We start from the raw sequence: 121,896 nt of genomic DNA on the forward strand, positions 1-121,896 counted from the left end.
GATTGATACTGAACCATTTCTGATATATGAAAACGTTTAAAGATACCCACTAGACTGACTGCAATACAAAAGACAACATCAGTTGTTGGCGGAAAATCTGGGGCAACTGGAACTCTCACCCACTGTTTGTGGGAACCAAAAGGGTCCAACCACTTGGGGAAACTTTGGACAATTGGGAAATCTCTTATAAAGTTAAACATGCATTTACCAGATGACTTAGCAATTTTATTCCTGGGTATTTACCTAAGAGAAATATAAATATATGTTCACAGAAGGACTTGTACATGAATGTTCACAGCAGCCTGATTCATAATTGTCCTGAACTGTAAACAACTCAAATACCCAACAATAGGGGAGTGGATAAACAAACTGGTGTATCCATACAACACAATAGTACTCAGCCACAAAAAGGAATAAATTACTGATACATTCAACAACACGGATGAATCTCAAATGTATTGAGATAAAAGAAGCCAGACACAAAAGAATACTGTAGGATCCCATTTATACGACACCCAGAGAAGAGGCAAAAGTAATTCTTGGTGATAGAAAGTGGTTGCCTGAAGTAGAGTGGGCAATTGAGTGGACGGGGGCATGAAGGAACTTTCTAGGGGGGAGAAAATATTCCATATCTTATTTTTAATGGTGGTTACATGATTGCCTAGAATTGTCAAAACTCAGCCAATTGAACACACCTAAGACCTGTGCATCATTACTGTAAATTAATTCTACCTCAATAAAAAGCATACTAAATACATAATGCACAACCATGTACATAATGCGTTTAGGAAAACATTAGAAACAACCAAAATATCTGTCAATAGGGGATTGATTAATAGAGTCTGATGTGTTAACACAATGGAATATTATGTAGCTGTGAAATAGAATGAGGGTTCTCTTTATGTACTGATATGGGACAATATTGAAAATACATGGTTATTTCAGTGTTTCTCAACATTTTTTTTATTCTGGCCCTCCCACAAGGAGTCTTTGAAGACATTTTCCTAACTGCTCCCCCATGAAACTGTAAATCCACATGTATTCTATATACATGCTTCTGTACCATATGTATATCTGTGCTTTATACAGTAAAAGAGTAAGATTTTTTTTCACCCCCTAAGAACTAGTTTTCACAACCCCCTTGAAGATAATATCTTTCCCATTGAAAATGCACTGGTTAAGTAAAAATTAAGGTGCACAACACAAGATACTGTCTCTGTGTGACAAAAGGAAAAATGAATGTGTATACATGTTTCTTATATATTTATAGAATATCTCTGGAATGAGACACAAGAATCTGGTAACGGTGGTAACCTTCAGGGCTGGGAGCTGGGAGGTGGGATAGAGAAGAAGGAGGGCTTTTCCCCGCATAATCATTTATTTTGGAATTCTCAGCCATGTGCCCGATGTACATATTCCAAACAAAGAAATACAATTTAACTTTAAAAAAAAAAGAAATAGGGGCTTCCCTGGTGGTGCAGTGGTTGAGAGTCCGCCTGCCGATGCAGGGGACACGGGTTGGTGCCCTGGTCTGGGAAGATCCCACATGCTGCGGAGAGGCTGGGCCCGTGAGCCACAGCCGCTGAGCCTGCACGTCCGGAGCCTGTGCTCCGCAACGGGAGAGGCCACCACAGTGAGAGGCCCGCGTACCGCAAAAAAAAAAAAACAAAAAACAAATAAAATGCAAAACATACCTTTTCCATAGTTTTCCAAGTTTTCTAATACGAGCTCACCTTGTACTAGAGTTAGTGTTTAGGAGCTGCCCCCTCTACAAAAGTAAATTGATCCACCTGGGTCCCCAAAGTCCAGCATTCCCACTGCCTTGCCTGTAACGTTCCTTAAATAAGGTGATGCCTCCCTCTCATCATTATTGCTTTATTCTGATGTGAACACTACCATATCAGTAATTGCCAGCCAAGTCCTGCCAGGAGGCAGTCTCCCTATACCTGTGCTTTTCTCACAGATCCCTCTTCCTTTCCATCTCTGAGGTTACCTCAGGGAAAATGTGCTCGGAGAACTTTGAGCTAATTCCAACTGCAGTGTGAATGACTGATATCAGGCACATATATTCCTTTGCTTGGGAGCATTTACATTTTCTTATGGAGCCTTAAGGCATTATAACTCAAAGATTAGTTCTTAGCATTTTTCCCCAGGGCAAAAATCACCCCCTCTCAGATGTTACTTAGATATAACTAGACCTAGGTAAACTGTGAATGACTGATTTGGGGTGAATATATTATTTTTCTTGGGAACATTTACATTTCTCCATGGAGCCTGAAGGAACTGTAGCCCAGATCTATATTAGCTCTTATCTTTTTGCCCAGGGCAAATAACTTCCCTCTGTGGGTTTCAGATGTACTCAAGTGGTAAGATGTTCAAAAGCCACTGGGTTCTACGTGAAACACCATGAAATTATGATATTCAGTCTCACACCCTTAAACATACAAGATTCCTATCTATAAAATCCCAGCATTTAGTTTAGGGCACATAGAAACTGCTTCCTGAATCTTTACTGACTGGAGATTGCATACTGTACTAGATTCTAGCTCAGACAAGTGGTAGTTAAAAGTCAGAAAAGACTGAAAAAAATTCAAACGAGAAAACTCTTAAAATTGAGAAAATGCTAACCATTTCCTCTGCAGCTTGGGGACAGTTCTATAGGAGGTAGTATGATTCAGTGGCTAAGAAGAACTCAGGGTTTGGAGACAGACAGACGTGTGTGTGAACTCTACCTCCACACCTCACAGATATTACAGATATTACATTAGACCCTGGGAAGTCACTTCACTCCAGAACTCCCCTTTCCACTCTATAGCACTCTCGGGGTGCTGAGCTGTAGGAGTGTAGATTTGGGGCTGTTGGCCATCATTACCCCATGATGGGAGAAGCTATCTGGGAATGAAGCCCACCCAGAATACAGCAGAGCAGACAGAGAGCAATCAATCCCTGACAACATGGTCTGAAGTCCTGGACTCAGCCATACCTGAAATCCACTCCTTGGCTTCAGAAACATGGCAGTGATGTGAGCCAGTGACTTCCCTTTTTGGTTTAAAATTTTTGAGCTGGAGTTTCTGACTCTTGCACTGAACAAACAAAACAAACAAACAAAAAAACTATTTACTTTCCTTGATTAATCCTGTCCACAGAGCTGTCTCCCCCTGCCCCAAACTTCACATTTGAATGTAGATTATAGAGATTAGCACTTAACACACTCTCCTCAGGTATTTGTTGATTGGTCCTGCCTGTCTGTATTGTCTTTTCAAAACTAGACTGAGTCCCTTGAAGGTTGAAGGCAGGTCTGTTCATCTCCCTTGACACTACTCAGGGCATGGTGGATGCTCAAGAATGTCTGGCCAGTTCTGAATTTGCCAAAATGGTCCTCGCCTATTCACATATCATTGCTTTCCTTCCCCCTTACTTTTTGGCTGCCAAATGCTCATAACTGAATCTCTTATACTCTAACCTGATGGCATGCTATTAGCATTGGTTTGCACCAAGACCCTGTGTAAATTTTTTTAATTAAAAATATATATAATTTTTGGACTTCCCTGGCAGTCCAGTGGTTAAGACTCTGGGCTTCCACTGCAGGGGGCACAGGTTCGACCCCTGGTTGGGGAACTAAGATCCCGCATACCACATGGCACGGCCAAAAAAAAAAAAGAAAGAATATTCCAGAACTCCAGAAATCCCTTTTCAGGAGTTACCCCTCCCCCTCATGGAGGTAACCACTGTTCTGAGCTCCGTGGCATTATTTTTTGGCTCTCACTACTTCCTGTGTATCCGTCACCCTCCTCCTTCCCTCAGCTCCCACACTCGTGCTTCTGTTTATCTTCCAGTGGGCTTTGCACATGTTTATTACAATCCATCAGCAAGTTTTGATAGCTCTGCCTTCAAAATACGTTCATTCTTTGCCTGCTCCATTTCTACTGTCCTGGTCCAGCCCCATCCTCACTGGGCTGGACCAGTGCACTCTCCCCCTTCTCCTCCTCCTGGCTTCCATGCTTGCCCCCATAGTCTGCTTTCCTTATTAGGACTCAAAAAGCCCTCTCCCTCATTACCTTTGCACCATCTTCCACTGCTTTTCCTCTCTCTCCCTCCACACTGGACTCATGTCACCAGGCACGGTCCTCCCTCAGCGCCTCTGCACTTGCGGTCCTATCCCCTTTCCTAGATCTCCCTGTGGCTGGCTCCTTTCACCTTTAAATGGCTGCTCGAATTCACCTCCTCCATGAAGCTCTCCATGACTACCTTCTTTAAAACCAGTCTCCATCCCCATCTCGATTTATGTTTCTTCATAGAAACTTACTGTCACCCGACACTATATATTTTGTTCATTTATCACAGTGTACATTCATTCAACAAACATTTATGGAGTGTCTATTCTGTGCCAGGCAGAGGGACACATCCTAGGGAATGTCAATATTCATTCATTATTTCAGTCTACAGAAGTGTCTTTTACTCCTTCTATACATCAACATTGATCCAGGTGCTTAACAAGTCAGAGATAGGAAAGGTTGTGGGGTGGAGTACCATAAAGTCTCTAGCTAGAATTCACCTGCAAAATAGGGACAATCATTAGGACAAGACCTACTGTGTGCAGTATCCCTAGTGCCTGGAACTGTGCCTGGTACGCAGTAGCTGACGAATCAATACTTGTAGAAGGAACAACTGAACATGTATAAATATAATCATGGAGTTTAGCGCGTGGCTGACAAACTACAGTCTATGGGCCAATTCTGGCCCCTTATTTGTTTTTATAAATAAAACTTTGTTGGCACATGGTCACTCCCACTAGTTTACATATTGTTTACAGTTGCTGTCACACAGTTGCATGGTCTTGACAGAGACACTTTGGCCCGCAAAGCTGAAAATATTTACTATCTGGCCCTTTTCAGAAAACGTTTTCTGTAATCCACAGGTTCTGTGGATTAGACTTGCTCAGCCCAACAGCAGGATTAAGTTCACATGTGGTTACTGAGCGCTTGAAGTATAAAAAGTGTGACTGAGGAACTGGATTTTAACTTTTATTTAATTTCTATTCATTTAAATTAAAAAAATTGATACTTAATTCAGTTAACAGACAACTTTTGAGTATATGTGGAACAAGTTGCATATGTGAATCTACATTTTTACTGTAAATCTTCTGAACTCTATAAATACAGATCGAGGATTTCTGATGAAAACTGAGCATCCACATTGAGATGGGTTGTACGTGTGAAATACACATCGGATATCCAAGACTTAGCATGAAAAAAAGTGAAATACTGCACTCATAACTGTGACACTGACTGCACGTTGAAATGGTAACAGCTTGGGTTTATGAATTCAGTCATTCAGACTGACAAAAATTTATTATTAATACGAAACTTCATTTTGCTTTGTACTTTTCTGATGTAACTGCTAAAAACTTTAAAGTGAGAATATTTCCATGGAACTGGCTGGGGTAGAGCAGGGCCTGGTTTCGAATCCTGCCTCTACCACTTGTAACTGTGGGCAAATAACTTTGCTCCTCTTGACTCATTTTCTTTATCTGTAAAATGGGGGATAAAGGCCCTGCTTCACTGGGTTCTTGGGGGTTTGATCCATTATAACAAGTGGAGTGCTCAGAAGGGACGCCCACACAGCCAGGTCTCAAACTCTGGCCATTTTTAGGGTTATTACTATTATTACTAGTATATGAATCTGTAAGGAACACGCCCCGCTCAGCTTCCAAGGTGCTCGAAGGGCAGACGTCTGCTTGTCATTTTCCGGTCCCCTCAGCCCTTTGGCCTCAGCACAAGTCTGGCCCTAATGACAGTCCCCATTTTGCACAGGAGGACAGAGGGGCTAATAAGGGGTTATGATTCACCATGGCCACTCCATGAGTCAGCCACCATTGAGACAACGCCCAGGTCCCCTGCCCCAGATGGGGACATGTCCCTCGGTACCATGTCACCTCCGCATTCCTTTGGCTGCTTGCCAGAGGGTCCTTTCTACTTCTCCCTTTAGGTCAGTTTTGGGGGAAAGAGGTGAGGGGCTCTGGGAGCACCTGCTCCCCCCCTCCCTTCCCCTTCCTCCCCCTCTTTCTCCGGGACTCTCCCTTGGGGTACGGCCAGGCCAGGCAGTGAGTAAAACCCTTGTGACATGGGTGTGGCTGAGGCAGGCCAGGGGCTGGGGACAGGGGGACTCTGATCGGGCTCTTGGGCAATGCCAACTGATTAGCACCTAATCCTCCAGGCTTCCCAGTCCAAGGGGTTCCTGGCTCTCAGGGGTGACTGAAGACAGGAAGTTTGAACCAGGGTCTCCCAATACCATGAGAGGCGAGACTTTGTCAAGGGGTGGGAGGCTCCCTCTGTCCTTCCTAAAGCATGAAGGACGTTATGTCCAGGAATTCATTCATTCATTCTAGTGACTACTTCTTTTTTTTTAATAGTTTATTTATTTATTTTTGGCTGCGCTGGGTCTTCGTTGCTGCACGCGGGCTGTCTCTAGTTGCGGCGAGCGGGGACTACTCTAGGCACGCGGCCTCAGTAGTTATGGCGCACGGGCTTAGTTGCTCTGCGGTATGTGGGATCTTCCCAGACCAGGGCTCGAACCCGTGTCCCCTACATTAGCAGGTGGATTCTTAACCACTGCGCCACCAGGGAAGCCCCAATGACCACTACTTCTTGAGTGCCTGATGTGTGCCAGGCATTGGGGACCCAGCAGAGAATATAACCAATTATTCCCCATGCCCCGCCCCTGTGGAGCTGATGTTCTGAGGTGGGGAAGATGCTAAGTAAAATCAGTTGTGCATAAGCAAGTAAATAAATAAATTGAAGAGAAACACAACATTGTAAATCAATTATACTTCAATTAGAAATATAAAGAATAAATAAATTGGGAGAGACCAGGTATAGAAGAATAAAGCAGGAAAGAGAGATGGGAGGGGTTGGGTCAGGGAGGCCTCGGCAGAAAGATCCTGGGGAGTTGAGGGCAGGGTGGTGCCTTGTTCCAGGATGAGAAGGCTGATGTCAGTCCTGTGATGGTTCTAGAAGTTTCTGCATGGGGCTGGATGGGATGTGTTTGTGGAAAGAGCTGGGAGGTCCCTTGGGTCAGAGATCCGGTTCTCCAAGCTTGGTGTCAGGGTCTAGCCCTGAGCCAACCATAGGAAGGGGGTCCCCCAGCTTCAGGAGACCAGGTGGCCTCTGGGACAGTACCCCGTGAGGGTCCTGAGTCTAGACCAGCAAACGGGGTCAGCGCCCCTGCCATCTCGCAATCCACACCCTTCTGCCCAGTCCTTCCCCCATGTCTCACCACCATCTCATCTCACCTCATCTCGGTGATTATTTTATGGCTGGTGGGTCCAAGGGTCAGAGCTGACCCTCTCACCAGGAAAAGGAGGCCTCCTACGGCTGTGGATGTGGTCAACTCAGCTTCCTTCCCCTTGTGGGCGAGGAGACCTTGTCTCCTCTGGCTCCACCCCTGGGGCTTCTGGGAGGGAGTCCTTAAGGTTCGGGTGGGGGAGGCATGTCGGGGTCCCCAGAGCCTGAATTCGTCCTGGCCCTCCATCCCTCACCTTCTGAATGTGTTTGCTTGTAGCTGCTGAAACAAAGTCCCACAGACTGGGGGCCTGCAACAACAGAAATGTATTCTCTCCCAGTCCCAGAGGCTGGTAGTCCAAGATCAAGGTGTCAGCAGGGCTGGTTCCTTCTGAGGCCTCTCTCCTTGCCTTTTACATTATTTTTTAAAGAATTTATTATTTATTTATCGGCTGCGTTGGGTCCTCGTTGCTGGGCGCAGGCTTTCTCTAGTTGTGGTGAGCAGGGGGCTACTCTTCGCTGCAGTGCGCAGGCTTCTCAGTGCAGTGGCTTCTCTTGTTGCGGAGCACGGGCTCTAGGAGTGTGGGCTTCAGTAGTTGTGGCTTGCGGGCTCCAGACGTGCAGGCTCAGTAGTTGCTGCGCACGGGCTTGGTTGCTCCACGGCATGTGGGATCTTCCCAGACCAGGGCTCGAACCTGTGTCCCCTGCACTGGCAGGCAGATTCTTAACCACTGCACCACCAAGGAAGCCCCTCTCCTTGCCTTTTAGATGCCATCTTGTCCCTGTATCTCTGTGTGCAAATGTCCCCTTTTTACAAGGACCTCAGTCTTATGGGTTAGAGCTCACCCTAGTGACCTCACTTAACTCGATTACCTCTTTGAAAACCCCCAACTCCAAATACAGTCACATTCTGAGGCCCTGGGGGTTAGGACAACAACATATGAATTTGGGCCTGGGGGATACAATTCAACCCCTAACACCCCTCAAAGCTGTGATGAAACCCAAGCCTGGTGGTCACCTCTCCAAGTAGCTGCCCTGACCACCCCAGCCAAAATCACTCCCCCATCCCAGTCACACCCAGTACAAGCCCTTTGATGGGAGGGAATTCTGTTTATCTATCTATGTTATCTGTTTACACCAGGGAGCAGAGACCTGTATATTTTGATCACCGATATACCTCCAGCCACGAAATCAATCCCCCACCACCACTGAAGTGGCTCCAAACCCATCTGTGGAGCAAACCCCACAATTCAGTGTGCGCCACGGGTCTCAAGAGAAATACACCTGCTCTCGGCCGAGTTGGGTTATCTGTGTCGTCTCTAATCAATTCAAAACTTTCCCATTTTGTGTGCAATTGCTTTCTGGACTGGGTGCCAGGAGGTCGAAGTCCTAGCCCCAGCTCAGCAATCAACTTGGCTGTGACATCACAGAGTCCCTCCTCCCCTCTGAGACTCTGGTTCCCCATCTGCAAAATGGGACGATGGATCTAAAGGTTATATAAAATGAAGCCCCTTCCAGGTTAAACATTGGGGTTAATGTTTAATCCCAGGGAGAATCTGACCAGGAGCGTAGTTTGATAAGAGTCGTGGGCCACGTTGTGTACATATATATGGAGAAGCCCACCAGGTAGGGGACAATCCCGTTCACGCATGAGCGAGGTGGAACGGGCTGAGAAAGTGTTAAGAAAGAACCGCGCCCTGATTCTTCTCTCTGGGAGCATGGTTAATCCCCAAATGTCCTCCCTGCTGCAGGAAGAACACTGTAGAAATCTCAGATCACCAACAGAATCTCCAAGTTAGAGTACACTTAAATGATCACCAAAACCCTCAAGAGAATTTAGTAACTTTTTTTTTTTTTGGCGGCGCAGTGTAGCATGTGGGATCTTAGTTCCCGGAAGGACCAGGGATTGAACCCGTGCCCCCTGCAGTGGAAGCGCTGAGTCAACCACTGGACCGCCAGGGAAGTCCCTAGTAACATTTATTTTCATGTTACATTGCTTTTACAATTACCTTCTAATTGGGGCATCTGATACTGGTCTAATTTACCATCGTGTTACTAAGTGTCTTTCAAAAATAAATTTATTGAAGAAAAAAGCCAAATACATAATAATGCTGAAGATGGTACTAAACTTTCTTCAACAAATGTACCTTAGGGCTTCCCTGGTGGCGCAGTGGTTGAGAATCTGCCTGCCAATGCAGGGGACACAGGTTCAAGCCCTGGTCTGGGAAGATCCCACATGCCGCGGAGCAACTAAGCCCGTGCGCCACAACTACTAAGCCCGTGCGCCACAACTACTAAGCCTGTGTGTCTGGAGCCTGTGCTCCGCAACAAGAGAGGCCGCGATAGTGAGAGGCCCACGCACTGCGATGAAGAGGGGCGCCCCCTTGCCGCAACTAGAGAAAGTCCTCCTACAGAAATGAAGACCCAACACAGCCAAAAATAAAAATAAATTAATTAATTAAAATGTATCTTAAAAGGAAACATTATAACACCAGGTTTTGGGTTTTTTTAAGTATCAGTGCCTAAAACAGATGCAAAAGAAAATAAACAATGTTATTATATTCTAGAGAGCTACTGTTGCCTGTGGAAGGTTCTGGATTAGGTGACTCTTAAAAACTTAGCAAAAATGTGTTAAAGACACAACAGCACCCAATTTCAGTGCTTCTTGACAGAATCAGACAGTTTAAAAAAGGATTGAAAAGTCATTTCTTACCTTTCTTTAGGTTTATTTTGTATATGCAATTTGCATGCAAACGTGCATGGAGAATCCCAGCGGGGCCTCCAAAACAAACAGACAAACATGCATGGAGAACTCACTCTGCATTGAATTCTCTCAAACCATCCCCACCCCCACTCTCTTGGACTTCCCTTCTCCACAAAAAAACAATGCCATTTCTCCTAGGCCCAGCGTCTGGGTCTGGGCACCCAGTCTCATCAAAACCACAGCTAAAATTTATTGATCACTCACTGTGCCAGGCACTGTGAAAAGTACACAAATAAACTTCATCCTCCAAAAACAACCAAATGAGTTGGGGACTTCGTAAATACCCATTTTGCAGATAAGTAAACTGAGGCTCGCGGAGGGGATGCTCTAGCCCAAGCAGCTTGTAAGTAGTGATGCTGAAATTCAAGGCAGCAACGCTAAGTCAGAGCTGCCCCCGGGGTGAGCCAGAGTCAACCCCAGGTAGCAGTGCTCATGGCCACAACAGGCCGGGGCTTTGTCGTGTCATCTAGCACAGAGCGAATGTCATGGTTACGGCTCTCTGGATTCAATTCCAGCCCCTCCTCTTGCAAGCCGTGTGACCTTGAGCAAGTTATTTGCCCTCTCTGTGCCTCTACTCCTCCCAAAATGGGGAGAATAGTAAAGATCCAGAGAACTCTTATACACGAGCGGTGGCATACCACGGCTGGGGAGAGGGGAGCAGCTCACCCCAGGTGCTATCAAAAACGAGGCCCATTAATTTCTAAAATATACAAACAGCTTGTATAACTCAATAATAAAAAAACCCAAACAACCCAAACAAAAAATGAGCGGAAGACCTAAATCAACATTTCTCCAAAGAAGACATATAGATGTCCAAGAGGCACATGAAAAGATGCTCAACATCGCTAATTATTAGAGAAATGCAGATCAAAACTACTATGAGGCATCACCTCACACTGTTCAGAATGGCCATCATCAAAAAGTCTGCAGATAAAAAAATGCTGGTGATGGTGTGGAGAAAAGAGAACTCTCCTACACTGTTGGTGGGTATGTAAACTGGTGCAGCAGCTATGGAGATTCCTTAAGAAACTAAAACTAGAATTGCCCTACGATCCAGCAATCCCACTCCTGGGCATACATCCAGAGAAAACTCTAATTCTAAAATATGCGTGCACCCCAATGTTCACAGCAGCACTATTTACAATAGCTAAGGCATGGAAACAACATAAGTGTCCATCAACAGGTGAATGGATAAAGATGTGGTATATATGCAATGGAATACTACTCAGCCATAAAAAAGAATGAAATAATGCCATTTGCAGCAACATGGATGGACCTAGAGATTATCATACTAAGTGAAGTAAGTCAAGCAGAGAAAGACAAATATCATAGGATAGGACTTATATGTGGAATCTAAAACATGATACAAATGAACTTATTTACAAAACAGAAAACAAATGTATGGTTACCAAAGGGGTAAGGAAGTGGGGGAAGGATAAATTAGGAGTTTGCGATTAGCAGATTCAAACTACTACATATGAAATAGATAAACAACAAGGTCCTACGGTATAGCACAGGAAACTATATTCAGTATCTTTTAATAAACCATAATGGAAAAGAATCTGAAAAGAATCTGAAAAGTGTATCTATCCGATACACTTTGCTGTACACCAGAAACTAACACACACTGTAAATCAACTACACTTCAATTTATAAAAAAGAAAATCTGAAGTAAAAAAGGGGAGCCCATTGTCTGCAGAGAATTCAGAAACTGATAATAAACCTGATTTTATTATTATTTTTTTATCAACGTGCATAGACAATGCTGAACAATGTCAGCGTCGAAATAATCTCCCCTTAAGAAATCTTTTACTGGTCTAAACCAGGGAGTGAGCAAAGTTTTTCCATAAAGGGCCAGATAGTAAATATTTTCAGCTCTTTGGGCCAGATGGCAACTACTCAGCTTGTGATCCCAGCAAGAAAGCCACTGCAGACAATTCATCAATGAATATGGCCCAGTGCCAGGAAAGCTCTTTACATGGACACTGAAATTTGAATCCTCTATAGTTTGCATATGTGAAATATTATTCTCTTTTTGATTTTTTTTAAAGATATTTTTTGGATGTGGACCATTTTTAAAGTCTTCCTTGAATTTGTTACAATACTGCTTCTGTTTTTGTTTGGTTGGTTTTTTTTTGCGGTACGCGGGCCTCTCACTGTTGTGGCCTCTCCTGTTGCGGAGCACAGGCTCCGGACGCGCAGGCTCAGTGGCCATGGCTCATGGGCCCAGCCGCTCCACGGCATGTGGGATCCTCCCGGACTGGGGCACGAACCCATATCCCCTGCATCGGCAGGTGGACTCCCAACCACTGCACCACCAGGGAAGCCCTGCTTCTGTTTTATGCTTTGGTTTTTTGGCCACGAGGCATGTGGGATCTTAGTTCCCCGACCAGGGATCGAACCCACACACCCTGCATTGGAAGGCGAAGTCTTAACCACTGGATCACCAGGGAAGTCCCTCTATTTTTGATTTTTTTCCCAACCAGTTAAAAAAAAAAACAACAAAAAACACTCCTTAGCTCCTACAAAAATAAGCTGGATTTGGCTGACAAGTCATGGCCTGTCCACTCTTGGTCTGAACAATTGCTGTGGTTTAACCACTGGAAGTTTTGAATTAGCACATTTTATTACTTATCCTTTAATAAACATTGTATTTTACACAGAAGTGAATTTGGAGAACTTCATGCAATGCATTTGGCTCCAGACACACACAGACTCAGCTATACACATTCATTTGAAGAGCTAGTTCTTAACGATTCTAATTCTTTTGAGTTCTCTTTGGAAACAGTTCATATTTCCAACCCTTGTGGTATTACACGATCTTGTGTTTAAACAGTAGATTTGAAATAAACAGTGATGGGCCAGTGATTTTAAATGCAAAGAAACAGAGTTTGAGCTACTTCACTTTTTTTTTTCCCTATCTGACCACTTGGACCTTCTATTTCTGTTTAAAAGTTTAGACAGTGCACCAATTGCAAATTATAATATTTTTGTTTGGCAAGCTCAAATTTTAATTCATTTTTACTGGATTTGAGCCGTACCTTTAAAATGGAAATATCAATAATTTCCTCCTTTAAATTATTATTCTTGTTTGATGATTTAAACTTATTAAACTATAAAGCTATTATTCATTGCTGCAACAGATCAGTAGAGATATGTACCTACATGTAAAGAGAAGTTTTTCTTTAAAAAAAAATTCATTAATGGAATTAAAATGTATCCATTCATCACCTTTTTCCCTTTATTGGACTGGGATATTTATTTATTTATTTATTTATTTATTTTTTTTATTTTTTTTTTTTTTGCGGTACGCGGGCCGCTCACTGTTGTGGCCTCTCCCGTTACGGAGCACAGGCTACGGACACGCAGGCTCAGCGGCCATGGCTCACGGGCCCAGCCACTCCATGGCATGTGGGATCTTCCCGGACCGGGGCATGAACCCGTGTCCCCTGCATCGGCAGGCGGACTCTCAACCACTGCGCCACCATGGAAGCCCTATTTATTTAATTTTTTAACATCTTTATTGGAGTATAATTGGTTTACAATGGTGTGTTAGTCTCTGCTGTATAACAAAGTGAAGCAGCTATACATATACATATATCACCGCATCTCCTCCCTCTTGCATCTCCCTCCCACCCTCCCTATCCCACCCCTCTAGGTGGTCACAAAGCATCAAGCTGATCTCCCTGTGCTATGTGGCTGCTTCCCACTAGCTACCTATTTAACATTTAGTAGTGTGTATATCGGACTGGGATATTTATTTTACGTATGTTACTGGTGTGATTATATAGCTGGTGTTCAATGAAAGAAAAAATTTCACTCCATATTTCTCTTATGGCTATTACAATTATTGGTTGCTTTGCATAATTATTACTGACACTTTCTGGCTTATAGAGGAGTGAGTGTTAAAACAAGATTTCCTTCAGCTTTTAAGTGTGCTATGTAAGCCACTGCATTGAGGCACTTAATACCTGGTTCCTAGTGTCAGACAAATATTTATTATCATCCCTAGTCCACTGACAAACTATACCCCCATAGTCTGTCTTTGTAAAGACTGAGAGCAAAGAGCAGCTTTTGCATTTTCAAATAATTTTAAAATACAGAATAATTATTTCGCTTTAAAAATATAGGAAGAAGGGCTTCCCTGGTGGCGCAGTGGTTGAGAGTCTGCCTGCTAATGCAGGGGACACGGGTTCGAGTCCTGGTCTGGGAGGACCCCACATGCTGCGGAGCAACTAGGCCCGTGAGCCACAACTACTGAGCCTGTGCGTCTGGAGCCTGTGCTCCGCAACAAGAGAGGCTGCGATAGTGAGAGGCCCGCGCACTGCGATGAACAGTGGCCCCCGCTTGCCACAACTAGAGAAAGCCCTCACACAGAAATGAAGGCCCAACACAGCCAAAAATAAATAAATAAATAAATAAACTCTTACCCCCAACATCTTCTTAAAAAAAAAACAACCAAACGTTAAAAATATAGGAAAAAATTATTTCGCGACACAGGAAAATTACATGAAATTCAAATTTCAGCCTCAAAAAATAAAATTCCATGGCGCACAGCACGCCCATTTATGGACTGTATGGTCTGTGGCTGTTTGGGGACAAGAAGAGCAGAGTTGACTAACTGTGATGGGCTGTGTTTAAGCTATTTGCTACGTGGCCCTTTAAAATTTGTTTTGCAGACTCCTGCTCTAATTTTTCAACCCCTCTCCTCCAAACCCCCAACTCTGGAATTCCATGTTCAGAGACTTAGGCCCCCAGGTCCTCTTCTATAGACAGCTGCCCAGCGTCACCCAGTGGACCCCTCCCCTTCCCACCCAGGCCTGGCCTGAGGCTGGGGGAGACCGGTCAACTTCTCAGTCCCTGGCGCCCTCTAGTGGACCCCGCGAGCAACTGCCTTCTCAACCTCCTTCCCTGGCGGCCCCACCCATGCCCTCCCTCCCCGCCAAACCCAGGTCTCCTGGGAAGTGGGGAGGAGTGGGAGGTTATTTTTGTGCCCCCTCCTTGTCCTGATTCCTCCCCCTGCCCCCTGCCAAGGTCTCCAGGACTCCCCTATCCTGGGGCCATGATCCTACTCTCCCACCATGCTTTACACACTAGGACTCTCAATGAATTAAATCCCATTCAGTCGTTGTCAAAGATGTTGACAAATTTGAACAGCTTTGTTACTTTCCAAAGCCCCTTGGTGTGTATACACACCACCTCTTAATTTGTGCTTTTTATCTGTACGTACGCCTTGCATTTGTGTAGCATGCCATTCTTTGCCCCTCCAAAGTGTTGTTTAAAAATATTTATTTATTTATTGGGCTAAACCGGGTCTTGGGGCATGCAGGATCTTGGTTGTGGCGTGCGGGATATTTACTTTCAGCATGAGGGATCTTTAGTTGCGGCATGAGGGATCTAGTTCCCTGACCAGGAATCGAACCCTCGCCCCCCTGCACTGGAAGCGCAGAATCTTAACCGCTGGACCACCAGGGAAGTCCCTCTCCTGAAGTATTTTGATCCACATAATTTCATCCAACATCTGCAGGAACTGGCTGGTATTTCACACTGAAGACATAGAAGGACAGAGGAGATAGGTAATATATATGCTCAGGCTAAGAGATGATGTTGGGTCCAAGGCCCGAAAAGACTCAGGTACAGTGGTGAGCTGGAGCTGGCTTCCTCTGGCTGGTGAGATTCAATGACATCACGCAGGTAGATTGAAATTGGCCAAGGTTGGGGCATTTACACCTCAGGAATCAGCAGATGCTACAAATTAGGGATTTTCTGTGTGGATCACGAGACGGAAGGTGTAACCATTGCGCTTTGGGATGTGAGCAGAGCATCAGCAGCATGGCAGTCAGAAAGGAAGATAGTCCTCCTGGGAGAGGGCATCCATGCCAGCTGTGCCAGGGACTTTTGGGAAGACAAATCACTCATTTTCAGAGCCTTCCTTCCTTCATCACTCATTTATTCATTCATTTTCCCCATCAAATATTTATCAAATATTTGCCTGATGTCGTAAGACGTTACCCATTCCTTCTCAAATATTAGAATAATGCTTGGACCTTTTCCCCCCCAAAAGCTGTGATTATTTATAAAGTCCAGTACCACCTCTCCAAGATATCAGATGTGAGTTATTAGATTCAAAATGAACTAGCTTAGGGACTTCCCTGGCGGTCCAGTGGTTAAGACTCCCTGTTTCCACTGCAGGGGGTCCGGGTTCGATCCCTCCTCCGGGAACTAAGATCCAACATGCCAGTGGGGCATGGCCAAAAACAAAACAAACAAACAAACAAAAACTAGCTTAATCCCTACTGCAAATGCAGCAAGTGCTTCTGCTATGCCTGTCATTTCTAGAAGTCTGACCTTGTTTTCAGGGTTAACTGCTTAAGGTTGGCAAATGGCCTGTATATCCAACTGCCTTTTGCCATCTCCATGCGGGCGTCTCACAAGCCTCCCAAATTCAATGTGGCTGACTGAGCACCCGCCATTCCCCCAAATGTGCTCCTCCCGCTGCCCTTCCTGTCTCACTAAACGGAAGCTCCAGCCTTCCAGTGCTCAAGGTCAAAACGTTGGGTTGTCCTTGAGTTTTCTCTTTCCCTCACACCCCACATCCATCCATCAGCAGTCTTATCCACTCTGTCTCACTCTGCTCCAGGCACCCGGGCCTCCTGGCTGTCCCTCCAACATGCCAGGTGCGGTCCTGCCCCAGGACCTTTGCACTGGCTGTGTCATCTGCCTCAGAACCCTTCTTCCAGATCTCGATGGAGCACACTCCCAACTTTTTCTGCTTTTGCCAAATGTCACCTTCTCAATGAGACCGTCCCTGACATCCTATTTATTTATTTGGTTGTGCCGGGTCTTAATTGAGGCTCACGGGCTCCTTAGTCGCAGCATGCATGTGGGACGTAGTTCCCTGACCAGGGATGAAACCCGGGCCCCCTGCATTGGGAGCGTGGATTCTTAACCACTGCACCCCCAGGGAAGTCCCTGACATCCTATTTAAAACTGTGACTTTTTTTTTTTTTTGGGCGGTACGCGGGGCTCTCACCGCCGTGGCCCCTCCCGTTGTGGAGCACAGGCTCCAGACGCGCAGGCCCAGCGGCCATGGTCCACGGGCCCAGCCACTCCGAGGCATGTGGGATCCTCCCGGACCAGGGCATGAACCAGTGTCCCCTGCATCGGCAGGCGGACTCTCAACCACTGCGCCACCAGGGAAGCCCTAAAACTGTGACTTTTGCCCTATTCCCAGCTTCTGTGTTTCCTCTTCTCTTGCATTCGCTATTTTTCTTCCGCGGCACTTGCTGAAATGGGACATACTGTTTTTTATTTGTTTGTGGCCTATTTCTCCCTATCAGACTGTGAGCTCCATGAGAGCTTGGAACAGAGTAGGGGTTCAATAAAAATTTGAACTGCTGTAGCTGTTGAATGAATGAATGATTTGCCTTAACTTAGTTATGAGGAACATGCCACGTCTTATACCCCAAATGCCTCGAAGTGTAACCAATGTCCTGATGCCCTAGATCAGGGGTTGGCAAACCACAGCCCATGGGCCAAAGCCAGCTCACCACCTGCTGTTGTATTGTCTTCAAGAATGCATTTTACACTCTTTAACTGGTTGAGAAAAAGTTTTAAGAATATTTTCTGTTAACTGAAAATGATATGAAATGCCAATGTCAGTGTCACCTGGCCACACCCATTTGTCTATATTTTTGAGACAGAGACTGGCCCTCAGAACCGAAAATATTTATTATCTGGTCCTTTACAGAAAAAGTTTGCAGAGCCCTGCTCTCGTGTCAAAGGAGGAAATGGTGTTGCCAAAGGGGAAACTGAGACCCAGAGGGGTGAGATGAGTTTTCCAAGGCCCCACGTTTCTGAGGGACTCCTCCTTTGCTGAATTATCTGAACAATGTTTCTGATGCTTTACAGGAAACAGAAGTCAGACTGCCGGGGACTTCCCTGGTGGTCCAGCGGGTAAGACTCCGCGCTCCCAGTGCAGGGGTCCCAGGTTTGATCCCTGGTCGGGGAACTATATCCCGCATGTATGCCGCAACTAACAGTCTGCATGCCACAACTAAAGGGCCCTGCATTCTGCAACGAAGATTCGGCATGCTGCAACTAAGATCCGGCGCAGCCTAAATAAATAAACAAATATTAAAAAAAGGAAGAAAAAAAAAGAAAGAAGGAAGGAAGAAAGAAATCAGACTGATGAAGAAACACCTTCATAAACTGAAGGTCACCTGAGGTACTGACCTTGAGAGAGAAATCTGCACCCAACCATCCGATCTTGCCAAGCCCCGGAGATTTTTAATTGCCCCTGTAAAAAAAGAAAAAATAAAGTCATCGCTCACTCTAGAAACCTTGAGTTTGGGACTTTGATCGAAGTGATTACGACATCCCATCAAAACTCCATTTGACTTCATCCCTTCTGCAGACATTTATGGGCACAGTCAGAAGCTGAGGGCAAACTGGAGGCAGAAAAGCAAGTTTCCAGGGGCTGGGGAGCAATGGCTAATGGGAACGGGGTTTCTTTTGGGGCGATGGAATGTTCTGGAACTAGATAGCAGTGAGGGTTGCACAACACAGTGAATATACTAAAAACCACTGATCCGTGCACTATATTTTTTTATAATTTTTTGGCCTTGCCACGCAGCATGCGGGATCTTAGTTCCCCAGCCAGGGATCGAACCCGTGTCCCCTGCAGTGGAAGCACGGAGTCTTTACCACTGGACCGCCAGGGAAGTCCCCATACACTTTAGAAGGGTGGATTTTGCATTACATACATGATGCCTCAATTTAAAAAAATAATAATAAATTTTAAAAGACAATGCTTATCTGTTTCTTACTAAATAACAGTGCTATGAAATAAATAAATAAAGGGAAGGCAAAAAGTAAATTTCACCTATTAACCACCCCTGCCCCAAGTCAAACTCCTTTTCCACATTCCTCCTAATTCTTGTTCATCTGCATGGACCCTTTTTGCACAGCTGTAAAATAGATATCATCTTGCCCATCCATTGTTCAGGACATGATACAACATCATTAAAAAAGAAAAACAACTCTAGGGGTGGGAGTGGGAGGGGCGAGAAATGGGTGAAAGGTGTCAAAAGGTACAAACTTCCAGTTATAAAATGAGTCCTGAGGACACAATGTACAGCATGGTGACTATAGGTAATCGTACCGTGTTGTATATTTGAAGGTTGCAAAGAGAGGAGGTCTTAAAATTTCTCATCACAAGAAAAAAAAAAGGTGTTTGTTAACTATGTGTGGTGACGGATGTTAACTAGTCTTGTTGTGGTGATTGTTTCTCAATATATACATAAGCCAAATCATTAGGCTGTACACCTGAAACTAATATAATGTTATATGTCAATTATATCTCAAGAAAAATAATCAAATAATAAAAGGAGGTAAAAAGGAAGGAAAGAGGGAAGGAGGGGGAAAGAAAGAAAGAAAGGAAGGAAGAAAAAGAGAGAAAGAAAAGAAAGAAAGGAAGGAAGGAAAAAAGAGAAAGAAAGGAAGAAAAGAAAGAAAGAAAGAAAGAAAGAAAGAAAGAAAGAAAGAAAGAAAGAAAGAAAGAAAGAAAGAAAGAAAGAAAGAAAGAAAGAAAGAAAGAAAGAAAGAAAGAAAGAAAGAAAGAAAGAAAGAAAGAAAGAAAGAAAGAAAGAAAGAAAGAAAGAAAGAAAGAAAGAAAGAAAGAGATAGGAATTCCTTGGCAGTCCAGTGGTTAGGACTCTGCACTTTCACTGCCCAGGTCTGTCTGAGGTTCCATCCCTGGCTGGGGAACAAAGATCTCTCAAGACGCGGGTGGTGCGGCCACCAACAAAATGAAAAGAAAAACAAAACAAACAAGCAAAAAACACAAAAAAATCCCTCTAGGGATGGCATCACAGAGATGGGCCTCTGTGCTTTTGTCCACTTATTTGCTACTTCCTGAGTTTTTGCTTAACCCCATAGCCCTTTCTCTCTCTGAATAGCTAAGTATCTGGATCGAAGCTGATGCAGGGAATGATCACAGACGTTTCTGTTGAATGAAGTAATTAGTGAATATCCATATCCCCTGGGGTAGGTCTTTCTGCCTGGCAGGGAGTAGACGCTCAATAAATGTTAGTTGAATGAACACACACCGTTTTGGTGGAGGAATATTTCAGCTCCCCAATGTATAAAAGTAGTGGTGTGTTGGTCTGTGTTTAACAACCGGCTCTCTTGAAAGGGAATTTAGATATCTCTGTATATCTAATATATATTATACATGTATAACTACATGCATTGCAGACATCTCTATATGTTGAATATACATTACATGTGTATAATATACATGCATTGCAGACATCTCTATATGTCGAATATACATGTGTATAATATACGTGCACTGCAGACATATCTATATGTCGAATATACATTACACGTATATAATATACATGCATTATATAATATATATATTTATTATTATTTATTTTATATTTTTTGGCTGCCTTGGGTCTTCGTTGATGCACGTGAGCTTTCTCTAGTTGCGGCGAGTGGGGGCTACTCTTTTTTATGGTGCATGGGCTTCTCATTGTGGTGGCTTCTCTTGTTGCAGAGCACGGGATCTAGGCTCATGGGCTTCAATAGTTGTGGCACATGGGCTCAGTAGTTGTGGCTCCCGGGCTCTAGAGAGCAGGTTCAGTAGTTATGGCGCATGGGCTTAGTTGCTCTGCGGCATGTGGGATCTTCCCTGACCAGGGCTCGAACCCATGTCCCCTGCATCGGCAGGCGGACTCTCAACCACTGTGCCACCAGGGAAGCCCCCTAATATATACTTTTAAATGTTAACAATATAAAGGAGGTGTAGGACACAATTTACAAATAATAATCACATATACAATACTGTATTATAAATTCTACATAGCCACTTGAATCTCAGAATAGGTTTTGGTTGATTTTTGCCAAACTCTTGTATCCATAGCCAATCTCTGGTGGCAAATAATGGAACAAGTGTAGTTCTGACATGAACGTTGGCAATATTTTTCATTTATGTTAATAAGTAACATGAAAGTGAAGATGTATGTTGGAATTTCACTTGTTCATCAATAATGTGAATGTCTTCTTTGGTGAATCATGTAACGGTTTTTGAATACTGGAAAATATCTTTCCATTTCTGTGTGTGTGTGCTAGTCACAACCTAACAATAGTAGACACACATTTTGACATTTAATCTGCATTATTAACTTTTCTCCACCATTTTTGTTTGTTTGTTTGTTTGTTTTTTTGCGGTACGCGGGCCTCTCACTGCTGTGGCCTCTCCCGTTGCGGAGCACAGGCTCTGGACGCGCAGGCTCAGCGGCCATGGCTCACGGTCCCAGCCGCTCCACGGCATGTCTCCACCACTTTTTAAAGCCTAAACCAGGAGTTGGCATGCTATGATCCTCTGCCTGTTTATGTAAATAAAGTTTTATTGGCACCTGGCCATGCCCATTTGGTTAGTGTGGTCTGTGGCTGCTCTCTCCGTACAGACATGCAATAGAGATGTAGGGCCCACAAAGCAGAAAATATTGACCGATCCTTTACCAAAATATTTTCTGACTCATTCTATGCAATCAAAAACACAATAAATCAAGCCCTCATTTGTATCATTTGCCAATTTCCAGAGTGTAAATACTCCCACTAGGGACCATTTCAATCTGCCAATGTGATGTCAATGACACAAAGTTAAAAAAGTACAGAAAGTACCTCCCCATCATATTTCCACCAAACAGATACAATAACAAAAACAATGAAAATAGGTGAAAATCAAAGCAAATTAAAAAGCACACATAATAGCAAAATATAATTCGGATGTGATGTTTTGAGTATAAATACTTTTTACTTTTAAAAAAAATTGAGGTGATGGGGACTTCCCTGGTGGCGCAGCAGTTAAGAATCCGCCTGCCATTTCAGGGGACACCGGTTTGAGCCCTAGTCCGGGAAGATCCCACATGCTGCGGAGCAACTAAGCCCATGCACCTCAACTACTGAGCCTGCGCTCTAGAGCCCATGAGCCACAACTCCTGAGCCCATATGCCACAGCTACTGAAGCCTGTGTGCCTGGAGCCCGTGCTCTGCAACAAGAGAAGCCACCACAATGAGAAGCCTGCGCACAGCAACGAAGAGTAGCCCCCGCTCACCACAACTAGAGAAAACCTGCACACAGCAACAAAGACCCAATGCAGCCAAAATTAAATAAAATCTAAAAAACAAAAAAAAAATGGTGTCGTCAAAAGTCTTCTGTAACTTTCTAAGACTTTTTTACGTTGTTGTTGTCATTTGTGAGTTTACTGCTGCCTAATATTTCTTTGGGGACTATACTGGAACATATTTTTCCATCAATGGATATTCGTATTGTTTCCAGATTTTTGCCAAAGAGAACATTAGCATACGTGTCTCCTGGTTATAGAAGGGCATATGCCTAGGGGTAGAATTGCTGGGTTGTAGGTAGTCTAGATAGAGCTCAACTGCAGTATGCAAAGGGGTCAGGTCAGCCGTTCTTCCAGTTAATACATTGCCCAGGTGAGAGAGATAAAGTTCAGGGTGCATTCCGAGATAGGCCGAGTGTACACATGTGATATTAATCCTAAATTGTTCCTGAGTAAGATAAACACCACTTTGAATTGAATCTATCAACAAAGCCATTAGAAACTAATTTCCATGGGGAGGGGGAGATTTCAGAGAGATCCAAATCTCTGGGACCAGGGAACAGATGTATCAAGAAAGATGTGATTGGAACCAATGATAAGCAGAGAGATAGGTAACAGGGTGAGGTTACAGAGAAAAATGTACTCTGTGGTCAAGATAGAGAAGGGGCTGGAGGGCAAGTCTGCTGTAATCTCAACAATAAAAGCTTATGTTCTATAACAAGGGCCGAGCATCAGGTGATTAGCAGGAAGTTCGCCTCCCAAGGACAGGAGCACCCATTTCATTAATTCAAGTAGCATATATTCGGAGGCTTCCACTATCCAAGGAGGTGGACTGGAAGAGAAAGAGACAAATCCAACAGCTTCCTTGCCTTCAAAATGTTCATAACTAGACGGGAAGATAGAATAAGAGAGCAGGGAAGGGAATCAGAATGCAGCGAGAGCCATACGCCAGAAACAAGCAGGGTGTATTGGGAATTCCAAGGAATAGGGAACTGGAAGGAACAGGGAGAATCAGATTTAATGTATGCTGAGCCCCCAACTAGGAATCGAGGAGAAAATTCTGCTCATTAGAAAAGATTTGATCCCTTGATCCTCCTCAAGAACTAATTTAACTCAGCCATAAAAAAAAAAAAGAATGAAATAATGCCATTTACAGCAACATGGATGGACCTAGAGATTATTATTATACTAAGTCAGACAAAGACAAATATCGTATGTCACATATATGTGAAATCTAAAAATAATGATACAAATGAACCTCTTTACAACACAGAAACAGGCTCACAGACATAGAAAACAAACTTATGGTTACCAAAGGGGAAAGGGAGGAGATAAATTAGGAATTTGTGATTGACAGATACACACCACTATACATAAAATAAACAACAAGGACCTATTGTATAGTACAGGGAACTATATTCAATATCATTTAATAACCTATAATGGAAAAGAATCTGAAAAATATATAATATATACATAACTGAATCACTTTGTTGTACACCTGAAACATTGTAAATTGACTATATTTCAATAAAAAAAAAAGAACTGATTGGTCTACATGAAGGGCAGTCCCCCAGATACACACGATGGAATATCATACATACAGCAAGGAAAAAACCAAATTACTGTTACATGCAATCATATGGATGAATGGCCAAAATATTTTGCTGAGCAAAAGAAGTTGGGCACAAGAGTACATACTGTACAATTCCATTTCCACGAAGCTCTAGAATATGCAAAACTAATCTCTGGAGATAGAAATCAGAATCTAGGGTGCCTGTAGGGGAGTAGGGGGCTGCAGCCAGCTTGTCTTGGCTCATAGGTGCCTATTGTTACTATCCTTTCCAACTTCATGGTAGATGGAAATAAGTCTCGGTGGGAATATATACACCACAGAAAAGGACAAGTACTACAAATTACAAACCAGCCTCTCTCTCTCTCTCTCTCTCTGTCTCTCTCTCTCTCTCTCTCTCTCTCTCTCTAAATCTCTCGTTTCACAAGCCCATCGTTAAACATTTACCAGCACACCACTGCTGCTTGGGGCAAGGGGGATTAACTGAATAGGACACCTAGAAAACTTTCTGGAGTGATGGAAATGTTCTGCATCTTGTTTCCGGGAATGGTTTCATGGGTGTATACAGTTATAAAAGCTTAAGGAATTGAACATTCAAGAACTGTGCGTTTATTACATGTGAGTTACAGCTCAATAAAAAAGACTATATGTATATATAGCCTAAAATAAAATAAAATCATAGAGAAATCATTTTGCAGAACAGAAAGACATTGGAAACGCCCAGATCTGGGAAAGGTCATGGCATTATTTGAGGCTAGATGAGCATTCTTCTGAATTTTGGATGAGCGACTGGGAGCAGTGAGAGGCAAAACAAACACAGCTCAGATTGTAAAAGTGGAGGGGCAGGCAGTGTCTGGGAGCAGTTTTCATCAGGGGAGAGCTATGGTTACAACTTTGCATTTTTAGACCATTGTCACATTTTGCAATTATGTATATTTAGATTATGTAGCTATTTTTTTAAACATTGTATCTCTCAGTGCCCAGCGCGGGTCTAGCACCTAAAAGGCTTGCAAATTAACTGTTAAAAGAATGACTGCAGGGAGGCTGGACAGGAAGTGGGCAGGGCTGAGCCAGGGGGACCAGGGGACCTGGGCTGAACCTAGAAGAGGTGGACTGAATCTTCCTCTCTCTGTTTTTTCCCACGTGAAGATGCACCCTACCATGAAATGCACACAGGTGCTCATAGATGTGAGCCAAAAAAAGCAATGTGGTGAGTTTTTCATGAAGCCAACTTTTTCCCATTTAAATGGCTGTGCCTTTATTCAGTGCCATATACTGCCTCCTTTGTTTTTTTTTTAAATTGGTGTTAAAAATGACCTTTCTCATAAAATGGTGTAGCCGCTGTGGAAAACAGTATGATCCCTGAAAATAATTAAACATAGAAACACCATATAATCCAGCAATTCCGCTTCTAAGTAGATATCCAAAAAAATTGCAAGCAGGATTGGTACACCCATATTCATAGTAGCACTATTCATCACAGCCAAAAGGTGGAAACACCCAAATGTCCATCAGTGGGTAAACGGATAAACAAAACATGGTCCAACCATACAGAGGAATATTATTCAGCCTTAAAAAGGAACGAAATTCTGACACACGCCACAACATGGATGAACCTTGAGGACACTATGTTGAGTGAAATAAGACAGTCACAAAAGGACAAATATTGTATGATTCCACTTTATATGAGGTCCCTAGAGGAGTTGAATTCATAGAGGCAGAAAGTAGTGGTAGTCTGGGGGAGTAGAATGGGGAGTCAGTGTTTCATGGGGACAGAGTTTCAGTTTGGGAGGATGAGAAAGTTCTGGAGATGGATAGTGGGGATGGTTGCCAAACCGTGTGAATGTACTTAATGCCACTGAGCTGTGCACTTACAAATGGTAAAATGGTAAATTTTATGTTACATATACTTACAACAACAACTTTTTAAATGACCTCTCTTTCGTGAAAGAATGATGGTAATTGATATTATGTATGTGTATGTGTGTGGGTGTGTGTGTGTGTGTGTCCATAACTGGCAAAAAGCCTTTGACTCTGAGGTCAACTTAAGTCTCCCACTTTTTTTTTTTTTTTTTTTTTTGCGGTACGCGGGCCTCTCACTGTTGCGGCCTCTCCCGTAGCGGAGCACAGGCTCCGGATGCGCAGGCTCAGTGGCCATGGCTCACAGGCCCAGCCGCTCCGCGGCATGAGGCATCTTCCCGGACCGGGGCACGAACCCGTGTACACTGCATCGACAGGAGGACTCCCAACCACTGCGCCACCAGGGGAGCCCCTCCCACAACTTTTGAGGATTTTACCGGGTGATGTATTCCCAGTCCGGCACCTGCAAGGCTCTAAGGGTCTGACGTCTCCCTCACGCACACCTGCCCACCGCGTCCTCGCTCTCGCCCTGCCTCTCCCGAACGCCCTCCTGGCGCCCCAGGCACATGCGCACACGCTCGGTGGGAGACGAGCGAGTGCGCATGCTCCATGCGTCGCCTAGAGTCGGTATCCTCCCCTTTTCCCTTCGAGGAGGCGGCCTCAGGCTGGTGCGCACGCGTCGGGGTGAGGGGCGGGGCCCGGCTCGGCTCCCCGGCGCTGGTTATCGCGAGAGGCCCGCGATCTCGTAGCTCCCCCTCCCTTCCCTCTGCCTCCCGGGCTCCGGCTGCAGCGTCAGCCTCGGTCCGGGCTCTGTGGCTGCCGTGGCCCCGATCCCTCGGCTTCAGCCCCTGCGTCCCTTGGCGCCTCTCGGCTCCGATCCGCAGCGCCGCCCATCCTCGCTCCACCGGCGCCGGCCTAGGCCGCGGCCGCAGCCCCGCGCTCGCGTCGGCGCCGCCCGCTCCCGGCCCGCCCCCTATGGGCCCCGGCTAGAGGCGCCGCCGCCGCCGGCTCTCGGATCCCCGATGCTGGCCCGGAGGAAGCCGGTGCTGCCGGCGCTCACCATCAACCCCGCCATCGCCGAGGGCCCGTCCCCCACCAGCGAGGGCGCCTCCGAGTGAGTGGGCAGGGCCAGGGCCGGGTAGAGGACGGGATGGGGGTCCCAGAGTACCGAGGTCGGGGGAGGGGGTCGAGGAGATGAGAGGACGGGGGAGTGGGCCCTGGGTGGGAAGGACGGGGGAGGGATCCCAGAGTTGCGAGATCGGGGAAGGGGGTCCCTGAAAGGAGGGGAGGGGGCCCTGGGTAGCAAGGTCGAGGAGGGGGCCCTGAGAGGAGAGGAGAGGTGAGGGGCTCGGAGTATCGCTGTCGGCGGGAGGGAGGTCCCTGAATGGTGAAATCGGGCTGGGGGAAGGTTCTTGCTGGGAGAAGATGGGATGGAGCGTCTCAGAGTAAGTGAATCGGTCCCTGCGGGGAGAAGACCGGAATGTGGCGCCCTAAATAGTGCAGCCAGGATGATGATGGGAGGGTTTCTGAGGGGAGAGGATGGGTCAGGGGTCCGCAATAGTGAAATGGGAGGAAGGAGGAGGAGTCCCTGAGTAGTGATGTGCGGGGAAAGGCGCGGGGGGGGGGGGTCCTTGCATTCCAAGAACGGTGGCACGTGGGGTTCCTGAGAGGAGGGGATGGGGCAAGCGGGGTTCTTGGGAGTGAGCATGGGGTAAGGAGGTCCAGGAAAAGGGGAAGGGGGTACCTGAGAGATTTGAGGGTGGGGAGGGATCCCTGAGGGGTGGGGAGGGTCCTCAGGGAATTGGGGGGAAGGGAGCCTGAGAAGACCCTGCTGGTGGAGGGTGGAGCTGAACCTGGGGAGAGTGGTTAGGAGGCCTGGAGGAGGCATAGAGGCTTGGGGGGGAACAAGGAGCGAGGGAGATTTGAAGGGGCAGGGGTGGGGAGAACTGGGCACCCAGCAGGAAAGAAGTCGGGAGCCTGCTGGGACCCCTGAAAGCAGATGAACAGAGATTCTGGATCGAATGGATTAGCAAAGCCTTGAGGGGCTGGAGAAGTGTGATTGGGTTTGAGGCAACTGAGGGGGACAGGAAGACTTGAGGGGAAGGAAGGGGACAGAGAAAGAAGCACGGGGCATTGGGGTTACCTGATGGCAGAGTTGCGTTGTGTGAGGTCACGCCGCTTGGCCCCAGAGCATGTCCCTATGACCTCCCCACTCCCGTTCTTCATGCCGGAGCGGCCAGGCTGGTGTCAGAGGTCCGTGGCCGGGATCTGTGTGCCGTGCGCCTTGCCTGTGGTGTGACCCATGAGAACCAGGTGTGATGGGCGAATGGCATGTTTGGTGCCTCTCAGGGGACTTGGCCTCCTGCGACCAGATGAAGGAGGAGCGCCTTGATGCATATGTGTGTGAGTTCACATCTTTCTCAGTCCCCGAGGGTGCAGCTCAATGTGGGGACGTGTTCCTGATTCTCAGAAACTCCACTTATTCTTAGGAGACATCTCCTTCATCATATTCTCTTCTCTTTTTTTCTTTTTGTTTTAATGTGATTTGTGATTTCCATCCCTTCAAGAATTCCCCCAGAAGAAGCCAGCCTTTGGAATTCCAGGGTTTTTTTAAATAACCACAGTGGAGTTGCCATGAAATGTAAAATGGCTTAATCAGCTGACTCCAGAATGCATTTTAGATGCCATAGGCCAGGCTGGACACATTCCAGGGTCTGAGGGTCTGGCTGCAAGAGCTGCCTCTTCACTCCTATGGTGAAGGGGTCGTGGCACATACATTCCTTCCTTTGCCTTTCCTTCTCTGTCCATCGGTGTCCTTCTTGTTCCTCCTTTATCCAGGTCCTGGCTCAGGGGACCACTACTATGAGCACAGGCTTTGCAGGCTGGAAGGGCATAGGTGTTGCTCCAGCCTCTGCCACTTCCTTGCCTTGTGACCCTCAGGCAGGTTACTGAACCTCTGAACCTTGTCCCTCCTGGGTGGGCTGGGTCTACAAGAGAGGTGCCTCCCAGGAGGATTGTGGGAGTTAAAGCTCTTGTACCTGCTCAGGAAGTGGCACCTAGCCCCCTACCTCCCAACGACCTCTTCGAGGTACCAGCTCAGGTGACATCACCCAGCGGCAGGTCATCTTGCTCCTGTGTGCCCTTTTGCTTACATCTCTTTAAGTTGTAGGCAAGTCATGGTTGAACTTGGGCCTTGGAAGTTTCCTGCCAGAACTCCAGTGTCCCCCTTCGTCTCCTGCTTGAATTCCCCCGGGGGGGTCTCCCCTAGGTGGGCGGTAAACCTTGGCTTAAGTGCCCTGGAGAGTGGTGAGTGGGGACCTCTGGAGGTGGCCCATTCTCCTCTAGTGACTTCCCTTAGAGCTGCACTCACTGTTTGGGTAGAGCCCTTGGCCACAGCCAGCGCTTGAAATGTGGCTTGTTTGTCCAAATTCAGGGGAGCTGTAAGTATAATACATATTCCAGAGTAACTAATTTCACCAGATAAACGTTTTCTAACGTGGCTAGAAATTTTAAAAATTGCATACATAGCTCACGTTCTTTTTCTTTTGGGCAGCCTCGGGTTAGTGCTCGTGCGCACTGAGCATTGAGCTGGCGTCTACCTTCCTGTTACAGTGTTTTACTCCAGGATTTGGTTCAGAGTCAAGGCACTCGTGAAAATAGCTAACTGTCAACCTGTCCTTTGAAAGTCCGTTGAAATCACCCAATAAAGTGCAGTATACATGGTTTTTATATACATTTATTTATTTGTTTGTTTGTTTATTTATTTTTGGCTGCGCTGGGTCTTCATTGCTGCGCACGGGCTTTCTCTAGCTGCGGCGAGCGGGGGCTACCCTTGGTTGCGGTGCGCGGGCTTCTCATTGCGGTGGCTTCTCTTGTGGAGCACAGGCTCTAGGTGCGCGGGCCTCAGTAGTTGTGGCTCGCGGGCTCCAGAGTGCAGGCTCAGTAGTTGTGGCTCGCGGGCTCAGTAGTTGAGGCTCACGGGCTCTAGAGCGCTGGCTCAGTAGGTGTGGCTCACGGGCTTAGTTGCTCCTCAGCATGTGGGATCTTCCCGGACCAGGGCTCGAATCTGTGTCTCCTGCACTGGCAGGCAGATGTTTAACCACTGTGCCACCAGGGAAGTCCCACATGGTTGGTTTTTAATAACCAGCTCTAGGAATGCATGTACGTATAAATGCCTACTGTTTACAGTAACGCTCAAGATATAATAAGAGCATGCTGCTGGAAAGGAATGCCCTGGAATTGTCTGCACTGTTTAAATTATGCCCCTCTCCTTCCCTCCGCCCGTGCCTCTGTGTAATTCGTGTGAATTAGAGGCACAGATGCTACGGCTTCTGTCATCTGCCTCTTGGTTCTAGTTCTTTGCTCTGAGGCCACTCCAAATGAGTTTGCTCCTCCATCCCTGTGAAAGACAGGTGTCCTGACCTGGGGCTTCACTCCCCGACCCCCAGGCTTGTATCTCCGGTTCCCTTGTCTCCTTCCCATGTGGTCCAGAGCTCTTGTGTCAGGAGGAAGGGCTCCCGGGTCTGAGAGCAGGGCCACTGAGCTAGAGCTGGTCCTCGAGGTTCTGAGGTCTCCTAACCTTTATGAGTGGGGGAGAGGGACGGCATCCCCAGTTCTCAGGGACCTCAGCTGTGTGTCTGCGGGTGGTCTTTCTTTCCCATGAGATCGTAGGCCCTTCAAGCACCAGAATCAGGTCTGATTCACCTCCCAGCTACAAACCCCAGGCCTGGAATGTGCAGTGGACACACGGTGACCTCGGCTCGGGCTGAGTCATCTTTTGGTAGCACATGCAGTCTTGGCTAACCCTCGCCCTTGGGGTCTCCGCAGAGCAAACTTGGTGGACCTGCAGAAGAAGCTAGAGGAGCTAGAACTTGACGAGCAGCAGAAGAAGCGGCTGGAAGCCTTCCTCACCCAGAAGGCCAAGGTCGGGGAGCTCAAGGACGATGACTTTGAAAGGATCTCGGAGCTGGGAGCCGGGAACGGTGGGGTGGTCACCAAGGTCCAGCACAGACCCTCGGGCCTCATCATGGCAAGAAAGGTGAGAGGCAGCTGGCGGTGGGGTGACGGCTCTGTCCCCGTACTCTGCGGGTGCGAGCGGTGGCGACAGGTGCCCTGGCAGCAGGAGAGAGGGGCCTCAAGGGTGCCGGCCTCTGCCTTCTGACGGGCTCCCAGGCTCAGAGGCCACCCCCACCAACGTGGGTTCTAGTTAGAATGTGGTGATGCAGCCTGGTCCCACGCAGCTCTTCTCTTGGAGGCCGCCCCCTGCCTTGCGGGATGTCTGAAATTCAGGTTTCCGGGAACAGACTGGCTTGAGAAGGGTAGCAGACGGAAGAGAGGAGAATCGAGACCCCTTAGAGCCGGGCTTCCCCTGACTTCACAACCAGAAGGCCCTGCCGACCAGGACTGGCTGCTGGTAGCGACGGCCACATCGGTGGGGTGGGGGAGGGCGGTCCCTTGGCAACGGGGTACCCGAGCCACCTGTAGTAGCCAGGGTTCTCCAGAGAAACAGAAGCACTAGGGGTGTGTAGGGGGTGGGGTAGGTAGAGGTACTTTAAGGCATTGGCTCAGGGACCGTGGTGGCTGGCAGGTCTGAAATCTGTAGGGCGGGCCAGTGGGCGCAGACCCAGGAAAGAGCTGGTGCAGCTTGAGTCCAAAGGGAGTCTGGGGGCTTCCCTGGCGGCGCAGCTTGAGTCCAAAGAGAGTCCTAGGGGCTTCCCTGCAGGGAGCGCTGGTTCGATCCCTGGTCAGGGAACTAGGATCCCGCATGCTGCGGTGTGGCCAAAAAATTTAAAAAGAAGAAAAAAGAGAGAGAGAGAGAGAGAGAGAGAGAGAGAGGGAATCTGGAGGCAGAATCCTCTCTTTGCGGGGGGGTGGGGGTAGCGCGACTTCAGTCTTTTCTCTTAAGGCCTTCAACTGATTAGATAAGACCCACCCACTTACGGAGGGTCACCTGCTTTCCTCGAAGTCTGATGATTTCCATGTTAGATCACATCTAAAAAATACCTTCACAGTGACATCTAGATTGGCATCTGACCCAACAGCTGGGTACCGTGGCCTAGCCAAGCGGACACACAAAATCAACCATCACCTCCCTGTTCAGTGCAAACCCTGGTGCTGAGAAGTCCCTCATCGGGGCTCCTGTGCCGCAGTGCAGCCTCCCTGCTACATGTAGGGAAGGGTCCCTGAGAGACATCGGGAGTGGAGAAGAGGAGGTCACCACCTGGGGATGGTGGCTCCTGCACACGTGACTGGGGGACGTTGAGTTGACACGTGATTCAGCTCCCACAGACGTGTTCCTGCAGACATAGAAAGCCCCCTTTCTGGAAGCCCATCGTCCCATAGTTTCCAAATTGCGTTCTTGGAAACCTGACCACCCTGGTCCCCGGGGGGATCTGCGCAGGGCCCGCCTTTCCTGGGAACCATGCACTCGGTTTCCATGTGGCGGGGGGGAGGTTAGTGCAGCAGCTATTCCTCCTGCCTCCAGAGCCCCGCCCTCCCTCCTGAAACCTACAGCCACATGCTTTCTATTTCTGTCTGCTTACCACAGGCAGCCTTTTCAAAACCAGAGCAACCCCCGAAATCCCTGGTCTGCCATCGCCCAGAGTACAGGGAGTGGAAGAGCAGACGTGAAATTCAGACGGTGATGGAAGGCAGGGACTTGGGAACAGCGTGTACAGGTCAGAGTGCTCGTCAGGGTCGGAGGGTTCTCAGGACAGCCAGGACTCTTTCAGGTGGCTGCTGACGTGCCTTGTATAACCATGAAATCTGAGAGTTTGTCTACGGCTTTCTGAAAGCCTGCGAAGTAAGGCTTCCGGGTTTAACCTGGGGGGCCCAGGTGTAGTCTAGTTAGTGGTGCTGCCCCAATGTCTGTGTCCTGGCTGTGATACAGGCCTCAGTCACAGACAGCGTCACTGCCAGGGGAAGCTGGGTGAAGGGCACACGGGACTCTCTCTGCTGTTTTTGCAGCTTTCCTGTGCTTGCATAATCCTTTCAAAATAAAAGGTTTAAAAAAAAAAAGGGAGGACTTCCCTGGTGGTCCAGCCGTTAAGACTCCGAGCTTCCACTGCAGGGGGCGTAGGTTCGATCCTTGGTCGGGGAACTGATCCCACATGCTGCGCGGTTTGGCCAAAAAAAAAATAATAATAGAATAAAAATTTTTTTAAGAAAGGGAATTCCCTGGAGGTACAGTGGTTAGGACTCAGCACTTTCACTGCCAAGGGCCCCAGTTCGATCCCTGGTCAGGGAACTAAGATCCCGTATGCCGTGTGGTACGGCAAAAAAAAAAAAAAAGTTCTAAAAACTGGGGGGAGTGAACCTCAGATTTTGTTCCCCATCAATCGTAACCCCTTCTGTGGCCTGTGCAGCCGCACCCAGAGTCATGCAATTCAGGGCGTGAATTTACTCCCTGGTGGCCCTGGAGCCCTCGGCCGGTCTGCGGAGGTCAAGGGCTCCCAGAGTGCCATTTCTCCCAGGAGCTCTGTTTGCCTGTATTCAGCTGAGGACACAGGTGGGAAAATTGACATGTCAAAGTGGTTTTTGAGAAACAGTGGCCTCCGTCCTTCCTCCACTACCTTGGGTGGAATTCCGAATTCCTGGGAAGCCGAGTAGGAATTCCACACATTCTGGAAGGCCTGCACAGATCCTGCTGTGGGCCGGCGTCCCTCCAGCCCCTGTGATGGGCAGGGGATTATCCTGACCACTACGACACGAGCAGTGGCAGCAGGTCCGTAAGACCCGCAAGAACCGGGCTCCATTTCCACTGTCTCGTCCGTTCGTAAATGTTCTCTGAACTCGTGTCTGGTGTCACGATTCCTCCCGCATCCTTGCGGGGCCCTGGGCATACAACCTCTGCGTCAGTGGGACCGGCAGAGATCCGCGAAGAATTCGGTGACCGTGTTGCACCTGTGGGGCTCTCCCAACTTCCCAGTGCTCTGAGCGGAGGGATGTGTTTTCAGCCTCGTGTATGTGTGTGTGTGTGTGTGTGTGTGTGCGCGCGTGTGTGTATGTGTGTGTGTGTGTGTGTGTGTGTGTGTCTCCCTCCCCTCGGCATCTGCATGCTTCCAGAATGGAGGTTACAAACCTGCCCAAGGCCACGTCCTAACCCTAGCTGCCTTCTTTCTAGTGATGGCCCTGGGTCAAAGCCGGTGCGCACGTTCTCATTTGCATGGGCCAACAGCTCTGTTTTACTGAGAAACTGAGGATTAGCTGGGTCGGTGTCTGAATTGGGCTTGAACCCTCTCGGGTCCTCCCTTTGCAGTTGACGCTGACCCAGTGGAAGCTGTCAAGGCCTCGCCTCCGCAATCCATTTCCCTCTTTACCTAGTTTGTGCCCCCTGCCCCCATCCCTAACTCGAATGCCCCAATCTGCAGTAGGAGCACCCTTAGACTCCTAGATGGGGTTTGAACTCCTAGCACCGTACTTATTTAATCAGCTGTTGGAGCTCGCACGGCCCAGGTGCTGCCGTGGAAAGAGTGTGGGTTTTGTTTGGCGTTCCATGAGCCAGGCCCCAACCCTCCCTGACCGCTCACCAGCTGTGTGCCCCTGGGGGCGTCATTTAAGTCTCTGAACCTGAACTTGCTGGTCAGCCCAATGGGGGCAGTTCTCACCGCCACTCTCCAACCCCTATGGGTCATCATCGTCAGGGCGAATCGCAAGCACCAGTGCTCAGAAACGTGGCCCTCGTCCCATTCCTGCTTTTTCTCCACACCCCCTCAGTGGTGGTTCGTAGGTAATCCATGAGGCTCACTTCACATGGCAGCCGCCCCTGCATCCGTTCTTTACCATATTTTTCTGGAAAGCCTCTGACTTCTTTTGGCCTTATTCACATTAAGGCCCTGACTCCAGGCTTCCAGGACCCCTGGGATTTGTCCACATCTGCCCAGTTTTGTCCAACTCCCCCACTTCTGCTTCTCTACCCCCACCACCCCAGTGATTCATCTGCGGCTCCTTTGAAGTTCTTTGTCGAGAGCGGCGCTGTCCACGATGGCTGCCCCTGGTCAGACGCAGTGGCCGAGCCCTTGAAACACAGTCGATGTCAGACAGGGCGCACCGTACGTGCAGAAACACAAACCAGGTTTCACGGCCTCCGTGTGAAAAAGTCATTAATATTTTTACATCGCCCTCACGTCCAAACAGTCAATTTTTGATACACTACACCGAGTTTCAACAAAATACATGAAAAATTCATGTCACCTGTCTCTCTGTACTCTGAACGCATCAGCTAGAGGATTCAAAATTAAATTGGTGGCCCGTGCTGTATTTCTCTTGGGCCTTGATGATCCTGACGCTGGCATTGCCCACCGTCCACCTCGCTGTGCCCTCCCGCCTGGCTTGCAGGATGAACCTGCCGCGCTGCACACGGATGGCAGCACTTGGCTTTCAGACCCTCATTTCGCCCTCTCCAAGCGGGTCTGCGTGCACGTGCTCACAGGGGCGGCCGATGGAGGAGAGAGCACCTGGGGTTCTGGTGTGTTCCACCGTCCCGCTGGTGGTGGCCAAGGGGCAGGTGCGGTGTCCCAGGGCCCACAGCCAGAGCTCTGCTCTGCAGGCTGGGTCAGGTGGGTAACCTTCATGTGTAGGCGTGAGGTTTTGCCTGGGGGCGGCATAGGCACCAGGCACCGTTTCGCTGGGAGCTGCTGCAGTTCTCAAGGTTTTGAAGGTCGTTGGTGCCCCACACACGCCCCGTGCCCCCATGAACTCGGCACACAGCCCGCCAACAGGCAGCTCTTTGTCCTTCCGCCGGCATGCCCACCCCACCTTGTCCATCTGGCAGAGTCCCACCTGTCCTTCGAGGCCCGGCCTGAGTGTCGCCTGAGCCCTGGACCCCCCTCTGTGATTCCTCCATCAGCATCTCCACCACAGCGGGGTTGTTTTGCCTGTGTCTCTCCCCCTCCTGGTGGTGCGTCTCCTCCAAGCAGGACCATCTGTGCTGTCTCTCCCTGTCACCAGCCCCGAGTGTAACTGACTCTACAGAAATGTCTGTTGAATTGATAGTGGTCATTTTCAGGTACCGGGGATCTGGTTCCGCCTCTCTGATGGACAGGTGGAAATCGCACCCTTTTCTTGTCTTATCACCATGGCTGTAGCATCTAGGACTCAAAGGAACCAGGACGTGCACCCGCAGCCTGACTCTCCCCCGCTGTACGGGGGATCTTGGCTATTTGGGGTTTGTAGCTGGGCGTTGCTCTTGGCTGTCTGTCAGCTGTCTTTTCTGCATCTCTCTGGACGATCCTTTCTTTTCTAACCTTTCCAGATATTGCGATGAATTTGGTGGCAGTCCTCTCTGCTGACTTGAACTCAAGGGGAAGGGGAGCTAGGATCCTAGGGTGGCAGTGGAAGGCTATCTGTTCTCTCTAGGCCGGGGGTGGGAAGGGGTCCAGAAAACCCAAGGGGCGGAGGGGGGCAGAGGTGAAGTAATTGCCGCATCGGACAGGGCATTACCTGGTCTGCTCCTGGGAAAGGCTGGCCCTTTGTATGATTTGATTAACAGAGCTCCCCCTGTAACCAAGTGAATAATGTTGCCTCTGATGATATATTTTTGTAAAACAGCATTATTGAGATGTACTTCACCTACCATACAAACGATCCTTTTAGAGTATTTAATACACTGATTTTTAGTATATTCACAGAGCTGTGCGTCCATCACCATCATCAATTTTAGAACATTTTCATCACCCCAAAAATATGCCCCATCCCCATCAGCAGTCACTCCCCTGTCCCCCAGCCCCAGACAGCCAGGAATGCGCTCTCTGTGGATTTGCCTGTTCTGGACATTTCCCATCAGTGGAGTCACCCACCATGTGTCCTTCTGTGTCTGGCTTCTCTCACTGAGCGTCATGTTCTCAAGGTCCATCCACATTGCAGCGAGTGTCTGTGCATCACCCCATTTCACGGCTGAGTGATGTTCAGGGCGTAGAGAGACATTTTTCTGTCCCTTCCTCCGTTGATTCAGGGCATTTGGGTTGCTTCCACCTTTCAGTTGCTGTGAAGCCGGTTACTGTGAACATTCCCGCTCCAGTCTGTGTGTGGGTGTGTGTTCCCCGTTCTCAGGTACATAGACACCCTTCCTTCCCGGCCCCCCTCAGTGGCCGATCCTGACCCCGCCTCCCTCTCCCTTGCAGCTGATCCACCTGGAGATCAAGCCAGCCATCCGGAACCAGATCATCCGTGAGCTGCAGGTGCTGCATGAGTGTAACTCCCCGTACATCGTGGGCTTCTATGGGGCCTTCTACAGCGACGGCGAGATCAGCATCTGCATGGAGCACATGGTGAGTGCGGCGGGGCCCGGGACGCCTCCCCTCCCACCCCGGAGTCCCCGTCCTGTTCCCGGGGGACCCTCTTGGAGGTGGACGAGGCAGTGCAGCCGTGTGTGCATGTAGACCCCTTTGTTTCTTAAGCGCCAGACACCCTCCTCCCGCCGTTGCTTTTTCCCCGGATCCATGGTAGACGTTACTCTCTGTTGGCACAGAGCCGGCTCCGTCTTTTTCCCCTCCGTCTAGCGCCCTGGCGTCCATGCGTACCTGTTGGGTAATTTATGAAACGCTCTTGGTGGACACTAAGGTTGTTTCCGGTCCCCGCGGCTTTCTGAGTAATGCAACGTTGAAAGTCCTTGCACCTAAGCAGGCATGCCCGAGGGCTGAGGCCCGCCGCCGGGCTGTGCGACTAAACACTTGATCTCTCCTTCCCAAGTGCCCTCTGCGTGGTCTGGGGACCCGGGTCTGCACCCCAGCTCAGACCCATGGGACCAGGCCTCTGCCATGGAGGGCGGCCGCCCATCTCTTTTAAACCATGGTTGATTCTGATGTGCCCCCTCATTAAGGAGCTCTGGTCTCGAGGCTCAGAAGTGGGTGGGATCAGGTGTAACGCGAAAGCAGAAGTGGTCAGAGCCGAAGGCCCCCAGAGGAAATGCCGCCGGCCCTCTGCCATGCCTCCTTTGTCAGGTAGGGCCCTGCCCGCTCCCGGCTGTCCAGGCCCCGGCCCTCAGGGCCCTTGCAAAACCAGGATGCTGCGTGGCTTTTGGCGGGTGGCTGTGGTTACGCCTCGCCTCCAGCTTGCCGTCCCCTCTGATGGTTTTGTAACGAAGGCAGGAAACGAATTTGAGCAAGAGCCGGCGAGGAATGCATGTGGGCCGGGGGGAGGGCTCCCCCACTGCCTTGCCCCAACCTGGCTGCCTGATTCCCGCCTGGCACTGCCCCGTGGGAGCCCCTTCCCCACCTGGGAGAGGGCAGTCGTATCTGCCCACCCACCTGGTCGACACTGCACAGACGAGTATCAGGGCGAGAAAAGGATGTGACATCGCTGTGGTCTGAGGGGAGCCTCTTCTGTGCTGTCTCTCTCCCTCCCTCTCCCCTTCCCCCCTCCTCCCCTGCTCGTCCCCACTTCAGCTACCTCCATCCCTGCTCCCTGAATACCCTGAGAGTTTGGAGGCCCCTCTTGGCCTTGTACAAAAGAGGCAGCATGGGACTTCCCTGGCGGTCCAGTAGTTAAGACTCCATGCTCCCACTGCAGGGGTCACGGGTTCCATCTCTGGTTGGGGAACTAAAATCCCGCGTGCTACACAGCACGGTCTAAAAAAAAGAAAAGAGGCAGCATCACAGCCCCACCCCCTCCCCCTCCGTTCTTGGTGGGTGTAAAGCATCAGTTCCAGGTGAGGCGCCTGCACCCCGGCAGCGCACAGACGGAACCGCTGGGATGCAGGGGAGATGCTAGATTCTCTTTGTTTGCCATGTTCGTCCTTCAGAGCTTCACGGTCGGGCTTTTCTTGTTCGCTTTCATAGCGAGCATATGACGACAGTGGAACGCGTAGATAGCACACAAACGCAAGAACACGGGCTCGGGTGTGGCCCGCGCGCCCCTCTTTCTGCTGACGGGTTACAGTCCATGGAGGTGAGCCTTAAGTGGTGGGTGGCTGCTGGGCGGGGAGGGCGTGAGGAGGACAAGATGACGGGAAGCGCTGAGAGGGCCTGTGCCACCCACACCAGTGTCCTCGTGCCCGATGGTCCCCTGCAGGGTCTCGCCCATGGCGGCGAGAGGACGCTTGCAGTCCCCCCACCTCTCATGCGGGACTGGACGAGTCTCGCACCTTGTCTGTCAGGCCAAAGATATGAGGACGGGGCGAGCTGGTCCACGAATGTTGACGGAGCGTCAGCCGTGACGTTGTCACCACCGCCACCGTTTCCCCGAATTCCTGCATCACCTCCATTTCTCTCCCTGTCGAGGGCACGCATTCATCTCTACGCAGGGTCGTGCACAAATTGACTCTCGTCTCCCACCGGGTAGATTCCAGCTGCAGCTTGTGAGAAAGGCCCGCTGGCTGTGACGAGCAGCCCCGATTCAGCACAGGAGAAACTCACCTGTGGGCACGGGAAACAGCGGGGCTGGCGGCTCCCCGGTGCCCAGACCTATTCCTTTTCCTGGGGAAACTAGGGGCTTGGACCAGCGGACAGCGGGTGTCTCAGGGCCGGAGCGGCCAGGGAGCAGCCGACTGACCACTCAGAGGCAGCTCTTGGTATTTTCTTGGGTCCTGGTCAAATCTACTGAAGAATGCACTCCCTTGTTCTACAATAATGAAAAATCAGACACGTCCGTCAGCAAAGGGGAGGTGAAGAATGACACCAGGCCGCTTTCCAGGGGAGAAGTGAAAGCAGCATATATGCACCGGATGAGAAAATCCCCCGAGAGGAAAGTATGCATAATGTGAGCCCCCAGATAGATAGATAGATAGATAGATAGACTTAAAGCTCTGGATCAGCTCTGCACCCCACGGAGGATGAACCACGCTGACGTCAGGGGCTGGGTGGCAGTGGGGCTGCGTGGAGAGGACCCGCGATGTGTCCTGAGTCGCCTTGAGACCCCAGCCTGGGGCCTGGCCCACCGTAGTCGCTGCGGAGACGTTCTCCCTGAATGTCGTCCAGCAAACATACCACAATCCTACGGAAAGTTCAGAGTATGAGGAGCTGAGTCAGGGAGCAGGGATCAGGAACGCTTTTTTTAAAAAACCCTTTAAAGGTTGATGAAACAAAAAATGAGAAAAAAAAGTGGAATTCCCATCTCGCCCTGCACGCAGAACAGGGCTGGGCCGGGCAGCCTGCCGACCAAGTGCACCGGACCTCCTGGTCCCGTGGGTTCCTCCCCGGCCGCACCCGCCGTCACTGCACGCACAGCCCCCTCGTCCTCAGGCTGGGGCTAGCCTACAGAGTCCCTCGTGGGTTCCCAAAGCGTTGGAGGGCCTGGGGTTTTCCACAACTCCCACCGCGGCCCTTCTCCCCAAGCACAGCTGGAGCAGAGTGCCAGGGAGGGGGGACCAGGCGTCTCCGAGGCTGCAGGCTTCTCGCGCCCCCTCAAACGGAATAAGAGGCCTCCTGGGACAGCTGGTGGCCACAGGAGCCCTAGAGCAGCATGGAGAGAAAACAGGCTCTCCACCCAGCTGCGAGTTCAGATGCTGGCCACCTCCCACCGCATGCCCGAGCCTCAGCTCCGGTCTGCCGGCATCCTGGGGGGGCCTCGGTGTGTCCTCGGAGCCCATCTCTGAAGAGGCGCCTTGGGCCAGTCGGTGACACCCGGGGTTTTGGTCTCCAGGTTTGCTTCCGGGTGACCTTGCACAAGATACTTGGTTTCTGTCACTTCTTCGTTATCGTGTGGATTTGGGGCCATGCCCTGGTCAGGGGATCAACTAGGGTGCCCTGTGTCACGTCCTTTGCTGAACATCCCAGTTTCAGGGTGGCGAGCAGTGGCTACACCGGCAGGACAGGGGGCCGAGCCATCGTTCCCCCTCCCCCGTGCCCCTCGGCTATCAGGCCTTCCTGGCGGAGCTGGCTTGGCCTTCTGTCTGTGCCGGGCACTTGCGGGCGGCGCCCCTGTGCTCGCGCTCCCCTTCCCGAGGCTGCGGCTGACTTGCTGGGAGGGGACCCAGGCCCAGAGCTGCGGGTCTGGCTCAGGTACGCTCTCTGGTGCTCAGGCTGCAAGCTGGGCGGCTCAGCCGCAGGCCTCATGGAGCACTGCCCGCCTGCCGCTGCCGTGGCAACCTCAGGAAGGCTGAGTCACGCCGTCCAGCCACGGGCCTCAGTTCCGGGAAGGATGGACCGCCTGGCGAGCACACTGGCACCCTTTCCGTTTCCTGAGGCCCCAGAGGTGGCCGGGGCCACGGGAGTCCCTGCTCTGAGCCAGTGGGTTGCCTTTGGCTGTGGTCTGGCCTCTGTTTTCCGTGGAGGAAATTGAGCACCAGCTCTCTGGGAACCAGGGAAATGCTTCGTTTTCCTCCCTGCCACTCTGGCGTCCCTCTGGGGAGCCCTGCCTGGCGACGGCTCAGGGCAGCTCTACCTCTCTCTCCTGTGCTGCCCCTAGGACGGTGGCTCCCTGGACCAGGTGTTGAAAGAAGCCAAGAGGATCCCCGAAGAGATCCTGGGGAAGGTCAGCATCGCGGTAAGTGCGTGCGGGCGCGCGCTCCCGGCCCTGCGTTCTCATGGGTTTCTTCTTACTTCTGCCCCCTTCCACACGGCCAGGCTCGAGGAGCCTCAGGAAGCCGGTGGTGGGCGTCAGCCTCCGGGCAAAGAGGCAGAGGTGCCTGTGCCAGCCTCCACCAGCTGTGGGACTGAGTGAGTGGCGTCCCTTTGCCTGTGAAGTGGGGGTGATACTTCCGTGCCCCATACAGGCATGGGGGTGGCAGGAGGAACCGTGGCACGGCGCCAGGCACACACTGTCCCACAGTGCTGCCATCGTCGAGTGTCGCCTGTCTAACTCGGTGAAACAGCCCCTGTATCCTTCACGCCGTCAACCTGGGGGCCCCGAGCACGGTCCCGGCACCAAAGGGCTCAACAGAGGATGCCTCTCGGGCTGGGGTAACCCCTGAGGCGGGGCAGTTGACTGGACACTTACAGCCCTACTGACAGGGCCTTGGGCCCTCCTCAGACAAGGGGAGAGCGGTGTCCTCCTCAAGGGTGGGGGGCCGTGTGAGAGTTGGGGAGGTGGGTGACTGTACCCACCCAAAGAATGTTGTCAATGTCACATGGCCACTTCGGCCTGGGCCTCGGGCCTGTCCAGAGGACAGTCCCCCTCACGGCACCGCCCTGCGGCTTCCCTGCAGGTTCTGCGGGGCCTGGCGTATCTCCGGGAGAAGCACCAGATCATGCACCGAGGTAAGGGGACGGGCGCCCCGGGGCCGGGAGGGGCTGACGGCGACCCGCAGCGTCCACACCGCCGGCTCTGCTCCCAGATGTGAAGCCATCCAACATCCTCGTCAACTCCCGAGGGGAGATCAAGCTGTGCGACTTTGGGGTGAGCGGGCAGCTCATCGACTCCATGGCCAACTCCTTCGTGGGCACGCGGTCCTACATGTCTGTGAGTCCTTCCAGCGTCCTCCCCACCGCCACCCCGACCCTCATCAGCTCTTCCCCGTTTTCCAGAAGCTTTTCCAAAAGCCTGCCCTTCCCTGTAGTATAGTTTCTTTTGCGGGCTTTGTTCTCTCCTTCGAATTTCTAGTTTCCGTCATCTTCTCATCTGGGTTTTTGTCTCTCTGGAGACGCCGGCCTGGTTCCTGTCCGCTCGGGGAGAGTAGTCAGTTAATTTCTGAGCCAATCGACTAGCCCTCCGTTATTTTAGGCACTATCTGGGTGATTTTATTTTTTTATTTTCATTTTTATCTCTTTAATTTATTTTGGCCACACCGCGTGGCCTGCGGGATCTGAGTTCCCCGACCAGGGATCAAACCCGCGCTCCCTGCATTGGCAGCGTGGAGTCTTAACCACTGGACCGCCAGGGAAGTCCCCATCTGGCTGATTCTAAGAGCAGATTCTGAGAAGTCCGTCTTGGGATTGTTGGGAGAAGGAGACGTTCCGGCGTCTTTCCTGGGTCGGTCGCTCTCCAGAAGCACTTTGGGTTGCGGGGCTTTAAGGGGCTGCTGTCAGCACGGCTGGAAGCAGGTGGAGGGAGGGGGCGGAATGGCTTTCTGCCGCTGTGTCCCTAAGCGGGATGGGGCTGCAGGGGGACCACAGGGACACTCTAGGGTGCCAGCGCCCCTCCATCTCCCTCGGGCCGTCTCTGCCCATCTCCCCTCAGCCGGAGCGGCTGCAAGGCACTCACTACTCGGTGCAGTCAGACATCTGGAGCATGGGCCTGTCCCTGGTGGAGCTGTCCATTGGAAGGTACCCCATCCCCCCGCCGGACGCCAAGGAGCTGGAGGCCATATTTGGCCGGCCCATGGTCGACGGCGCGGAAGGAGAGCCTCACAGCATCTCGCCGCGGCCGAGACCCCCCGGACGCCCCATCAGCGGTATGGCCTGAGACTGGGACTTCCGGTTTGGATGGGGCACGCGGCGCCTGGGGACAGCAGCTGCCTCCCCTCTGGCCCCTCTTAGCTCCACCTGTCCCCCTGGGCCGCGCTCACTGCGGTCAGCAGTCCTCAGATGGTCCTGAGGCTTCTGGGGACAGTGCTGCAAGCAACGCCTCGAACTGTCCTGTCTGGGGCAGCTGCACCTGTTGCTGCCAGCTGGCGGGGTCGAGACACTCGCCCCTCAGCCAAGCCGTGGGGTGGCGGGTGGTTTCTCCAGCATTTTATCACGAGAACGTTCAAGTGTACAGAAAAGCCGAAAGGGTTGTCCAGCAGGCAGTCTTCTGCCCCACACCTGGACTCTGCAGTGGCCGTCCTGCTGTGTTGGGCCAGGCCTTTCAGGGAGCCCAAAGTGAAGGCAACTCGACTCGGGTCTCGGGTGGCTGGTTAGATTCAGCCCAGCACACAGCAGAGGTACGGGAGGGCAGTGGGGCTCCCAGGGGCCTCCCGGTACCTCAGGCAGCCACCTGCGAGGTTCAGGCCGATGCTTCCACCACGTTGGGGGCTGGCGAGGGGTGAGGGTCATGGCTCAGGTGGTGTAATTAGGAAGGGGCGCGTAGGACTCTGGGATTTATTTATTTATTTTATTTTTTATTTTTTTATTTTTTTGCGGTACGCGGGCCTCTCACTGTTGCGGCCTCTCCCATTGCGGAGCACAGGCTCTGGACGCGCAGGCTCAGCGGCCATGGCTCACGGGCCCAGCCACTCCACGGCACGTGGGATCTTCCCAGACCGGGGCACAAACCCGTGTCCCCTGCAGCGGCAGGCGGACTCTCAACCACTGCGCCACCAGGGAAGCCCAATTTATTTATTTTTTACGTCAAGTGACAGGAAGAGAGTTGAATTGAGTGAGAGCCCAAAGGACCATGCAGTGGACTGCAGTTGGTTGGTTGGTTTCTCACAGCTTTATTGAGATAGCATTCACATACCATATGGTCCACTCGATTCAGGCTTAGAACCCACTGGACTTCTATACCTTCACAAGGTTGTCCGACCATCACCTTTATCTGACTTCAGAACATTTCATCACCCCAAAAGGAAACCCTGTCCCCTACCCAGCCCCTGACAACCATGAACCCAATCCCTGTGTCTGTGGATTTGCCTGTCCTGGACGTTTCCCATCAATGGAATCACACACCCTGTGTGTCCTTCTGTGTCTGGCTTCTCTCACTGAGCATTGTGTTCTTGAGATCTGTCCACACCGTGGCAAGTATCGGTGCCTCGTGGCACCTCGTACCTCGCTCCTTTTTTATGGTCACATAATATTCCACCGTGTGGTATCTATTTACCGCTGACGGATACTTGGGTCGTCAGATGGCGGTTTTCACAGTATTCTCAAGCCCAGACCCTCCCCTTTCCTGGTGCCGCACCCAGACTGCTGGGGTGTCTTGATTTCCTCCGAGGGGAGAACCCCCGCTCCCACATCTGTGTCCTCAGGCCCCAGCCCTGCCCCTCCCTTTCCAGCCCAACTCCCAGACGGTGCTCAGACCTTCCAGGCGGGGAGGAGCGGGGCGCTGTGCCAGGCCGCTCGGCCTGCCAGCACCTCCCCCAGCCCCGGCCCTGGCCCACGTGCCCATTTCAGGACAGGGGACAGAAGGCGAAAGTCCAGCTGCCAAACGCGGGCCTGGCCAGCTGGGTCTAGGACAGGGGTCAGCCATCCCAGCCAGCCACCATCCTGAGCCCGCAGGTCCGTGCCAGGTTACACTGCTGCCCTTGCCTGCTCGGCCCCCCGTGGCCCCTCCCCCCACTCCAGGGAGCAGGGGGTCGGCTTTAGCACAGCCCAGCCCCCTGCCAGATGTGTGCCTTCTCAACAAGTGTTCCTGTTCGTTCTGGTGTTTTGTTTTTTTAATTCACCAGAGGCTCAGGAGAGATGTTCCTCTCCCAGGAAGGCAGCTGGGCCCAGGAGCCTGCCCTCTGGGTTGGGCCGGGTGCGGAAGAGGGTGCTCGGCTGTGTTCAGCACGCTCAGGCCCCACCGCCCGACGGAAGCACGGTGCCCACCTGCCCGTCTCATCCGTCTTTGTTTCTGCCCCGGGCAGGTCATGGGATGGACAGCCGGCCGGCCATGGCAATCTTTGAGCTGCTGGACTACATCGTGAACGAGGTGCGTGCCCGGGGCCCTGCTGGCAGGCGGGTCTCCACAGCAGCAGCATCAAGCCATTCCCGTTGGAAAGTGTTCCCCAGAAAGAAGAGCGTTCGATGTGTAGACTGTGGGTTGTGTCGGGAAGGGGCCGCAGGGAGCTGTGGAGACTGAGTCCAGTAGGATGCGCACACCTCCCCTCCCCAGGGGGCTCTTTTTTTTATCTTTTCACGGGGATGAACCCGAAATTCTCACTCTGAGCCCAATGGCCCAGCGCTGGGGCCCTGTGGGTGAAGTCATAAATCATCCCACTTCCTCAGGGAAAGTTGAGGCATCACCTTCCTCTCTGGGAAGGGGGCACAGGGCGCCCACCCAGTCCTTCTCCCCACCACGTGAGAGGGCAGCATGGATACTCCCATGTACAGATGGGTAAATCCAGGCATAAGGATGGGAGTGGGCTCCTCAGGCCTGCAGCTGAGACAGGGCCGAGCAGGACCTGACCCTACAGCCCTCCCTCTCGGCGTGGCCGGGTCACCCTCCTGGCCCTTCTCTGATGGAAGTGTGTTTCCAGTGGCCCTTTGGAGTTGGGGTGGCCAAGCTTGGCCCAGGGTTGGGTCTTGAGGTGAGCAGCTCAGAGCAGGGTCAGTGGCGACAGAACAGGGCAGGGTGGTTCCGGTGACACAGCTCTCCCTGCACCTGGCAGCGACACCCAGGCCCGGTGAGCACGTCCTTCCAGGGAGGCCGCTGGCACCTCCCGCCCCTGAGCAGAAAGAAGGCCCACTGCCCTCCTGGACGGGGCCTGAGCCTGCGCACGGCTGTCCCCACCCCGGGACCTGTGAGGGGCCAGGCCCCTCAGGCTCCCCCTCTTTTTAGGCAGACCCGCAGCTCTCTCCAAGCACCTCCGGAGGGTAGTGGCCCAGACCGTGTAGCACGTGGTCAAGAGTAACCACCCTCATCCATAAAATGAGGATGAGCCCTGTTCTCCTTCACTCCTGAGCCAGTCGTGGTCCCCGAACAAGAAGAGCTTTTGAAGGAAACTCTGGGAAAAGGCCAACCCAGTTGGCAGGGCTGCCCGGGGAAGCTGCTGGAAGGGGGGTGGTGGGCGCCCTCTGCCTCCAGGAAGGGTGCATCCTGAGGGTCCCCAACAAGTGCCGAGCTGTCCTCAGAGGCACAGGCTGGGAAGCACCTTTTCTCCCTGATTCCAGAAGCATCCTTGAGCTCTCACCCCCGCCTTTCTGTCCTGGCCCGCAGCCTCCTCCCAAGCTGCCCAACGGCATCTTCACCCAGGACTTCCAGGAGTTTGTAAATAAATGGTAAGACGCCATGGCCGCCAGCTCGGGGCGGGTGGGGCAGGGGCCAGGCGGCCTGGCCTGCTTCCTGGGACGACCGGGGCCTCGGGGATGCCTGGCAGTGGCGGCGTCTGGCGGGACTGGAGCTCACCTGAGAACCCAGATCCCCCCGCCAACCCCCCACCAAGGCTGCTGAGTCACGGCGTCCAGCTGCCACCCCCAGCTTGTCCCCGAAACCCCGCGCAAGCCAGGATGGCAGGCTCTCTGGAAATAACGCTATTCCCGCCTTGCCTTCTGCCAGCAGGCAGCCCGGTGTCCTAACCCCTCAAGCCCGTAACCCGTGGCTCCTGGGCAGGCCTTCGGAGCCGGTTTCTGGGGGGTGGCCCTCCCACCCTCTGAAGCGTCTGGGTGACGCGGCCTCGGGCGAGCGGGCTGTGGACCCGGAGGGCCGGCCCGTTGAGCGCCCTGCACGTCAGGACGCGACGCTGCGGCCCAGGGTTGCGTACCTCACAGCCAGCCTGTGACTGTGCGTCCAGCGCTCCCCGTAAACCTATCTGTGCCCTGTGAGGTTGCTAGTTTGAAGAACTGCCACTCAGCCCTGAACTGCTTTGAGCAGCAGCCTTTCAGACCGTTCCTTTTAGACCTTTTAGACCGTTCCTCTTTCGTGAAGGGAAAACTTCCGCTTCCACAACAGCGGTTGCTGCTGGGCCTCTGATGGAGCAGCGTGGGGGGGGAGTTCCCACCCTCTTCCCCTTTCCCTCCTGTCCTGGTCTCAGCTTCTTGCCCTGCCCTCCCGGGGCATCCTGCTCTCACACCCAAGGGTGGCGGTGGAGCCCCTCACCCACGGGGGCCAGGCAGGAAAGGGCAGCAGGATGCAGGCCTCTTCCCCCAAGGCCACTGACTGCCTGCCTGTCTTCTCTCTCCCACCCCCTGGAACCCACAGCCTAATTAAGAACCCAGCAGAGCGAGCAGATCTGAAGATGCTCATGGTGAGTAATACCCACAGATTTTGGACTTCCAGAGGTCCCTGGCAGGCCCTCCTCGCCTTGAGTGAACACCTGAGCTGGCTCTGATGTCTCTTGGCCAAGCTGGAGAACCCCTGTGGGTCGCCCTGGCTTGCTGGAGGGCACCATGCAGAGCGGCCATGGTCCTCTCAGCTCCCCGGGGTACAGAAGGGCCCGTGTGCCTGGGGCTAGGGCTGTGTCTCAGAATGGCCGGCCTCCAAGGCGTTGGGGGCACCACTGGGGTGTTTGCCTTCCTCTAAACCCATACTGTCCAACGTCCTTGAAAACCAAGGTGGTCTCCGGCATTGGCCTTCCCCCGGCAGGGCTGCCTGCCAGCCTCAGGGTGACCGTCACAGTGCCTTCCGCCCATGTCCACTGTGGACGTTAGGCCTTCTTCCTCCATCACCAGGCCTGACCACCTGAGTCACCCCCGATGCTGAGTCAGCCCCTTGTTTATGCGTCTTGTGGCTCGAAGAGAGAAAACACTGCCAGCTACAGGCGTGAGACGTTAGTTGTCAACCTCAGGTGTCCACACGGGAGAGAAGGAGCCTCTTAGGGTGGTCACGATGCGGTAGTTTGAATAACCGAGCCACGCCCTCTGGTGGGCTCCTGTGCCCCTGCCTGCAGGACCACGCTCCCCCCTCCCCACCATGTCCTCCACCGGGCCTCCCTCCTGCTTTCCACCTCAGGACCTTTGCACAGGATGGCCCTTCTCCTTCTGGGATGTGTCCTGTTGCTCTCCCCCCAGCTGTGGGCCTCTGCTTCGGCACCGCCTCCAGGAAGGCACCCTGTCTAGCCCACCCCTCTGTTAGCTGTGGCTGCAGCCTGTGTGTCCCAGCTGTAGTCAGTTTTCTGTGGCCCCAAGAGTGAGCCTGGCCTGGAGTGCCTTGTGGGAAGGGGTCTGCGTCCATCTGCCTCTTTCTAGAAGCTCCTTACTGAGTCCAGTGACGTGTGTTCAGGGCACGCACGACATAAGAAGCACGTGTTCACTGTGGAACATGCAGACCCACGGAACAGGGGAGTGAACTTTGACATCTGCCATTGTCTCCCCCCCCGCCCCCCCGCCCAGCTCCACGCAGTTCACACAGTGCGGGACGACATCCACGTCTCTGCCTGCGTGACACTGTGGGCCGTGTGGGGCTGACTGTCTTCCCGACCACGAGTCCTGTTCCCTTGGTTTGGTGTTTCACCCAAGCCTGTGCCCACCTTTAGGGAGGTAGGGGTGGTCTCGCCTCCCCAGCTGCCATAACAGGTGGATGTCACGTGGGAGGCCTAGACCCCCGCCCTTCCGAACGGGAACCGCTGTCAGGGTGACTGTTAAAGTTACTTAAACTGACGGATGAGGCGCGATCCTGCTCTCCAGCCACACGGGCCCTGTTTCAAGGGCTCAGGAGCCTCAAGCGGCCGGTGGCTGCCGCCTGGACAGGACATGTAGGGCACTTGCTATCCTCAGAGTTCCGTGGTTCCAGATCAGATGTTCTCACCCAGGTGACTCTGCCCCCATGGGTCCCTGGGCCACGTCTGGGGACGTGTGTGGTTGTCACACCTGCGGGGGGATCCTGGCGTCAAGCGGGTCGGGGCAGGGATGCTGCTCCTCACCCCACAGCGCCCGGGACGCCCCACAGAGGGTGAGCCGACCCCACGTCACCCTGAGCTCCAGGGGGCATAGAGTGGCCTCCCCCGTCGCCTGAGACCCCGTCCCAGGCCGCGTGGCCCTGGGCCCGGGCCTCCCTGCTCTGGGGTGGGGACCCGGCCAGCCAGCTAGGGCGGGGCCACTCACATCGTTCCTTCCCTTTCAGAACCACGCCTTCATCAAGCGGTCCGAGGTGGAAGAAGTGGATTTTGCCGGCTGGTTGTGTAAAACGCTGCGGCTGAACCAGCCCAGCACGCCCACGCGCACTGCCGTCTGACGGTCCCGCCACCGACAGACCCGCTCCCCATCCCACCCCTCCGGCTGCCCCCTCCGTGGGGATGCGCGCGTGGCCCTTGGGCCCGGGGAGGCCGACGCCGCTGCCCTGTCTTCTCAGAACCTGCTTCCTTAGGTTTAAAGAAAAAAACCGAAACAAAACAGGGAAAGAAAAAGCAAACGTGCCGGTTGTGCTTCTTGTGCCTTGTCCTTGGGGTGTCAGCCTTGATCCAGCCCGGGGTGGGCGCCTCTGCGAGGGCGGCCCAACCCCTGAGAGACGGGCATGGTGTCGGGCACTGGCTTTGCTCCTTTCCGAGGCCCTCAGAGGGACCCCCAGCCGTGGGTGACTTTCACCAGAAGAGAAGGGGGCTGCCCCCTTGGGGTGCGTGTGTGCCCCCAGCCTGGCATCTGCCCCTTGGAGGTGGCCGTCCCGGCCCACAAGAGCTATTGGGCCCAGTGGCTCTCGTGGGGTCCCCGCCCCGGCGGCTCCAGCCTCGGGCCATGCAGCCTGTCCTCAGCAGTGCGTGCCCTGCCCCCTGGGAGGGACCCCCAAGTCCTCTTCTGTGCTTCGGGGAACAGAGACTTCTGACAGCTCGCAGCAGCCTGAGCTGACACTCGCTCGGCAGAAAGGAAGCCTTGGGTTTCCAAGCTGTCCTGTGGTTGAAGCCCCAGCAGATCCTGCAAATAAGGCCCGCTCCCCTATGCCTGCAGGCCGACAGATGTGGGCGGGTGGCTCTGTGTCACCTCTGCTAGCCCAGCAAATCAGAAGTGACCACCCAAGGCACGTCACTGTCTCGGGCCTTGAACCGTTTGACCGCAGCTGATCGGAAATGAGATGGTGGGGGTGAGGCTGTCCTGACTCCTGGTGGCCATTGGGGTGTCCAGCCAGGCCCCCTGCAGGGGTCTGCATGAGGTCCGAGGCCCGAGACCCAGCCTTTCCGCCTTCAGGGCTGTACCACCTCCAACGGAGAAGGCCGCCTCTGGGCCATCGGGCAGTAGGAAGTGGTGGAGGGCAGGGCTGCTTCTAAGGCTTCCCCTCCTGCAGGCTCTCTGAAGATGAAGCTGTGAGTCTCCCCACAACCCCAATACTTCCTGAAGGCTTGAAACAAGCCGATATTTATCTGTGATAAGTCGCAGAGGAAGGGTTCTCGCAGAGCAGCGGTCCTGGGGCAAGCCACACCAGCCCCGCGTTTCTGGAGAAGGTGCAGCTGAAGGTGGGGGATTGTGGCCCTCTGGGAACTTCTGGGTCCTTTTCTTCCTAGGGAGACCCTTCAAGTCTCCTCTGTTTTTTCCTGTGGTCACCAAAGAGAAGACAAGTTGGTAGCTGTTCCAACCAGCTTTCCAGATTTCTGCCACCTCGTAGTTGCCCCCAAAGTCTTTCCTGATTTAGAAAAGAATAAAAAAGATAACTAAAAGTGATGGAGGTGTCGCTCTGTGGGTACCCCAGCTCCCTCCAGAACTTCAGAGGGGGAAGGGGGCCTAACGGGTGAACTGTGACTCAGCGTCTTGGCCCGTGGGCGCCCGGCGCTGGCAGTCACAGGCAGCCCCATCGTTGGGCCAGTCCTGTACACGTCAGGCTGTGGGCCTGACCAATGTCTGTTAACAGAGCCGACTGCCGTTTGCAAGGAGTGAGACCGCATTGACGGGGTTCCTAGGGGTGCTGGTGAATCGGGTCGGTGGGGTAAGGCCTCCAGGGTTGCTGGGGGAGGACGGATCGAAAGTAGGCGCCTCCCCCAGCCCATCGGCTCCAGCCGCCCACCGTCTGCTGTGTTGCTTTGCCAGGACCCCGAGGCGCCTCAGGAAAGGACCAGAGAGACACTTGGCGCTTACCCTTCCCACTCCGAGTCAGCCAGGAACACGCCAGAGCCTTGGAGACCGTGATGAAAGTGTCCGACTTTAACAGCCAGGGGTCTCCCTCCCTCCCCCGCCCCCCACCCGCTTCCTGCAAACGTTGCTAGACTTGGCCCCCTCTGCCCCCACACCCTGACACCCCGTCTCTCCCCAGTTCACAGTGGTCCCTGCCTGGCTGCTCCCATCCAACGATCTGGCCAAAGGTGACCACAGGCCGGCCTGGGAACGCTGATCCCTGCCCTGTCGAGGTCCTCTCTTGCAAGGGGGCAGGCTCTTCTTCCCGAAACATGTAACATCTGTTGGTTTTGGGGTCTCCCGACGTGTAGGGGTCCAGGCAGAAGGTGGGGTCAGGCAGCCAGGCTGCTGGCCCCTCCCGAGCTTCTTGTGAGAGACTGTTCTGTGTCAAGGTTCCCCGTGGCTCTTCCTTAAGCCCCGAGACGGCCAAGTGCGTGAGATGATGCAGCCGCCCTGTTCGGGCCCCTGGGACCCCCAGCGTCCCTCTGTCTGACCTCTTTGTCCAAAAACAAATCAATCAGGAAATGAATCCAAGAGCTTCAGAATCTCACCCGTTGGGTGTTTTCTTACTTGGGTTTTAAGTTTTCTTCGCTTCTGGGGTTTTGGGTTTTTTGTTTTTTTGGTTTCTTTTGCGCTTGGTTTGGAAGAAGAAGGTATCCAGCGTCTTGTCGATGCAAGTTTCTCCTCAGGTCCAAGTTTTCATCATATTAAACAGCACTTTACAACACCACGTGTGTTGACCCCTGTGTCCCCAGAGAGCAGACTCTCCCTGCCTGGTTCTGAGCCCTGAGCAGCTCATAAGTGACCTTGGAATAAGTGATGAGCCGGGAAGGGTGGCCCAGCTCAATCAGGGTGCCACAGGCTTTTACCCCTAGCCCTGGCCATGGGCCAGAAGCCATCTAAAAGGTCGGGGTCATGGGTGCCCTCCTGATCCAGTGGAATTCTCAGGTTGGACCAGCCCCGGCCCCGGGACCGTCGCATTCCCTTCTCTGAGTGTAACAGACGTTCCGGGGATGGGGCAGGGGGAAAATGGAAGGAAAGAAGGTGTGCAGAACTCAGAACTGGCAGGCAGATTCCAGGCGGGTCTCGGCCCCCTGCGCCCTCAGATGCCACTGGGACGCACGTGCATCATTCAGCTGCAGGCGCAACTTAAATTTCCTTGTGGCCACATTTAAAATAGGAAAAAGAGTTAACCCTTCTGGTTCCTTGTTTTTGTTTGTTTTTTGTTTTGGCCTCACCGCGTGGCACATGACAGGCAGGATTTTTAGTTCCCTAATCAGGGATCAAACCTGTGCCCCCTGTGGTGGAAGCATGGAACCGCCAGGGAAGTCCCTGGTGAAGGTAATTGGATGGTATGTTTTATTTAACCCAATGTAGTCAAAATATTACCCTTGCACTTTGCAATCAATATGAAAATTAGTCTGGTGTTTTCCTTTTTTTTTTCTTTTTTTTTTTGGTACGGAGTTGTGATACCGTGTGTTTTGCCCTTACCGTGCATCTCAGTTCGGACGGCCCACATCTCCAGTGCTCGATGCCCCACGTGGCCAGAGGCTGCTCTGTCCTCTCCCAGCTGTCATCATGCCTACTGGGTCTCAGTGGGGACACTCTTGCCCCCCTCAACACAGGGGACACTGATGTCTGGGGGCATCTGTGGTCATCACGACTGGGGGGGCTCCTGGCATCCAGCGGGTGGGGCCGGGGATGCTGTTCCGCCCACCAAGCCTGCGGTGTCCCCCTCCTAGAGAGTAACCCGGCCCCCTGTCAGCAGTGAGGGGAGGAAGCTGGTTTAGCCCACGCCCCTCTGGGGATCCAACAGTGTAGAAGGCCACAGTTCCCCTGTAGCAGAAGTCAGACCCTGGGTCTTTTATGTCCAAGGCAGCCCTGCCTGAAGCCCCCAGGTTTCCTGTGTCCAGAGCCTGGGACACGGTGTGGCAGGGGGCGTGTGGGCAGGGGCAGCCCAGAACCTTCTGGAAGGCAGGGAGTCTGGAGAAGGGCGCTCAGCCAGCCCCAGGGGTGGAGGTGTGTGCCGGGCAGGAAGCCTCAGGTCCGGGAGGCGGGACTCAGTGGACTCCGGGTTAACCAAGTTCAGTTCAGAAGAAGCTGCCACTGCATTTCCCAGAAAGTGGGGATCAGGCGGGCAGAGTGGGAGTGAGGAAGGGGAAGGGACGGCCTCAAAATGAAACCAGCAGGGGCCCTGCGGGTCTCGCCCCGCCTCCCGGGGCTGGGGCTCCCAGCTGACCAGGTGTGCGGGGCCCCGAGCCACCCACCCACCCGGGGCTGGAGGCCACACCTTGAACTTCAGGCCAGTGGCTGGAGGACCTGCCCGGTCTGCAGTCCCCGTGGCAACGACACCTAGGCTCTGGAGGAGGAAGGAGGGCGGAGGGGGAGTCCAGGCCCCATGGCAGCCTGAACCGAGGCTCGGGTTTCTGCCCAGGCTTCCCTGGGGACCGAGGGAGGCCCGCAGAGAAGCACCTGGAGAATCAGAGAGAAGCCTCAGGTGAGGGAGGCCCCGAGGCCCCGCAGTGGAGTCTCTTCCCCACCCCCGGCCCTCGCCTGACCCCCACCCCTGGGGGAGGCCACGCCCCCTGCAAGGGGGTCATCCCGGACCAAATGAGACGGCTACTGCTGACCCCCCAGGAAGGAGCAGACCCTCTCCTCCTGAGCATCCTGAATCCCTTTTCCCTTCACCCTGGCTACACCCCGTGAACTGGCCAGAATAGCTAACCCCATCGTCCCCCCCGAGCCCTGGCGACGCGGGACCCGTCCAGAGGCTCCGAGCTCCCCCGACAGAGGCCGGGCGCCCCCCATCTCCACACCCTGTGTGCTGGAGAGTTCACAGCCCTAGCGGCAGCACCAGGCAGAAGGCCGTGGACTGGGTGTCCACGCTGAGAACCCTTGGACCGGAGAGGGCATCGGGAGCAGGGGAACTCGCGTGAGCAAGGGTGTGGCAGCGGGGCCAGGGTGCAAGATCTTTAACAACCATCCAGCAGAGCAGTGCCCATTCCTAATGGGCCCGCGAGGGCGCCTGGACTCAGAAAGGGGTCAGGTCTGCCTCCACTGGACCTCGTGTTGACTGTTTAGTTTCTGGGGGGGGGGGACATAGGGGCTGGGGTGTTGGGTGCCTACCAGGTGAACGAACGGAAGCCTGTCGACATTTCAGCCCCCACTGGCTTTGGGTGCAGGACAACATGGTGGCTGAGTGGGAAGCCAGGTCACTTGGATGTCTGGCTAAGAAACCGGAACTTTATGGCCGGGACGATGGCCGACTGCAAGCTGGGCGGTGAACTCAGACAAGCAAGTTTGGGAAGATGAATTAGCAAAGGAGCAGGATACTCGGAAATACCACCATAGGGGTCCAGGCCAATCCCCACTGTGGCCGTCCTCTTGCGGGTCACACCAGCTAGGAGGGCATGGACATCCAGGGAAGCCGGCCTCAGGTTACAGATTCTCCTGCAAAAAGTCACAGAGAGGGACTTCCCTGGTGGTCCAGCGGGTAAGACTCCACGCTCCCAATTCAGGGGGCCCGGGTTCAATCCCTGGTCGGGGAACTAGATCCCGCATGCATGCTGCAACTAAGAAGTCCACATGCTGGGCTCTCCTGGTGGTGCAGTGGTTAGGAATCCGCCTGCCAATGCAGGGGACACGGGTTCGAGCCCTGGTCCAGGAAGATCCCACATGCTGCGGAGCAACTAAGCCTGTGTGCCACAACTACTGAGCCTGCACTCCAGAGCCCACAAGCTGCAACTACTGAGCCTGCATGCTGCAACTGAAGCCCGCGCTCCTAGAGCCTGTGCTCTGCAACAAGAGAAGCCACTGCAACGACAATCCGTGCACTGCAACGAAGAGTAGCCCCCGCTTGCCACAACTAGAGAAAGCCCACATGCAGCAACAAAGACCCAACGCAGCCAAAAATAAATAAATAAAAATACATAAATTTATTAAAAAAAAAAAAGTCCACATGCTGCAACCAAAGATCCCGTGTGCCGCAACGAAGATCCCGTGTGCCGCAACTAAGACCCAGTGCAGCCAAAATAAAAATAATAATGATCATAATAATAAATATAAAAAGAAAAAAGTCACAGAGAGAGCTGGGCCGTGGGGCAGGGCAAGGCCTTGGACTGGAGACCCCCCCCATACCTTCCCCTTAGACCTATCGCTCCACAAATACCCTCATCCTGGTGGCCTGCCCTGGGTGGAGGTAAAGGCTGTCCCTATGTCCCCTCTCCCTCCCAGAAGACCAAGCCCACCTGTCCCCAGCACTGGCATTGCTGTCTGTCCTGTCGCACTTCCTACTCTGCTCACCTGTGAGCCTTTTCACTCCCTTCCATCTGCACCTGCCTATCTCCTGGTCCTTCACTTGTGGGTATCTCTTGGGGAGGGCTCTCTGCCTTCTCTGAGCCCCCATAACCCTCCGCCCTCCCGTGTGGCTGGGATGACCGCCCCACTACACTCACCTGAAAGTTCACACACAGCTCCCCTGCCGGGCCACCCATCTCCTTTCTTCTATAACAGCCTTGGATTTTGAGGTGGGGACCAGTGAGGTTTCTAAGCACAGACACATCACCCCCCAACCCCTGATGTCTCTGGGGGGACCCATTGTACAGCAGTAGGGGCCTCCCAGGGGTCAGAGTGTCAGGGAGGAGGAGTGGGGAGGAGAGAGAGAAGAGGAAGGGGAGGGGGAGGGGGAAGAGGAGGGGGAGGGGGAAGAGGAGGGGGAGGGGAAGAGGAGGGGGAGGGGAGGGGAGGGGAGGGGGAAGAGGAGGGGAGGGGAGGGGGAAGAGGGGGGGGAGGGGGAGGCAGTGCAAACCTTTCACTCACTCTTGGCTCCCTGTCTTTGCACCTGCTGTTCCCTGTTCTGGAATTCCTCTTCCATTCCCCCCTCCCCACCCTCAGCTCCTGCTCAAACTTCAGGCAGCCTTTCCCTTCCCCCTGCCGAGGGCCGCCAGACCCCCACCCATGTAAAACCCTCAGCAAAATTGCTCCTTTGACTTTCCCATCACCCATCTTCATGGCCTTGAACTTGGCGATGGATTCTTCAACATGACACACAGACACAAGCAGCAAAAGAAAATATAGATGAACTTGGACTTTGATCAAAATTGAAAACTTGGGTGCATCAAAGGACGCCCTGAGGAGAGTGAAGAGAAAGCCCACAGAGTGGGAAAAAAGTATTTGCAAATCCTGTAAGGGAGACGGGCCTAGTACTCAGGGGAAATAAAGAATTCTTACAACAAAGAAAAAGAAAAAATCCTCAAAACTTAACAACCGAAAGAGTCGCCCCAATTAAAAAGGCGGGTATTTCCCCAAAGACGTTGTACAGGTGCCCAGTGAGCACGTGAGGAGCTGCTGGACCGGGTCTCCCCACACCTGGACTTGGGTTGGAGGAGGGGGCGGGGCGAGTGGGATCAGCTTCTACGCAGAGGGGTGGGGTCTCCCCGGGATGCGTGAAGCCGGAGGTACGCTGTCTCCTGCTTTCACCCCACATTAAAGAGCAGGAAGTGGCTCCGGAGTGACAGGAACGGAATCCTGTGTGACTCCCTCTCCCCCTCCTCCTCGCCTGCCCAGGGGCTCCCCGCCAAAGGGGCGGCGCAAAGCCCGGCACAGGTGCGAAGAAGCCGCCCGCCTACCTGCCCTCTGAGGAAGCCCCGCCCCTGCCTTCCTCCTCTTCCTGCCTCTCCTCTGCTCTCCCCTCCCCCGCCTCGGCCGGCCCACCCCCAGCCCGGCTCTACTCCTCATTAAAAGGGAGGGGCCATCTTCCGGGGCCTTGCTCCCAGACTGCCTGCCCTGCTGCTCCGTGCTGGCCCCTGAGGTTCTGGGAGCTTCTCAAACTCTCCCTTTTGAAGCTCTGGGTTCACAATTGGAGCCAACCTGGGCGGGGGTGGAGATGGGGAAGGTGTTTCCTCAGCATCCGGCAAAGATCCACGGAGACTCGGTGCCGGGCCGCCCCTGGGGGTGCTCCTTCTCTCTGTGCCTTTTAGGGTGTGCTTCTTACCCCCCAGAAAACGTGGGGTCCCCAGACATCACTATGGTGCGTGGACATGCACCAACCAACACCTACTTCGGTTAACACCTGCCCTCATTCACAGCAGCCCAAACTGGAGACACCCCAAACGTCCATCGGCTGAGGAATGCATAAGCGGAATAAGGCACATCCACACACGGGAGCATCACTCAGCCGTGAAAAGGGGTGAAGCCCCGACACTCACTGGGGGAGGGGATGGGGGTGATGCTAATGGGGACGGGGTTTCCTTTTGGGGGGATGAGAATGTTCTAAGATAAGATAGCGGTGATGGTTGCACAACACTGTGAATGTCCTGAAAACCAGTGAATCGCACACTTTAAGTGTGTGAACTGTATGGTATTTGAATTATATCTCAATAAAGCTGTTATACTAAAAAACGATAGATGTAGAGAACAAACGTATGGACACGAAGGGGGGAAAGTGGCAGGGTGGGGGGATGGTGGGATGAATTGGGAGATTGGGATTGACATGTATACACTAAAATGTAATATATATATAATAGATAACTAATAAGAACCTGCTGTATAAAAAATAAATAAAATTCAAAAAAAAATTAAAAATAAATAAATAAAAAACGAACTGCCCTCTCCCATTGGCTCCCACACTTCCTGTCTCCCTGAGCTGTGAGGGTCTTTTGTTTTTTGTCCACGCCACGCAGCTTGTGTTCCCCGACAAGGGATCGAACCCCGGGCCCACGGGAGTGAAAGCCCACGGCAGTGAAAGCCCACGTCCTGACCACTGGACCACCAGGGAATTCCCTGAGCTACGTTCTTGACATCCCCAGGTGACTCTCCCCCCTCCCCGCTTCCCGTCCAGTCTGGGGAGTCCTGGAGAATGGGCCCATCTCCTGACATCAAGTGGCTCTCAACCAGGCCCAGAAGACAGTGAATCCGTGCCCCAGGCTGTGGACCCACACCCTGCAGGAAGAACAGCAGGGGTGAGGGGGACAAGGCCACGCCATTGCCTGGAGACAGGCAGGCCTGCCAGTAAGCAAGTGGGGCACCTGGGCCTGAAGCCCCATCTGCCAGACCATGAGCCCCAAGCCACAGCAGGTGGCCTCAGGGGACACTATCCCCCGCCCCCACTCCCCACCCAGCCCCGACTCAGGCCACATGGATCCTCCTTTCTGGTGGTTTCTGGGCCAAGGGTCCCTGCTGGGTAAAGGCAGCCGACATCCTGTTCTGCCTTGGACCTAGCTCCACCCCCTCCCAAAGGGGATGTTGCGGCCCAAGTCAGCGGTCAGCAGAGCTTTGATCTTCCCAGCACCCCATGGGGTGGACCTGATCCCCTGCCCCACTTTTACAGGAGGTCGGGCGGTGTGGGGAAGGAGCCCAGGATAAGAAGGTGGCTTGCCTTGCCCAAGGTCATGCAGAGAGAACTTGCCCTTTGACCCCTTGACCTTGACTCTGAGAATCCACAGGCCAGAGGAAGGTCAGGAGAGGGAGCGGCGGGCAGACGGTGGCCCCGAAGGACAGGGCGGCGGCTGACCTTGCACCTAACACAGCTGCCCTCCCTCTCTGTCCCTCTTCTCTTCCCTGTCTCTCTCTGTCTCTCTTCTTTCTCTCCCGGAAAGTGAAACCGGTGACACCAAAGTGAAACTGAAGCTAGTGCCTCGCAGCCAAACCAGCCGAGGGAGCGAGAGGGCCAGCGGGTGACTCCCCTGGCTGGCCCACGTGGCAGGCGGCAGGATGGAGGGAGGAGTCCCTCCTTCAATTGTGGTGATTTTAAAAAAGGAAAGATCCGAGGGGGAGGTCTGGCCGACCCGAAAGGCTGCCACGTTCTCCTCTTCTGCTCCTTCCCTGGCTGCGGTCCCCTCCGTTCTGCAGGCTCCCCCAGGGGTACCATCTTGTAGAAGGCCCTGAGTGGGCAGGGGCTGGGGTGGGGGAGGACGGGACTGGCCTGGTTCACCCGGGGTCCCTCAGATGAAGCTGACCCACGGAGACCGTCTCTACTGAGGGACTGGCCTCAGGCCCCTCGCACAGATAAAAAGCCAAGGACCCCCCAGCGTGGAGACAGGCTGCCTGGGGCAGTGTAGGGGTGTGGGTGGAGAGGAGGCTTTGCCAGGGGACGGGGGAAGGGCAGCGGGATGGCTCAAGGGCTGGGACCTGGCCACCGGTCAAGCAGAGGCCACCGCACAGTGGTTTTCCTTCTCCGCAGAGCCCGGAGAGGAAAAAGCAAGCAGGCGCGTTAGATCCAGGCCACAGTTTCTCCTCCTGGGCACTGTGGACATTTGGGACCGGTCATTCCCTGGGGTGGGGCTGTCCTGGGCACTGTGGGGTGTTGAGTGACATCCCTGGCCTCCACCAGCTCCATGTCTGGAGCTCCCCCAATATGACAGCCATAGTTGTCCCCAGGGGGTAGGGGAATCACACCCATTCCACCCCCAATGTGATCCCCTGCCCTAAGCCAACTCCTGTTTGGGGGCGGCGGGGGGGGGACCCGGCTGCGGAAAGAGTGACAGAGACAGAACCCTGGGCTGGACCCCAAAGGCAGACAGGCTAGCCCTCCCCGGCTTTGGAACACTCCTTCGAGGTTCTGAGAGGCCCCTGGGAGCTGTCATCCAGCCTGAATGTGAAGGGGCATCCAGGAAAGTGGCGCTCAGGAAACTGGGAGCTTCCGGCTGGCAGGACCCATTGCACAGACTGGCAGGGCCCATTGCACAGACGGGAATCCTGGGGGTGGATGGAAGGAGGGAGAAACAGCAGCACCAGATCGGTCCTGCCTTTTCCACCTCTGGAGCAGTCTAAGCCACCCCTTAAGTGAGGCTCCCTAGCCCCCCAGGTACCCATGGACCAGCCATTATTGCCCCACCCTCTGCTGCTTAGAAAATGTTTCTCTGTGATGCTGGGGGCCCTCCGTGAAGCTACTGAAGTATTTCGATACTTGCACACCTGGTTTGGCCACCCCGGGGTGTACTGGTTAAATGTTAGCTCGTCTGGGTGGGGCTCTGGGGACCTGGGAGGAGCCTGGATGGGAGGAGGCATCCACCCACTGGGGAACCAGGGGCTTCCGGCGCCTCACCTGGCTTTCCCTGCACCCGGGCACCAGTTCCGGGTTTATGGGGCACCCAGGGCAGACAAAGTCCCTGCCCACCAAACCAGCAATGTGCCTGTGAGTGGTCACGGCAGGGCTTGAAGCGTCCAGAAGCCGAGCTGGGAGCCATTTGACTCTGAACTTGTGGCTGGTGGCTCTCACGTTCTTTTCTTTCCAATGTCGTCACTTGTGAAAATAAAAAGGCTGCGCTCTGTTAAGTTGGACCCCAAAATAGTTTCTTTTGGGTTTTTTTTTTTAGTCCTGTTTTTAAAAACAGACCCTGATTTTTTTTATTGTAGTAAAACATACACAAAAGTTACCATCTTGATCGTTTTTAAGTGCATAGCTCAGCGGTTTTAAGTACATTCACATTGTTGTGCAAACATCTCCAGAACTTTCTCACCTTCCCAAACTGAAACTCGGTCCGCATTAAACACTAACTCCCCAGCCCCTCCCCCAGGCCCTGGTCCCCACCATCTACTCTCTGTCTCTATGGATTTGAGTCCTCTAGGGGCCTCCTGTGAGTGGAATCCGACAGTATTTGTCCTTCTGTGTCTGGCTTCTCTCACTGAGCATCATGTCCCCAAGGTCCATCCATGTTGTAGCAGGTGTCAGAATCTCCTTCCTTTTTGAAGATGAATAATATTCCACTGTGTGGATGGACCGCAACTTGTTTATCCATCATCTGTCGATTTGGCTTCTGTGAATAATGCTCTTATGGATACAGATGTGCAAACACCTGCATGGTTTTAGGAATTGAATTTTGCTCTGGATTCTCTGACTTAGGCCTCGGCAGCCCTGTCAGCATTTCGACCGAATGAGTCTGGTGGAAAGACCCCCTGCCCCCGACAAGGCTTCCAGGAGTTTCTCCTGATATTGGGCTCGTCCACCCCTCAAGAGTAGAGTGGACCACCCATTACTGAGCCCAGTGCTGGGTGCCAGGCAGTAAGAGGAGACTCAGATAGGACTGGGAGCAGGTCTGACATCCCTCCTTCCCTCGGGAACACCCCAGAATCATTTCCACCTTCCACCCGTAAGCCCTACAGAGAACTCCTGGGAGCCAGGCTCAGCTACCAGTCTGTCTGTCCATCTTTTCCTCGTGGGACATGGCTCCTTGTCTCCTTTCAGCCTGCTGGTCTCATCCCCAGAATGGTTTGGTAAGAACACCATCTCCCTCGAGCTGAGTGCTAGACCTCTATTAATGTGGCCTGAAATCACATTAGCTTTTTCAGAATCTCAGCTGCACTATTAATTGCCTGGTTTGTCCATACAAACCTGTGATGGGCAGAATAATGGTCTCCCAGAGACGTCTGTGTCCCTTACGTGGTCAGAGGGACTCTGCAGATGGTATTAAGCTGAGGCTCTTGACAAAGGAGATTATCCTGGATTCTCTAGGGGCCCAGCATCATCACAGGGTCCTTATAAGACCCTGTGATGGGAGGGTCCGAGACAGAGAGAGACGGGAGATGCTGCACTGTTGGCTGTGAGGATGGAGGACGGGGCCACGAGCCAGGCATGCGGCGCCACTGGAAGCTAGAAAAGGCAGAAACCGATGCTGCCCTGGAGCCTCCGGAAGGATCAGCCCAAGACCCATTTTGGACTTCTGACCTCTAGAAATGTAAGAAAATTAATCTGTGTTGTTTTCAGTCACTACATTTAGGGTAATCTGTTACAGTCGCCCAAGGAAACTCATACAAAACCCTCACAGGATGTTCTATCTGGTGCAATTACCTCTTTAAAATTTTTTTTTTTAATTTTAGAAAAGAAATATATATTAACTGAAGAAAAATGCAAATATTCAGAGAAGCAATAAAGTCACCCTTATCCCACCACCTAGAGATAAGCACTGTTGATACCTCAGTGTGTGTACAAAGCGTATACATGTGTATATTTTTAAGAATAATGGGACCTTTTATTTTCATTTATTTAAAAAATTTTGGGGGGGCCATGTAGCACAGCATGTGGGATCTTAGTTCCCCAGACAGGGATCAAAACCACAGTGGAAGTGCAGAGTCCTAACCACTGGACCGCCAGGGAAGTCCCTACCCCAGAATAATGGGACCTTTTAAATGTACTGGTTTGTAACCCACTTTTCTAGTTACTATAGCTTGACCGTCTCAAAATATTTCCTTTGGATAAATTTCTAGATACAGAATCTCTGGGCCAAAGGCTGTGCATATTTTTAGGCATTTTTGGTCAAGCAACTTTTTTTCGGGTGTTTTAATTTCTGTGTGTTTTTATAAAATTAAGGTATAGGCTATATACAATAAAATGTACAGATATTACGTATAGAGTTGGATGAATCTGACAAATATATACACCCATGTAGACTCAATTTTTGCTTCTTTTTTGTTGTTAAATCAATGTTTTATTTCAGAAATATTTTAGATTTACAGAAAACTTGCAAAGATTCCAGAAAGGCTTCCCATATACCCCTTCACCCATCTTCCCCTAATGCTGTCATATATCACCACGGTATCTTTGTCACAACTAAGGAACGAACACCCATAAATCACCACGAACAAAACTCCACACTGTCTTTACATTTCACCAGTTTTTCCACAAATGCCCTTTTTCTGTTTCAGGATCCCATCCAGGAGCCCATACTGCACTGAATCAACTGACTTCCCACCTTAAAAAAATAATAATTGTAGTAAAATATACATACATCACATTGAGCATTTTAACCCTTTCTAAGTGTGCAGTTCAGTGGCATTAAGCACATTCACATTGTTGGGCAACCATCCCCACTATTCATCTCCAGGACTGTCTCATCTTCCCAAACTGAAATTCTGTCCCCTTTTACTCAATGGCTTGCTTTTTTTTTTTCCTTTTTGGCCACAGCGCGTGGCTTTCGGGATGTTTGTTGCCATGACTAGGGATCCAAACCTTGCCCCCTGCAGTGGAAGCACAGGGTCTTAACTATTGGACCGCCAGGGAAGTCCCCTCAGTTGGCTTTTGAGAGTGTGCATAGAACTTTACAGCTCTCCCAGGAAGGTTAGTGTTTCCTTGTGTGTTTGCTGTGATATGCCTTGAATCCAAATTTATCTCCATTCTCCCAGAACTGATAAGCTAGCCTTCAGCATCTTGGCATCTTTATTCAAAGTCACTGGTGAAAAAGATTAGATAGATAGATAGATAGATAGATAAACATATACACATATGTATGTATGACTTGTTGAAGTACTAACCTCCAGTACCTTAGAAGGTGACTTTATTTGTGAATAGGCTTGTTGAAGATGTAATCAGTTAAAATGAGTTCATGCTGGAGCAGAGTGGGCCCCTAATCCAATGTGACTGCTGTCCTTATAAGAAGGGGACATTTGGACGCAGAGACAGATGAGCACAGAGGGAAGATGACCTAAAGGGACCTGGGGAAGCTGGCCACCTGCAAGCCAAGGGAGGCCTGAAGCTACTGGAAGGAAGCCAGGCGAAAGGCCTGGGACAGACCCTTCCCCAGAGCCTTTGGAAGGAGAATGGCCCTGCCAATACTTTGACTTTGGACTTCCGGCTTTCCGAACTGAAAGGGAATACATTTCTGCTGTCCCCAGGCACCCAGTTTGTGGTACTTTGTTACAGAGGCCCTAGGAAACTAATTTATATACATATTTCATAGGGTCCTTATAAGAGGGAGTTAGGAGGGTCAGAGTTAGAGAGAAATGGGAGGATGTCAAGCCGCAGGTTTTGAAGATGGCAAAGCAGATCATGAGCCTTTTAAAAATAAGTGTAGGGAGGGACTTCCCTGGTGGTCCAGTGGTTAAGACTTCGCCTTCCAATGCAGGGGGTGTGGGTTCGATCCCTGGTCGGGGAACTAAGCTCCCACATGCCTCAGGGACCAAAAAACCAAAACATAAGAGAGAAGCAATATTGTAACAAATTCAATAAAGACTTTAAAAAATAAATAAAAATAAGTGTAAGGAGGGACTTCCCTGGCGGTCCAGTGGTTGGGACTGAGTGCTTCCGTAGCAGGTTCGATCCCTGGTTGGGGAACTAAGATCCCGAGTGCTGCGCGGCCAAAGAAAAAAGGACCCTGTCCACCTTCCCCCACTATTGTCTCCATCTATGCTGACCGGGCTGCCCACACCAGCATCCCAACTGGTCTTGCCCTGCTCAGGGCTCTTACACAGTTATCGGAAAGATTAACAAAACATAAAGCAGGGCACATGTCTGCTCGAACCCAGGCCGATGTCTTTCTTTTTTTTGAATTTTATTTTATTTATTTTTTTATACAGCAGTTTCTTATTAATTATCCATTTTATACGTATTAGTGTATATATGTCAATCCCAATCTCCCAATTCATCCCATCACCACCACTCCCCCGCCACTTTCCCCCCTTGGTGTCCATACCTTTGTTCTCTACATCTGTGTCTCTGTTTCTGCCCTGCAACCTGGTTCATCTGTACCATTTTTCTAGGTTCCACATATATGCGTTAATATACAGTATTTGTTTTTCTCTTTCTGATTTACTTCACTCTGTATGACAGTGTCTAGATCCATCCACATCTCTACAAATGACCAATTTCGTTCCTTTTTATGGCTGAGTAATACTCCATTGTATATATGTACCACATCTTCTTTATCCATTCATCTGTTGATGGACATTTAGGTTGCTTCCGTGACCTGGCTATTGTAAATAGAGCTGCAGTGAACATTGGGGTACATGTGTCTTTTTGAATTATGGTTTTCTTTGGGTATATGCCCAGGAGTGGGATTGCTGAGTCATATGGTAATTCTATTCTTACTGATGTCTTTCCATCAATACTTTTTGGGGGGTACCTTTCAATTTTTTAATTTTAATTTTTTGGAAAGGAAAAACATTTAATTTTACTCACAAATGACCACGCTTCATACTAATGGGATGTGCGAATCCATTAGGCACTGCAGGAGTTCCCAGACTTTGGAATGAGATGGTGCCTGGCCACCCTCACATCCTGTTCCAGGCCGACTTTCCTTTTGAACTTAAAACAAAATTTTTTGGCAACATATATATGACATAAAATTTACCAATTTAACCATTTTTAAATGTACAATTCAGTGACGTTTAAGTATACTCACATTGTTGTGCAAAAATTACCACTATCCATCTCCAGAGCTTTCCCATCTTCCCAAACTGAAACTCTGTCCCCATGAAACACTGACTCCCCACCCCCTCCCCCAACCCCTGGCCCCCACCATCTACTTCTTGTCTCTGTGGATGTGACTCCTCTAGGGACCTCCTGTGAGTGGGATCAGACAGTATTTGTCTTTTGTGTCTGGCTAATTTCACTGAGGATCATGTCCTCAAGTTTCATCCATGTAGTAGCAGGTGTCAGAATCCCCTTCCTTTTTAAGACTGAGTAATATTTCATTGTGTGGATGGACTACATTTTGCTTTTTCATTCATCGGTCAATGTACATTTGGGTTGTTTCCATATTTTAGCTATTGTGAATACGGCTGTTATTAAACATGGGTGTTTCTTTGCTTTTTAAAAATTGAGATGTTATTCACTACCAGAATATTCACTCTTTAATGTGGACAATTCAGTGGTTTTCACAGAACTGTGCAACCGTCACTACTATCTAATTTTTGAACATTTCCATCACCCCCAAAAACTACCCCATCCCCCTTAGCAGTCACTCCCCTCCCCTTCCCCTAGGCCCTGGCAACCACAAACCCACTCTCTGTGTCTGTGGATTTGCCTGTTCTGGACGTTTCCCATCAATGGAATCACACACTATGAGTCCTGTGTCTGGCTTCTCTCACTGAGCATCGTGTTCTCAAGACGCCTCCATGTTGTAGCGAGTGTCAGCGCTTCACTCCTTTTTATGACTGAATCCATGACACTTTAGTCCAAAGCACTTGCCTGGCCTGCAGGTGCCCGTTTACTGCCCTCTGACTCTGCTGCTCCAGCCATACTGGCCTCCGGGCTGATCCTCCATCATGAGGGGCGGTCCCACCTTGTACCCTTTACCCTCAGGCCTGGGAACCTGCTCCCATATCCTCATTCAGATCTCTGCTCAGTATCACTTCCTTTGAAGAATTCTCCCTGATGATCATTTCAGTAACAGAACTAGCCCCTAGACAAACCTAGCCATGGTCTGATTCTATGAGGTCTCTCACCTTTTGCCATCTTTGGGCTATTCTACAACTGTGTACGTGTAGAAAACTGATACTTAGGGCAATGATCCTTTTTTTGTTTTCTTTTGTTTATTTGTTTACTTATTTAGGCCACGCGGCGCTGCTTGTGGGATCTTAGCTCCCCGACCAGGTATTGAACCTGGGACCATGGCAGTGAAAGCGCTGAGTTCTAACCAGTGGACCTCCAGGGAACTCGCTGGCAATGATTCTTGTCCAGACAAATACAAATGAATCATACACAGTCCTGTTTTCTTCTGTCTGTAATTCATTCCAGCATTGCTCACCTGTCTCTATAGGAATGTTCTTCGGATATTCCTTTGAACCCGTTGTAGCATCTTGCTGGTTCCCTCATTAATTAATGAACGAAATAAAATCTTTTGACATGTGTTCATTTTAAAAAAACAGCCCCCAGGCCCCCATCACTGTCTATTCAGTTACTCGCCGCTAATTGTCTGAAATGATTTTATCTGTCTCTTTGCTTATTGTCAGTATTTGCCACTAAAATGTAAGCTGGAGACCAGGGACTTCGTCCATGGGAGGCACTAAGGGCTGGCTAAGTGGGCTTCCAGGCAGACCAAACACTGAGCAGAATGTTCTAAAATCGTCATGGCGTCAACATCAAGCTCAGTGATCCCCTCCTGGGTTTTATTTGATTTATTAATTTTTTCAAGGTGGTTGCAGTGACTCTATTTCATAAACTACATTATGCAAATTATAGGCAGATTTTAAAAAAAATTTTTATTGGAGTATAGCTCTTTACAATATTGTATTAGTTTCTGCTGTATGGCAAAATGAATCAGGTATACGTATACATATATCCCCTCTTTTTTGGATTTCCTTCCCATTTAGTTCACCACAGAGCTCTGAGTAGAGTTCCCTGTGCTGTACAGTAGGTTCTCATTAGTTATCTATTTTATACATAGTATCAATAGTGTATATATGTCAATCTCAATCTCTCAATTCCTCCCACCTCCCCACCCCGGGTTTTAGAACCTGCCTATGTCCCTGCCTTTTTCAAAAGTGGAACACTTACCCCGCAGCTCCCTTTCCCAGAAGTTCCTCCAGGAATATCAGCTAGGATTCCCAAGGCCCATGTGCAAACTGTGTTTTTGTTTGTTTCGTTTTGTTTCGACTGCGCCACGCGGCTTGTGGGATCTTAGTTCCCCGACCAGGGATCGAACCCGGGTCCACGGCAGAAACTGTTTTAACACCTCGAGCTGTGAGGCCCCTGGGCCCCTGGCCCAGCTACAGCCCCTAATTCACCCACAGCAGTCAGGGAAGGCCCCTCATCCACTCCCTCTTGGGTCGTGGTTGAGAGAACAGTCAATACCTGTTGAAAAACCTAAAGACGTAATGTAAATGGGAAAAGAATTTGAAAAAGAATAGATACATGTATATGTATAATGGAATCACTTTGCTGTACACCTGAAACTAGTCCAACATTGTTCATCAACTGTGCCCCAATATAAAATTTAGAAACAGAACAAAACAAACAAGCAAGCAAAACCTAAAGACATCTGATCCAAGTTCCCAAAGGCACCTTGCCTTGTTTGGTGGCTGCTTTGTGAGCCTGTGAAAGAGGTATGGCACTCGCTGCCATTGGTAAGCTGAGGCCCAGAGTGGGAGGGTCACCTGGGCTGCAGAATCAGAACAAGAAGATTGGTCTCAAGAAATGCCAGCTTCATGCATGGGAGCCTTAGGGGTTCAGACAGCCACCCCCCTAGGTTGTGGAGGAGCTGGGGTCTGGGATGGAGAGATGGCGGGCTCCCTCTTGCCCAGAGCTCACTTGGCCCTGAGATTCTCCTCCACGTCTTCCCCCAGGAGGGAGCGAGCTCTCAGAAACTCAACCTGTCTCATCCAAGAAGTTCCCTAGATGACAGCTAACATCCCCACTTGAAAACCTTTATGACTCAGGAAACCTGAACTCCAGTCCCCCTTCCAAGCTCAGCACCCGTATGACCTTCTGTAGTAACTGAGATACCCTCTTTTAAAATATCTCAGGTATTTGGAAGCTTAAATGAGATCACAAAGATGTAAGAATTTTGTCAACTGCAAAATGTTCCTCAACCAAAAAGTAAAGCTATTGTAAACCAACTATACTTCAATAAAAAAGTAACTCTAGGGACTTCCCTGGTGACGCAGTGGTTAAGAATCCACCTGCCAATGCAGGGGACACGGGTTCGAGCCCTGGTCTGGGAAGATCCTACATGCCGTGGAGCAACTAAGCCCGCGAACCACAACTACTGAGCCTGCATGCCACAACTACTGAAGCCTGTGTGCCTAGAGCCCATGCTCTGCAAAAGAGAAGCCACTGCAATGAGAAGCCTGCACACTGCAACAAAGAGTAGCCCCTGCTCGCCCTAACTAGGGAAAGCCCGTGCACAGCAACGAAGACCCAATGCAGCCAAAAACAAATAAATAAATAAATTTGTTTTTTAAAAAAAGTAACTCTCTCTATATAATTTCTATTAAGATATAATTCACATGCTATACAATTCACCCTTTAAATTGTTTAATTCAGTGGTTTCTAGCCTAGTAATAGAGTTGTGCAAACATGGCCACTATCTAATCCCAGAACATTTTCATCACCCTAAAAAGAAACTTCACGTCTATTGGTGCACTCCCCCCACCCCATTCTCTCCAACACCTCCCAGCTCCAGGCATCCACTAACCCACTTTCTGTCTCTGGATTTGCCTGTTCTGGACATTCCATGTACATGGAATCATACACTATGTGGCCTTTTGTGTCTGGTTTATTTCACTGAGCATCATGTTTTCAAGGTTCATTCACATTGTAGCATGTATGTGCTTCACTCCTTTTTAAGGCTGAATAATATTCTATTGTATGGATGGACCACATTTTACTTATCCACTAATCAGTCGATGGTCACCTGGACTGTTTCTACTTTTGGCTCTTAGGAATAATGCTGTTATGGATATTCCTGTTGTCATTTCGCTTGGGTAGAGACACCTAGGAGTGGAATTGAGGGATCATATGGTTACTCTCTGCTTCACCATTTGAGAAAGCGCCAAACTGTTTTCCACAGCAGCTATAACATTTTGCATTCCCACCAGCCACATATGAGGATTTCAGGTTCTCTCCATCCTCACCAACACTTGTTACAGTCTGTCTTTTTGATTCTAGCCAACCTAGCAGGGGTGAAGTGGTGTCTCCTCGTGGTTTTGATTTGCATTTCCCTGATGACTAATGATGTTGGGTAACTTTTCATGAGCTTGATTGGTTATTTATATATCTTTTTTGAGAAATGTCTATTCAAATCCTTTGCCCCTTAAAAAAATTGGTAGTGTTTTTATTGTTGAGTTAAAGATTTCTTTATATATCCTGGGTAGTAGACCCTTATCAGATCTACAATTTGCAAATATTTTCTCCCATTCTGTAGGTTTTTCTTTCACTTTCTTGATGGTGTTCTTTGAAGCACATAGGTTAAGTAATGTGCTACTTTAGAAGTATTTTTTATTTTATTATAAGTAATAAATGCATGATACAAAATTCAAAAGATCAAAGAGAGTAAACAGAAGCTCTCTCACTCTGCTCCCAGAAGCAACACCTGTTTATGGTGACAAGAATTATCGGTTCAAAATATTATACAGCTTTGCAGCCTAGCCCATATAACTCGAATTCAAGTCACCCCGCTGGCATGCTGTGTGACTTTGGCAAACTTCTTACCCCCTCTGGGTCTCGGTGTCTTTATCACATACATCAGGGATGATAACCCCTGCTCCACAGATAGACTAAAATAACACACAAAGGTGGAACTCAGAAAATGAGAGCTGGTGTTACTACTCACCCTAGAACAAATCTGTTCTGAGGCAAGTTTCAAGTATTTATCAACTTTTGTATTGTTTTATGGCTATGATGGAGTTGGTTCTGATACATTCCAAGAACCCTTTAGCCAAGCACATTGGCGGGGGTGGGGTCTGCCAATGAGGTAAAAAAAAAATGTCTTGAGTGTGTGTGCGAATTTTTCACCTTTGGAGATGTGGGTTTCAACTCTACACTGGCCAGGAACAGGGTGGGGGGAAGGGTATGGCTCAAATAATAATAATAATGACAGCAATAACAGCATGGTCACATCTATCCTGTGTTGAGGACTTCCCACCAGCAGGCACTGTTCTGTTTAAGTATGTTACATGTACCATCTTGTTTCTCCTTTGTCACAACCCTAGGAAGTCTCTACCATCATTCTTTTTTAATTAAAACATTTTTTTTAATTTTTATTTTTTGGCCACGCTGCGGCATGTGGGGATCTTAGTTGCAGGACCAGGGATGGAACCCATGCCCCCTGCAGTGGAAGTGCAGTGTCTTAACTACTGGACCGTCAGGGAAGTCCCTCTACCATTATTGTTTACAGAGGACTCTGAGGGTCAGAGAGGTTAAGTAAGCTGCCCAAGGTCACACAGCAACTCAATCTTTTATACTTTATTAGGTTTTCAAATAGTATCTACTTGGGTATCTTTTTTTGGGGAGGGGAGGGGGTGGGACTGAGGAGTGGGGGTCAGGACAAAGCTTTGCTCCCTTCCCTCTCTTTGCACTGCAGGGACAGGAGTGGGCACAGGGTAGGGGTACGCCATCCCAGCATTTATTTTCTGAAGGACCTGCCCACAGCCCTTCCGGCAGGGTCCAGAGTCAGGTGAAGCTGGGTTCAACATCCTTGGCCACTGTCCCTCTCTGGGTCTCAATTTCCTCAAATGTAAGATGGAAATCATATGATCCCTGTTTTTTCCCAGGGCCTGATAAAGATTAGATTCAACGCCAATCCTACATACGAGTTCCCTGCCCCTTCTGAGTCAGGTTATTAACTGTAGAGAAGGGTGCCAGATATCTGAGGCTGGGTGGTACAGAGGGGACCCTGAGTCACCCCTGCCCTGGCTGAGTGGGTGGAGCTTGGACGGGATGGCAAAAGAGACCATTGAGGACTAAGGCTTGAGGTTCAGGTATCTACAGAGACCAAGCACTGCCCTGGGATCTGCACGTTGGAAGGAAGAGGGCTTATATCCCAGGCAGGGTCGTTAGAACAAAGTCCCTGGGCTCCGCCCTCACGCTAGACGCATGCGGCCCCTCCCTCAGTCCCTTTCCACCTACCCCGGGGCTGGTTTCAGGCTGCAAGTCCTGGGGCTGTCGCTTCCCTTCTGGGGGCCTCCCGGGTTTCCCCTTGAAGCCCAATTATTATTACAAAAGCCAATTCAACCCATTTGGGCGTTTAAAGGCACTTTTAATACGTGTGTGAAGAGGCAGTAAAGTGCAGGAGGTTGGGGTGGGGGGAGGAAAGCTTTGAAGTCGGAGAAGGACAAACGGGGTGCATTTCACCCACGGCAGTGGAAGTTTCCTGCCTGTAAGGTAATGGTGGTAAAAATGATAATAACAATAAATAATGATCATGATAATGGCATTAGATGTTAGAATGAAGGTAAACAGGACCCCGGACAGAGCCAGCCACCAGAGAAGCGTTCAGTAAACGACAGCTACGAAGCAGGTGCCAGCCCTCTCCGACCAAGGGAATAAGGAAGGGGAAACTGAGGCTCAGAGCTCCCCAGGCGGCTGATCGCACCAGCCAGCCCTCTCTGGACGCCTACTGTGTGCAACGGGCAGTCGGCCGGGCCGGGTCAGGCTGTTCTCACCCCTCGTCCCCTCCTCCCCCTCCCCCGTCCCCCGCCGGACCTCTCCCACGACCGGGGAGGAAGTGGGAGAAATGGACAGGGAAAAAAAGTTGGGCTGAGCCAACGCCTCCCCACTCCCCACCTCCGCCCCTCCCGAGCCACGCAGACCCTTGCGGGAGAGGACCGCAGAACCCAGGCGTCCGGGGCCGGGACCCCGTCCCGCCCAGTGGCCCGCAGATGGGTGGGGGAACTTGGAAAGCCGGGAAAACAACAGCCCAGCCCGCCCCTCGCCAACCCCTTCCCCCGCTACGCCCCTGGCGCAGCGGGCGGAGGCGACTCCTTTATATAATCTCGGGCGGGCAGGTTGGCTGTTTCATTGAGGGACCCGGGAGCCCAGCGGACCCAAGCAGTCAGCTGAAAGCCTGCCCCCGGGTCCCTTTCGCGGCTGGGCAAACTGAGGCCCGGGGAGGGCCGGCGCCAGGCCCGAGGTCCCCACCCCCTCGCGCCCCCCCTACCCCCAGCAGCCCGGGCAGCCGCGACCCACGCCCGCGTCTCTCCTCGCAGTGCGCACAGCCCTCCCCGCCCCCGCTGCCATCCTGCCACGCCCCAGGCGTCGGGGGCAAAGCCCGCGCCCCCCCGCACCCGCCTCTGCGCAGAGGCTGGGGGCCTGTTTATCTGGAGGCCCCCACCCCCTCCACCCCGGGGGGCCCGCTCCCCCCGCGCCCCGGGGAGCTCTGGGGCCAGATAAGCTGGCAGGCTGGCACGGCGCCGCGCAGCGGGGCGGAGAGGTCAGAGGAGGGGGGGGGCGCGCCGGGGGCGGGCTGGACCCCCCCACCAACTTGACAAAACCTAATAACAGCCCGGTCTCCCCAGCGCAGCGGGCGAAGCCCCACGGGAGGGCAGAGACGTGGCAAGAGGGGACCTGCCGAGCCTGTTCTGGCCTCTGAGGCCGGGGTGGGGGGGGGGCGGGCTGGGCGTGGGGGGGCCGGCGGCTGCGGCACCTTTAAGACAAGGGAGGACCCCTCTTGCCCTCGGAGAAACCAGGAAGGGAGTCGCGAGCATCATACGGGGCTTTGGCTGTACTGTACAGTTACTGTAGGGGCAGTGACGCCGCCGCCGGAGCGAGGGAGCGACGAGGGGAGAGCCAGAGAGGGGAGAGCGAGACGCGGACCCCAGAGGCGAGCGGCCGAGGAGACCAGTCCCAACTCCGGGCCCCGGCCCCGCGCGCCCCGGCCCGGCCCGGCCCCGGCCCGGCCCCAAGAGGTAAGTCAGCGCCCGGCGTAGCCCCCAGCGCGGGGTGCAGGGCGGGGACGGGCCGGGGGCGCTGCGCCCACCCCTGCCCTCTCGGGAAGGGGCGATCCCGGGAGCCGGGGACGTCCCGCAAGTTTCAGAGGAGGGGGTGGTTGGCAGCTGCCTGGAGGCGGGAGGCGCCCTGGATCCCGAGGGCGGGGAGGGGGCGCCGCCCGGGAGTGGGTATTGGGGGCGAAGTGCATGGGCTTGTGCGCCAGCCCCCCCCCCTCCGTGCATGGTTTTTCGGGGCTCCCAGGCGCGCGGGGAGAGGGGGAGGGGAAGCGGGGCTGCATTGAGGGTGGGGGGAGCCGGCGTGGGGAGATAGGGGGGCGCGTCGCGTGCTAAGTTTGCAGCTGGGTACTGGGGGCGCTCTCGCCCCCCGGGGGCCTATTCGGTGCTGCGTGCATACGTTGGAGTTGGCCAGGATTGAGCTCCATGGGGGAGGGGGGGGAGGGGGCTGAAAAAACAGGGAGGGGGGCTTTGCAAAGGAGGGGGAAGGGGTGGGGTGTCCGGGTGGGCGGGCGCGGCCGCTCGGGCCTCTGGGTATTGTAGTTCCCCCGCGCTCGCGGCTGGCAGGTGGCAGGCGGATAGGACTACAAGTCCCAGGGTGCCCTGCGCTGGCGGTCCGCCGCGGCCCGCGGGTAGGGGCGGTGCGGAGGAGGGGCGGTGAGCGGCGGGCTGGAGAGCCAATGGGCGCGGGCCGATCGCGCGGCGCGGCTCGAGGGCGGGCCCTGCCGGCCAGAGGGCGGGGCCTGGAGCCGGGCTCCCCTTGCCGGGGGCCGGTGGCTGTCCCCGGCTTCCGGCTGCGCGGCCCGCGGGCCGGCCCCCTCCCCGCCTCGGGGCCCCTCCCCGCCTGGTTGTGTAACCGTCCCCAGCCCCCCTCCCCTCAGCCCCCCGCCCCGGGGGGGGGTCACCCACCCGGCGCTCCCCGGGGAGGGCGGCGGCCCGGGCGGCCGCGCGGCGCAGGCGAGCCCGGGGATGCGCGGCCTAGTGCAGGCTGGGCCCGGGCGTGGGGGAGGCGGGCGGGCGGACCCAGATCCGGGGTAATTTGCATCGCCCTCCCCCCAGCCCGGGTGGGGATTGGCCGCCGGCGGCGGGGGGTGGCGCGGGGCCAGGCTCACTGCCGCCTCCCGGCCCCTCGGAGGGAGCCAGCCCAGCCGCAGCCGCCGCCACCGCCGCCGCCGGGGCCGGGCCCCCTCGCCGCTGCCCCGGGAAGGAGGTAGGAGCCCCCCGCGCGGGCGGCGCGGTGGGGGCCCGCGGGCCGGGGCGGGGGCCGCGCACTGCGGCCGGGGCGGGGGAGGGGGCCGCTTCCTGCCCCCGCCCGGGCCTGACTCAGCCCTGGGCGGGGGGACCGGCCTGGCCCCTCGCCCTGCCCGCGCGGCCGTCCGGCCCCGGCCCCGGGGTAGGGAGCAGAGAGCACCCCTCTGCCCCGCCCGCGCCCCCAAAGCGCGTGACCCCGTCTCCTCTGGCCCGGACACCCCTCCTTCCCCTTGACGCCACCACCACGTGCGAACCCTGAGCCCGGGCAGAGGAGGGGGTGAACTGGTGGGATCCGGCCCCCTCCCTCGCTCTGCCTCCCTCCCCGGCCTAGGAACCGGCCCCCTCCCCCAGCCCCGGGCCTGGGAACCAGGCAGGGGCCTGAGCTGGGGCCGGTGCACCCCCCGGGGCCCAGGCCTTTGCGGGTCCTGGGAGGCACTGTCCGCGCTGGCTGGCCGGCGGTGAGGGAGTCCGGTGGACCGCGGCAAGAGACTGCTGTCCAACCAGGCCCGGGCACCCTGTGGGCACCCACTAAATGTTTGGGGAATGTAGCCAGCAGTTGGCGGGGTGGCAGGGGGAGGTAGGCAACTCCTCTCTCCCCCTAGCCAGGCGGCGGAAGTGAGAGAGGTGTTGGTGCCCCTCCACCGGGTGTGCCCACCTGGCTCACCCATGGGTGGCGGGCTTGCTTGGCTTCCCCCACCCCCCCTCCCTGCCAGCTGCCTCCCGGACCAGGGCCGGAGCAGGCCCGGCCGGAGAGGGCGTCCAGGATTCCATGTCAGCCCCCCACCCCCACCCCAACAGGGCCAGGGCGTAACCCTGAGTGTGCCGCTCCCACACTGGGGGGCCCTCCCCAGGACCAGCCGATCACTTCCTACTGGCAGAGCTGGTCTTGGGAGAGGTCCGGGGAGTCCAGGCTAGGCCCTGCTGCTGCCCAGGCCCCGGAGGCTCCAGGTAGGGGGGCATTCTCCCCCGAGGGCCACCCCGGGTGGGGCCTGGCACTTATCGGTTGGGCTCGGGGCTCTGTTTACCGCCAGCCATCGCTGTGGAGACGGGAGCCTAGGGGAGAAGGGGGGGCAGGAGCCAGTGGCTGGAAGAGCGAAGCCCTGGGATCCGCATGCCTAATGAAGGAAAGAGGAGCCAACGGGGACACTGAAATTTTAATTCGTGGGTCACTTTGGGGGGGTATTTATTATTCAGTTCTGATTGGCTGACTGGCTGCGTGGTGGCCAGTCAGCACCCTGGCCCGGGCGGGGAGCCACGCAACTCTCAGCAGAGGCCCTCGGCAGCGGGTGGCTGCGGGGAGCCCATGCACCCTTTTCTCTGTGTGAGAGACTGAGGCCCGGCAGTGCTCAGCCTTCGTCCACTGGGGAAGGTTCTCGAGGCAATAGCTATACCTTGTGCTGGCGTTTTTCCTTCCCTTCTTTTCCTTGGAACCCTCTGACCCATAAGCTGGTTGGGCTGGTGGAGGTCCCCGATGCCGTGCGAGGAAACTGAGACCAGGAGGGGAGGCCAGACGCTAGCGTGGGGCCTCAGGGGCTTAGAGCAAGGCTCAGAGTGGTGCCCTATGGGGCAGGGAAGACTGAGGCCCTGGGGGAAGCAGAGAGCAGCCCAAGGTCACCCAGCCAGAGCTGGGTCTGACCCTTGTGGTCCTGCCTTCTAGTTTAGGACGCGTCCAAAGTCCTTTGTGTGTCACAGCCGAGGGGCGCCGGCCCACCTATCTTCCAGAGGGCTTGGAGGTTCACAGCAGGCACCTGTCTGCCAAATGAAACCTTTGCCCCAAGAGGACAGTGAGGCTCAGAGAGGGGCAGCAAGGTGTCCAAGGTCACACAGCAGGGGCCTTAGCCTCCCTGCCTCCCAGTCTTCTGAGGCAGGCCCTTCCCACCCCATCTGAGCTGCAGCCCCGCCCCTTGGCACCTTGGCCCCTGGAGACTGGCAGGGCTCTGTGTTTTTACAACCCATTATTTCCGAGGAGACCCAGGTCACCTCCCAGAGCCAAGAGTCAGGGCCAACCCCTCTGAAGCAGAGCTGGCCCGAGGAGGGGGTCCACAGGGGTTTCAAATGCTGGCCCACTTGCTCTGTGACCTTGGACAAGCCCCATGGCCTTTTGGAGCCTGAGCATCCTTCTCTGTAAAATGAGGTGGTTGTGGGTTCCCCCCAGGTACTGCCTGCAGATCCACCTGTGTTCCCTTTCCTTGCCTCCCTCATGGAGGAAGCACCTGGGTCAGCTCAGGACACAGCAGGGATTCTGCTGGAGGGTGTGTGTGTGTGTGTGTGTGTGTGTGTGTCTGAGACACCCCCCCACCTGTCATCTTGTGCTCCAGGCACCTGATAGACCATAAACCACCCTGCAACAGCCCTGGGCAGTGGAGACCAGAGGAACAGGCTTGGGTGGGGGCCACCGTGGGCCAATCTCAGCCCAGCCCTCCGCTCCACCTGAGGTCCACCTAGGGAGGTCACCTCCCTTCTGCCAACCTCAGTTTTGCCATCGATACAATGGGGAGATTACCTTTAGGCCAAAAGTGAGGATTTACTCAGTGATTCCCCAGGAATGTTTGTTGAGTGACTGCTGTGTGGTGTCAGGGCCTGGGGGAGCCCCTCCTGCATCTCTTTTCTGATGCCCTGAGTTCACAGGTGTCAGCTGGACTCCAGCCCTGCCCCAGGCTTCCTGTGTGACCTCAGGCAAACCTCTCCCTTTTCTGGGCTGTCACAGGGCAGCTCTGAGGGGGCGTGAGAATAAGCTGTCCTCCCCCCACCGAGGCCCCCAGGGTGGGGGGATTTAGTCCCCTGCTGGTACCTGGGGGCAGTGTGTGTGGTGGGAGAGGAGGGTAGAGCCCTGGCAGGACTAGTTAGTTTGGCCAGATGGAGCCAGACAGGTGACCCGTGTTCAAATCCAGCTCTGCTGTGTGACCCTGGGCAAGTTGCCTCAGTTTCCTGGCCTGTGAAGTGGGGCAGTGGTTACAGACCCTTCCTCCCAGAGCTATGAGCATTGCTGCTGAGGTGATCCAGACCAGGCTCCCGTCAAGCCCCGTTGAGGAACAGCCCCTGCCCTTGCGGCCTGAGTCCCGAGTCTTTGGAGCACCAAAGCGCGGAAGGCGCCCTGTGGAGAATCTGGCCAAAGGACCAGCCCCTCCATCTGTCCCCCCAGCAGGCTGTGGACGGCCACTTGGTGGAAGTGTCCTCACCCACGCCTTTCGGGTTTGACTGGAAAACAAGGCTCGGTCCCACCTCCCATCAGGATGTGTTTGATAGGAGGGAACTGGCTGAATTTGTAGGCATAGGACACTGGGGCCCCAGTGGGCCAAGCACCCCTTTGGGGTTTCCAGGCCGAGCAGTCCACCTGCTCAGGCTGTGGGTGGGGTTGGGGGTGGTACAGGCACCTCCAGGTGACAAGCTGGCCTCAGGGGAGGGAGGGAGCAGTCTGGATGGAAGTCACCCAGGCCTCTCCTGGGCATCTTGGATAAGCAGGTGCAGCCTGAGTTGAGGGCAGTGTAGGCACGGATGGGATTCTGTGAAGCCTGGCTTTGGTTACTCCCGGTGACAGGAAGCTTATTCCTTCCACTTCCACTGAAAATGGCTCTTTCTTCACAGGGCTTCCTCTTGGAAGCTGGTCTTGGTGTCGGGGCTGTACTTCCTGGCCCACGACAGCACTCAGAGCGTGGGAACAGGGTGGGCCTCAGCCCCACCCATGAGTTGGGGCTCAGATGGGATCCCCATGACCTCCTAGTCCCCACCCCCACCAGCCTCCACACACACACTTCCCACTGGGCCTGCAACCTTCCTGCCTCTGGCCCTTTAAGGCCCCGGGCAGGAAGCCCCTCCCCATTTAGGGCAATAAATGGACACATAAAATGGCCGAGGGCCTGTCTGCTGGTGTCTGGCCTGGAGGGAGGCCTGCGAGGACAGGCGGGCAGGGGGCAGGCTGACAGCTGGCAGCCAGCAGTCACCCTGAGCCGCTGGTGCCCCCCACCTCCTGATCAGGACGTTGCATTCCTGTCCCATTAAACCCCAGCCTCGGTACTGGGCCAGGCGGGGATTGGCACCAGGTCGGGGCGGGGTAACCCGTCAGGACCAACCTTGCAACACAGGCTGCCAGGCTGGGAGGGGGCGGGGGCGGCTGGGCACTGGCCTGGCAGCCGCACCTGGGCGCCAGACTTACTGTGTGACCTTGGGGCGGCCGCCCACCCTCTCTGGGCCTGGTTTCCCCCCCACACACATGATGGCTCAGCTTCCTCCTGGGGCTCACCACACACTTCCTTGGTACACAGTAGTTGGGGAGGGGGCTGGATTCCTGGAATGACGTTCAGAGGTGAAGTTCAAAGCCCCCAATCCACAAGGGAGGGGGTAAACAGCCTCATTGGGCCTTTGGGGATTGTCCCTGGCACACAGTAGGTCCTAGGCCAAAGTTTGCTAAGAGGATGAGAGTGGAACCCTTTGCCACTGTCACAACCCCCAAGGAAAATGAGGCACAGAGAGGTGCTTTTCTTGGCCCAGGTTCACCCAGCTTGGAAATGGAGGAGCCAGGATATGGATGCGGGCTGCTGTGGCAGGTAGTAGGTGTTAGAGGTCCCTTATATAGTTTCCTTTCATTCTCTCCCTGAGTTGTAGGGAGGGAGGCCTTAACCCCCTGTTAAGCTGCCTGCATCCCTGGACACTCCTCCAGGAAGGCGTCAGGTGGCAATTACCTACCTATCCACTGCTGGCCAACCCCTGAGGAGTGTGGGGGGGAGGAGGAGGCCCGGCCCCAACCCTCACCTTGCACCTGACCTTGGGGACTCTCTAGCCTCCTTCCCCTGCCCCTCTCCCAGGTGCCCACCGCTGAGCCTTTGTCCCTGCTGTTTCCCATGCTTAGGACACCTTTCCCACAATCCTAGGGTCCTTCCTGGGTGACACCTGCTGTTCCTGGGACCAAGTCAGGACGCTCCTGACCTCTCCCTGCATCCCCAGTAGTTGAGAGGTGTCAGCTCAGGCCGGCTCAAGTCAGAGCATCTGAGTCCCAGCCTGGCTGCCGGTCTGTTGTGTGACCTTGCCCTGGCCTTATCACCTCCCTGAGCCTCTCCTCATCTCTAAAGCCCAGGGTCCAGTTAGTTCTTGAAGGTTCCAGGGCACAGAGGAGGCCCCCTGGGAGGGCAAAAAGCAGGCCCGGGTCCTTGCTGCCTGCTGCAGCAAGTGACCCTAGGTTAGATTGGAGGTGGGACTGGCACGGTCCCCTGGTACTGGGTGTGCCTGCCAGCCAGGTGGGCGGGGCTGGGTGTGGGCTCTCCAGCACATAGCTCTTTGGTCTTTGGTTCCTCCTGTCGTTTGCTGCGCCCCTACCGTGCACTGCCCAGGGGAGGCCGGGGGCGGGGGGTGGAGGGTGGCTTGGGAGCAGCCCAGAGGGAGGAGGGCGCCCCACCTCCAGCCCAGGAAGAGCCTGCTGAGACCTGCCCCTCGGCCAGCCGCCGAGTCAGCATCGAACGGCCCCGGAAATCCCATGGGGGCGAGTGTTGGGGTGGAGCTGTGATGAAACACGGGGCCCTGGGTGGGTGCGGGCCTGGGCTCAGGGGACCCTGGTCGTTGAGGGGGTGAGGCTTCCTGGAGGAGAGAATTTTCGTTGGCTCATTATTACCGAGGAAACCGCCACGTGTCGGGGCACCTACTAGGTGTCAGGTGCCAGCAGGGCCTCTTAGAGCCAGGAAGGGAGCCACAGGGGTCACCTGGTGAGACGGTGCTGTGGCGCACAGTGGGTGCTCAGTAATAGGTGCTTTTTGCTGCCTGGACCCCACGTGACTTCCTTCTCCCACCTGGCAGGGTCTTCCTCTGCTTTCTTAGAGGGAGGGCCCTGAGAGGCCCCGGGTAGGGGGAGGGCAGTGGCCCCGGGCGTGGCAGGCAGGTGGCGTATGTTCCTGGAGAGAGGGCTGGGTCAGCTTAGTTTCCAGGGCCAGGGAAGGGGCTGTGGCTGGCTGGGAGGTGTCGGGGAGGGAGGGTTGGGGGACCCCCAGCCTCTCGCCTCTGTCAGCTCCTGGATCAGCCTTGCTGGGTGCCCTTGGCCTGGATTCTAGCTGTCTCTGGGCCTTGGTGTTCTCATCTGTAAATGGGGGTCATGCTACTTCCCTGGGGCTTTCCTTGGCTGGTATTGCCCCAGGCCCTGCCCTTTGGGGGAGGGTCTCAGATGATTATGTGCGGGAAATAGAGGCCCCAGCTGGGAAAGGACAGGGGTGCGGACCCTCAGACCCAGCCCAGACCCAAGGGCTGCCCCACACAACAGGCTCTTAGCATGTGGCCCGGCTCCTCCAGCTGGTGGAGATCCAGGCCCAGGGCTGGGTACATTGCCCCAGGCCAGGTTCAAGGCTGGAGCTTGCTCCTTCCCAGCCGGGTGGCTTCCAGCAAGTGGGAGCCTGGGCAGCCTCACGCTTGAAGTAAGGATGTGCCAGCGCCTGGCCCGGTGGGCTTGGTGCCGGTGGGAAGGCGGGGGTGGAGGGGCCGTGGCGAGGGGTGAGTCACCTGGACCAATTCAGGTCTCGACCTAGAGGCCCCAGGAGGACCCCTGAGGGGACACTGGCAAGCAGGGCCAGGGTGGCCATCTTGGCGCGTTGGTGGCCCGGATCAGAGGAGGGGCGAGGAGGGGCCGAGGCCGGTCTGATCCGGAGTCCCATCTGCCCACTCGCTCCCTGGGGCCCGGGGCCAGACGGCAGATGGTGGCAGGGGGTGGAAGCCGCCACAGGGGGCTCTGCCGAGGCTTCCCGTGGCCGAGCCTGGGGGGGGGTCGCGCCCCCATCCCCTTCCTCCTGCTCCCAGCAGCCACATCTGAGCCTGCCCCGCCACCCACCGCGGGCTGGCGGAACAGAGGCGGGAGCTAAGCAGCTGGTGCGGTCGGCGGGAAAGAGGGCGGGCGGCGGAGAGAGGCGTCCCGGGAAGTGCACTGGCCGCCTGCACGCCACACAAAGGCCTCTGTGTCGGCCCCAAGGCCTGGACCCCATTCGCAGGGCGGCCCTGGGTCGGGACAGGCCTACCCTGGCCTTAGGACTGACCAGACCAAGCCCAGCTCCCTTGCCGGGCCAGCCGCCTGTATCCCACTAGAGGCACAGTGGGAGGGATCTGTGTTAGAGCTGAGCTGGGTCACCCAGCTGGGGGTCCTGGGGTCTTTAGAGGCTGAGGAAGGCCCGGTTCAGGCCCTCTCCCCAGAGACATGCAGAGGCTCTGGCCTGAAAGCAGGCTGGCTGGGCCTGGAGGAATGTGGGTTTTGTTGGGTGGCTTGGGGCGGCCGGGGGCTCCCCGGAGAGGGTGGAGGGGTGGGGACAGAGCCAGAGGGTTGCACAAGCGCCCAAGTGGGTGGATGAGTCACAGCCCAGGGGAAGGCGGAAAATAGGAGGCAGGGGAGAGGGGCGGGACAGAGTCCCCCCCGTGGCCCTGCTTTTCCAAAGGCTTCTGCCCATTTGACAGATGGGGAGACTGAGGCCCGGAGAGTGGCAGGGCCTCGTCCCGGGCTGAACAGTGCAAACAGGGTGGCCAAAAGGAGAGGGGCTGGCCAGGCAGGAGGTGGGCAGGAGGCCCCCTGGCCCCCCACTCCTCCTTGACAGGGTCAGCTTGAGTGGGCAGGGAGGAGCATCAGGCAGTGGCCTGGTTTCCCCCAGTTACTCACTGCGAGGGTTGAGCCACGTCCTAGGGGTTCCACAGGGCAGGAAGGGGTCTGTCCTGCAGAGTCACCGCCCCACCCCACCAGGGCACGCCCACGGCCCTGATGACCCTGGCCAGGTCCCTGGGTCTTGGCCTTACCCCTTCCTGACTCAGAGCCCCCCAAGAGAACTGGGCCCGACCAGGAGGCAGGAGAGAAGGTTAGGAGGCCGAGGGGCTAGGCAGGGATGGACGGTCATGCTGGTTGGATATTGGCTCTTGGGTCAGTTGCCCTGGGTTTGAGTTGAGGTGCAGCCATGGGCCCCTGGGACTCCCTGAGCCTGAGCCTCATTTTCTCACCTCTGCGGTGGAGACGGTGCTGCCTCTGGGACTGCTGGGCGCTCAGCCAGGGCAGCGCACGGTGGGTGCCTTATGTCACCGCTGTGGCCTCCTAGAGAGGGCATGGGCAGAATCCCGTGCTCAGATTCATTAGGAAACAACTTGTGTTGGGCATTTATTGAGCACCTTCTGTGTGCTCCCACGCCACTTCAAATTGTCCTTTGGACAGGCACTCCCCTCTCTCGTAAAGCCGGGAGGGGGGGCCGGTGTTCATCTCTGAAGCACCCAGTTGGGTTTCGCCAACGTCCTCTCACTTTGATGATGCAGAACCAGCCATGGACCATCCTGATGCAGAGCTGGGGAAACCGAGGCTGGTGGGGGAGGTGGGGGCACTACTTTCTGAGGGCCTCGCAGCCCAGCCAGTGGGCCCGGCCCTCCCTGTCCCTCACGACCGCCCCTTCCTCCCCGGCGCTGCAGGTCTCGGCGCGGAAGATGGCCGGCGGCGTGGACGGCCCCATCGGGATCCCGTTCCCCGACCACAGCAGCGACATTCTGAGCGGACTCAACGAGCAGCGGACGCAGGGCCTGCTGTGCGACGTGGTGATCCTGGTGGAGGGCCGTGAGTTCCCCACGCACCGCTCGGTGCTGGCTGCCTGCAGCCAGTACTTCAAGAAGCTGTTCACGTCGGGTGCCGTGGTGGACCAGCAGAACGTGTACGAGATCGACTTCGTCAGCGCCGAGGCGCTCACGGCCCTCATGGATTTCGCCTACACGGCCACGCTCACCGTCAGCACAGCCAACGTGGGCGACATCCTCAGTGCCGCCCGCCTGCTCGAGATCCCCGCCGTGAGCCACGTCTGCGCCGACCTCCTCGACCGGCAGATCCTGGCGGCCGATGCGGGTGCCGATGCCGGCCAGCTGGACCTCGTAGATCAAATTGATCAGCGAAACCTCCTTCGCGCCAAGGAGTACCTCGAGTTCTTCCAGAGCAACCCCATGAACAGCCTGCCCGCCGCCGCCGCCGCCTCATTCCCATGGTCTGCCTTTGGCGCATCCGACGATGACCTGGACGCCACCAAGGAGGCCGTGGCCGCTGCCGTGGCCGCCGTGGCTGCCGGCGACTGCAATGGCTTGGACTTCTACGGGCCCGGCCCCCCAGCCGAGCGACCCCCGGCCGGGGACGGGGATGAGGGAGATAGCAACCCAGGTCTGTGGCCGGAGCGTGATGACGACGCCCCCGCTGGGGGCCTCTTCCCACCCCCCGTGGCCCAGCCGTCCACTGCCACACAGAACGGCCACTACGGCCGGGGCGGGGAGGAGGAGGCAGCCTCGCTGTCAGAGGCGGCCCCGGAGCCGGGCGACTCTCCGGGCTTCCTGTCGGGCACGGCCGAGGGCGAGGACGGGGACGGGGCCGACACGGACGGGCTGGCGGCCAGCACACTGCTGCAGCAGATGATGTCGTCGGTGGGCCGGGCGGGAGCGGCGACGGCGGGGGACAGCGACGAGGAGTCACGGGCGGATGACAAGGGCGTCGTGGACTACTACCTGAAGTACTTCAGCGGCGCCCACGACGGCGACGTCTACCCGGCCTGGTCGCAGAAGGTGGAGAAGAAGATCCGGGCTAAGGCCTTCCAGAAGTGCCCCATCTGCGAGAAGGTCATCCAGGGCGCCGGCAAGCTGCCGCGGCACATCCGGACCCACACGGGCGAGAAGCCCTACGAGTGTAACATCTGCAAGGTCCGATTCACCAGGTGAGCCGGCGCCACCGCGGCGGGGGGCGTGGGGGAGGGGGGTGCTTCCTGGGGGCCCTTTGCCCCAAAAGCAGCCACACGGGGACCCCCTGCCCCGCCTGCGCGAGCACGCTCACACCCTGCCTCCGCGTGCGAAAACAACACCGCGCCCTGCCCTGCAAGGGTGCCTTGTCCATCAGGGCACCCCCGACCCCCATGCGCCTGTCGAGAGAGCCTGGGTGGGTGGTGCCGCGCAGGCCCTAAACAAGGTGACCACTAGAACATAAAGCGTGCCAGGCGGTGCCGACCTGTGTGAGGCTGGAAGGAAGGGCCCAAGGAGTTGCTTTTCTTCCTTTTCCCTGGGTGGTTCTTCTCATCCCGACTGGAGCATTTGGGCCTTGGGAGAGGGTGACAGCCCCACTGGGAGCAGGGAGTTCTGGTCGTTAGGTAACTTTGAAGTCTTCCGTGAGCCCGGGGGACTTGCTTCATTCAGCCAACATTTATGGAGTGCCTGCTGGGTGCCAGGCCCTGTTCTAAAAGTGGACGGACAAGCCAAAATCCCCGTGGGGGCGACGGAGCATGTGCGAGATAAAACCGCAGAACTGATAACACTAGTTGGTGGAAAGTGCCAGGGAGGAAAAGAGCAGAGAACAGGGTCGGGGTGTGGTTGTAGGTGCTGCCTTAAACAGGGAGGCTTCCCCGAGGACTGAGAGCTGAAGGAGGAGGAGGGAGCCGTGGGGAGCGGGAAAGGGAGAGGCAGAGGGAAGAGCCAGTGCAAAGGCCCTGAGGCCAGTTCAGCTTAGGGACTCGCCACAACCAGTGGAGGGAAAAGGGCACGGGAGCCGTTGGGCTTGGTCCCTGGACAGGAGGAGTTTGAGGCCAGGCTGGGGGGATTTTGCGATCTGGCCTTAAGAGTCCAGAGGTGGCAGGCTGGGCCTTGTGGGCCAGCCCAGTGGGAGCGGGGGGCTGGTGTGTGGGGGCCTAGCCAGGCTGGGTGACTCAGCATCACCCCCTACCCTCACCAGCCCCGGGGTTCCCCAAGCCACACCCACCCAGGCCGAAGAAAGAGGCCATTGTCCCAGCTTCCCGGCCCTGCCCTGTGGGGACAGGATCTGGGAGCTGACCCCCGGACCAGCACCTGGGCCCCCTCCCCAGCAAGCCAGGAGAGGAGGGTGTGGCTGGGACTCCAGGGCCCAGGAGTGCCAGGCAGGGGTAAAGGGCACTGGCCGGGAGGCAGGCAGCCTGGTGGGTGGCCTGGCTCCCCCCCTTTGGTGAGATTGGGGTGCCGCTGGTCTTAGGGGCCTCCCTCTTGCTCCAGATGTGGAGATGGTGGACTGGGCTGGCTGTGGGTCCTGCCCTCAGGGGTCTTAGAGCCTGGGAGGAGCAGCCTGGTAGAGGCCCAGCAAGCCAGAGCCTGGAGAGGTGACACCTTCCCCCACGCCCCCACCCTCAGCCAGGCTCAGTTTCACCTTCTGGCCTGGAGCTCTCTTGGCCACCCCGCCCTCAACCCAGGGCTGATCCTGTTTGCCGTTCTAGGAAACTGAGGCATAGAGAGGGCCACCAGGCCAGGCCTCTTCCTCCCAGGTGCCCACCTGGCTCCTCTCTGCCCCCCAGGGCCCCAGCCCCCACCCCTCCCTCCAGGCTGGGGAGCCCAGGGGCCCCTCTGAGTCACACTAGAGAGTTGAGTAAGCAGGGCCTGTGGCGGCCGGGGCTATAATTACCCAGGCCGGGGCTTGAAGTGATGAAACTGGGGCTTCCTCCACCCCCACCCCACATTGGGACAGCCCCCAACCCTCTGTGCAACTCAGGGCAAGTCACTTCCCCTCTCTGAGCCTCCAAGCCTCAGCTAGGGACATCTCTGTACAGTGCTAGAACAATCCGAGTCCCTCCTGTTCCCTCCGTGACCTGGCCCCAGGGTCTGAGTGGGACAACTGGGAGACCATGTTAGCCGGCTCCTAGGAGGCGGGGTAGGCGGTGGCGGGAAGTGCCTGGCCCTTGCCATCCTCTTTCTGGTAACAGCTCAAGTTAATCCAGGGAGCGATGAGTTTGTTGTGGCCCAGGTTCTGCTGGCTCACGTGGGGGTATAACGGGGCCAGAGAATAGGCAGGGGGTCTGGTTGCAAAGGTCCAGGTCTTGATCCTCAGAACAGTAAGAAGCCATAGAAGTTAGGCCAAGCAGGGACACCAGCTCTGTGGGAGGTGCCAGAGGGAGGGACTTGGGACTGAAAGAGCCTGGGGGGAGGAGGGTGCAGGCCTTTGTCTCGGGGTTGGGAAAGATTTCCTGGAGGAGGAGGGGCATTTCCGGTGGGGCTTTGAAGGATGAGTAGGAGTTTATTAGTCCTGGCACTGAAGAAGCTCTCAGTCTGGTGGGCATCAGAAGGGAGAGACCCTGAGTGACTCAGTGGAGCATAAGAGTCTGCAGCAAGGAGCAGGTCAGATTCTACCCAGAGCTCTGGAGACCCAGGTCCCTGCCCCTGCCTTGTGGATTCCAGGCAGGAATCCACCCCCATCACTATGGACCAGCATAGTACAATAGAAATATCATGTGAGCCACCTCTGTGACTCTACATTTTCTGGCAGCCACATTTTTAAAAAGTGAAAGAAACAGGTGAAAGTAATTTTAATCATACTTTACATAGTCCATTAGTTCTATTTCAATATGTGATCAATAAGCAAAATTATAAATGAGATATTGTACAGTACATTGAGCAAATGAAGTCTTCAGAATCTGGGGTGCCTTTTGCACTTCTTACGCATCTCACCTTGGACCAGCCACATTTCAAGGGCTCAAGGGGACAGAGCAACACCTGGGCCATAGCCTCCCCAGAGCTGATATGGTGACCAGCTTTGTGGGCCAAAGGCCCCAGGCTGAGCCAGGTCCACACAGTTCCCTGTGGGTGAGATGGGCATGGAGGGGCCCTGGAATCACACCCAGTCCCTGTTTTCAGGGCTCACAGTCCAGTCAGGGAGACAGATGAGAAACAAAGGCGGTGGCATGAGGGACCGGGGTTGAGGGAGTCTGGGAGGGCCTCTCTGAGGAGATCACGTTTGGGCTGAAATTCAACTGTGAAGATCTGGGAGGGAAAAAAGTGCTCCAGGTAGCCAGAACAGCATGTTTAAAGGCCCTGAGGTAGGCTCCTTGTTATCAGCGTGTTGGGGTGACAGCCAGGAAGCCAGTGTGGCCAGAGCAGAGGGAGGCAGAGGTGAGGGGAGATCTGGCAGGAACTGGGGGTAGGGGGTGGGGTCCCTGGGGTGGGGACTTGGTTACTACTGTGACCAGCTGCTCTGGATTTTCAGTGACTGAGGGGTTTCCCAGGACACAGAACTTTCAGTGCTAAAGCCAGGACAGCTTAACCCTCTCTGTTACCAAATACTCCGGCATTCCTCCTTGTTCCTTGTAGCATTTTCAGCACCTGGAACGGGGTCTGCTATGCAGCAGGTGCTCAGTAAATGCCTGTAGTGTGAAGCCATGCACCTGCCACTGGGCAGAGCCCCAGGTGGGAGGGAGGCCTGTTATCTTCCTCCTCCTATGCATAAGAAAAGGGTTTCAGTGGGACTTCCCTGGTGGTCCAGTGGTTAAGACTCTGCGCTTCCACTGCAGGGGGCATGGATTTGATTCCCTGGTGGGGGAACTAAGATCCCGCAGTGCGGCCAAAAGAAAAACTGGGTTTCAGAGAGGTTCAGCCATTTCCCCGTGGCCACACAGCGAGCGGGGTCCAAGACCCTTTTCACACCTTAGTGGGTTCCTTGGTGCTGTTCTCAGAATGGGGACCCGCACCCCCTTTCCCCGCAAAACGGGGGCGCCCCTGCCGCAGCCCACCTTTCTGCAAGGGTCCCGGTTTCCCCGCGCCGAGGCTGGCGGGGACGGGGGGCTTCCATCCTGGGCATGGGCCCGGCCGGGCGCCAGCTGACCCTCGGCCCGTCCACAGGCAGGACAAGCTCAAGGTGCACATGAGGAAGCACACGGGCGAGAAGCCGTACCTGTGCCAGCAGTGCGGGGCGGCGTTCGCGCACAACTACGACCTGAAGAACCACATGCGCGTCCACACTGGCCTGCGCCCCTACCAGTGCGACAGCTGCTGCAAGACGTTCGTGCGCTCCGACCACCTGCACAGACACCTCAAGAAGGACGGCTGCAACGGCGTGCCCTCACGCCGCGGCCGCAAGCCCCGGGTGCGGGGTGGCGGGCTTGGGGGGCCCGACCCCGCCCCTGCCCCGGGAGCCCCTGTGCCGCCCGGCGCCCCTGCCCCGCCCGGGTCGCCGGACGCGCGGCGCAATGGCCAGGAGAAGCACTTTAAGGACGAGGACGAGGATGAGGACGAGGCCAGCCCCGACGGCCTGGGCAGGTTGAATGTAGCGGGCGCCGCTGGGGGAGGCGACGGGGGCGCCGGGGCCACTGCCGATGGCAGCTTCGCGGCCGGACTCGCTTGAAAACCAAAAAAAGAGAAAACAGAAACCCGAGAAAGAGAGAGAGAGAGCAAATCACCCACCACCCCCAAAAAACACAAAAAAAGAAATCTATCTATATACAGATATCTATATCTATATATATATATATACAGATATATATATATGAAGCGTCACAGAATCTAGGGTAGTGCTTTTCTCAGATTTTTCTCCTTCATGATGTTCTCTCCCTCCACGGGGACCCTCGCCCCCCCACCCCCAGCCCCGCTTGCCCCCCACCCCGTTGATGGCTTTCGGGGCTCAGCTTGGGGTTTTTGTGGGATACGAGGGTTCTGAGCTCCCCGGGCGCCCCGCGGTTCGGGGTCTGGGGTCCCATCGGAGGCCCGATCAGGGCCCCAGGTCCCAGCAGGGGTGAGGGTGGTCACGGGGGCGTGGGCCGGGGATGGCGGGGGAGGGGGGGGCTTTTCTTTTCCTCGCCCTGCCCCGCCCCCGCTGATTTCTAGAGTCTTTTGAGATAAGACCTTAAAAATGATTTGTGTCCGCTGTGAGCGGACGTTAAAACGGCCCCATCCGCACCCCCACCCTCCTTCCTCAGGGCACTTCCGAAGTGGGGGTCTCCCCCTCCGTCTCCCCACCTGCCTCCCTGCCTCCCGTCCCTGCCTGTGGTCCCCCGGATCTCCTGGCCACCGCGACACAAATCTATTTATTTCCAGGCGTGGAGAAAGGGGAGAAGACGGGGAAGGGGGGGAGGGCACCAGGGTGACTCCCCAAGGGCCCCCGCCGCCTTCCTTCACGGCACTTACAACCCGGCGGGACCTGCGGGCCGCCACTCAGGGTGCCCCTGCCACCCCCGTCTTGGTCCTCCGACCCAGGCCCACCCCAGACCCCATGAGACGTTTGGAGATTCGAAACTTTTTGTCTTCACCCTCTCCCCTTCCCCTAGCCCTGTCCCGATTTTTAAAAGCACTTTTTAGATTTTTTTTCTCTTTTCCTCCTTAAAAACAAAATTTATATATAGATATATATATATATAAAATATACTTTTCCTCAGAGGAGCAGGCGACTGTGGGGTGAGAGAGCCAAGAGCAGAGGGAACGCAGGGTCTCACGGTGGCAGGGATGTGGGGAGCGAGAGTGTCCAGAAGTTCCAATGTCACAAAAGCAATAAAAACAAGATTTTACAAAAATGAAAGGAAAAAAAAAAAAAAAAACAACAAGACAACCAACCACAAATAGAAGTCTTGGCACTTTGTAACAGAACGGGTACTACACTTTATCTTAATTCTTAATTTAAAAACATGTTTACAAGTTGCAACCAACTTCTATGAAAAGTCAAAAAGACAAAAAAAAAATAAGAGCGAGAGAGCGAGCGAGAGAGAGAGAGCGAGAGAGAGCAAACAGAAATTCCTAAAAGTCGATTTATTTTTGTACAAAATAATAAAAAAAGAAACCCACCACAGACGTAGAATCCACTTCTGTTCCCCGAGGTGAGAAGGGGGTCAGGAAGTCACGGGTGAGGGCGAAGCCTTCTGAGGTATTTGTGCTTTACCATGGGGGCTCGCCTTGCAGGCAGGACTGCGGGGTTTTTGTGTTTCTGCCGTGTCCCCCCCACCCCGCCCAGCACCTCCCCGCCCCATTCTGTCCCTTTTTGGGTTCTGATTTGGAGACGTCTCCTCACCTGCTAGCCATACAGTGGCCACCCGTGTCCGCGGGGACCCTCCTTACCGACTCCCCAGCTCAGGGATGGGCCCGAGAGAGGGCTGGCCTTCCAACCAGCCGGAGCAATCCCGTCTCCCTGCCCTTGTCCCCCGACCCTTGCTGTCCCCCCACCCTCCAACATGGCCGCCCTTCCTTGTGGCCACCGAGGAGCTGCCATCTTGGATACACCATCCCCACCTAGGTGGGTGACAGGGGGCCTCACCTCCAGGGCCTTACTCCACCCCCCCACTGCACCCCTCTTTTTACTCAAAGGCACTGACTGTAACCTGGGGGCTGGCACCCGCCTCCCCCCAGCCTCTGGCTCCCCAAAGGCCCGGCATTGACCGAGCCACAGGCCACGGACTGGGGCCAGGGCTGGGGAGGCCGTGTCGCCAGAGGCCGGGGCACCCTCCTCCCCCCCACCCATCCCCCGTCGCATATGCAACCCTAGCGTGGGGCCCTGTAAATAGACGCTCTGCTGAGCGGAGACCCTTCCTCGTCAAAAGCCGGAGGTGCGGGGGGTGTCCCCGCTCCCCGCCTCTAGCTGCTGGCCCGTCACCCCATGCCCCTTGGTTCTGTGACAGACCCCATCTCTTTCTTGTTTTTAAAGGGAAGCTTTTAAAGAAGGCAACTTTCATCATTGTTTCTACAGGACAGTTTTTTTGTTTCCTCCTGCTCCCCCCACCCCTGAGCCTGTCAGCCCCCCAGATGTCTCAGGACCCCCCCTCCTGAGGGGGGTGGCAGGGGAGCCCAGGGCCGGGTGGCCCCGCCCACACCCCAGCATCGTGGGGGCGAGCTCTCTCAGAGAACAACCCATGCAAGCTGAACAGGGAGCTCGAGTGCCCAGGCTAGGGGGACCTGCACCCCTACCCCATCCCAGAGAGGTTCCCTGAAGGGACAGCCCTCTCCCCCACTACCCACACACCCCCTCGCAATAAAACCAACTGAAAAATCACAGCTGTCGTCCTGGCCGGGTGGGGGGAGACCAGGCTTGGGGATTAAGGCCTCTGGGACTACAGCGGGGGCAAGGGCTGAACCCCCGCCGAGCACACTTTAACACAAACCTCCTCGGGAATTGCACTAAACCCCTACCCCTAGCTCTGCGCTCAGCTTCTGCCAGCCTTGCCCACCCACTCCGCCTTAACCCCTCTCCTGCTGCCCACCAGCCCATCCCCGGGGGCCGCAGCATCTGCATGGGCCCAGAGCCGGGACCCCCGCCCTCCCAGCCCAGGCCCTGCCCCCCAACTCCGCGCAATCACATACTGTATATAGACGTGGATCAATTTTATTTTTATTCTTTAAATTAAGGTCGTGATAAAGTGTTGCCAAAGATACTGCTGAATTCTCGCGTTTCAGGAAACAAACAAAAAAAAATTTTGAGGGGGAACGTGCTGACTGGTCAGAAAGGACAGAGCAAAAAGTTTTTTTGTTTGGTTGTTTGGGGTTTTTTTTTGTGGTTTCTTTTTTTGGGGTGTTTTTTTTTTTTAACTGCCTGGTACAAAAAAAAAAAAAGAAAAAAAGAAAAACAGCGAAATTGTTATTTCCATCATCTTGGTGAAGCTGCGTGAATGTGTGTGTGCGCTTGTGTATGAGTGAGGTCCAGGCGGGGGGAACTCCAGGAGGGGGCTCCGGCAGGGGTGGGGGGGAGGGCGTCCTGGGACGACGGCGGTGGGCCAGCAGGATGGTGGGGGCCGGAGCCCTCACCTGGAGCGGTCGCCAGCCTGCAGGACCCGGGAGAGAGAGATTAGCACCCTTGCTGCTGCCCCCTGGCTAGCCCCCTCACCTTGATCCCCACCCCGCCTTTTGAGATTAGGAGAAAAAAAAAAAAGGCAAAAAAATACAAACCTTAAAAACCAGTGAATGTAAAGTGCCGGACCAGGCCCAGCCTGACAAGAGTTTGAGTCTGGACCTGTGCCCAGCTGGGCTCCCCTGGGCCATACCAAAGTCTGCCCCCCGTGGGCAGCTCGCCCAGGAGACCCCTCATGGCTATCCTGTCTTGTCACCCTGTTTGTACGTGGCTGTCCCTTTGCTTCCTTCCAAGGGGGAGGGGGTCTTAGGTAGGGGGGAGGGGTCCCCCAGCCCCTTCAAGAGTGTTCTGGGGAGTCTTTGCACTACTGAGACCCATTGTCCGTGGAGGGAACGGCCTCGTGGCATGTGATGGGACAGAAGAGGCAGGGGCTCCTCCAGGACCAAGGCAGTCCAGGCAGCCAGGATTGTAGGCGGCAAGAAACGAGAGTGAAAGGAAAAGCAGGAGAAAAAAAGTAAAAAATCAATAAAAAAAAAAAAGCAAAAATCCTATTTTTTGAGAAAGAAAGATATTTATATTTGCAGTTTTATTTTAAAAAAGTTATTTAAGCTGAGGAAGCAGCCTTCCTGGAGTGGGGATGTTGGCTGGCGCAGGACGGGTCAGGGCCTGGGGCTCGGGCACCCCAGGAGCCATAACCTCAGAGTAAGACTAGCTCGCACTAAATATATAGATTTACACGGGGGGTGGGGGGGCAGGGCAGGAGATGGAGGGGCCTGGGGAGACCTCCATCGCCTGGCTGGGGCTGCCTGAAGGCTGTGGCCAGGGGTCCCAATGCCCAGGGTCCCCCCTGCCCCACCCGGGCCCAGACATGAGGTGCCTTGGACTTTGGGGGGCCAGGCCTGGTGGAGGGGGGCAGGGGTGGCGCCCACCGGGGGCACAGAGCACAGAGCAGACATTCCATAGACTGTATTTGAGAGTCTTTATAAAGTGTGGGAGATTTAAAAAAAAAATTGATAAAAATGCACTTTTGGGGGGTGGGGAGGGAGAAGCTTTAAAAGTAATAAAAGAAACAAAAAAACAAAAACAAAAAGACAAAAGATGATGAAAAACCAGACAAAAAAAAAATCATTTTTCTTGTACATAAAAAAACCACTAAACGCAGCCTGTTACGACCGCTGCTGCCTCATTTGCCTGATTTTGATGTTCTTTGTGTTTTGTTGGGGCGGGGTGGGGGAGGCTGGGAGCGGGGATGGAGGGTTTGGGGGGCCCCTTCCCTGTGGGCTGGGCCCCTTCTCAACACCACTCCAGGCCCCCCTACTTGGGTTCCAGGGAGAGGACTTCAAACTCAGTCTGACCCTTCCTACCAGGCCTGGGAGGCAGGGGCGTGGATGCAGTGACCCTGCCTCTGGGCTTCCAGGGTGGTGTGGGTGTCGCCAGTAGTACCAGGCCTGGGGCCCCTACAGAGGAGGTGACCCACACCCCAGGGCATGGGCGGGTGGCACCAGGAAGGGGCCTGAGGGCCGGTGAGGGCGAGGATGGGGGTGGGCAGGGAGAGCCGGCTGGGCAGCCTCCTCGGTCACCTCTGACTGCAGGGTTTCTGGAGGCCCTGGGTTGGGGTGGCCTCAGCCCGGGAACATCAAGTCTGCCAGAGGGCCCCAAGGTGCCAGCCCACGCTGGGCCCCACTGACATGACCCAGGATCCAAGCTGGCTGCTTCCACCCACGCTTCCCGGGGGGAGTCAGGCCGGGGTCCCCTCACTGGGGACAGGGGTCTTAGGCTGCAGCCCCTCCTCTGGTTTGGGGTCATCATACACAGCCACTTTCAGGGCCCTGGAAGAGCCCTCCTCCCGTCTGTCTCCGTCAGACTGGGGCCAGCGGGTTGGGGTGGGGGTGGGGTGATGGAGGGGCCCCGAGGGGACACAATGGCCATGCCGCGGCCTGGGAGAGGAGGGCCAGCCAGCCTTTGCCAGGAGCTTGGGGAGGATGCAGAGTGGCGGCTCCGGGGGTCCTCCATCAGCAGCAAGGTCACTTGCCTGTCTGTGCTTACATGGACCCAGGTCTCCAACTCGGGCCAGGGTGGGTAGGGGACCAGGGCTTCCACAGACAGACCCCAAGGGGACCTGAGCCAGCCAAGAGGGAGACTGGAGGCCTCGGATGATGGTGAAGGATGGTTCTGCAGCCACTCGGCCCAGGAGGGCATCTTCGGTTAGGCTCCCATGCCTCCCCCGCTAAGAGAATTCTTGCATATTCGGAGAATTGTGCAACCATCACCTCCATCTAGTTCTAGAACACCCTCATCACCCCACAAAGAAACCCCTTCCCCACTAGCAGTCACTCCATATCCCCCTCTCCCAGCCCCTGGTGACCTCTAACCCCTGTCTCTGTGGATTGGCCTGTTCCGGACATGTCATATAAACGGAATCACATACTATGTGGTCTTCTGTCTGGTTTCTCTCACTGACCATCATGTCCTCGAGGTTCATCCACACTGTAGCGAGCGTCAGCGCTCCGCTCCTTTTTAAGGCTGAATCGTATTCCACTGGGTGGATGGAACAAGTGGTGTGTCCATTCACCTGTCAGCGGACATCTGGATTTTTCCCAGATGAAAGGGTTATTGTTTCACAACAACCCTTTCGCTGTTGTGAATCATGCTGCTGTGAACAGGTGTGTACAAGTGTTTACGTGAGCCTGTTTTCGTTGACCTTGGGGTAGACACCTAAGAGCGGAGTTGCTGGGTCAGATGACAACTCCAGCCCAGGACTCTCCCACCACAGCTGCCCCATCTTACATTCCCGCCGGCGAGCTCGAGGTCCTCACTTAATCCCCGTCCTCGCCATCTAGCCGTCCTAGTGGGGGTGAGGGGTGAGGTGGCAGTTGTGACGTGCCTTTCCCTGTTGACTGATGATGTCGAGCATCTTTCTAAGGAGCTTATTGGCCATTTGTGTATCTTCTTGGCCACCCAGGGGGGCAGGGGCCATCCTGGGATTCAGTGGCTCAGTCTGAATTCCTTGCCCGGTCCAGGAGACACACACTGGACCTCGCAGTTCAAGGTGGAATCTTTCTCATTTGACCAAATGCTGTGACTTCTGAATCCGGAAGGCCATGCAGCACAAGGCCAGGAGAAGCGTGGATAGGGCACAGGTTTTGTCCTTTGCTCCCAGCCATGGCCCCGACGCACAGAGAAGTGGACGCTGCGGTAGCTTCACCTTGACTTTTTTATTTGCGTTTTTAAAAAACAATTAAATTAGAATACAAATATTAGAAAACAGCGGCCCTCGGCTGCCAGTGCAGACGGAGGGAGGGCTGAACTGCACAACCGAGTTTATACAGTAAAACTGAATTTGCCCTCGACCAGATTCATGTCCCTTTCTTCTTTAGACCTGAAATGATATTGCTTCCTGACTAGGAGAGTTCTGTTTATACAAAGAAAAAATATTCCGGGTCTTGGGGGTGAGGGGTGCGGCGGGGAAGAAAAGAAAAAGCAGAAAGAATGGCGGGCACAGGAGATCTGGAGAACCAGGTGTGGCCTCCGGGGGACAAGGGTGCTGGGCGGGGGGCCGGGCACCCAGCTGCGGGTCCCTGGAGGCGTCTGGGGCCACTCTGGGCCCCCGTGGTCGCTGGATTGCCCCCCCCCCCACCGGCCAGGAGCCACCTGGGTCTGGGCAGGGAGCTGAGGCCCAGTCCTGTTGGAAGACAAGAGTGAGGCTCCCGGGGGAGCGGGTGCCGGGCAGGCCTCGTACCCGTCGGAAAACCCAAGAGCAAGGAGAGGGGGAAGGAACCGCCCAGAATGGAGAGGCCAGGGCAGGTCCTTGCCGACCCCTCGGAAGTGGCCACGCCCCCCTGCCCCGCTGAGGAGGGGGCTGGCGACGGCGGCGTCGGCGTCCGTGGACACCTGCGCTGTTCCGTAGGGAAGTTAACCTGAATTGGAGTTACCGAGGTAGCTGGCTAGAAAACAGACCCCCCCCACGCCACACGGTGCCGCGCTCTGGGGCCCCCGCCTTCCGCCGGGGGTCCTGGCCACACGCCGGGTCTTCAAAATACCAAGTTATTGCACTTTCAAAAAATACAACACATCTGTGGCTAAACCCTCCCTGGCCCCCCCCGCCCCGCCCCCCACTGCCCGGCCCCGCCCCCCGCCCCCCCCTACTCCATGGCTTCTTGGCTAAAAAAAAAAAAAAAACGCTCCCTGCTCCCGGCTCTCAGGAGAGGACACGCTTGCAGAGAGAGAGAAAGCAAAGGAACAGACGAACGTCAGAGTCGGGGTCTGCTGCCGGGGAAGAGGCTGTCCTCCCCGCATCCCCACCGCCCGGTCCCTCGCACCAGCTGGAATGGTCGTCCGGGGGGCGCGGCGACCTGGGCCCACCCGCCCTTCCCAGGGTTGGCTCTGACTTCGGGCTCCAACTCCGGCCAGGGAAGTGGCTGTGTGGGTGGCTTGTCTTGTTTTTAAGTTTGATTTTTGTTTGTTTTTCTTTTTTTTTTTGACTTTTTTTTTGTCGTTTTACTTTTTTTTTTTTTTTAATCCTCCGATAGGAGAGTCCAGAGGTACAGGTGCCAGGAGCCAGGGAAAGGGGTGGAAAAACAAAATGAACAACAATAAAAAGAAAAAAAAAAACAAAAATCACTCCTCCCGCTGTGCCCGAGGCCCGCCTGCGCCCCTCTGCATGGTGAGCACCAGGAAAGTCGAGTGTCCGGCTGGTCGCGGCGGTGGCCAGCGGTCAGCAGGCTGACACCAGGCCCTTCTGGAAGGGGCAGCGACGCTTGGGCCGGGGGCCATCCTCGTCCTCGTCCTCGTCCTCCTCGTCCTCGTCCTCGTCCTCCTCCGAGGACGACGAGCTGTCCAGCGTGAGGTCCACCACATCAGCTCCTGGCTTCCCATTCTCCACACCTCCCGCCGCGCCGCCCCCGCCGCCCGCGCCCCCGAGCGCGCTGCCACCCCCGCCGTTGACGTTGGGGGTGGTTGGGAGCCCATTAGCATCCGAGGTGCCTGCGGAAGAGAGACAGGGACAGATGCTCAGGATGGTAGGTGACCCGCAGAGAAAGGAAATCAAGGCCGGCGAGGGGCGGGGACAGCCTTGTGCAGCAGGACACCTCGGAGGACAGAGCGAGGTGGCCTCAGGCCACCGGCTCCCCCGTGCTCTGGATGAGGCCCAGCACACAGCAGGTGCTCACTAACCACCTCAGACGCCCCGCTCCAGGGGGATCAACTCCACTGGGACGGTCGCGTTTCAGATAAAAAGGCCACGCGGTAGGATAGAGTCAAACTCAGCAATCGGCAAACTCTGGGAACAGAAACTCGGGCAAAGCCCGGCTGAGGCCTCACCAAGCACAAGGATGGGGCACTGGGGGCTGCAGCTGCGCTCCTTCTCGGCACGGATTGGGCACCACGAGCCGTCCACCAGGTACTCGATCTCGTCGGCATCCTCGCACTCGCTCAGGATCTTGGAGAGGAGCCTGGGGGCAGGAGGAGGGCCTGCTGACTCCTGGGCCCCACCCTGCTCCCCTGGCTGGGGGTGGGATGCTCACTGAGCCACTTCCTGCTCTCCAAAAGTGGCTTCAGGACAGCACTGGCCGCACCTGCTGACCTGAGGTTCGGGGTGGGGGCCCATGCCAGACCGGGAGCAGGGACACACCAGAGCCCCCAGCGTTCGTTCAGCATCAACACTGCACCTGCCTCCAGGTGACTCTGACCACCTCAGTCATGATCACACAGGAGGGAGGCCTTCTCCAGGACACCCTCTGTGGCAGACGGGGCCCCTCCCAGCCCCATCACCATAGTATGAATACAGCTCTGCCATAGTACGGCAGAGGGTCACCACAGTATGAATACAGCTCTGCCTGAAACGTACTTTGCACCTGGAAAACTCCTACTCACCCTCCAAAGCCCTACTCTACTGCTCCTCTTCTCCAAACAGAGCACAAGCAACAGGAGTGTCTGTCTCTGGCTCGGTCCTCCCATCCCACACGTCCAGCTGGGAGTTCCCTGAAGGCAGGGTCTGGGATGGAGTCCTTTTGACCCCGAAGCCACCCAGCTAAGGGCCAGAAACCAAGTGGCAGGGCCTTGTGGAATAAATGCACGACCCAAGGACCCTTCCCCCAGGAAGCCTCCCTGGCTATACCCAGGCCGCATGGGCTGATGGAATGGCAGTCCGTGTGGGGCACAGTCACACTACCCAGCCCCAGCCCCATCTGTCCCTAGAGCTGTCAGTTACCACCACCCGGGCCTGAGTGACCTGCTCTAGGCCTGTGGCGGGGAAGGCGGGCCCTGGGCTGCACAGCTGCCAGGCTGGGAACAGAGCTGCCATTCAGGCCCAGCCCTTGTGCCCGGCCCCAGGGGCCTCCTCACTCCACCCCAAGGCTGGACAGCGTTGGGGTGGCTGCTCGGCTCCTCCAGGGAGGGGACCCAGGCTCAGAGCTGGTCAGGCTGGGTTTGAAGTCCTTGCCTGGCTACCTGTGAGCTGGGGGCCTGGGCTGGTGGCCACCCCTTCTGAATCTGTCTCCTCATCTGTAAGGAGAGGATGATCAAGGTCCACCTCCCTGGACGGCTGGGAGGGAGGGCTTCTGAGACCTCGAGGGCAGTGACCAGAGGGAGACGAGTGCCCGATCGTGGGGACAGTTCACACGCGGCCACTGCAGGTCAGGGCTACCCCCTTCCCCGTGGCACACACCCCAGCCGCGCCTCAGCCATTGTGTGCGGGCGGGGGCCATGCAGCCAGCGGTCTAGGGCTGCCCCATGGTCCGCTCCTGCCTGGGCCACCAGGTTCCCTACCCCAGCCCCGGCTCTGGGGACAGAAGTGGGTGTGGCTGGCGCCTGGCAGGAGCCAGTCAGTCAGGTGCTGGGCTCAGTTTCTGGAAACTTAAGACCAGAGCAAAGTTTCCCTTTTAGGGAGAATGGCCTTTTTCCCCTTGTCCCCCCTGCGGCATGGGGAGGGCCTGCTGCTTAGGCTCAGGGGACAGCCTGGCCGCACGCTGGTGTCACCTAGGAAAGGGCCCAACAGAAGGTGGTCAGAGTTTTGGGAAGACGTGCGTCCCCTTCACCTTCCTATGTGGAGGATGTGATCAAGCCTTTGCTGAACGCCATTTGAGAAGCAGCTCCCCGAATTGTGCAATAGGGTGGAAGCTAGGGGTTCTCGGGTCCCTGTTTTACATGGGGGAGGAACAGACTCACAAAACGCAAGGTGACGTGGGGAGCAACAGTGGACCTCGTGGATCTGGAGCCCCACTTCTGAAGTCTAAGCTACGCCATTGCCACCCAAACAGCAAAGGCCCTGACAAGTCCCACAGGGCTGACACCCACCTCTCTCTGTAGCCCAGGGCTTGCAGAGCTGCCACAGGGTGCTGCTGGGTAGCCCGGATGCCCCAGGAAGCCTCAGAAGCTGCATGGCCCCTCTCCTCCTTCCAGAGGCCCAGACAGGCAAGGGGCCAAGCCCAGCACAGCCTGGCAGGCGGTGGGGCCCCCGTGCGCCCCAGCTACTCACCCATCGATGATGAGCTGGTCGTAGGGGGCTGGCTTGTCACACACCGGGCACATCCAGGTGGGCTTCTTCTCGTTCATCTGGAGGTAGAAGACGGCGTCGAAGCACTGCAGGTGTGCGCAGGTCTCCGCGCGGCAGGGCACCGACAGCCGCATCTTCACCAGCTGTGGGGGTGGGAGGTGATGGGTGTGAGCAGCTGCGCAGCAAGCACTGTCCACCCAGCCGCACCCACAAACCCGCGCCCCCCGACTCACCGGGCAGATGAGGGAGACCCGCACGCCAGTGGTGGCAATCTCACTGTCGGGGTCCAGGCGCAGCTTCTCTTTGACTGTGGGGAAGGGGCGGCTGGTGTCAGCGGGGCTGAGGGGCAGGTTTTCCCAGCAGCCAGAGATGCTCGGGAGGGCAGCAGTGAACACCCTCAGCACCCCTTGCCTCAGCTAGACACGGTGAGCACCCCATATTCACCTCCCAGGACCATGAGGCACATGCTTTAGCTCCAGGGCCCAGGACTACGAGGAGAATCTATGTTAAAAAAAAGCCCTGAGCAGGGACTTCCCCTGGTGGCGCAATGGTTAAGAATCCGCCTGCCAGTGCAGGGGACACGGGTTCGAGCCCTGGTCCGGGAAGATCCCACGTACCACGGAGCAATTAAGCCCACGCGCCACAACTACTGAGCCTGCGCTCTAGAGCCCGCGAGCCATAACTACTGAGCCGTGTGCCACAACTACTGAAGCCCGTGTGCCTAGAGTCCATGCTCTGCAACAAGAGAAGCCACCGCAATGAGAAGCCCGTGCACCGCAACGAAGAGTAGCCCCCGCTCGCCGCAACTAGAGAAAGCCTGCGCGCAGCAACGAAGACCCAATGCAGACAAAAAAAGAAAAAAAGCCCTCGGCAGCAGACATTTATTTTTGACAATAACCTGGGTGCACAACGAGGGGGGCCAGCCCCCCAACAAGACTGCCCTTTTCTGGAAAGATCCAGGCAACAAAGAGCTGCCGTCGGCCACCTGCTGTGACTGTTTGCTCTGATGAAAACCGCCAGGACCTCCCGCACCACTCCAAGGGCTGGGACGCCCCAAGGCCAGGAGAGCCCCACCAGGGACCCTCAGAGGGCGGGTGAGCCCACGAGCACAGCTCCCTTGCACTGTCCGAGTCTGCTTCTCTAACAGATCAGAAGACAGCGGGCACCCACCATAAAGCCACGGCACGCTGAGCCCACGAGGTGGAGGAAAAAAGCCTGGAAGGAAACTGGCCCACTGCAGCCCTGGGGATGGGCCTGCAGGGGGCGCAGGGAGGCTGGCCAACCAACCTGAGAGGGGCAGCGGTTCAGCTCCATCCCCAGATGGCTCGGGACTATGCCCGGGCCCTGCAGAGTGGAGGGCACTCGTCTTGGACGATGGGACTGCCCTTCCCTCCTTGATACAACGCCTGCGTCCCCTCCTCCAGAGAGCCTTCCTCCGCCTCCCACACGGGGTCGAGGGTGACCTGCCAGCTTGTCCTCCCACCCCCTCAATGCCCCTACTGTCCTCAGTCACCCTGTGGCTCCCATCTCTGGCTAACAGGTGCAGATAAATGGTAGACCCAGAGACCCTGGCCCCTCAAAAAGACCCTGGGCAGCTGAGGACGGGTGCAGTGCATATCATGCTTCAAAGCAGGGCCTCAGTCCTCCTCTACCTAATAGAGGGAGGGCACGTGCAGCAGGAAGGGTTCAAGTGAGACAGAGAACAGGACTTCCCAGCTGCCAGCAGACAGCAACCCAGCAGGCACGATGCCCAGCCTGAGCTGGCTGTGGGAAGGAAGCTGGGGGCTTGCTTCAGAGGGGAGGCCCTGCCCACCCCAGCAGGGGCCTGGGCTTCCCATGAGCTGCGACATATGCTGCCGCGGCCCCTGCACTGCCCCAGGCCTTGGCTCCAGGCCGGTCACGGAGGAGTTAAGCCAGGCCTCCCCATGCCCGTCCCCACCCTGGGGCCCACGGGTGCCTGGATGAGCCCTGCCCAGTCCTGCGCCAATGCCTGAACCTGCCAAGCGGGCAGGTGGGGGGGGGGGGATCGAAGAAAGGGCCATTTGAGGAAACAGGCAGGCTGCAGGGCAGGGTGCCTAGGCTGAGGTCCTGGGGTCACAGAGCCCTAACTCTGCCACACTGGCCTCAGTGTCCCCACTGGTCAGACTGGGACGTGGCCAGGCCCCACTGCTTGGATCCATCCGCAGTGAGGATGGAGTCAGAAGGCACCCCGCAAGGGCCTCCAGGCGACCAGAGAGGGAACTCCTGAGCCCCCGCTGTGTGGTAGGCAGCCCCCGGGGCAGGACACAGGAAGGTTCTATCTGCCCGTCTGAGTGGCTCTTCTGGGGTTTTTTAATGCTCTGCGTATCCCCACCCCCTTTTTTCTGGTTCTTAAAAGTACAAAAAAGAAAAAAAAACCAATGATCTCAGCATTCCGGTGCAGACCCTCATCATCACGTGTGCCTCCACTGGGAATCCATCCTCCGCTCCCGCTGAGAGCTGGCCCCCGCCCCCTCTCGGTCCCGCACAGCCGCCAGAAGCACCCGCCTGGAAAGCTGATCACCTGGGGTCTTCTCCCCCCCCCCCCGCAAGCCCTCCAAGCCTCCTCGCCCACCAACCCCGGCTCTCCTCGCCCCATTCACGGAGCTCACTGGGGGGCTTTCGGCACACCCAGCCCATCCCTGCCTCAGGGCCTTTGCACTGATGGTTCGCTGCCTGGCTCCCCCTCCTCCTTCTGTATCCTCCAGAGACCTCCCAGAGCTCCCCAACTGCCAGGGTGATGGCCAGACCCGGGGAGGTCCAGGTCCCCCACAGGCAACAAGCTCCTGAGGACCAGGCCTGTGCCTTGTGCCCAGCAAATTGGGTCAGCAGTGATGGAGCCATGGCCACCCCCAGGGACCGTGGGGAGCCCCACCCAGCAGTGCAGAAAGCCCTGGGGCTCACCCAGTGCCTTGCACAGCTCCGGGTGCTTGACCCCGATGGTCTTCAACCTCTGCAGCAGCTCCGAGGAGGTCAGTTGCCGCACCAAGTACAAGGCCACGGAGTAACTCTGGCGGTGGGGGAGGGGAGCAGAGTCAGGGCTGCGCCAATGGAGGTGGGGTGGGCAGGGGAGGGAGGGCAGAGGGAGGGAGTTCCAGGACCTGCTCACCTTGCCGTAGTTCCCCCAGGTGACGGTGATGCGGTTGGTGGCCGAGGACAGGTACATGAGGTGGGTGAGGTTAATGGGGCGGCACGGCCTCTTGGGCTCCACTCCTGGCTTGTTCGAGGGGTAGTAGCCCTGGAAGCAGACACCATGGCTGCGCCCATCACAAGGTGTTCCATGTGTCCCACCCGCCCCACTCTGCACTCTCTGCCTCGCCCCCACAGCAGATCTGGGGGGCCCACTCACCGGGACCGAGCAGTAGCTGTGGTTGACCTTCACGGCGATGTTGGGTGGGTACTGGTCTTCCTGAGGGCTGCTGGTGTCTGAGTAGCAGATTCTGCAAGGACACCGGGGACCATAGGGCCACGGGCACCTCGGGCAGGGGAGGGCACGCTGGGAGGGGCGGGGAGGACAGATGGGGGGCGAGGGTGGACCCGTATCTAGAGTGGGGCTGCGTGCTGGTGTACCCACGGACAAGGCCAGATAGCGTGTGTGTGTGTGTGTGTGTGTGTGTGTGTGTGTCTCTCTCTCTCTCTCTCTCTCTCTCTCTCTCTCTCTCTCTCACAGGAAGGGAAGGTGGGCAAGGGTCGTGTCCCCACCCACCCCCGGGCCTGGGCCACACCTGGGCTTACCTTAGGACGACCTGCACGGCCTTGACCCCAGGCTGCAGTTCTCTGTGCCGGGGGGAGGAGGGGAGGGTCAATAGCAGGACAGCGCCCAGCAGCCACCTCTGACCCTTCACTGGGGGGACCAGCCAGACGGACTAACCCACTACTTCCTTCCCATGGCGACCGAAGGCCAAGGGTACTGCCTAGAGCGTTCTCTCCTGACATTTACTCACGGGTGATTTGGGCAAATGACCGCCTCTATCTGGAAAATGGGGGGCTGGTACAGATAGTAAGAGGGTTGGTGGGTGTGGGCCTTGTGCCCGAGGAATGGCAACCCTAATGGTGACTTCTATCTCAGCTGGAGATTGAAGGCCTCAGAGAGCAGAGTCAGAGCCCTGGAACCAGCCTGCATCCCTCATCTGCTCACCGGGGGCAGCTCTGCCCCCAGGGGACACTGGGGATGTCTGGGGACATCTGTGGTGGCCACGACTGGGGTGCTCCTGGCGTCAAGGGGGTGCGGGCAGGGATGCTGCTCCACACCCCACAGAGAACGTGCCCTGACCCTGATGTCCGGAGCAGTGAGGAGGGGACCCTGTTAAAGGGGGACGATTGGCCCACCTTGGGGCTGTGGGTCAAAGGTGGTGAGAATGCGCGGGCCATGAGCACGGGGTGGGGGCCACCCTTCCCCGCCACGCTGAGCCCAGGGTCTGCTGCGGGCCTGGCGAAGGCTGCCCTGGGCTGCCACAGAGGCGGGCAGGGGGTGGGCACAGCGCACCTGGAGTTCCGGATCAGCTCCACCTGTCTGGGCGTCAAGGCAAAGATGCACGGGCTCTCCTGAAGCTTCTCGTTATTCTGTGGAACTGGAGACAAATTTGGGGTCAGGGTCACGTCTGTTCCCTGGCGAGGGCGCCGACCACAGTCATTCCTACAGGCCTGGCCCTCTTCAGACTGGGAAGTAGGAAATGGGAAGCTGAGCCCCACCCAGGTGGGATGTATTTGGGGGATCCTGCCCCTTCCTGGGTAAGGAGAACCAAAGCCCATGGTTCAGGGAGCAGTCATGCCCCCCCATGTCCCCCACTGAGGGCCACTCGGGGAGCAGCAGCCTCTTCAGCCCTCTGGGGCTCAGGCATCTACTCAAGAGGACCGAGAACTGCTCGGCGGGGGCAGAAGAGCTTTGCTGGGCCAGCAGGATGCAGCACACCAGGCCGCGTGCCCTCGGGCCAGCCACTTTCTCCAGGTCTGTGAGACACCAGTAACAACTCTGTCCCCAACTCCCAGGGCTGTTCCGGGCATCTGGTGAGCCATGTACCCAACCATGCAGCACTCGGCCCAGGCCCCGCACGTAATGAGTTCTCAGCACGGCACTGCCAGAGGGAATGGGGACAAGTTGAACAAGGTCCTGCCTCTGGCACTCACGGGTTGTCCAAGGAGATATGGAAGTGAACTGGCAGTGAACCTCCAAGTGCACAAAATAAGAGTCACAGAGCAGCCTGGCCTGGCTCACAGCGGGAGGTGTGAGGAGGGCAGCAGGGACAGCACACACAGAGCCCTGCTCGCCATCATGGAGCACTGGGTGAGAGTCTGCCGGGAGAGAGTCTGCCGGGGATGGAGACCTTGGCAGTGAAGGGGATGGAGTCTGCGGGGGATGGAGACCTTGGCTCTTCACTCTCAGTCATAACTGTACTGAGAAGCCCAGGCGAGATCAGAAAGCACTCTGAACTGAACGAGAAAATACAATACTCCAAAACTTGTGAGAGGCAGCTAAAGCAGTTGTGAGAGGGAAAGCTATAGCTTTAAATGCTTCTATTAAAAAAGAATGAAAAGTGTTTGAAATGAATGATGTATGCTTCCTCCACAAGAAGCTAGAAAAAGAAGCCCAAACTAAAAGCCAAAGCCATTAGAAGGGAGAAAATTAAAGATAAAGATGGAAGTCAATGAACCAAAAAGCCAACAACAGAGAAAACCAACAAAGCCAAAGTTCTTTGATACATACCTAGCTAGACTGAATGATAAGATCGTGAGAACACAAACTATCATGAATGAAAGGTGGACATCAGTACAGATTCTATAGCCTTCAATAGGGGGCTGTAACTTCATGCCAATGAATTTGACAATTTAGATGAAATGAACAAACTCTTCCAAAGATGCCAACTATGAAAACTGGCACCAAAACATATAGAAAGTTTGAAAAGCTTTTTATCGGTTAAAAAAACTGAACTCATAATTAAAAACCTTTCCACAAAGGAAACTGCAGGTCCAGCTTGGTGGATTCAATCAGATGTTTAAGGAAGAAACCATATAAACTTTATATAAACTCTTCCAGGGAGTCCCCTGGTGGCCTAGTGGTTAGGATTCTGGGCTTTCACTGCCGGGGCCCAGGTTCAATCCCCGGTCAGGGAACTGAGATCTTGCAAGATGTGCGGCATGGCCAAAAACAAATAAATAAATAAACTCTTCCAGAAACTAGAGGAGGAAGGACACGTCTCAACTCATTTCCCCCCCTCCCCCGGTACGCGGGCCTCTCACTGTTGTGGCCTCTCCCGTTGCGGAGCACAGGCTCCGGACGCGCAGGCTCAGCGGCCACGGCTCACGGGCCAGCCGCTCCACGGCATGTGGGATCTTCCCGGACTGGGGCACGAACCCGTGTCCCCTGCATTGGCAGGCGGACTCTCAACCGCTGCGACACCAGGGAAGCCCCTCAACTCATTTTAATGAGGCCAGCATAACCCTGGTTCCAAAACCTGACAAAAATGCATCAAGAAAGGAAAAACACAGCTGAATATCCCTCATGAACGTGGATGTAAAAAATCCTTAACAAAATTTTAGCAAACAGCCAGGGCCCCTGGGATCTGGCCCTGGAGTGCAAGATTGGTTGAAAACCTCCACACGTCCACTTAAAGTGGCTAAAATGACAAGACCAACAATTCCAAGTGTTGACAAGGACCTGGAGCAACCAGGACTCTCTGCTGGGGGTAGGGGTGGTTGTAACATGGTACAGACACTTTGGAAAACTGTTGGGCAATGACTAGTAAAGTTAAACATACACTTACCCTGTAACCAGCAATCTGCTGTTAGCTATTTCCCAATTAAATGGGAGTATGTCTACAAAAAGACCTGTGCAAGAACGCCTGGCTAATTTATTCCTGGCAGCTCTAAACTGGAAACAACCCAAGTGCCCCACAACGGAAGAACAAATGGACAAGCTGTGGTACATTCATACAGTAAAGCTTGTAGTCCATGCATCGACACGGACGAATCTGAAGCCCCAAAGCTGAGCCAAAGAAGGCAGACACAGAGAAGTACATGCTGCGTGTGCATTATACCACCTTCCTGAACAGGCAAAACTAATCTATGGTGATAGAACTCAGAAGAGAGGCGGCCTCTGGGGGTTGGGGGAAGGCAAGGACTGCCTGGGAGGGGGGCCCCTCGGGAACTTAACGGTGATGGAAATGTTCTGTATTTGGTGGCATTGGGGTTACTCGGTCACATGCATTCTCTAAAACTCAAGTTACGCACTAAATATCTGTGGATTTCGTTGTATGTAAACTATACCTCAATGTTTAAAATTTTAAAACTACACTGAGAAGTGATGATCATTCTGTAACGAATAAAAATATCAAGTCACTGTGTTGTACCCCGAATTAATATTGGATTGTAAGCAATCATACTTCAATTTAAAAATAAATTTGATGAAGCCAAAAAAAAAACCAAAACCAAAAAAAAAACCCCACCAAAACTAAACAAGGGACTTCCCTGGCAGTCCACTGGTTAAGCCTCCGTGCTCCCAATGCAGGGGGTCCGGGTTCGATCCCTGGTCAGGGAACTAGACCCCGGATGCCGCAACTAAGAGTCCACATGACGCAACAAAGATCCTGTGTGCTGCAACTAAGACCCGGCGCAGCCAAAAAAGGAAGATCGGCTCCAGGCCCTATGTGGAGGAATACTATGCTCCCGCGAACACAGGGAGTCACGAATTAAGCAGCTCTTTGTGCTCCGACAGAGACTAATCCCCAAGATGGTTTTAAGTGGAAAGAGCAGGTGCAGAGCAGTGTGTACCTCAGGCTGCTATTTGTGTAACCAAAACCAAGGAGGGGGTCTGTGCAAGAGCCGCCTCTGGGGAAGGTGGGTGCCAGAAGTGGCCACTACCGCAGCCCTGGAGCCGGGGGAGGTAAGGCGTCTGCTCTTTTTATACTGCAAACCCTTTAGGACAGTGGTGGGCAAACTGTCCCTACAAAGGGCTGGAGTGTAAATATTTTCAGCTCGGCAAGCCACACTGTTTCTGCCTCTACGTCCCCACTCTGCCTTGTACCATGAAAGCTGCCGGTGAGGGCGAGCCCGCACCCGCCTGGCGCGGCCTGGGTGGGGGGCGGACAATAGGGAGCCCTGGGGCTGGGCCCAGGCCTGGTCGGCCCACCCCTGCTTCAGAACCTTCTGAATTCCAAAGCGCAGCCTCGGGTAGGCTACTTAAAAAGGAAACACAATTTGAATTTAAAAGCAGCTCGGGCTCAGAAGCCAGAGCTCCCGGGCCGGGGTTCGTACCCCAGCTCTGCTCAGCCACGCCCCCATCCCCACCCAAGCCTGTGCGCCCTCCACGCAAGGGACCAGTTTCTCGGGGTTCACAGTGCTGGGGCCGGAGCTGGCGCTCAGGAAGAGGTGGCTGCTGAAACCGCCACACTGCTGCCGCCAGTTCCTGCTCGTTGTGGAGGGAGGGCTGGTCCCTCCGGAGACCCGGTTGGGGCCCCTGAGAAGGGCTGGCTAACTGGAGGGCTGGGGTGAACGTAGGCTACCTGCAGATGCGCCCAGACCCGCCCGAAGAGCCCCGGGCAATTATTTATGGGGGGAGGGGGTCTCACAACATCTGAGCTGGGCCGCCAAGCCTGGGGGGGCGTGTCAAAAATACTCCCCCCGCCAAAAAAAATACTCCCCCACACCACAGAGTCCCCTGGGAGGCAGGGGAGGGGACGGTGCACCGGCCAGCCAAGGAGCTCTTCCTGCAGAAACCGCGAGAGGGGTTGCCGAAGAACTGGCTGCGCAGTCCCTTTCCCGGAAGGACTCCTATTTCTAGGTGAGCCTGCTGCAGAGGCAGGGGATGCATTCCGAATCCCGATTTTCTGCTGTGCCATCAGCCTGAGGTGGCCGACTGTTCCCCCAGGAAGCCAAGTGGCCAGTGGGAGGCCAGCTGCCAGCTCAGCTGGGACACAGCGGGCAGGGGTCCCCCAAACCCGGACCTGGGCCATCCACCACCAGTGGCAGCCCCACCCTTCCAGCTTTCAGGGCTGAGATTCAGGCGGAGTCCGTGACCCTCACCCTCACCCCCACTATCAGCTCCCTTGGCCAATCCCGTTGTTGAGGATTTCCGAACGCGCCCAGGGAGGTCCCTTCCCCCGCAGTGCTCATCTGATCAGTATGAAGACCCCTTGCCGGTCTCCTGGCTCCCCCCAGCTCTGGGCTTCGGGGGAAGCTCTGTCCCCAGCCCTGGTAGCCTTGATTCCACCGCAGCCACCCTGGGCGCCTCCTTGTGCTCCCCACCTGCCAAGAACATACCTCGGGGCCTTTGCACTCGCCATCCCCTCTTCCAGAACATTCCTCCCCCAACCATCTACACAGCCCTGGTGTGTTTTAAGCCTGTGCAAATGCCACTGGAATGAAGCCTTCCCCGAGTGCTTGTATCTAAAAACTGCACCCTCCACCCCAACCCATCAGCGACACTGGCACTCCCAACCTCCTTCCAGGCTCCATTTTTCTCCCAAACCCTCACCTCCTAAGAATTAACACAATTTTCCCGTGTCTTTGGTTCGTCGTGGACACAGAACCAAAACTACCTCTCCTGTCACCCATGCTGCACAGCAGGGTGGCCATGGGGGTCCCCTGCCAGGCGGCTTGGGGGCTGGGATGAGGTACATGCCCCCCAGCCCCAAGCACACCCAAAGGCCTCAGCCTCAATGCCTCTCCGGGACTAAAGGGAGAACCCCTGCCCCAAGGTCCTCAGGGAGCTGGAATCCCAGGAGGAGCCAGTGGACCAGGGACTCAGCCCCCAGGCTCAATCAGAGACCCCGAAAGAGGGCCTGGCACACGCAGGCGGCTGCCAGGCAGCCTTGCAAACTGTCACCAGGGACGAGTATTTAATGACCTCAGCAGGTGCTCACCACATACTGGGGTGGGGGGGCAGGGTGTTCTGACAAACCAGCAGTCAGGACACACCACACATCCCAGGTTGCACACGCAGACAGAAGGCAACAGCGACAAGAACAAGCGCGTGACTTCATCGCTGTTAACCAGTGTGTTCTATGATGAACACATATTTTTACAAAAGTTTAAATAGAAAGAAAAGAACATTTTAAGAATTCGATCGGGGGACTTCTGGTGGCGCGGTGGTTAAGATTCTGTGTTCCCAATGCAGGGGGCCTGGGTTCGATCCCTGGTCAGGGAACTATATCCCACATACACGCTGCAACTAAGAGTATGCATGCCGCAACTCAGGAGCCCCTGCCTGCCGCAACTGAGACCCGGCGCAACCAAATCAATAAATAAATAATAATTTTTTTTTTAATTTAAAAAAATAAGAGAATTTGATCAGCAGGGACTTCCTCTCATTGGCCTGAAGCCCTTCGGCAGGCAGCCCCTGCCCCTGGGCCCCCGAGGCCCCCTCCTCCAGGCTGAGGCCTGGCCCCAGTGGTGATGGCGGGGGGCGTCCTGGAGGAGGCAGGAAAACAGGTGCCCCAGGCTGGGCGCAGGGGCCTCACAACAGGAGGGGGCGGACGGGTACAAGCCCCAACTAAGGGCTCTGGGTTCGAATCCCAGCTCCTCCACTCACGAGGCGAGGAACCCAGACTTCCTGCTCTTGGGGTTACGGGAGGAACAAGCACTGAAGGAATGACTCAATGTCTTTCTCACTGCAGCCTTCAGGCTGCTCCTCATCTCCAAGCCTTTGCTCACCTACCTCCACCTCACTCTGTCCTCTGGATGCAGTGGGGAACAAGCCAGTCCCAGGCGATCAACAATGCCAGGGTTGGGAGCAAGGCCCCAGAGGAGGAGAGAGTGGTAAGGAGGTGAAAGAGATGAGCTGTAGATCAGGCGATGATGGGGCAGGGAGGGCCATGTGGGTGTCCTGGGAAGAGTGTGACAGACAGAAGGAACAGCACATGCAAAGGCCCTGGGGCAGGACCAAGCCCGGAGTGCTGGAGAAGGCTGGAGCAGAGTAAGCGAGGGTTAGGGTTAGGGTTAGGCCAGGCGAGAGAGAGGAGGTGAGGGGAGGGAGGAGGAACGTGACCAGCTGCTATTCTAAAAGCTTCCTCTGGGGACTTCCCTGGTGGTCCAGTGGCTAAGACTCCACGCTTGCAATGCAGGGGGCCCGAGTTTGATCCCTGTTCAGGGAACTAGATCCCACATGCCACAACTAAGAGCCCGCGTGCCGTAACTAAGACCCAGCGCAGCCAAATAAAAAATTAAATACTGAAAAAAAAAGTAATCATCTTAAAAAAATAATAAAAAATTTAAAAATTAAGAAAAATAAAAGCTTCCTCTGGCTGCTGGGGGTAAAGTGTGTGGGGAAGACACCAGGAAGGAGGTTGGGCAGATTAAAGCCAGGGGCGGGCACAAAGTCGGGGGATCACAGCAGGCGGAGGTGAGCCACCTCTGGCAGGACTTGGGGTGGGCTGGAGGCCTCGCCTGGGACAACCTACACGCCCACCTGAGGGCCCCCTCACAGGTAATGCTGGGTGCTCCCCAAGGCACCCACCTGCTGCAGAGCTGATGGAGCCCCTCCCACCACCATGGGCAGGGGAGGCCCAGCCAGCCCAGTGGGTCAGGCCACCTGCCCCTGGATGCCACAGACAGCCCATGGGCCTGGTGGGTACCACGCTGGGCTGTGGGGCGGCAGGCAGGCCTGCCGCAGGGGTATTATCCACCTCAGAAAGGACGCGAAAGAACAAGACCTGGGAAGCCCTCAGGACAGCCCAGTCGGCCACCGTTCCCCGTGCCCCACCGATCTTGGTTTTTCTGGCCTCTGCCACCCACGTCCAGGCTACTCTCCCTTCCCCAGCCTGCGGCACACCACACTCTGGTCACAATGGCCTCCATTCATGAGCTCTCTCACCACCGGGCCTCTGCCTGGAACACACTCACCCACCCACCCCCTTTGTCCGGCTTGATTGCTACTTATCCCTTGGGTCTCAATAGGATTGTGACCTCCTCCAGGAAGGTTTCCTGACTGCCACCTCCCCACAAATGCACAATAAGGGGGCTCCTGGTACTGACAGCGCCCTGCCCCCCCCCCCGCCCCCGGGGAACCCTGCACTCCCTGACCGGAGCATTCCTCGCCCGTCACCGTTTAATCACCTCTAGGGCACCTTCCTGGCAAAACTCGCCAGGTCAGGGACCCCACTACCTTGCTTGGGCAATACCAGCCAAAGGGCTCGGAGCCTGAATGAGGGACGTATTGATACACTGGCCCTGCCCAGTGGGGACAGGGCTAGACCAGTGGCTCTCCACCAGAGTCAGCGCCGACCACGTCCTGGAGCATAAGGAGAACTGGGGGGCAGCTTGCTCACCCTGCTGGGCCACGGGAGTGGTCCCAGCCCACAAGGCGCTGGCCACAGGACACCGGGAGCCTCGGGGAGCAGCGGTGGGACAGGTCGCGTTTCCTTCCTTCTGCCCGTGGTGAGTCTCATGATGGTACCTCGTCTCCCCCACGCTCCCTGGCCCTGAGGTCTGGGCCTCCCAGAGCGGACACTCAGCCTCTGCCTGCTGACACCCCAAGTGGCCAGGCTTAGGGGACCCTCCGGCCATAAGAGGGTTGAGCCCCAAGCAGCAGTGTTGGACCCGAGACTGCATCCCCGGTCCCTCTGAGTTCTGCTGTGGGTGAGCAGCAAGCGCCTCTGCCCCCGGGGGTGCCTGGCCCAGATGGCTGGGCTCCCTGTTCTGAGAAGAGGCCTGAGGTCCAGAACCTTCGTGTGGTTCAGTACCAGGGCTTCCCCACAGGGAAGCAAGGTGCCAATGGCGCAGAGAGGGGGTCAGAGGAGGGAAGATGGCTGAGCACGCGGCCCCGGAGTCCCTTCCCTCAGGATGCCGTGTGACCTTGGGCTAGTCTCCTGACCTTTCTGGGTGCCAACCCCCAGCCCCCGCTGGAGTGGATCATCTTTCTCCTAAGGTCCTTCCAGCTCCCTGTCTGTGGCTCTATTATTCCCCTCCCCTCCCCCAACCAGAACATTCCCCTCCACGTGATTTATGTCTCCTGTCTGCCTGGCGCGGTCTCCATCCCGGAGCCTGCCTGCGGCTCTTCCGGGGAAATAGGACCAGACTGTTTGGGCCTCGTTTTGGTCGGCAGGGCATGACCAGGGGTGAGGGGGAGGGGAAGCTGGCTAGAGCCTCCTGAGGTGGCTCCTGGCAATGCCAGTGCTGCAGAACTCCCTGTGGGGAGGCGCCCAGGGTGAGGGGTGGGCGGACAGAACTGCTGGTGCTGGAACAGCAGGGACCAGATGGCTTCAGGGCCACCGTCAGCGCTCGATGAGGCCTCCCCCAGGAACCTGGGCAGCCCCCAGGGAGTCCCTGAGGAGATGGGAGTCTCGGGAAAAGGGTACATCCTGGGAGAGGGGCAGGGGAGTGGGTGGGAGCAAAGGCAGGGTGGGGTTGGCCTCTTTGTTCTGAGCCAAGAGCAGAGTGATTCCTGGTGTAGACAGGGGAGCAGACTCTCCCGGAGATCAGGTGACTGGGGTCCCTGGGGGCTCAGGGCAAAGTGATGCATTGTGGGGCGGGAATGGTTGCATGTTTGCGGGCAGGAAGGAAGCCCATGGTCCGGGCAGGGGAGGGAGGCTGCCGGCCCTGAGTTCAAAGTCACCTCCAGTCCCAGGCCCCCGCCCAGCGCCAAGCCCGCCTTGCAGTCTCCCAAGCCCACCTTGCAGCCTCCCTGTAAAAACACAGCCTCCCTGATATAAAGATCGTGCTTGAGTCCTTAGGAAGGAGTCTGAATCTTCAGCTCGACCTCCAGAACCAGCCAGCCAGCCAGGCCTGAGACTCCAAAGCCTGCAGGGGGGGTGGGAGGTCTGGGGAGGTTGGGAGGGGGCAGGGGGATGGGTCCTGGCATCTAGAGAGAGGTTGCGGGAGCAGAGACAGGGAAGGTCATCCTGGAGAAACTCGGGAAGGGGCCCTGGGTCCCCAGTGCTGCCACGTCACCCCCACGATAGGTGCTGGTGAGCCAACCTGCCCCCCACCTGGGGGCTGGCGAGAAACCCCTCCTGGTGTCAGAGAGAAGGCGGGGGAGGGCGGAGCCCCCGGGCCAGAGTGTGGGGCCTCAGACCCCAGGGCCAGGAGCACCTGAAGCACTTTCCTCCACCTCTTACAGCCTCACCTGGAGCCACAGGCCCTCGGAGAGAGCTGTCATCCCTCCCCCACCCCCCACCCAGGGCAGGACGGAGGGGGCCGGTAGGCGCGCCCGGGGCTGGAGCTAAAGCCTGTGTGCAGACAAGGGCCCCCTGGACGATCAAGGCAGGCTGCTGGGTCAGCACGGTTGGGAGGGACTGAGCCGCGGGGCCAAGGGCACGGCGGGTGGGGGCATGGAGGGACCGTGACCTCGGCCACAGCACACAGGGACCGACTCACGACCAGGGCCTACTGTGACGGGCAGCAGGACCCACAGCGTGGGTAGGCTAGGGGCACCACGAGGCTCTGAACAAGGGGTGCTAGAAGTGAACCTCCACAAGGGTGGGGGGCTCTGTCTGCTCCCTGCTGCACCCCCTGATGGGTGCCCACCCAGCAGGTGCTCAGGTATATGCTGTGTGACTGGGTGGGTGATGAGTCGCAGGAGGGGTCTCCAGGAACATTCAGGCACCTGGTAAAACCTCAGGGGTGACAGGAGCCCCATCGCGTTCCACTTGCTCTCTGGAGCCCTGGAGGCCCAGGAAGCTGTGGCTGGTTGGTGTCCTGGCCCCAGAGCTCAGGGCAGCATCTGAGGCTGAGTCCAGGCTGACACCCACTCCCAGCCCTGTCATCAGGGTGGGAGGGGGCTGCTACAGGCCTGATACACAGCAGGCCTGTCCCTCAGTCAACGTAAGGGACAGAGAAACGAGGACAAGGTTCCCCGGCATCATCTCCTCTATCCGCGCTGCACCCCGCCTCTCAGAGGCACACCTGGCCATGTGCTGACGGGCCGGCCCATGTTGACAGGCCTGAACCCGCTGACCGAGGTCACTCCCGCAGGCTACCTACTAGGAAACAGCCTTCCGCAGGGGGCGGGAGGGAAGGTCGAACCTCCAGCCCCTTCGCCACCAGGAGTAAGACCACAGAAGCCAGCCTTGCAGGTGGCCCCCAGTGCCCCCGCCTCCTGGTGGTCCAGCATGGTGGAGCCCTCGCCCACGTTGCACCAGAGTTGGTTCCTCTGACCAGTGGAATGTGGCAGAAGCGAAGATATGCCACTTCCAAGCTGAGGCTGCGAGAGAGCCCTCAGCTTCCAGTGGGGTCATGCACTCACACAGGTGCACATGCTTTCTCTCTCCCTCTTTCCACCGCAGCCCCCCTGCCCCGATCATGGTTCCGAGGGAAGCAAGCCACCACATCATGCTGGGAGGACACTCAGTCAGCCCCCAGAGGCCCAGGCGGCAAGAACTGGGGTTTCCAGCCAGCAGCTGGCAACCACGTGAGTAAGCGCCCCGCCCCCAGCCCCAGTCAAGCCTACTGATTAGGCAGCCCCCCAGCCGACAGGTGGACTATGACCCCCCTGAGCGACCCCAAGCCAGAACCACCCAGCCAGGCCGCTCCCGAGTTCTGACCTTCAGAAACTGAGGTGTCGGCTGTTTCGAGCCACTGGGATTTGGGGTAACTTGTTACATGGCAACAGGTTACTAATTCAAGGACCCCAAGGTGGCCCCTGTGCTTCCTGGGAGGGACAAGCCCCCCTCAGCCCCTCAGCCCTTGCTGCTCCCCAGAAAATGCTCTGGGTTGGCTGCTTGGCTGGCCTTGGGCGCTGGGAGAACTCAGAAGGTGGGGCCGCCCACAGGGGCGGCGGGGACTCACCCAGCTCGGTGGGCTTCAGCAATTCATCCAACATGTTAAAGAAGGGCAACTTCACCAGGCGCACTTCTGGCTTGAGGGTCTTGGCAGGCAACCGTCCGAGTCCGTTTAAGTACTTCCCGTAGAGCACGGGGTAGTCAATGTTGGGGCCCGTGAGGGGAGTCCTGGGCACCGAGCTGGCCCGGTCGTAGGTGGAGTGCATGGTCAGGGGGTCCAAGGGCCGGTGGGGCTGCGGCACGGGCTCCGAGCTCTTCTTGGCGTAGCGTGTCTCGTAGAGTTCCTTGATCTTCTTGAACAGCTCGGGACTACAGTCAAACTGGACCAGCTGGAGAGCCCGGGTGACAAGTTCGTGTTTAAGTCCGCTCTTACTCCGGCCGACAAAACCCAGGAGCATCTGAAGATCAGAGACTCGGAAACTCATCACCATGTTCTGGGGAAGAGCAACCACAAACACACAGGTTCAGAGGGATACGCTGCCAGGGTGAGGGACTGCCTGGGCCAGCTGGGGGGACAGTGAAGTGAGACCCTGCTAGCAGCTGGCCGGCCTGGGGCCCCCAGGAGGAGGAGGCGGCAGCTTCTGCCCCAGTCCCACCGGCAGGCTTGGTCCCACCTCCATGCCTGTGCTCAGGCTGCCGCCTTGCCCTCCCCTGAGGGGCCCCCTCCCCGCTCAGCCCTGCTCCCATCCTCCCCCTCCAACCTTCCTCAGCATCACCAACGCAGCAAAAGCTCGTCTGACTGACCCCCCCCACCCCCAGCTGCTTCTATTTTAGGTCCTCTTTTCCCATCTTCAAGCCTGAAAGCATCCCCAGGGCAGGAACTGGGAATCTTGCTTCTCCATAAACAGCCTCAGTCGCGCTCCAGCTGAGAACACTGATGGCCTCTCTGACCTAGGCCTCTTCGTCAGGGAGGATGGCGGGTCCACCTCATCGGGATGTGGGAAGGACCAGATGAAGCGATGCACGTAAAGCAGAGTGAGCGCTCGACCAAGGTCGGCCACAAACACATTTTCCCTTTGGTCTGGAGCATGGTAGCCACCGCTTGCTTAGTACTGACTCACCTGCCGGGGACTGAGCTGGGCGTGTGATTATGCACTTAATTCTGATCCTTCAAACACCCCTACCAGGTTGGGGTGAGCTCCAGTTACAGACAAGATCCAAACCATACTCTGAAGCCGGGGTGGCTCCTCTCTACCAGGCTGCCCCAGCACCGACTGATTTCAGCTGAGCGCTGCCGAGGCCGTCAAAGCGTCTGCTGGTCCCCCCCACAGGCGTCCTCCCCTTGGTGCTGTGGACACTGGGGCCATCCCGGGCATGGTGGGGTGTGGAGCAGCATCCCTAGCCCCGCGCACTCGATGCCAGAGCTCCCCCAAACCCCAGTCGTGACGACCACAAACGTCCCACAGACATCACCAAATGTCCCCTGGGGGGCAGGATCAGCCCCAACAGAGGAGCGCGGGGATCCAGCAGCCACAGAGGCTATGAACTGACCCGTGGCAAAGTGATGACTGGCCACTATTACCTGGCAGGGCCCCTCCAACGAAATCAGACCAAATACAAGAGAGCAGTGGAGCCCAGTGTTTTCTGTGGGACTGGCTGGCAGTGGCCTGCCCTCCGTGACCCTCTGGGCTCCCCGATAAGCTACATAAGCAAAGTATCCCGGAGGGATGGGCCTGCGGGGTATGGGGGCCACCCGTGCCAAACCCTGAAGCTGACCTGTGATGAGTGAAATGTGGTGGGAAAAAGACACTTCCGGGGTGGGGGATGGAGAAAGAGAAAGTACAAGCGATGACAGTGGACATGGAAAGCTGGCGAGCCTGGGGCAGGACAGCACCCAAAGAAACCAATAAATCACTTAAACTCAACTAGAAAAAGTCTGATGGTCAGAGGTGGGCGGGACCCCCTGCCAGGCTGGTTACGTGCCACAAGGCGCTGCTGTTTCCGGGCTGTCAAAGAGTGAGCTGTGGAATCTGATCGTGGCTCCAGGAGTCAGGAGCCCTAGGTTCAAGCCCAGACCCTGCCCTAGGTTCCCAGATGACCCTGGGTCTGCTGTCAGGCTTCTCCGCACTTTGGACAAGATGGGAACTCTAACGTTCTTTCCAGCTGTACGGCGCCAGGCTCCTGCTGATGGCAGAGGGGTCTGACGGGCCCAACATGACACAGACAAAGGTGCGGGGAGGCCCCATCCTGCCTGCAAAGCTTAGAGGGGGAGGCTTTTCCTGCTGCAGGGTCTTTCTCCTACTCCTGCACTGCAGACGGAGAGCGCCCACCAATGCCAAGCACAAGGGCCTTCATGGTCACTAATCTCACAAGGACTGGTGCCCATTACACAGGTGAGAAAACTGAGGCTCTGAGAGGTAAGCAGCTGGCCCAAGGCCTCCCCGTGCATCCGCAGCAGGGCTAGCAGTATTTGGACTCGGGGCCATCGGGCTCCTGAGGCTGCTTACTTCCACTCACACCCAGCTGCCTGGGAGCCCCTCACTCCCCTGTACACCCGCTGCTTGGGGGCCTAGCAGTCTGCTGGCCCTCCAAGAGTCTGAACACTTTTGAAAACAAAGAGGCTTCGCCTCCCTCGGCCTGACTTCCTACCTTGAACAGAGAAGAAAGGCTTGCAGACAAGATGTTTCTTCTGGAAGAGCCCCAAGGCGCTCCAGGGGAGAGGCAATGTCATATGGAAGCTGACCGCCCACCATGGAGCCAAAGGCAGGTGGGCCTGGCCTTTCAGAGTCTGACCACAGCACATCTTCCTGCCCCTGGGAGCCCCTGCCCCTACCTACCCCTTCCACCAGGTTGGGGCCATCCGGAGCCACCTCATGCACGCGCATCCCGGGGCACACCCCTCGAGCTGCCATATGTTCATGACTCGGATTTCTCAGCAGCTGCCACCACCGAGGAGCCTGCCCTTGACACTGGAAGGGAGGGGGGGCCGCGCAAGCAGGGTGCAAACGTTCAGGAAGAAGCCCCAAGTGCTGCGCAGACCACTTCCTGCCGCGGCTTCATCCTGACCTGCCTGCCCCTCAGATCTGTGTTTATAAACAGCGCCAGGCCCCAACGGCTTCCAGAGCCTCAACTCTGGGCTCCTTCGGAGCCGTGTGGAGAAACAGCAGCTGCGCTGAACTTAACAGGGGCGCCTCTCCAGGAACTAAGAGCTCCGTGCAGAATGCTACACACCCTCTCAGGGAGTTCCCAGACCACTCCCCACCCCCACCCCCAAGCCCCTCCCAGGGGCCTCAGGTTGAGTGTCTCAGATTTCTAAGCTTATCAACAAGCCCCTCGCTCTCCCCTCGGATCAGCCCATTCTGGACCCCAAAAGACAAAGTCTCCGGCTCTCGCTACAAAAGGCTGGGAAAGCACCTAAAAGAGGGGGACATTTCAATGACAGGTAGGCACTCCACAGTGACAGCAAGGGACTGAAGGAGAAAGAAGGCTGCCTAGGATGGGAGCAGGCTGGGCTCACGAGGCTCGTGTTTTAGAGCACTTGAAAAAGGGTCAACTTGATCTAATTGGGGAGGGGGGCCCCAGCCACTGGAAGGTGAAGTAGAGTTCATCAGATCATATTTCAAGGCCCTGGATGATATAAGAGTTCAGATCCTACTCTCTGGCTGGAGTGGGGGTGGGCGCCCAGAGCCACAGCCCCACAGCGGCCTGAGGAGGTTAAATTTCAGGGCTCCAGGGGACTTCAGGCCGCAGGTTGTTGCCTTGGGCTGGCAGAGTTCAGACCTCTGCATCTCTAGGGCAAGTCTCAATTTCTCAAAACTCCGGAGAGAGGCAGCCATGTGTGTGATGCAGGTATATGGAGAGGGCACTCAGGGGTGAATGGGGCTAATACCCTATAATCACAGAACCCTGAGGGCCGCATTTCAGATCCCAGTGGGAAGGGAAGGGAGATGTAAGGAGAGGGAGGAGCAAGAGAAAGAAAACATTTACAGGTCAGGACCCTGGGGAGGGGAGAACAGCAGGGGGAGGGGGCGGTGTCTTGGTCCTGCAAGGTCCGGTCCCCCACCTCCCTGGGATCAACGGCCTTGAGTAAACTTCTCCGGGAAGAACCCTAGCCTAGTCAGGGGCAAGGGTTCTGGAGCCTCACCTCGGGGAGGCATCTGGGAGAAGATACAACCCCGGGAGAGGGATGCTCCCAGCTTAGTCCCAAGAGGATTAAAAGGGGCCCCAAGCTTGAAGAGGTGGCATCTATGGGATGTGGAATGTGGACCCCAAACAGGAATACGGGGGAGAAAGACTAGAAACTAACCACCAGCGTCCCCCAGCGCCGGGAGCCCCCAGCTGTCCCGTCACGTGATCGCCCTCCTAAATACCCTACCCTGCAACCAGCCAGGGACTCTCCAAGGACCGACGTAAGAGACCGGCAAAAAGAGAAGGGTGCCTCAGATGCCAGAGCTGGGGTGCATAAACAGATCTAAAGCAGGGGTTCTGGGGGCTGTGTGGGAAGGGAGTGTGATCTGAGCAGTAGACTCACGATGGGGTAGAGTATAAGGGAAGCAGACAAGGTTTGGAAATGGGAGTCTGATCCTGCGAGTGTGGGGTCCAGAGACCCCAGGAACAGTCCAAAGCAGCACAGATGCTGTCCTGAGGGTAGAGGGAGGAGGAAGGCAGAGCCCAAGACCCAAGGCTGAGAGGAGAGTTATTAGGAAGGCGCCGACACAGGGGCCAGGGCTCAGTCCCATCGGGGAGGGCAAGCTGTTATCGCCGCGCGCACTCCGGGGTGAAGAGGGTGTCGGGAGGGGGGCGGGGCTCTGGGACCAGAGCGGGAGCTGAATATTGGCTCCAAACCCTAGCCTGGGGTAGAGACCCCAAGAGACACACTGTGTTTGGGGGCAGTTCAGGACCCCAGCTCATCACCCCGGATGGTGGAAACGGTGGCAGAAAAGTCAGGGGACCTTTCTGGGCAGGAGTCGCCAACCCCAGCCTGGTCAGCTAGGCGAGGAGGCTGAGACCCAGATGTACCAGCCCACTGTACCATGGGGGGCTGGGAGGCGCAGACACTCCCCCAGGCCAAAGAGCGCCGAACTCGAGGAGTGGACGAGCAGTCCAGTCAGTCATGCTGTCCGGGGGGACTGTACCTCAAGCTGGGAGGCGCGGCCCTGTGCCCGTTCTTAGGAAGGTCCAGACCCCAACCGCTTGAGCTGGAGGTAGGAGAACCCAACCTCCTACCTGGGGGCTGAACCCCTGGCGCGAAAACTGGGGTGAGGTTTGGGGGGCCCCGCCCCCGGCCTCCCCGCGCCCCGCCCGCAACCGGAGCCCCGGGGCCAGGGGCTGGCGAGGGAGCCGGACGCCGAGCCGCGGGCGGGCCGCACTATGGGGCCCCGAGCGGAAGGCGCAGACCTCGGCCGGCCGCCCGGCCCCCGCCCCCCCGCCCGCCCTGGCCGGCGCTGCCGCCGCTCACTCACTTTGGCCTCCACCAGCTCCGCCGCCATCTTGGCCACCAGCGTCCCCCGCGCCGGGAGCCCCCAGCCGTCTCGTCACGTGATCACCCTCCACTCGCGGGCGGGGCCGCCACCGCGGCCAATTAGCACCCGCGCGCCCTCCTCCTCGGGGCGCGCGCGACCGCGCACTGCGCAGGCGCGCGCGGCCACCGCCCGGGCCTCGGGCCAATCAGGGCGGCCCGACACCGCCCCCCCTTCGCTCGCGGCGACCACGCCCACCCCTGGCCGCGTCTGGCTTCTTAAAGGGGCACGAGCCCGGCATAGGTGGGGGTGGGTGCTGAGTCCTGTCTGGGGAGGGAGTAGACAGCGGAGGCGACAACAATGCAGCCAGGTGCCGCGGCCCCCGGCGCGAGGCGGCCTCCAGGTGCGTGACTGGGCGCCCGGCGACGTGGGGGGAGGAGACGGTTGGCCCGCGCAGCGGCCGCCAGTGCGTGCAGTGAGCCGCCTTGGAGCGCAGCGCGGGACAGCCTCGGCTGGCCGGGCGACCCGCGCACTGTACATCCGGGTCCCAGCGCGGCCGAAGGAGCGCGGGCGCTACACCTCCTTGGTTGGCCCCTGGAGGAGAAATGCCAGACCCCCTGCCCAATTCCCGGTATGCCGGCGAACCGCCCCTCCCCACCCCGCCCCCCTAGTTCCGCCTCCCCACCCACAGTAAACCTTTGGAATCTGCACTAACCGGAAACTCCCCTGCTCAAGAGCTCTCCGTGGCTCCCCAGTGCCCACGGGCCGCTGTACTCAAACTTTCGTGTGTCAAAACCTGGAAGCAAGAGGACAGAAACGTGTATTTCAGGGCCCATCCCTTGAGATGATCAATCTCAGGGCAAGAATTAGGCAAAATTAAGACAGCGCCCCAAATGACTCAGTTATCAAGGTAAGTATGTTTGTGCGGTATTTTTAAAAATAAAATTAATGCAAAAAAAATCCATGATGAAGAAAATACTAAAATTTAAGTAAAGAGGGAATCCAACTCCGCAATTGTACAGGTGACCTCCCTCACCTCACACAAACTCTGACTCTGCAGGGTTTTGTTTTACTTTTCCTACACTTTTTTTATTTTGAAGAGGGTGCAGAACTAGCACCCTTCACACTTATGTACCCTTCACCCAGCTTCCCCCAATGATGATATCTCACATTCCTACAGTGTGTTGTCAAAACCAGGAAATTGATGTTGGTACCATACAATCAACTCAGGTACAGATATTTGGATTTCACCGGTTTTGGGGGGTTTTTTTTGAATTTTTATTTTATTTATTTACTTTTGGCTGTGTTGGGCCTTCGTTGCTGCACGCGAGCTTTCTCTAGTTGCTGC

At 55.3% G+C, this 121,896-nt stretch overlaps 3 protein-coding genes and 1 long non-coding RNA gene across 5 annotated transcripts; 2 read left to right on the plus strand and 2 right to left on the minus strand.

Annotated features, from left to right (window-relative positions):
- Positions 1–17,815: 17,815 nt before the first annotated feature.
- LOC309819676 lies at positions 17,816–26,178 on the minus strand. The gene is made up of 3 exons (XR_014296453.1): positions 26,052–26,178; positions 18,280–18,343; positions 17,816–18,161 (listed from the first exon to the last, which is right to left on the minus strand). It is a non-coding gene; the product is annotated as an uncharacterized lncRNA (long non-coding RNA).
- A 178-nt stretch (positions 26,179–26,356) lies between these two features.
- On the plus strand, positions 26,357–50,580 carry MAP2K2 (mitogen-activated protein kinase kinase 2). Its single transcript, XM_082650045.1, has 11 exons — positions 26,357–26,728; positions 30,442–30,652; positions 36,735–36,881; positions 40,957–41,034; positions 41,696–41,747; positions 41,825–41,949; positions 42,667–42,880; positions 44,975–45,039; positions 46,267–46,328; positions 47,248–47,293; positions 49,108–50,580. The coding sequence occupies exons 1-11, from the start codon at positions 26,637–26,639 to the stop codon at positions 49,216–49,218; spliced, it is 1,203 nt and encodes a 400-aa protein (XP_082506171.1). The 5' UTR covers positions 26,357–26,636; the 3' UTR covers positions 49,219–50,580.
- Positions 50,581–72,930: 22,350 nt separating this feature from the next.
- On the plus strand, positions 72,931–93,095 carry ZBTB7A (zinc finger and BTB domain containing 7A). Of its 2 annotated transcripts, none has more exons than XM_082650277.1 (3): positions 72,931–73,136; positions 82,827–84,100; positions 88,008–93,095. In XM_082650277.1, the coding sequence occupies exons 2-3, from the start codon at positions 82,842–82,844 to the stop codon at positions 88,507–88,509; spliced, it is 1,761 nt and encodes a 586-aa protein (XP_082506403.1). In that variant the 5' UTR covers positions 72,931–73,136; positions 82,827–82,841; the 3' UTR covers positions 88,510–93,095. The 2 variants fall into 2 exon arrangements, with proteins under 2 accessions (XP_082506403.1, XP_082506402.1); XM_082650276.1 differs by lacking the exon at positions 72,931–73,136 and adding an exon at positions 74,319–74,382.
- Positions 93,096–96,355: 3,260 nt separating this feature from the next.
- On the minus strand, positions 96,356–120,689 carry PIAS4 (protein inhibitor of activated STAT 4). The gene is made up of 11 exons (XM_082652070.1): positions 120,552–120,689; positions 115,157–115,583; positions 103,926–104,010; positions 103,175–103,216; positions 102,789–102,879; positions 102,549–102,677; positions 102,344–102,449; positions 99,655–99,728; positions 99,404–99,564; positions 97,249–97,379; positions 96,356–96,912 (listed from the first exon to the last, which is right to left on the minus strand). The coding sequence occupies exons 1-11, from the start codon at positions 120,576–120,578 to the stop codon at positions 96,644–96,646; spliced, it is 1,542 nt and encodes a 513-aa protein (XP_082508196.1). The 5' UTR covers positions 120,579–120,689; the 3' UTR covers positions 96,356–96,643.
- Between the last annotated feature and the right edge of the window lie 1,207 nt (positions 120,690–121,896).

The sequence above is a fragment of the Grampus griseus genome (assembly GCF_964374135.1).
Source record: "Grampus griseus genome assembly, chromosome: 3".
In the NCBI taxonomy this organism is placed as follows: domain Eukaryota; kingdom Metazoa; phylum Chordata; class Mammalia; order Artiodactyla; family Delphinidae; genus Grampus; species Grampus griseus.

Excerpts from the sequence above, each read along its gene's own strand:
- PIAS4 (XM_082652070.1), bottom strand. The coding sequence starts at position 120,578 with ATGGCGGCGGAGCTGGTGGAGGCCAAA. Across the intron at positions 115,584-120,551 it reads CGGAGCTGGTGGAGGCCAAA|AACATGGTGATGAGTTTCCG; the intron begins GTGAGTGAGCGG and ends GCTCTTCCCCAG. Across the intron at positions 96,913-97,248 it reads GTGCCCCATCCTTGTGCTTG|GCACCTCGGATGCTAATGGG; the intron begins GTGAGGCCTCAG and ends TCTCTTCCGCAG.
- ZBTB7A (XM_082650277.1), top strand. The coding sequence starts at position 82,842 with ATGGCCGGCGGCGTGGACGGCCCCATCGGGATCCCGTTCCCCGACCAC. Across the intron at positions 84,101-88,007 it reads TGCAAGGTCCGATTCACCAG|GCAGGACAAGCTCAAGGTGC; the intron begins GTGAGCCGGCGC and ends GCCCGTCCACAG.
- MAP2K2 (XM_082650045.1), top strand. The coding sequence starts at position 26,637 with ATGCTGGCCCGGAGGAAGCCGGTGCTGCCGGCGCTCACCATCAACCCC. Across the intron at positions 36,882-40,956 it reads GCATCTGCATGGAGCACATG|GACGGTGGCTCCCTGGACCA; the intron begins GTGAGTGCGGCG and ends TGCTGCCCCTAG. Across the intron at positions 46,329-47,247 it reads CAGGAGTTTGTAAATAAATG|CCTAATTAAGAACCCAGCAG; the intron begins GTAAGACGCCAT and ends TGGAACCCACAG.